This window comes from Micromys minutus, assembly GCF_963924665.1.
Source record: "Micromys minutus genome assembly, chromosome: 20".
Lineage (NCBI taxonomy): Eukaryota > Metazoa > Chordata > Mammalia > Rodentia > Muridae > Micromys > Micromys minutus.
In genome coordinates this window covers 15959105-16081955 of record NC_137955.1, presented here as the reverse complement: position 1 = coordinate 16081955, position 122851 = coordinate 15959105, and the positions used below count along the sequence as shown (strand labels likewise).

The 122851-nt window shown below is 40.8% G+C and overlaps 2 protein-coding genes across 2 annotated transcripts; one reads left to right on the top strand and one right to left on the bottom strand.

Annotated features, from left to right (window-relative positions):
• Positions 1–7384: 7384 nt before the first annotated feature.
• Positions 7385–95338, top strand: ITGA2 (integrin subunit alpha 2; the record flags this gene model as incomplete). Its single annotated transcript, XM_080933907.1, has 30 exons — positions 7385–7442; positions 36808–36925; positions 48094–48203; positions 50984–51075; positions 54484–54598; positions 54744–54871; positions 55776–55924; positions 57746–57896; positions 58130–58295; positions 60031–60107; positions 62486–62624; positions 63889–64034; positions 64835–64978; positions 66367–66570; positions 67269–67405; positions 70936–71075; positions 73549–73700; positions 76152–76262; positions 76790–76872; positions 77278–77419; positions 78967–79059; positions 79540–79616; positions 79706–79789; positions 83256–83358; positions 84581–84691; positions 86533–86637; positions 88744–88857; positions 91879–91968; positions 94304–94420; positions 95258–95338. 30 exons carry the CDS (start codon positions 7385–7387, stop codon positions 95336–95338), a joined length of 3537 nt encoding a protein of 1178 aa, XP_080790033.1.
• Positions 95339–102875: 7537 nt separating this feature from the next.
• Positions 102876–111410, bottom strand: MOCS2 (molybdenum cofactor synthesis 2). The gene is made up of 7 exons (XM_080933583.1): positions 111395–111410; positions 110596–110717; positions 109068–109212; positions 106310–106437; positions 105587–105737; positions 104724–104847; positions 102876–103338 (listed from the first exon to the last, which is right to left on the bottom strand). Exons 3-7 carry the CDS (start codon positions 109163–109165, stop codon positions 103270–103272), a joined length of 570 nt encoding a protein of 189 aa, XP_080789709.1. The 5' UTR covers positions 109166–109212; positions 110596–110717; positions 111395–111410; the 3' UTR covers positions 102876–103269.
• Positions 111411–122851: the final 11441 nt, after the last annotated feature.

The window sequence follows — 122851 nt, the reverse complement described above, 5'->3', positions numbered from 1 at the left end:
TGTCTTATTGGATTTTGGTTTTGCTCATTTGTTGAGAGAGATGGAAAGGGTGGAAGAGGGAGGGGGAGAATGAAGTTGAGTGGGTAATGAGGTAGAGAGGACCTGAGAGAAGACAGGGGAGGGCAAACATATGATTATAATAGATTGTGTGAAAAAAGTGAACTAAATTGTTATATGCAGGGGATCTCTGCAAGCACCATGGTCAGCAGAGTTTGAGCCCTGCGAGGCTCAAAGGAAATTAAGTTCAACATGACTCAGTAACCAGCAAGTGTTGATTCAAACTTTTAGAGTCTAACCCCAGGCAGTTTATTTTAGACATGTTGAAGCACAGCACAATTTTGGAAAAATAGTTTCCTGATGACAATTAACTCAATCCTGTGTATATAACAAAACATGATTTGGTTGACAGCCCTTTCAAGGTTCATGTGACCATTTCTATAAAGATGGGTTCTATTGACCAAACAAACAAACAAATCCTCAAAATAAGGGTCTAGGGAAAATGATTGGGATAAGCATTAAGTCTGGGAGGGGGAGAAAAGTATGGCCTAATCAAGCAGAGGTCACCAGGCTGCCAACACTCCTGTTCCATTTGTAAAGTACATGTGACATTTACCATAGGATGAGTTCTATCAACTGAGAAACAATGTTCAAAATAAGGGTCTAGGGAGAAAGAGTCCAGGATAATCATATGAGTTTGGGGAGTTGAGTGTGGCCTGGTCCTACAGACAGTACAGGTAACCAGTTTGCTGACCACATCCATTCCCAGCCTTCTGGGTAGAAAACAGGATATGCATCTCCTTCTTCAGAGACAACCCTGCCCGTTAAACATTCCTGGAATCCCCAGTGCATATCTGTGATCACCAGGGCCATGTAACCTCTCCAGTTATCTTTTTGCAAATTAATGACTGAAGATTCTATTTCAATAACATGACTTCCACCAGTACAGAGTAATTACCAATGTTTACAGTACCAGGTATGGTATCTCTCTTGTCGAATAGGTCTTCATTGAAGAGCTGTTGGTTAGCACCACAGCATGTCACTACTTCAGCTCTAGTGTTAATGTGCAATGCTGGTCACTGATGAAATTCATAGGTATCATAGCTGTGTAGGACAGTTGGTTTTCCCCCCTTATGAAAGCTTGCATGGCACCTTCTGGTACCATGGAGGTTAGCCCTTAGTGAGAGGGTGTTCAAATCAGTCCCAGAGAGTATAACTCACTAACAACATTCTATAAACATTTGCCATCAGACCTACAGATAACAACAGTTCTCCAATCTCAGGAAGGAAACTTCTCTTTGCCACAGATGAAGATCATGACAGAGAAGCACAGCCAACAAAAATGCACAGTTGTGGAGCCATATCCCAATGGCAACATCTATGAAACACTCCCAAACCCAAGTCTCAGAAAACAACTCAGAAGAGGGAGCAGAAAGATTGCAAGAGTCAGAGGATCAAAGGGTTTGCTCTGAGATTGTCTCCTAGTAACATCAGAAGCAAAAGCTATAAAGTCTTAGTAACATGATGGCTGAAACACCAGCTGAACACTATTAAACATCCCAAAATGTATGATAGAAACCCACAGGCCTCCACCTTACACAAAGAACTTTAGGCCACTGAGGAAAGCTGGGAACGGGAAAGGAAGAACACACCAACTGTCTATCCAGTGCCAGTCAGTCCTGAAACATTATACAGGTAGCATTATACAGACATAAAAGGTTATATTTAGAAATACACTAATACATATACATATACATATATACATAAATACATGCATACAATAACAATCACAATTATTGAGGAGGCCATGAATTTATTGAGAGCAGTGATGGGTATATAAAAGGGTTTGAAAAGAAGAAGAAATATTGTAATTATATTATAATCTAAAAAAGAAACCCAACTTATGTGTTTTGGGCCACTTTGTCAAAAATCAGCTGGATGTAAGACTTATATGTAGACCCTCAATTCTATTTTATCAACCACTGTGACTGTATTTAAACTAGTCTTGTGTTGTTTTTACTACAATAGATCTGTATTATAACTTGCAATCAGGGATAGGGAGTAGTGTTTCTATTGTTTAGGATAATTTTGGTTATTTTCAATATTGAGTTTTTTAATTTCCATGAATAAAGGGGATTGCATTGAATATATATATATATATATATATATATATATATATAGCTTTTGGTGAGATGGTCAATTTTATGATATTAATTCTACCAATCCATGAGTGTGGTGGGGCTTTCCTTCTTCTGGTATCATTATCAGTTTCTTTCTTCAGTGTCTAAAAGTTTTCATTGCTCAAACTTTCATTTTCTCTGTTAAATATATTACAACACTCTTTCCTCTGAGACAACTTGCATGGAATTGCTTCCCTGATTTATTTCTTGGTATGTGTTTGGTTAGTGTATAGGAGAGCTACTGATTTTGTATTCTGATACGTTGCTCAGTATGTTTATCAGCTGTATGTGAATGCCAATAGATTCCTTGGAGTCTTTTAATATATCAACTAGAAATAATGATACTTTGATTTCTTCCTTTCTCATTCATATTTCCTATGTCTCTTTTTATTCCCTGATTTCTTTAGGTAACAATTCAAACATTGTGTTGAACAGGAGTAGACAAAATGTTTCTGATTTTAGTGGAAATGCCTTGAGTTTTTCTTCATCCTGCATTATTTTGACTGTAGAATTATTATATATCGCCTCTTCTGTGTTGAGAGATATCTTCTGTATCCCTAGATTCTCCTGGAATATTATCATTAGGGAGTTTGGATTTTTATCTAAGGTCTTTTCTGATTCAATAAGATGATAGTATTGTTTCTGTTCTTGAGTCTATTTCTGTTCCACCTTAATTTTTGAGGAAAAATTCCTCACTGAATTTGAAGCTCATCATTTCTCCTAGTCTAGCTGGCCATCGAGCTCTTGTGGTCTGCCTCTTTACCTTCAAACACTGGAAAGATTCATGCTGCCACACTCAGTTTGTGTGTGGATGCTGGAGATCAACCTCATGTTCTTGAGTTTGCCTAGTGAGCTCATATCCAAAGTTTTATAACAATCAGTCTTACATCTCAGAAGGAATGTTGTAATGGCAAGTATAAAGTGCAGACAGAAGACAGGAAAGGAGAAGTACAGAGAGATGATGAGGAAGATGGTAGTCTTAGGTACCATCCTATAGGGGTGAAGAGACACCATGACCACAGCAACTTAGAAAGAAGACATTTAATTGGGGACTTGTTTACAGTTTAGCTGTTTGGTCCATTGTTGTCACGGGGTTCATGATGGCAGGAAGATAGGTGGAGACCGTGCTGGAGGAGCTATGTCCTGATCAGGCAGCAGACAGAGAGAGAGCGAGAAAGACACTTGACTTTAGAAACCTGAAAGCCCGCCCCAGTGACACACTTCCTGCACCACAGCAACACCTCCTAATGCTCCTAATCTCAGACAGTTTCCACTCCCTGGTGACTAAGCACTCAAATATATATGACCCTGTGAATTCCATTTTCATTCAAACTAGCAAAGCTGTCATTTGATAAGAAATATTACAAGCAACAGAAGGGCTCCTGCACAGGATGTGCAGAGTTGGTTTGGTGAGACGGTGTCCCAGTGGTAGCCCTGAGAAGGAGAGGTTTCAAGAATGGCGGCTGTAGAGAATGAAATAAGCAAGGTGCATTAGAAGAGGTCAGAGGTCAGAAGGAAGTGTGGGGAACCTCTTCTGACTCCCCTCCCTCATGCAACAATATTCTGGCCTAGCTTTGAGAGAAGAGAGAACCTAGGAAAGCCACATCTATCCACCATCAACCTCTGAGTTTCCAAAGACCCTTTCAAGTGCTCAGTGACAGCAAGTACTATCACAATCATACGGAGGCATCAGTTGGCTTAAAAATAACCACTGTGCTATTGTTTTCTCTGACTGCATAAGACCAATGTTGAGTGACAGTAATTAATGTTGCAGGAAGCAAGGAGACCAGTGAACTCTAATGCTACAGAATAGGAGGAGTCCTTGATATGTGTTCAGATTTCTTAACTCCTTTCAAAGAAACTGGTTTTCTATTTTTCCCCCAGTCCTCTTATCTGCAATAGAACCTCCCTGCCAAGATGAAGTTTTCGTAAAAATCCTTTTACTGGGAAGACCATCGCTCCTCAGGTGGAACTCTCTGACACAACAGAATATGGAAAGGGCAAGATCGAGGATGTGGAAGGGATTCCCCCTGATCAGCAAAGGATGACTTTGCTGGTAAGCAGCTGGAAGAGGGGTGTACATCAGGCTACATGCAAAAGGAACTCACCCTTCATATGCTGCTGAGATTTCTTGAGTCTTACACCAGTAAAGAAGAATAAGCAGAAGATAAAGAGTCTGACCTGAAATGCTGGTGAATAGATGAAAATACAAACGTGGTCACGTTCATCAAGAGCATCCTTTGATGGATGCAATGGTGGGATTTTTTTTTTTTTAGCGCCATCCACATTGACAGACATTACTACACATAGACAGGCAAGCGTTCTCTGTTTAACTTCTCTGACAAACCAGGAAACAAGTGATAGTGTATAAGTAATAAAAAGACAAGGACTAAGAACCAGGGCTGGAGAGATGGCTCAGTGGTTAAGAGTACTGACTGCTCTTCCAGAGGTCCTGAGTTCAATTCCCAGCAACAGCATAGTGGCTCACAGCCATCTGTAATGGGGATCCAATGCCCTCTTCTGGTGTTTCTGAAGACAGTGACAGTGTACATGAAATAAATAAATCTTTAAAAAAAGAACTAAGAATCAGCAAAAAAAAGAGAAAATATTGTTTATTGAATTTTGAAACAATTTTATAGGATTATGTAAATTTTTCACAGGCTTACAAACTACAGGTCTGTGTTACAACACATTAAACTCATGATTTAACTCAGCAATAGGGTCACATGCTGAAACAGATATGAGGATTAACATCTCTCTTTTTAGAAGCTAGATATTGGAATGATTAACAAAATGTAGAGCAATGCTAATCTTTTCATGGATTGAGTTACAATGGAAAAATTATTTTCTTAAATATATGACATTTCTGTAAATATGCAATAGTTTCTGACATTAAAAATTAATATACAAATATCTGAAAATGGTGTTTTAATATTTTATATGGTAAATGTAATTTTAAAAGTTCCTTAATAGTTTGAATGGCATAAAAGTGTCCTGAAGCTACAACAGGAAAGCCCAACTCTTGCCTTATTTCCTGATGGAGACGAACTAACCCAGGCAAGGTATGTGTTAAGTAAGACTGCCAAAACTGTTTTTCTCTCAGCCCCTTCATTCTGGTTAAATATTATCATCCAAAAATTTACTCTCTGTTTCCTAAAGATTTTGCCTGTCAGGAAAGAATGTACAACTCCTTATCTGACCTGCGTCCAGTAGCAGTGTGTGATAATTTATCCTGTTCTAAGAGCAACACGCCCCCCCCCAAAGATACACTTTCTTCTCCCCAACCCAGACAAAACACATTAGGAAGAGCCACCCTACTTCCCAAACAAGAGACTGCTCCAGACAGAACTCACATTTCAGTGAGTCAGAAGAGAACAGGCAGATAGTCATCTCCCTGAAACCTGGCAGGCTTCCCACCAGGAGTTTGCACACTGCCCGGTTGTAAGTCAGGGTTAGTGAGCAGCCACCGCGGAGCTCTGGGGTCTTACTAAGCACTCAGCACACAGAAGGTCAAACGTGTCTGGTAGGATGTTTGAGTGAAGAAGTAGTGGGTGAGAGAGACAACCTGGGGCTATGACATCTGAGGGTGCTGAAGATAGGCTAGTAATCATACGTTCTAGCGACGGGCGGGTGTCAACTTGGTACTGCCGTGAGTCTAGCTGGTCATCCAGTCTAGCCTAGTTGGCAAGATCCTGCCCAGTGAGAGACTCTATCCCAACACAAAAGGTGGGTGGCTGTGCAGGAACAACACTTAGGTTTGACCCCTGGCCTGTATACATATGCACCTACACAAGCACACACAAACCTGTACACACACACACACACACACACACACACACACACACACGTGGAGGTTCTGGTTTTACCCCTTATTTTATAAATAGATTTAAAGCATCGGGCCTTTACCAAGTGGTGAGGACTGTCCCGCCTGGAAGTTTCCCGCTTGCTCTGCGGATTTGGGGAGTCCTTTCCTGATCAGAGGCCTGCCCCCGTAAGATTTTGAATGATGCTAGTAAAAACAACAGGACAAGCAATTTTTTTATGAGATTTTTCAGTGCTTCAAACAGAAAGCAGTCACTGGAATAATTCTAGCCTCCTCAATGTGCAGGAATCTGAGGCTGAGCTTTTAGGAATATTAGATTTAGAGACGATTAAAAGTGAATTTTTCAACTTCTTAGATTCAAAAGGGGAAGACTCAGGTGAACGCTGTCATTCCAGATTCTAAAAGATTGGAACGTGGTGAGGCTCAAGCTCCGGGAAGTGGTTCTTAACTCGTGGGTCGCGAACCCCCTCCGTAGGCATGGCCTAAGACCATTGGGAAACACAGACCTTTACATAACAATTCAGTAGCAATTAAGTAGCAACGAAAATAATTTTATGGTTGGGGTCACCACATCATGAGGAACTGTATTAAAAGGTCCCAGCACTAGAAAGGTTACAAACCACTGCTCTTGAGTCCTTGTCGAATCTTCATTCTTCTCACCTGTCCTGAAATAAGTAAATTCGGTGATCCAGTCCCTCATCACCTTAGAAATGAGCAGTCCCCTCCCCTCTCTCTCACACCACTCTGTGCAGCAAAAATAGTACCTCGGAGATAATCATAGCTTGAGCGCAGCTCTTTCTGATGACTTAGTGTCGAACCTGGTCATTCTGGGCTTATTTCTGTCCCCTTTCTCCGCCCACTCAGGAAAAGCAGAGCAGGGCATGCACTTAGAGCTGCAGGGGACGTGGGGGTGCTATAGCTTGATACAACTGCACTGGAGGACTGCCTATGGGTTAGTTTCCTGTGGACAGAGAATGAAGTGATGTTGGTTGGGGGTGGATCCTGCGCTCTTGGGTCCGGTGTGCGACAACAGGGTACAGGTACAGGGTAGGAAAAGCCACCAGGCTGTCGTCGCATCCGCACTATCTGTAAGACGCAGGGGGTTGTGTGGGAGTCCAGGGATCTTGTGCAGAGCCCCGGAGGAGCCACAGCCTCTGAGGGGCTGGGCTCAGTGGGGCGTGGCAGGACAGATCCGGAGTTTGCCCAGGATGGAGGGGGCGGGCAGGGGCGGTTCCTCGCTCCGGAGCTGCAAACCAACTTTTCCTCGCTCTCATTCAGGCTGAAGAGAAGTCCTCCGTACAGTTTCTGGAAAGTGTAGCTTCTGAGAGCCCTGGGCACTGTGCACACCGCCAGAGCACCTTAGACTCCCCAGCACAGACCGAAGATGGGACCGGGACAGGCAGAGGGCGCGCTTCTGCTGCGGCTGCTAGTGCTCACTCTAGGTAAGTCTGAACTCCACCGAGAGGCTGGAGGGACCGGGTGCTGCTCTGGAGCTGGCCAAGTCTGCTCTGCATCCATGTGGACTCAGGATCCCCGCTTCCTGGAGCCACTTGAACAGACACCACACACACACACACACACACACACACACACACACACATACGTGTCCGAAATTAAGACGTGTTTCACCCGATCAAAGCATCCTTCGAAGTTATCTTTCGACGAGCATTGGGTTTCGGTGATCTCACACCCGCAGGTCTGCAGCATTTTGTGGGTGGCCCATAGATCCCGCGCGCCCAGCCTCCCAATTTCCCGCAGATCCCCAGCAGGTGCGGAGCTAGCTTTGAACCAGGAACCTGGGATCTAAGCTCCGGGCGGCAGCTTGCAGCTCCCGAGGGTAGCACTGCAGGAAACTGTGATGTGTACTTTTTACCCCGAGTGCACAATGCCCCCTATTCTTATTTCAGGAAGGAGCTCGGGGGTTTCTTTCCATAGGAGGAAGAAAAGCCAATCATCTCTTAAATACTAGGCAGAGGGGAACTCTTCCTTCCCTTCTGCCTTCCTCTTATTGTTGTAATGTCCTTCAAAGAAAGTAAACAGGCCAGTTCTCTCCACTCTCCTGATCTTAGACATGGCAAGGGGATTCCGGAGACTGTAGCCAGGCTGCCTGACCTTTGCCCTCATGAGGAAGAAGGGTGCGGAAAATGGGCTCAGGAGAACTCTCTCTCCACCTTTATCCACAGCCTGGTCATGCGTAAAATGAAGGATTTTAAGAGTTAAGGGGAGATGGAGAGGAGGCGGGGGGATTGTATCTGGACTCTAAACAGCTAACAAAACAGTAAAATCATCACAGGTTGTCCATTCGTTTTACTAAGAAAAAAAGCGTTCTTTAAACTGTGCTTCTCTGAGGGTTGTCTTTCTTTAAGGTTGAGGAAAACTAGTCCAGGTTAGCTTTGTGGTATTTTCTGCCCATCAGAGAAGAGAGAAATGTTCCACTGTCCCGATTCCCCAGTGGATACAGGGCTTGTTGATTGTTGGGATTCTAACCTGTGCCCCATGCTTTATACAAGTTCTGTTCTGGGAAACATGGTTGATCTGAGGGGTCATTGGGTCTAATCTATGGGGTTTAAGATGGTTGGATTGGATTCTGAAGTTCAGACTTTGGCAAATCTCCTACAAGGTACTAGAAACCCAAACATGGGCTTTTCATCTCCCAGATTGTTGTTATTATTAAAAGAAAGCGCTGCAGCACACACCATTTTCTGATCTTTGAAGTGTTGAGGCTTGTTCTGGGAGGAGCCGTCAAGGAGCTGGGTGGAATGTATTGCCGAAAGGCATGGAGTCGGGTACCGGTTTTCTCCTGCAGTTGGTTAATTGGGATGATTCAGTGTCATCGAGCAGACATGATTTATAGGACACCTGTAAAAATGACTCCCGGTATGTATTTCTCTCTTTCTGGTTCAGTATATCCAAGGAACACATCTTCTCTTGATTTTTTTAATCATCTAAGTAGATAAAATCATATAATCAAGTTTTGGCATTTGAGAGAGCGATGGAGATTTGTAGGTGGGCAACACAATTTCTGATGCTTTGGGTGTCAAAGGTTGACATTCTGTTGAAAGGTCCAGGTTACTGGTACTGTAAACTTTTATTTTACCCCACCTATACAAACATTCTGAACTTAGCACTGAACAGACACACGTATTATTCCTTCTAGACCACAGGCACAATTGTGATGTAAGTATACACAAGTTGAAAATGCAGAGGATGTATAAATGTGTGCCTCTACACCTACGTTCTCTACAGCATATCGGCAGACAACAGGAGACACACACTCATCTTGGATGGCATTTTAACACTTAAATTCAAATTTGTTTCTTGTAATCCTTCTCACACGTGGAGAAAAGGAACAAGAGCTCGGGTCTGTTCCACACTCACCCCTTTTCCTTGCTCATGAGCAGGCCGAGGGTGGAAACCAAAGATCACAAGACACCTAGATCTGTAAATTAAGTGCACATACAGAGAAGAAACCAATTGTAACCATAACATCAGTGAAGTCACACACTCTCCGAGTGATCTCACCGGCCAAGGAATTATCTATGCGGATTCTGAATCGAATCACTTCTTGCCTGTGCTCTGAGAGGTCAGCCCAGTCTCCTTAGTCTATAAACTATTCGGTAGGTTCCTCTCATGGTTAGAAGTCCTTCTTTTGATTTTTGCTTTCCTCTAGAAACCTCTCTCCCCTGGCCTGGATTCTCTCTCTCCTCCACCTCCCCTCTCCACCCTAGAGGCTCATCTTCCACCTATTGACAAATAGTTTGCAGAGCTCTGTCCGGGATCCCCCTCTGCATTCTAAACCTTAGACTCTAAAGGTTCTTCTGAACCCAGCTTTCCCCCAAGGCAGGACCTCTAGCCACTCCCCTCTTGATTTCAAAGCCCCAAATTTCCACACCTATGCACTTTATTAATATGCCAGAGCCAATATTTGCTAAGGTGAATTCACCACCTGTCTCCCAGGATGTATCCGTTACAGTGCACTGTGCCTTTAAGCCAGCATGCTATGCAAGAAGCAAGGCCGGCAGTGTTCTGCACCCAGGTTGATCCCTCATCCTCTCGTACCAGAACCCCTGTGACTTTGAGCCTGGCTTTCCCATTTTGTTTCTTGTCTTTCCTGCTTATTGTTTGGCTTTCTCGATCTACACCCTTACTTCAAACACTTACTGTTTCCCGCCACAACTAATATAGGGTAAAGTCCAAATTTCTTGGCATTCATAAGAGTCCTCTACCATCTGGCTGTGCTTTCCCTACTAAGCATTCCCCTCCCCCACATATAAGCACACACGGGCATGCTATACGTGTATGCCATGTATACATTTGAAACCATATAAGCATGCCTACACACACCACCCTATGTCTAAGCACAACGGACAAAGTTTATATTATACATTTCTCAGACTGTATTCCTGTGAGCATCACTAGGTTGTTGCTTTTCTTCTTTTTTCCTCTCTTTGCAACTGACAAGTTCTCCAATTCTAGAAAAGAATTATAAAGCATAATTATAAAGTAAAAGTTTTTATTCTGTAACACAAAAAGAAAGCATGGGCTAATCTCTAAATTCTGTGAACCAATCAGCCTCCAATGGCTTTGAGTCACCCTTTGATGAATAGACTTTCTTCCTCCATAGCTGAACCACCTCTGTGCTGGCTCATAAGTCTGTTTGAAATGTATGGATTTGGTCTCCAGACTCCATCCTTAAACACAAAAATCTTCATGCATTTCAGATGTTCATTCAGGTTTATAAGTGGATGCATAAACACTATCACTGTCTCTTCCCATTTTCTAAATTAAAATTTCAGTGTTGCCTGTCTTATGAAATGACCGCTAAGATACGCCGTCAATGAGCACATCAGCTTCAATAAAGTCCTTTCAGTGGATAAATGCTCTCTTCCTTCATGTGCTAACATCCTGGGCAGATTCAAAGGGAGAAGCCTGCTTATGCGCAGATGAGCTTCTAACGATGGGGCTCTAGACACTCAGCAAAAGAATAATGCATGCCAAGATACAAACACTGAAAACTTTCAAGGATAATGGGAAAATATTTGAGGCTGAAAACGTCTTAGCAGCATATAAACATAACCACCAGTGTCATAAGCTTTAGTCTTTACCGCCAAGCCTGCTGAGCTTAGCACTGAGTACTGACGGACTCAGGACAACATGAAGGAGGAGGAGCCATGGGATGTTTCCCTGTTAATTGCAAATTAAAGGTGTGAAGAGTCACTGTCTGTTTCTTCAAGTTGTCATCATGACCATACTTTGTCTTCCCATGCAAACAGAGAAAAATATCTCTGAACAACAAAGAATCCTGCCTAAGTCCAGAGATAATAGATTTTCCGATGATAACGATTTCCAGTCCCTCTTCAATGACCCACAGAAGCTCTGCCAATCTAGCAGTGTATAGTAAATTTCATCAGCTGACATGTGACCATAGATTCCTCTGCTGAAGGCATATGACAGACACAGTGTCGTCAGAGAAAGCGGGACACACGGTACAGAGAGGTCTATTTGTATATGAGTCCAAACATGAAGAAAGGACATTTCCTTGGCCCTAAAGTATATTTAACTGGTTTCAACCCATCATCCTCCTTATAGCTATCAAGTTAGTGCCCTCTTCCAGACAAGCTGAAGATTGAAGGTATGAGGAGACTATTTACATGGGGTGATCTACTATGAGGCTTGTGGGAAAAGAATCCTCATTTATCAGACAATATGATTTTGTCACATTCAGACACCAGGTTCAGAGAAGTTGCAGCCATCCTGCAAGTATGATTCCACAAGCTACTGAAAGATAGAAACAGGTATATCATAGGTAGCCCTGGAGAAAGATGGGGGGGGGGGAATTAGTGCCTGAAATTGTCTTTGGGTTTCTAGATTATCAAAAGGTAATACTATCCTTCTGCTTAATTTTGTTAAAAAATGTTATATAATTTTAAACAGAGTGATGGTTTATATAGGTGGGAATTATAAAGTCTACTGTGGCAATAATAAATATCATATTTGCATATGGTTCATGAATAATACCAAACAAAATGTTGAGTTTGGAGGAAATATTGTAGGGACAGTAAAAAAATCAAGCCTCTGAGAAGACAGGAGCCATTGGAGCTTAGATCTTCCACAGCAGACTGTGAGGGTCAGGGGGTCCAGGTGGAAACCGTCTTGTGGCAACATAAGACATGCAGCAAGATGTGCTGCTCCCAGAAGGTTGCAGCGCAGCTTCTGCCAAAGGAGGGCCTACATTTAATTTCTAGGTCACAGGGAACCCTGACAGAAAATTCAAGCTCATGATATTGACGGAGAGTGAAAGGTGAGAGATAAGGGGTCTTCTGGCCTTAAGATCTTTCAACTGTGGAAGACCCAGAGTCATACCTTGAGGGTGGGGAAGGCCCTGAAGGTACCCGAGCAAAAAAGTGATACGCTCAGAACTGCTCACTGCCATATCGCCATAGCGACAAGGAGGAGGACAGAGGGATATGCCTCGAAGAAGACACTGTGCACACCTAAGAGAGAATCACCTTTAGTGTTACCTTACCACACCAGGAGAGAGATGAAATTTCAATTTAAAAATGTAAATGCTATGAAGGAAGAAGAGGAGACAGGGTTTAGCGATAGATTTAATTTTGTCACTGGAGGAAAAAAATGAAGCAAATGTTCAGATTTCTGTTATATAAAACACAATGTACACCCATTTATTGAGACAAGATGTGCTAAAAGAGATGAGCCGTAGGAAAGAGATGGTCAGTTTGAGACTGTTGAGTTGGCAACATCCAGGGGTACCCTCTAGTTAGCCCGCTGTGTTGTGTAACATCAGTCCAGTGAGTGAGATGTGCAGAGACAGGAGGGTCACATCTGAGGACAGCTGAGCACGTGGTGTTGCTGAGTTAAGTAAGGAGCAAAGAATGGGTCTTGAGCCACAGCTTGGAGGGTTAGATGAGAAGCAAGTGGTATGGGGCAGGGGGATGATGCCTCTTGGAAACAGCAAGTAATCTGTAGGAGGTAAAGCATCACAGAAGTACTTGAAGAAGGAGAACAAGATAAGTTTGTAGAAGTCACATGAGTGTGGCTGTGTGGGTGATGTCAGCCTCCAGTCTGGGCAGTAGAAGTGAGAATTAAGTGTAGTGAGTTCCTGTAGACATTGAGGAATATTTGGCAGAAAAGGGGAGGAAGAACAGAGAGAGGGTAAGATGGAAGACGTTTCTTTCAGCATCTAAACCAGTGGTTCTCAACCTTCCTAGTCCTGCGACCCTTTAGTTCAGGCTCTCATGTTTTGGCGACCCCCAACCATTAAATTATTTCCATTGCTACTTCATAACTGTAATTTTGCTACTGTTATGAACTGTAATTTAAATATTTGGAGGGCGTAGAAGTTTACCAAAGGGGTCCTGACCCACAGGGTTGGAACTATTGATCTGAGCAAAGATAAAAACAGTTGAGTATAACTTCTGATACTTAGATCTCAAATTTTCTATTCCTAATTCTGCATGGTGCATGTATAAGTTTTCCAAAATCATGTTGTGTTATCTGTGGGTTTCAGACACCCAGAATCCAAGAGTGAATGGGAACAGCTTTAGTGTCTATGGAAAGGATCTTAGAGGGGAGAGAGGAGGAAGACAGGGGAAAGTGGTATTTCTTATTAATTTTGTTTGTGTGTGTGCATGTGCATGTGTGTGTGTTGTATATGACAAGTATGTGTGCTCTTGCCCATGGGTATATGTGTGGAAGACAGATGACTATGTTGTGTGTCTTTTGCTATTGTTTTCCACCTTAAACCTTTTGAAGAAGGTCTCTCCTGGGTCTGGAGCTTTCTGTTTCAACTAGGCTATGTAGCCAGCAACCTCCCAGCATGCACCTGTCTCTCTTTCCCATTTTGACCTAAATGATGGGCACAGAGATGCCCACTGCTGGGCCCAGTTCTCCTTACATGGATGCTGGGAACCCAGAGTAAGGTCCTCGTCCTATAAAGCAGGCACTATCTCTATAGAGGCATCTCCCACGCCCTACTGTTAATATTGCCGAGTTATAATTACTGCAGATTGCATATATTCATATCCAGTCTATGCCTACTGGTTCCTGTACAGAAAAGTTTTGTTCACTATGCGGTGCAAACTCAAACGGTAGACTTTTCCAGACTTTTTAGTTCACAGAATTCTGTGGCAGTGAATCATTTTAAGTATCTCATGGCTTTCCTTGGAGATCTGTCTGTTTTCATGGCCCAAATAGTTAAGAGACACTGGAGAACTGTAGGCAGACTCCTGCCTTATCGTTCCCTGTTCTAAACGTACAACCGCAATTTTTTTGCTTCTATTAGTTAAAAATCAACGGGGACAGTTTTTACTACAGAAGCTTTCTGTAGAAAAATGAGGTTAATGTTTAAACGGAGCGAGGCAAATAAAAGTACATTAGAGGCTGTATTGTCAACGTCTGAGATTATTTCGTTGTTTGTTTAAAAAGCATGAGGAAAGCCACTGCCCCAATGGCCACCGTGGACACTGGCAGCTGTCATTCATGGAAAGGTGGCCTTTGTCTTTGTGCAGGCCTGGACTCGTTTCCATGGATACCATGTAGCCATGCAGACTGTACTCAAGCTGGAGTCTAGCCAGAGCAGCCAGACAGCTCTATTCTGATTCTTTCCCAGTTGTTTTCAGGTCCTTTAGCCCATAGCTCTCAGATGCTTGGTGGAGTAAAAACTGTTTGGGATTTCGTAACCTTTTCTAAATCCCACTGTAGGGGCTCGGTGCATGACGCAGATATTTTACATTAATTGATTTGGTTTTCTGGGTATTTGTCAGTGTATTTCCCTGACAGGGAACAAGGCAAAAGAAAAACCTAGCCTGGAAATTATAAGAATTAATGTTTTATTTTAGAATAAAAATAGAATATATAATCCTGATGAAAATGTAATACAGGATTAAAAGGATCAATAGAAATATCATAATAATTAAAATATAGAAATTCCTTTCTTACTACAATGCTTAATGTTTGCCCCCAAATAATCAATCAGACTGTAATAGTATCATTGTGATATTATTCATCATTATTGTTTGGGAAAGGGTTGAGGACTTAAGACACTATTAGTGTTGTAAGGTGTCGTACAACCCTATGATTCCTTCCTTTCTTCCCTCCTTCCTTCCTTCCTTTCCTTCGTTCGTTCCTTCCTTCGTTCGTTCCTTCGTTCGTTCGTTCGTTCCTTCCTTCCTTCCTTCCTTCCTTCCTGTCTGTCTGTCTTTCATGGCCTGCTCTCCAGATGTTCTCAAGCTCTCAACTCCTGTTTTGCAAGTCACTGAATTCTGTTTCATGGAGGCACTTGTGTCTCAGGAGACATACCCACCCATCCTGTAATTTAGTGCCACTTCTCACGTAGACCCTTCTAGCAGCTGTCTGTCACGCGATGTGTGGGATCTCTGTTTGCTCTGATGGACTGTGAGCCTTAAGAAGACAAGCCTCCACCTTCCTCGTGTATATCAAGGTTTGATTTTTGTTAACATTTTAAAGATTACATTTCCTTTTATTTAGTGGAGGTGGAAGAGGGCATGCCAGGGCACACGTGTGGAAATCAGAGGGGGACTCCTGGGAGCTGGTTCCCTCCTTCCACCATGTGGCCTCTGAGTATGGAACCAGGCTTGGCACCAAGAGTCTTAACCTGCTGACACCGCCACTGGCCTGGTTGATTCTGTTTATGAAACACAGATGAATATAAGAATCACAGTAGAGTGGCCCATCTTTGTGTTGATTTATAGGATGTCATCGGCCAGTTACATGTGATCCAAAGACAGTTGTCTTAGTCGGGGTTTCTGTTCGTGCACAAACCAAGAAGCAAGTTGGGGAGGAAAGGGTTTATTCAGTTCACACTTCCATATTGCTGTACATCACCAGAGAAAGTCAGGACTGGAACTCAAGCAGGTCAGGAAGCAGGAGCTGATGCAGAGGCCATGGAGGGATGTTGTTTACTGGCTTGCTTCCCATGGTTTGCTCAGCCTTCTTTCTTATAAAACCCAGGTCTACCAGCCCAGGCATGGCTCCACCCACAATGGGCTGGGCCCTCCCCCCTGATCACTAGTTGAGAAAATGCCTTACAGCTGGATCTCATGGAGGCATTTCCCCAACTGAGGCTCCCTTCTCTGTGATAACTCTAGCTTGTGTCAAGTTGACACAAAACCAGCCAGTACAACAGTCTTGATAGATTTTATTCTCAGTGATGTGCACTGGTGACATTCTCTGTGTGGATGTAGTGATGTATTGTGCACTAGTTGAGGACTTAAAACACTATTAATGTTATCAGGTGTCCTCCAAACTTATGATTTATTTCTCCCTTCCTTGGTGTAGATATCATGGAACTTAGATTTTGTGTTCAGTTGCTTTCATTTTATTTCAAATACAGCTTCAAGAAAAGTCCCCCCCCCCAAAAAAAAACCTCATAAAGATATTGTCCTGCATTCAATTAGACAACATTTATTTCATATTTTCATATAGAGCTACATTTTTCCTGTAGTCGACTTTTTGTGAATGATATGAAATAGAAGTTAAAAAAACAAGCAAACGAGCAAATAGCAATAGTCTTAGCAACATCTGTTCATTCTGCACATATACACACATGCTCACACATTCTCACACACATAAAAATACATATATACAAGCACACAGACAATACACACACATAATAAAATTATTGCTTATTTACTACATTGTTCTAACATCCTTTAATCCTCAGTTTTAATAGCTTGTTATCATATCAGAAACACATTATTTCTTTACCAAATGGTTTTAGTTGGTGGGTTGGCTGATTGGTTTGGATTTTTTTGCTTGTTTGGATTTTTGCTTGGTTTTTTTATTTTTTTTACCTTTTATAAACTTTTTCTTGCGATACTGAACTAAACAGGGTCTCTAATACAGTGACAAATGCTAAGTAACAAATACTGTGTTGAATATTGAAAGGAAAAGGCAAGAGGAAACTCCTTACTATGCGTGGGTTTCAGCCTCTTAGAGTCCAGGGTGACAGTGAAGTTTACCATGGGTCATTCACACATATTCTTTCATCCTCAGATTTTCCTTCCCTGTGATAATAAAATTTGTCTTTTATAATCCACTAACATCTCAATTTATGTCAGTTGCTTTTTAGATATGGCAGAAGCTTTGCATTAGTGAATGGTCTCCGTCCTGGTCAGCATTTGTAATGGGTTGTTGGATTACAGTTTTGTACTCACGTTCATAATTGAGATCAGTTTTTTTTTATTAGATTTTAATGCAATCTTCTTTTGGATTTTGATGTCAAGACTGAGCTATTGACAAAAACTGGAATCCATTTCCTCTGTTTTGAGTCTCTCAGAAAAATTTCTGTGAGCTTACAATACAGCTCACGTGCTACACACAGATCTTGAGTTCCATCCCCAGCACCCATAGAAAACCAGATGTGGTGGCCTGCAGCTGTAATTTTAAGCACTCCTATTGGGAAATTGTAGGTAGGAAAGAGAATGTTCTGGAAGCTCTCAGGCTAGCTAGCTTGGAGTAGAAGAATAACAGAAACAAGGTAGATCCTACCTCTGCAGGGGGAGGGGGAGGGGAAAACCAACTCCTGAATTCTGTCCTCTGACTCCTGTATTCATACTATGTCCTGTGTGCATGAAGACACACATAAACAAGCACACATACACCATGATTTTATAAAAAGCTCATGTAAAATTAGCTTATTTTTTCTCATATTCTTTTTTAAATGCGTATTTGTGTATGCATGTATGTGTGTCTGTATGTGTGTGTATATCCTGAAGGCCAGAATAGCGTATTGTATCCCCTGGATCTAGGGTTGTGCTTCACTCTATTTACTGGGAACTAAATTCAGGATCTCTGGAAGAGCAGCACGTGTTCTTGACCGTGGAGCCATGCCACAAGCCCCGTTTTAATATTCTTGATAAGAAGCTCTGGAAAAAATTGTTTCTCTTTACATTTTTAGTGTGTAAATTTAAATAACAGCCTAGATATCAAAACTAGTTTTAGAATGTTTAATATTCATCTACATTTTTGTTCTATAATTTTTTGTCCTTTTATTATGGCAGACTTTAAGTAACAATAAATTCACAAAGTATATTGGTTTTGTTGGCTGTCATCTGGCAAGCAGTCTGGATAGTTAGAAAACAGAGGATGGTCTTTAATATTATTATTCCAATCTTAATTGTTGACTTCAACTCTTATATACCTTAGTTACTTTTCTTTTGCTGTGACAAAACTCCATGACCAAAGCAACTTCTAGAAGAAAGAATTTGTCAAGGGATTACAGTTTCAGATGGCGAGTCTATGACCATCATGACAGGGAACATGTAGGCAGGTGGCACTAGAGCAATAGATGAGAGCTTACATCTTCCCTCACAAGCACAAAGTAAAGAGTGAGGGAGACCACTGGGAATAACATGTGCTTTTGAAACCTCAAAACCCACCAACAGCGACACACCTCATGCAACAAGGCCACACCTCCAAATCCTTCCCAAATGATTCCACCAACAGAGGACCAAACATTCAATTATATGAACCTATAAGGTCAGTCTCATTTAAAACACTACATCTTATTCTACACAGGAAATTATATCTATATATGCATAAATGTAAGTTACAGAGTATAGCTAAAGATGCTTAATAGGAATTCAAGATGCCTTAGAGAAGCCAGAGACAAAACGCTGACAGATACGCACATAGGATCTCGGTGGGAGGTTAGGTAGTGAACACTTTTGGAGAAGTGCTGGAGAGGTTGCTAGAGAACCAAGCTCCAGGGTCACAGGGTTGAATCAAACGCTAAGGTTGAGTAGAGCAACAGAGAAAAATCCAACCAGATGAACATTTATTTCCCTGACACTTACAAGTTACTCCTATTTATAAACTTGTTCACATAAAGTTTTAAGTGGCCAGGAAATGATTTTTCACCACCCCGGCTTTTAATTACTGAAAGATCTGTCATATCTACTCATTAATGCTATTGTTCTTGATCAGTCCCACAGGAAGTTTATAAAATTTTTAATTATGTCAAAGAAGAAATGTTCTCTTTAACTTACTAGTTCTATGTTATATTTAATGCGTATTTCAGTAACAAGGTCTTATTTTTATTATTTTTCTTATTTTTCTTATGAAGTTGAAATATTTCTTCATCCCCATTTTTTCATTTTTATTTTTCTTTGACTTCACTCACACATAAAGTTGATTTTCCATTTCTTACAATATTTTTCTTTGCAAAATTGTCTGATGATTATTTAATGTATCCTCTGCCATCTATGGGGATTACATTTAAATATCTCTAAGGGATGTCTGAAACTACAGATATTACAAAACCTTTTTGTATTGTTTTCTGTATACATATGTATGATGAGTTTATTAATAAATTAAGCACCATTATGATGGTATACACCTGGAATCTCCAACACTCAGGAAGAGAGAGAATTCTGAGTCACCCTCTACATGATGTGTTGAGACAACAAAGACTTCCTGCAAGCAAAGAAGAAAATGGACACAAAATGCTAATAATTTAAGAACGGTGACTAATAATAAAAAGGAATTTTTATAACAGAGCTATAGTAAAATTGTGTGAATGGGGTCTCCCGCCAAAACATAGCATCTCTACACCTTTTCCTTTGTGATGAGTTAATGCCTATGTGGTGGGCAAGGAGAGGTGACTAACACATACACTGTGATAACTGTAACATGGCATCCAGTTCCAGGATGACCTGGACACAGTCTTGCCAAGGCTATGAATGACAGAAGGTGGTAACCGAGTAGCTAACGGGCCAGCAGCTTGGATATGCTTGAGAGAGGGATAATTTTTATTTCTGGGAACATGAAGGAGATCTCATTGGGCTACTCACACTAGCATGCACATTAAGAATTATAATTTGGAGCCATGGGACCATCCATGTGTACTCTTTGGAAAGTGGCTGACTCCCTGGGAACCCTGGTTGGTTGGTATTGTTCTCATGGATTCCATGGCTCCAGCTGCACATGTAGCAGAGGATGGCCTTGTTGGGCATCAATGGCAAGAGAAGCCCTTGGGCCTGCCAGTGTAGGGGAATGTCAGGGCGGAAAGGTAAGAGGGGGTGGGTGGGTAGGAGAGCATCCTCATTGAAGCAGGGGAAGGAGGGATGGGATATGGGGCTTAACCAGGAAAGGGGGTAACATTTGAAATGTAAATAAAATATATCCAATAAAAAAAAAGTATTACAAGTTGTTTCTAAAAATCCCCTTTTATTATTTAGATCATGGCTCATTGTGGGAATGTGAAACTGTGAAAGAGAAACTGGGGAAGAGAGTGAGCTGCTATATTTAGAACCCCAAAATCAACAGTAGAGGAGGTTCTGTGGCAGGACAGGAACATGGTAGCAAAACATTGGGTTTCCCCATGCAATCATCCCATCTGAGGTCAGCAGGGAAGCATGTTGCCTTCTGTCTCAGCTTTCCTGGCATACACAAGTGCATGTATTCTAGTCACTATTTCTTTCATATGCAACACACACACACACACACACACAGATATATATATATATATATATATATATATATATATATATATATATATATATATATATATATATCTGTGTATATATGTATGTGTGTATATTTATATATATGCATGTGTACATGTATACACACATATAAACACACACACACACACACACACACACATACACACACATCTTTGGTTGTTAGCTGACTTTGCTGATTTAGAACTGCCTCCAGATGCAGGGCTGAAGTTTTATTGAATGCTGCTCTAAGTATGAAAGAGTCAATGCTATGCCTTATGGAAAAAATCTGTATGCTAAGTGCTCTTCCTTCAGCCATGAATCAATGTATCCTGCCTTCTCCTGGTTAACTATTGTCCCATTGTTGGATTATTTAGGTTGCTTCCTGTGAAATTTCCTCTAACCCTACTGTGTATAATATGATTATAAACTTATTATACTCATTTTTTCTCCTGTTTCCTTTTGGATGATTTCCCAAAGCAGCATTACATTGTCAAAGATGTTGTGCATGTGTGTGTATGTATGTGTGTTTATGTTATAGTGTGTATATGAGTGCATGTTTGAGTGTGTATGTGTGTTTGTGTGTGTGTGTTGTGCATGTGTGTATGTGTGTCTATATGTTTCCATATGTGTGTTTATGTGTGTGTACATGGTGTGTCTATTTGTTTCTGTATATGTGGTGTTGTATGTGTGTGTACAGTGTGTATTGTATATGGTTTATGTGTAAATGATGTATCTATGTGTTTATGTTATGTGGTGTTATATCTGTGTATATGGTGTGTGTCTGTGTGTGTGTGTGTGTGTGTGTGTGTGTGTAACATGCATGTGTATAAGATGTGTGTGGGGTGTCTCTGTGACTCTGTGTAAATGTGTTAGCTCTTGTCACATTTTCAACAGCATAGGCATCTGCTATGTAGAAATTTATCAACTTCCCCAACATTATCTTTTTCATCTTCTTTTGTAATTTGTTAGATATAAAGTATCCCATTCATCTTCTTTACTCACAAGGAATCACCACCTCCAAGTTACAGTTTTGGAAGTGTATTTTGTGAAAAATATCTATAGATTCCAGTCAAGGAATTTAGACCTAGGTCCCTCTGACATCAGCCCAAGAGAAATCACAAAAGATCATCTAGTTCACACACACACACACACACACACACACACACACACACACACACACATTTTTATACATGGATTTTGAAATGACTAAAACCCAGGAGTTCAACTTGCAGTGTCCTGTATGTGTTTTCAAGATGCCTTTTGATTATGCTATGATAGTTTCCTTTGGGAAAAAAAAAATCTGTTTTTGCAAATATGGTCCCAACAGCTGTCACTCAAAGAGGATACTTGGCACTTTCATGGATTAGAAACCTTGGGCGGGGAGGGAAAACATTGTGTCCACCACAGAGGTTCTGTATGATCAACAGTCTATGGCTGCACTGGTTTGCCATTACTGTGCAGAGCCACCCAAAGCCAGGGTCTTAGCAGCTTAGCCATCTTTATTATGATGGCTCCTTGACTTGGGATTTAAGCTGTCTTGGTTGGAGATCTGGGCATTTGCTGCTGTCAGAGGACCAGCAGCTTTCTCTTCCTATGGGGCAGCCATTAGTCTCTGCAGCAAGGCAACTGCTAAGGACCTGACTTCATGTGACTTGTCTCAGAGACACACTGGGAAGGAAGTTGGGAGATGTGGCTTGCTGTTGTAGAGTACGTTCTGCTCATAGAGAGGGCCTGAGTTCAGGTCCCAGCCACCACGTAGGAAGAGTCACAGGCCTACAGACACATGTAACTCCAGATCTAAGGAGACCCAATACCTCTGACCTCCAAGGACCCCTGCACTGATGCGTATGTACCTACACAGAGATACATGCATATACATAATTTAAAATGATAGAGACTTTAAAGAGATGCTGTGAGCAATTTGTGGCCTTCTCTGTCTTTGACTTAGAAACCACATCATTGCCCGTGTCCGTCCCAGCAACGAGCAAGTGTCACTTCTCATCAGGGGGAGGAGAATGAGACTCGGCCTCCTGATGGATAAGTATCAAAACATTTCACCACAGAAACTTAAACAACTTCACATTGCTTATGAGACCTCACTCACTGTTTAGACTACAGTTCAGACACCAGCACTGCTGACATTTTGGGGCTTGATAATTCTTCTAGGCTGGGGGTGGGGGTGGACGGAGTAATACAGGATATGGTGCAGTGTGTCTGGCCTCTGCCCACGAGATAGAACAGTCCCAGTGTGACAATCAAAACTATATCAGAAATTACCAACTGTCCCCTGAGGGGAAGCCACTGAAGAAAAGAAGCTGTGATGAGAGCACTTCCGGCTCATTGGTCACACAGGACAGAGCTCTGAAGAGTAAGTTACATGCCATCACTGTAGGTAGCTTCATATAAATCACAAGCAAATTGTTTTCTACTTGGTTGGCTCACAAGGAGGATAGAGTGTAATTATTGAAAAGGAGAGAACATCTTGTATATTGTAAATCCTTAGCCGGACATTTTTTATTATTCCTGTTGTTGCTAGTTCTTGATTGGCTGATTTGCTTATTCATTCATTTTTATCATTCATTTACTTAGGAGAACATTAAAATAACTGTAGGCTTATCATATTTCATTTGAGTGTCAGACACTGGGGAACTGGAAGAGCTGAGGCAGCCTCTCCCTCTCGAGTGCTAAGATCATTGGATGTGACGCTCTCCTGTCGCATTTTTCTTTTTCGTGAAAACCAAGGACAGGTTACACTGCTACATTCATAAGAAGTTGGAGGAATCGCTTTCAGCCTCTAACGTGTATACTTTTCTGTGTGCATGGTATAAGCATCACACAGCTTAGCTGTACATGTCGTGTGATCATTTCCAATGGACTGCAACTTAACGTGGTTGCTTTCGTGAGAAGGTATCACCTACTTGCTTTGTGATCCTTCTCATCCTGAAGACAATACAACTGAAAACCAGATTTCCTGTGGTTGTGTGTGTGCAGATCTTATGTGACCTATGACCATTTCCCATAGCCATGTGTATTCTGGGTAGCTGCACTTGGAATTGAAGTCTGTTTGCTTAATTCCATAGTAGGGTCTGCAACCGCCACATCCTGTCAGTGTGGCTTCCTGAGAAGGTCTATAGGATGACACTGTTTTCTTGGGTTTTATGGTACGCTTTTTCTGTGTGTCAGCCAAATGCAGCCACACATCATCCGGCTACTCATGATGCAGCAGTTTTAGAAAACTTAGTAGAAATTTGTTCAGAGCTGCTCCCCTGTCTGTGGTGAAAGTGGGTGTGTCTAATTAAGAAGTGCGGTTTGTGAAATGCCCCGAGAAGTGTGCACTAGCCTCAGTTCCGCGCAATGATACCAAGAGTAAAGACAGAGAGAGACTGGCTTTCTTTCCTATGTGTGCATCACATGTCAGGTACTTAGATACGAGTTTCTTGTGCGTTATCGGATGTATGGGAGGCTCATGGATTGAGCTATTTAACAGTGAGAAAGCAGCAGCTGTCAGAGACTGAGAAACTTGATCACAAGGCTGCTCAAATGCCACAGGCACAGCTCTTGGATCCCACGCTGTACCAGGGTCTTTGCTCCTTTTTGGATTTTCTCACATTAAAAAAGAATTCGCCCCTATCTTGGGTATAATTCAGCCATGCCACCACCATCCAGTGTGAACAATCTTCATTTTAGGGTCTTTCTGAAACTACATTAGAAGAAAAGTTAGATATTCTATAGCAGCGGTTCTCAACCCGTGGGTCACTCCCCCTTTGGGGGTCACAAATATCAGACATTCTGCATGTCAGATATTTATGTTACAACTCATAACAGTAGCACAATTAGAGTTATGAAGTAGCAACAAAATAATTTTTATGGTTGGGAGGTGAGGTCACCACAACATGAGCAGCTGTGTTAAAGGGTCATACCATTGGGAAGGTTGAGAATCATTTTTCTATAGAATTATGAATTGAAAACACACTATGGGTATTTGCATGAACACATAAATATGCAGTTTATCCTTCTAATGCACGCATTTATAAATTTCATTTATACAGAGTAGTATGTAACACATAAGTCATTTATGTATCCACTAGTTTGTCTTTAATATCTATGAGTCAGCTGGGCATCCTGCACTCCCAGCCCTTACTTTGAACCAGCCAGAACTCTGAGTGATTTTTTTTTTAATTAAACAGGTCCTTCTTGTCTATCCACTATTATGTGATCAATTCATTGCTTAGAGGAAAAGCAAAAATAATTGGGTTTTGTTCAATCAAAAATTGCCACTGATAGAGGACTACTCTAAGTACTGGGCCATATGTCAGTTGATACATTAAGCATGGTCCCTACTTTTCTAGATGAAGAAGGTTAAATAGCAAGAATGCAGAGCTTTAGCCTTAGAGATATGTACAAACCCTGCCCACACATTCACACAGCTGGATAAGTTTTATCAAATATGAAAAAGCTAAACTACTATCTCTCTTCCAACATATTTCAGTCACAAAACATTAACGAGAAGATGATGAGTACATTTTATAATCCAGGATAATGAATTGATTATTATAAAAGAAAAGTTAAAATGCCTTTGAATGTCCTAACACTTATGCCATTGGGAAACAATTCCAGGCTTTTATGTAACCTTTTTAAAAAAATGTACAAAGGGAAGGGACATACTGAAATGGTATAATTTCACAGTGCTAAGAAATGAAATGAACCACGCTGTCACCTTTAAAGAGATGATAAGGAATGTGCAGCCACAAACTGCAGGAAAACAATTACTGTACCTGGTTAAGCAATCCTTATTTTGTTGTCAGTGTTTGAAAACATCCTTAGTGTTGCTTTCCTCATTCCAAAAAAATATTTTATCTATACATTTTTTCTTGCAAAATTATGTTGCTTCCTTGAAAATCTTCCCTTCCTCAAATTTTAGAAGTTTCTATCCCCACTAGATAGTGTGTCTTCTGTTTTACATGTCAGTGGGTTAGGCAGACAAAAAGGCACATGACACAGAATTTTCACTTGATAATGAATAAATAAAATTAACGAAGACAAATAATGGTTTCTAGAAATTGGACGACATGTTTTTATAGATTCTGTATTACTTCTTTTATGGTATGATTGTTGCCACAATATTATGCACTTTAATGAGACTCTGAGGAACCAGAGTCTGAACATGGCTTCACTGTGGCCTTTTCAGATTTTTGTAGAAGGCTGCAATCATGGTGTTGGGTAGAGATAGGTCTCATTTGATTGTCTGCCTGAAGAATGGATTTCCTGTTAGTCACATTGATGGCAGGCTATTTTTGCTATTAACCTTCATATGTATAAAGCTGAAGGTCCTATTTTCACCTAAGGGCATGTATGACAGGAGGTGGGGGTTACTACAGTTGGTGGAGGAAGGTTGATTCCTGACAATAATGGAGAGGCAGTGAGGGCAAATACAGGGCTCTGTGGAGAGAAGCTCACAGAAAACAAGGGGACACACTGAGAACAGATGTGTGAGGGAGCCAGGATATCAGCTGTGTGAGCTTTAGGTGGGTGGGAGGGGAGGGCCTAGAGCAACAGTCCTCAACCTGTGGGCTGCCATCCCTTTGACGTCAAATAACCCTTTCACAGTGCTCATCCAAGACCACCGGGAAATACAGATATTTATGACTATTCCTGGCAAGCAAAATTACCGTTATGAAGTATCAATAAAAAAATCTTAAGGTTTGGGGTCACCACAGCATGAGCAACTATTTATAGGGCGATGGCATCATTGAAGGTTGAGAAGCACTGAGAAGGCTCAGGTCATCAGGAAAGACCATGCAAAGTGCTATCTCAGGAATAATGATGCTTACAGGCAGGTGAAGGTGGACAGAGAAAAGCCCACCAGGTCTCACAACTACACAAAGAACTATGGACAACTGAAGGTTGGGAAAACAACGCTGGTTTCCCAGAGATGAGCATATCACTTGATTGTTAAGTACCAAAGAGTCAGCCCTGAAAACACACACACACACACACACACACACACACACACACTCACAAAGGTCACACATATACTCACACAGGACACACACACATACACACATACATACACATTCACACATAGTCACACATACACACTCACAAACATACACATTCATACTCACAAACATCACACACACACACTCAAATACCACACACACACCATACATACACTCACACATACACACACATTTACACAGTCACACACACACACAAACATACACACTCATACTCACAAACGTCACACACACACTCACACACCACACACACACACACACAGCATGTAACATTACACAGACTAAAGAGGATATTTTAGGAATATTTGTATGTATGCATGTATAATATGTATTTATACTTATATATACATATATGTATATATGTATACACACACACACACACACACACACACACATATGCACTTGCAATAACAATTAGTAAAACATAGAGACCATGAGCTTGAAAAAGAACATGAAGGGTATATAGGAGGGTTTGCAGGAGATGGAAGGAAGAAGTGTTATTACAGTATAATCTTAACGACATAATTAAAAAAGACTGTAGAGAAAGAAAGGGTATGGAGTTAGGTAGGATGGAAATTGAGGATGGTCTGGGAGGAAGTGTGGAAGAGAAAATTATGATCAGCATATATTGTATGAAACATTCTTTAAAGACTTTAGAGCAGTTCCCCATGGGCAGCAATGTAACAAGTAGGGCTCATTTTAACTCTGATCTGTTCACCCTGTGCTACCTGTAGATGTGTGAAACTTTGCAATGAGCAAGTTTAGGAATGAGCCCTGTTTGGCCAACAGCAGGAGGTGGAGAGAGGTAGGAGAGAGACCAGACTGGAAGAAGGTTTCTCTTCCACACACAAGGCATTCAGGGTGAAGTCAAAACAAACTTCGATGTAGGAATTTCAACCAGCAACTCTCGGGCCAATGAGACAGTTTCTGTGTCTCCAACTCATCAGGAGACAGAAAGTCTGCCAAATGCAACTTGCCCTCCTGCATCCCTTTTGAAAATGAAGAAAATCTATCAAATTGCTAGAAATCACCAAGTTACAGTAAATGGATGCACAAAACAATTACATAACTTCTTTTGAGATGGTTCTTGCCTTCAAAATCGAATTGTTGAAATGTAAAAAGGCTTTGAAAAGCCCTTAGTGCTACAGCTGTTCTTCAAAATTCTATGCAGTTTCTCCTGTTTCTCCTTCATTGCTACGCCTCTAACCCCCTAAACACACACACACACACACACACACACACACACGCATGCACACACACACATGCATGCACACACACACACAACCAACACCACTTTGTATAGTATGTTTGTATTGTGTGTGTATGGTGTGTCTGGTGTGGGTGTATTTGTGTGTATGTGTATGTATATAGTCTGTGTTTGTGTTGTATGTGTGTATGGTATGTGTGGTGTGTATTTGTGTGGGTACAGTGTGTGTGGAGTGTGTGTGCATGCATGCATATGTACACTGTGAGAGACAGCTCCAGTATCTCCTCATCTTGGGAGGACGCTGGTCATGTTGGATTATAGTTCTACTGTGTGATTGCCTCCTTTAGTTTGAGACACTTCCAGGCGGTCCCTGTCAGTCTCTTACTGTACTCGAAGTAGGAGCTAAAGCTTCCCTGCAGGACTTTCGAGTGAAGCCCACAGCATTTCCTGAGCATGGAGAATATATTTAGATGTTTATTTCTGATCATGCAATTGATGCTATTTCCCTTATGTGAACATAGGGTAATTGTCCAATACATGAAATATCCACTGCAAACAAATATTTATGAACCAGAGGAAAAAGATTTTATCACTCAGACCTTAGCTGGTAACTTGACTGCTCTGACATCAGCTCCCCTTGACCCACTACCGCTAGTCTCACAGTGGTTGTGGGAAAAGTCTAGGTGAACACCTGTGTGTATAGTATTGTCTACAGGAAAGAGGCAAGAAACTTGTGAAATTGCTTTTTTTTCTTAACTGTAAGGGTTTGCAAGCCTATTCTTTGTCCTGAGGAAATATATTTATTCACCAATAAGTTCACTATAAGGCCAACCTTGTGAAAAGAAGACCAGAGGTATTATATTCTTACTAGGCCAATTTTAAGTTAAATGGTAACTCTTCAAACATAAGTCTCCACTTAGCTTTACATATGAACTATAATATGGGGGTATATGCAAAAATGAACTCTTTCCTCCCAAGTTGCTTTTGGCTATCCCAGGAATAGAAGCACTAAGACAATTGTTCTGTCACATTGAAAACCTAAGACAACTTCAATAGTTTTCAGATCAGCTTCATATAGTTATAGATATGAAGAATATAAATTCTTGGCAGGTACATAAGACAATCTGACTATGTAACATACAGTAAATAGTTTCATTCAACTATATTGTTTTAAAGCTCTTACAATTTTATTACTTAATAAGGATTTTATTTAGGTTTGGGGTATTTAAATTCAATAGTTCAGTTCTATAGTTGACTTGCTGAATAATGTTGGGGAGTATATAAGGTTCTCTAGAATAGGATGTAAGGCAAGGATTAAATTTCTTCAGTCCTGTTCAAGGACAAGGATGGTGTATAATGACAAGAGAAGCTTTTAAATGTGCACTGGACAATTCATTTCTACCTTATCTTAATGGATCTTTATATCTTGGGAGTCTGTGGCTTTTAGACGGTTGGTTTTGACTTCTAAGTTTCCCTTAACTTTATGCTTACCTGCCTGCTGTAAGGACAATTCTCTATGTACTATTCATTCCAATGTGTATTTTGTGTACCTTTTGTTTAAATAGTGAGCTCCAGAAATATTTAAGACATTTTCTTTATTTAAAATAAACATTTTGAAGAACCGTTTGGGGGAGAAAAAAAAAAAACAAAACAAAAAGAAAACCTAAGACAACTGTCTTCATTGACAAGAGGCTCTTTATAATGTACCTTGAGGAAAATGTTGAATGCCTTTTCCTTGCTAACAATAGCGACTGTAAAAAGAGGAGGAACACTGAAGAAAAACCAAGAATCATCCTTGATGATCCAGAAAATCCTGAGCCTAAGCAAGTGGCAAAACAAAACCATCAGAGTGGTTGTGTCCCTCTGAGTTTTGTGTATTGATATAGTATGTGTATGTGATCGTGTGTGTGTGTGTGTGTGTGTGTGTGTGTGTGTGTGTGTGGTGTATGGTATATGGTGAACCTGTGGGAGGTATTTAGGTTATAATACTGGAGGCCTCATGCAAGGAACTGGTATCCTTACAGAGACAAAACATCATCTAATTCACCCTCTTTCTGCAGTGAAGCTAGAAGAGCTCTTGCTATAAGTCAGGCTAGTACCCCGATGTCAGACTTCCAGCCTTCAGAACTATGAGAAATCAGCTCCCAGGCTTGGAAAGAGCATCCAAGAAAAGCAACATTGTAGGCCTCACCATTGCAAATGCAGGCCTAGCAAGAAGGCCCATGTTTGGCTAGACACCGTTTTGCTAAAAGAGACTAGGGTATAATTCAGGAGCCCTCAGCCGTCTCTCCAGCAGAAAGAATGTCACCCAGGAAAGATGTCTTAATGTTTATCTATTGGTACAGATCCCTGTGATGAATACTCCAGGCTTTCAAGGTTTTTAAGGGTATTGTGCCAGCAGAAATGCTACCATTTTATATGGGATGAGCAAGGATCCAAAGAGCATTGCTGTCGGTATCAAAGGCCTATAATGCCAATACTTCATGTGACAGACCATGAGAAACAGATTTACTCTCAAACTTGAGATCTAATGAAAACTTCCCTTCTGAAGTCAAACTTGTTTGAGACTAGTGAATTCTTTATTTTGATTTCTGCCTTTTGGAATCGACTTTCCTGCCCCACTATTATACCTTGGAAGCAGATAACTTGTTTGATAAGGTTGGAAGCCCAGGGATGAAAAGGAAATTTCTTCTAGGATACAGTATGGAAACATCACTCATATCTGATTGGGACGATAAATTTGGGACTGTGGGTTGATAATAGTTGAGGTTTGGGGCCTATCGTTGGTGTAGAATGGGTTACACCTTTTCAAGAAATATGAGGTTTCTGCAGGAAGCATGGGTGTGACTTGTCAGGGAGGCAGGCAAGAGAGCACAATATGTTTAATGGTCATTTCTGAAAAAAACAACTGTGTCAATGTCCTAACCACTAGAAATAGTGAGTGCTACCTTATTTGGTGAAAGGCTTCTGCGTATGCAATCAAGTGATGGTTCTGAGAATAAAGCGTCCTCTTTCACTTGGAAGGGCCCAAGCCCAACACTAAGCATTAAGTGTCCATGTGAGAGTGATGCATAAAAGATGGCAGACGCAATAGAAATAAGGTGTTTAATCTATCATGACAGATTAGAGCAGTCAGGAAACACCTGAAGTATGCTGTCAGTCCCCAGAAGCTAAAAGAGGCAGGAAACATTCCACTCTTCTTTGGATCCGCAATAAGGCTCACAGGTTACTGACACCCTGGTTGTCAATTTTTTGCCAAACACAACTTCTGTGGTTTTAAGCCACTCTCTTTATATTAATCTTCTGCTGTGGCCATAGGAAATAAACATATCCATAGGCTACACACACGAGAACAAGAGATGCAGAGAGACTGTCTCCTCAAACAATAATCCTCTGCTAGTTGCTTTATTTTGATGTAAATCTTGAGTCATTTTCTCTCTCAGGCAGTCTCTCACACACATCTTTCTGCATAGACAGGTAAGGTTAAAAAGGGGGGGGGATGATGTAAACAGCAGAGACAAAGCTCCCGGGTGTGACATCTGTCTTCCTATATCATTTCCTCCATTTCTCCTCCATCGCTGCCTTCTCTTTCCCTTTTTCCACGTCCCTCTCACCAGCTCCATAGTCCTGTGGTTGTCTCCTCCTATAACTTCTGTTTCCTCAGCAGTTAATCGGGAAGTTTCCTACACAAAGATAGTTAGTTCTTCCATAAGCTATACGAGCATCCCTCCATCAAATAAAAATTACCTGTATCATTGATATGTTATAGTTTTTTGCGTGTTGATGTGTTTGTCCTTTTGAGTTTATGCACACCATGTGCATGAAGGCGTCCTCAGAGACAAGAAAGGGGCCTTAGATTTCCTGGAACTATAGATGCAGGAGTTTGTGAGTTGTTATTGTGAATGCTGGGAACTGAATGTGAATGCAGTACAATCAAAATATAGTGGAATAATTTTTTATAGTACTTGAACAATAAAGAGTTGGTTTATGATATTATTTGTATACTATATTATGTTATATTATTATAATATACTTAATATAATATATTGTAATATGTAATATATTTTATTTCATATTTATATATTTAATATATAATTATATAATAATTTTATAACAAGTAAAATTTATACATTATATATAATATAAATATATGTAAAATAATTTATATATATAATATAAATATATAAAAAATCTTTAAGAAAGAAAATATGAAACTCTATTCACAATTAACTCTATTCTTGAGGAATTAACTGCTTGTTTTCTTTCCCCACTATGCAATAACATCCCTTGACAGAAACAACTCAAGAAAGGAAGACTATTTCATGTACGAATACAGATATAATATGTACATATATATGTATATGATATGTAATAATTTATATAATATGATAATTATATTACACATAATATATTGTAATATATTATTAGAGCATGTGCTGCTCTTGCAGAGGGCAGGAATTCCATCACCAATATCTAGGTCTGATGGTTGATGACCACCTGTCACTCCAGCCCTAAGGGATCCAGTGGCCTCTTCTGATCTCCATGCACATACAAGCACACAATTAAATCCAGTCCTTAAAAAAGAAAACATGAAACTATATTTAAAATTGACTCTATTCATGAGGGAAAAATGTTTTACTTTCCCCCTTTCTCCACTAACAGACCCTGACAGAAACACCTCAGGAATGGAAGACGTTATTTCAGTTACCAGTTTGAGGGTTCAGTCATTCAGGGCAACAGGAGCTAGAAGCACATGGTCACATCAGTCTACATTCATGAAACAGAAACTGATAAAGGCTTGTGCCCAGCCCTGTGTCTCCTTGTTCTGCAGTCTGAGCCTCCTGCTCACTGAACGGCCGTAGCCCCACAGTTAAGATGAGTCTTCCCACAGTAACTAACCTGCTCCACATGTTAATCTAATCATGGTGGTCCCGCATAGTCATGTTCAGAGAATAAATAATTCTTTACCATTCTCCTAAGTGACTCCACAGCCTGTCAAGCTGACAATTAACACCAACCATAGAAATATCTGAAATCAGTGTTCTGCAAAAGTTTTCAAAAATTTGTTTCAAACAAATTCAGCTGCGAAATATATTTAATCATTTAAATAAAAAGGCAATTATCCAAGAGCCACAAAACATAAAATGAGAAATACACATATATTAAGCATCCCCAATTACTTTGTATTATGAGAAGGCGTATTAATTAGTAGCATGTCTATACATGAAAGAAGTCTTAGACTAAGTTTCTACATTCAGAAGCTAAAACTATGAGCCTTTAAAATGTTAAGAAACTCGCTGCTACACAGCACAGCAGATGTTAAGTCTCCGTCTTCCTTACTCCCAGTATTGCCTTCCTTTACATGACTCATCTGCCATTGTCTATGTTGCAGAATGTAACTCAGACATGCAAACTAGGCTGTACACCTAGTTATCAGATTCACTCTAGTCCATTCCTGTAAAGAAGAACCAACAACGTGCAGGCTGGAAGAGCTGATTTCCTGATCTAAGTGTGCAGAATACCACTGTTTTAGGAAGGTGGAGCCCAGCTCTGTACTCCCTAGAGCTCTGGTCCACAGAAGCTGCAGCTGTTTTTCAGGAGCAGAGAGAAGTCACATGTGCATAACATCACTTGGGATATTGTGTATTTTCAGGGCACAGCCCTTCTGTGAGTAACTTAGAAAAGAGATGGCCTCACCTGTGGTGATTTAAATGAGAATAGCTCTTGCATTTGATGCTTACTGCCTAGTAGGTGGCACTGTTTGAGGCAGGATTAAGAGGTATGAACTTACTGGATCAGATGTAAGTGCTTAGCTATTCCTTCAGCACCATGCCTGCCTGCCTGCTACCTTGCTCCCCTACTTGATGGCCATGAGCTCAAAGGTCATGAACCTTTGAGAGTGTGTGCAAGCTCAAAATCAAATGCTTTCTTTTATAAGCTGCCTTAGTCACAATGTCTCTTCACTAAAATAGAAGAATAACTAAGACACCATCCTCTACTCAGAGTGCTATGAACTGTGTAGTAAGCATTTGGGAAACGTTTGTTGACTGAATAGACAGCTTGTTCAAATGAGATAATGAAGTCTGCTTGTGAGCATGTGTGTGAATAAACCCATCAGTTCTGTGTTGTGGACAGCTGTGACTAGAGTAAGTCACAGGTTGAAGAGATACAACTAAGTTTTCACGGAGCAATATCACATAGATTTCCAAAGAACTGGAGAGGTGTCATATAGGGTCTTAAGATATGAAAAGCAGTTATAACTATTGTCTTTTAAGTATGAAAACAATTACTTGAAGAACTATGATTCTTAGGTCATACACAGGATGAAGAATTAATGTCATCCAGTGCGTAGAATTGTCCTTTAGATGTTATCCATGATATATACAAGGGTGGGATGACTGGATGAGACACCGAAGGTTAGGAAAACCCTTCGTGTGTGTCATTTTACTAGTATAGAGTAGGAAGGAAAATAACTCCTGTTTTAACCTTATTACTACTTATTTACAAAAACATAGACTGTACTGCGGGAGACTTAGAAGACAGGTGACTTAGTTCACAGTCCCATACCTGCTGTATTAATATTGTGAAGACTTTTAAAACATTTTTCACTGTAGTTGAACTTCTCCACTCTCTCCTATAGTCTTCATGATTACTGTTTTTAAACAGCTGTGTCAAAATCCGTTATTTAATATGCTAAAGTTTACATCCTCAAACCCTTTATTTTGGACATTTTGGACACTTCAGTTTTGATGATGATTTAAAATTTTTTAATAGTGTGTGTGCCCAAGCGTGTGTGTGGGTAGGGGTGTAGGTCGGTGGCTGTATGTCCCTGCAGAGGACAGAAAAAGATGTCAGGTACCCTGGAACTAGAGTTATAGGTGATTGGAAGCCATACTGTGTGAGTGTTGGAAACCATCAGGTCCTCTGCAGGAATTGGAAGTATTTATGTCTAAGCCATTTCTCTAGTGCATTTAATTACGTTTGTTAAAAATGAATCTTTAGATGGGTAGAAATCATTAAAGCGCTTACAATTCACAATGTTTGCCTACATTGCCTAAGAAATAACATAAAATACAAAACCACGATTGCTACCCCAAGATTTCTGTGGTTCAGTTTTACCACACAAGGGAGTGTGGGTCCCTAGGCACTGGGTTTGCAGTCTGTGAGAACAGAGTATCCTTGGGACCCTGAACATTGTTCTTCTGGAAATGTTTGCTGACCCCAGCGTGTCCCTGTGCCTTGGTCATTGCTGTACTTCCCTGGGTATGAGTACTGGTGCACAGCTGGATTCTCCAGCTGCTGATGACCCGCGAGGCAGTGGGGAATAGGACACATCTATGGGTTAAACTACTGAGGGAAAATGTTGGGACAAAATATTTTTTAAAATTCTGCATTTATATGTGAGGAATTGGACTCTAAATTGTCTTATCCCCCCCCTTTTTGTATTCAAAATTGTCACTTAGAAATACATGGTAACTTAAACATACGATTTGCCAAAGTTTAATTGAGTAATGGGAGGGAGTTGCATCATTGTATATCCACACACATTCTTCCCAGCGTTAGATATGTTGAAGTGACAGTAGTTTGACATCACCTCTTCACACTTTAACAAACATACTTAAAACACTGATAAGTATTCCAGCTGTATTTGCTAAGTTCTGTAGCACGGGCTGAAGATGAAGCGTGGGTGAGAAACATCAGCATTCTGCTTTATCTGCTATATTTTCTTTTGCATTGTGTTTCCTCAGTAAAGAGGAACCGTAATGATGATGAAGAGACAGAAGTTACAGGGCAGATTTGCAAATGCTGAGCTGTGCAGACTATGTCACAGAGTATTTCAAAATTAATGTTTGCCCTTTTCCTTCTGTCTGGCAAGCTCCTATGAGCTGGGCTTTTGTTTTGTTTTGTTGGTTTTTTTTTTTTTTTTTTTTTTTTTTTTGAGTGAGTGAGTGAGGAAACGCCCAGTAGAGTATTTTTGGCACTTTGAAAAGGCACATTGACTACTTCAAGTTCCCAAAGCCTCATGGCTGACCTCACTTTTCCTTGGGAGCAGAATCTCCTCCCCTGAGTTTGGAAGTACAGTGGTAAGAACAAGTCATTCCATCCAGGGGGTCTGTGCCCAGAACAGACTTTTGAACAGCATGCGGCCGCAGGGTGCCCGCAAAGTCAAATCCTCCTTGGTGAAAGCACAGGTACAAGTGCTATGAGGTAACTTTGAAGAGTCCAGGCTCTGAGCAGATACATGTTAAAGCTACCCCAAATCCACAAAGCCCTGCTTCTGTAGATCGAAGGATTCTGGCATTAATGCCACTGGTGCAGAGAGTTAACCCCACTCTTCTCCCTGTTGCCAACACAAACAACAAACAGAGAAGCCTACCAGTTGTTGTGTTCTTTGGTCTTTGTCCTATTTTTCATGATTGTCACTTATTGATCATTAAGGAAGAAAATTCAAGACAAAAGTGGGTTTGACAGTTTCCACTTGAATTAAAAAAAAAAAAAAGTAATGTACTATCTCCCTACCATTTTATCCTAAAGAGCATCACTTTCTGAAAGGAAAATATGATACAGATTTCCAGGACTAGAACTTTTCTTCCTCCTCCTCATGGTGCTTTGAACATGCACTTCACATGAAAACCATGTCAAGAACAGGGCACCCTTCATAGCATGTGTGTGAGTAGCTTAGAGTCCTGCTCTGTAAAGAAAGGCAAATAGAATTTAAGCTATTCCATAAGATAGTACATAGTTTACGAGCCCGGTGTCTTAATCAGATTCTGAGCCTTCCCTTACAACTCAACATGAGAGACCCACCTAGAACCTCAAAAATCTCTGTGAAGATACCATTGGCGACTGTCTCCTGGGGCTGCTTTGAGGAAGAGAGAGGCAATGAATGAACTGTGCATATGAGTATCTAGACCAGTACCAACACACACATGAGTACTTTAGATGAAGTGCCTGTTATTTCTTATCAACACTGATAAGGAGACTAGTTTTCAGGTCAAACCACGTTGTTTTTTTTTTTAAACATCATTTTTAACAAATATAATATGCACTTACATTAAAATTGTAAATATAAACTATGTTTTCAATTCTCTAACAGGTACTTTGAGTTGTTTTGCATACAATGTTGGCCTCCCTGGAGCAAAAATATTTTCTGGGCCTTCTAGTGAACAGTTTGGATATTCAGTGCAGCAGCTTACGAACCCACAAGGCCACTGGTAAGACTATTTTCTTCTTCATAGTTTCTATTAAAATAATGTATAAGTTGAATATTTTAATCCATTTGTTTATCCAAACAAATGAATGAATATACTGTTAATACTATGTTAATAATATAATGTCAAGCTAGACGTACAAAACCTAGAACTTACTGCAATTATCTGGTATACAAGAGGAAACTGAGGTCCTACCCACTATCACTTTTTCTTTGTCTATCATAGAGAAGAAAGCAAGCTATAAAGGTGATACGGACTAGTTTTTGACCTTGGGATATAGTTCATTATGTTGGTGATGGTGACGGACACCAAGATTGGGTCTGCTCCCAAAGGAATTCATATCAATTTTGGAGGAATGGAGAGATGCCTCCAAAATTAAGAGTGCATACTGCTGTTGAAGAAGAATTTTGTTTCCAGTACCCATGTAGTATGATTATCAATGGCATGTAAGTCCAATTCCAGGGGTATCTGACACCTCCATTTGCATGTGCACGCTTGCACACAGATATAAACATATAATTAAATACATCTTAAAATTAAAAAAAATTAACAGCCATTTATTGAATGACTTAATGAAAGGCCTACTTACAAGTGACTCACCAAAGATAGCCTATGAAGTTAACTATCTGAGGCAACCTTAAGATGTATAAGCTAGCAAGGAGCCCCACATGCATGCCAGTAGTCTACTGGAAAGGCACAGCCCAGCAAAGAACAGTCTGGTGTTGAGTTCGAGGTGGATGTTTTGTTTTGCTTTCAATTTCAGCTTTTCTAGGGCAGAAAAAGTCTAAGAGAAAAAGCCACCGTCTGTAATAGATGGTATCAGGGATAGTAAGTCTGTTTGACTGGAGAGGGACTCACCACTGGCTATATGGCCGTAGGAACATGAATAAGACTAAAATGACAAATTCTGACAGAACAGGCAGAATCCCTGTGGCTTCTCCCAATGTACACAAATTCAAGACACTGCTAGCAGGCATCAGTGTTAGCAGATCATGTTCATACACTGGAGCTGATCTGATGACATCAAAACCAGGGATATCAGATAATTTCAAATCCTGCCTTGGCCTTCCCATAACATTCTTTGTAAGCATGAGACAATGACTATTGGGAAACAAGGCTCTGCTCTATAATTGGCTGGGTTAGTGCCTTGAATACCAGTGTGGATTCTGGTAAGATGTAACTTTTAGGTAAGGATCGTGATTTCCTTCCCTTTAGCCAGTTTCTAAAACCATCATCAGCCTGCACACACATATTATACCATACAGAGAAAAGGGGAGAATTTGTGTCTATCTAAGGGGCTGAATTCTAGGGAGGTCAAAAGCAGAAAGGAAGAGAGAAGAGTTGGCTGGCCAGCCTGTCTGAATGCTCTGACTGTCTCAATCCTACAAAGAGAAAAAAAATTGAACAGACTAAAGCTGTGGACAAAATTATCTAATCCGCCATGGATTGGCCACTATTCCTATTTGAGGTACAAAACTTACAAAGCATGTGGCCTGCCCTCTGGAGGGTGGAACAGTCTAGGAGGAAGATTTATATGAGATTAGGGATGCATGGATAGGAGAGGGCTAATTCCGTGCCAACCTGTGTCATTGCCGGTGGTTTTGTTGCTCTCCTGCCTCTACCTCTACTAACTCAGCAGTAAGGGCATCATTTTTCTTCCCAAGGCCTGGGACCACAGTGATAGATTTCCTCATGTCCTATGTCATTAGCCTGGCCCTGCCAGTCTCCCAGGGGACAACAAGCAAATGCCAGGTAGTCCTCTGTCAGCAGCCTTCACCAAGGAGGAAAAATAAAGCAAGCCCTGGGCTCCAGAAGTGCCTGTTTGTTTTGACAATTGGCGTTACGCCCTTCTCCACTTCTAATTTATGACAATTGCCCAGCCGTTATGGAAGTAGCAGATGTGGGGAAACTGTTTAAACATTAACTTTTCTGCTGATACTAATGAAGTTAACTTTTGCTAGGAATTCCTTCAATAAATTGTGTTTGCTCTCGAGTCAGTACATCACACACACACATACACACACACACACACACACACACACACACACACAGCCTTTTAGCTCATTGCTCTTTTACTGCTTATGCTGAAGCAGGTTTTCCCACCTTCCCCCTCTGCTTAACTGACCTTTCTTTATGATCTGTTTTACACTTGACTCGTTTCTCAGTGCGTTTCTTCTAAAGCACTCAAGGCTCTAGCCTGAGTGTTCTAAGACTGTTATTCCAGAGTAGCGTTTGGTTGTCCAGTGTGTCCTGTGTTTCCAAGAATATAGGAATGTTTTACTTCAAGATCTGCTATATTTCAATGAAGCAAACTTGACTCTTTCAGTAGTCGTGCTTAATAATTTTTTTACTACACTCTGGGCTTCTGCTTCAATGATCTCATGACATCTCTTTATTACTAAAGTTTTTTCCACTGTCTTCTATGAGCTACATAGTTTCAACAGCAAGGTGACCTTCAAGTAGAGCTGCCTTGCCGCCCTCTGGGTATGAGTAAAGTTTCTTCCTTCAGCACAGCAGAGGTGGGCCAGCCTGCCTCCAGCCTTTATTTCATACACCGGATGTTCAGTGCGGATGATGCAATCTTTATCACAAACAATCTACAAGGGCCGGAGACATGTTTAAGATCATTTCCTGGAACTAGTTGTGATTTGCAGTATTTCTTTGTGTAATCTGAAGGCTTGCCCCAAGAACAATTTGAGTTCATTCTATGACTCAAAATCACTATAACTGAAATCACTTGTTAGGCTTACTAAGAATGAGGCATATTTCCAGTCATGAAAACCATATTTTCTTTTTTTGTCAAGGACTGGTATGTTTTACTTCCTTATAAAGAGAGAACTATGAATGAATATAGCATCAGAGAGAAAAATCTACTGTATCTATATATAGATACATATTATTATTGTAATTTTTTAGTTAAGAGAAATCTTTAAAAAATTCCTTATTTACTATAAGTGTGATAGTCCCCCAACAAATATTTCTGTGGGAAAAATTTAAGTACAAAGTTCTATAGAAGTTAGATTCAATTTTGTAACAGACATTAAAAGGGTGTGTGTGTTAAATTTCCTATGCTTTAATTTGCTTTTCCTATCATCCATTGTGGACATAAATTTGTGATGTACACATACACACACACACACACACACACACACACACACACACACATGCACACCACATTTTGACTCATATTTGGAAGATACCTGCTGTTTGGGAAATCTTCCATACTCCCGAGACCTATCAGACATTCCTCCATGGTAATATTGATTTTTGGCTCCAGAATGAAGTTTATTTACCAGAATAAAGAGCTTTTACACATACACCTTTGTGGTACCCAGCCTTCCCAAACGTTTTCCTCCATCTGAACACAGATGTAAAAAGTACCAAGTGGCACAGATGAGGGGTGGCTGTTTGTGTTTTCAGGTTCCCTATGAGAAGCAAGTATCGAGATCTTGTCTAAAGGAGTTCTACGTGGAGTCAACATGATAGAATTGGGGATTTAGAAAGAAAGGAACGTGTCACTGGGACTGGTTACTTTCTCTGTTGCAGTGGTAAAATACCATGACCAAGGCAACCTACAGAAAGGAGTGGTTGCTCCAGCTATAGTTCCCTGCAGGCTGAGTTCATTATAAGAAAACATGGCAGCAAGCAACAGGGGAAGAAAACTAAGAGGCCACATCACATCAGAATCAGAGAAGAGAAAGCAAATGGGAAGTGGAATGATGCTACACTCTCCAAGCCTGCCTCTAGAGACACACTTTCTCCAATTAGGCCTCACATCCTCAATTTCCCACAGAGAGCATCACCAACCGGGGACCACATGTTTAGATGCCTGAGTTGGATGTGAGGAGGGTGCATCTCCCCCAGACCAGCATAGACATTTAGAGCCAGTGTCTTTATAAAAAAGCAGAAATAGATATAATGCCTATAACAGGTAATGATAAGGACCAAATGAAATAACACATGAGTCTTTTATAAACCATGATGTAATTTTATAATGTTGTTGCTATTCCAGTGTTTATCTCTGAATTTAAGAAAAAAAAAATGTTGCCAAGCACCTGAGAGAGAGCTGGGGTGTGACATCTGAGTGTAGTAATCTTAAAAATCATATTGCTTCCATAGGATGGATAAAAGTGAGAGGGTCTGCAGCACCATATTGCTTTATGGGAAATGTCTCCACTTTTGGTTTTGACTTCAAGAAAGCCTCATGGAGGATGAGTTGAAGCAATAATTAGTGTCCGTTAGCTCTTTTACTGCCAGGAGAAAAATTAATTACCAATGTTTTAATGAAGCAGAACAGGCATAAGGTGCTTTAGCAATTGTGAGGGGGTATTTCCAGTCACGGTGGTCTATGTAGTAATATTAAAAGACCTTCCTAGCTTTTCCACCTAACCACTTCAGGAAGTGGTCTGGAAGCTGGAGAGTCTGTGGTCACATTAGGAGGCTGACCCGATAACATTGCTTCGACTCATGCCAACGCATTTGACTATTGAGTTTGGAATAGCAATACTGTGCCCTAACAGATGAAGTCTGCTTGCCTCCCGTCCCTAAGGGTCAGCATTTCATGGGTAACTTCCTTCATTCACAAACACCCTTCCCACTCACTAGCAAGAGGCAAGGATCTATTCAGAACTTGCCAGATGCCCTAGATTGTCAATAATGTAGGATGGGAATGATGTCCTTAATCATACAGTGTTGGCTTTGACATTTCCAATGTTAATACAGATATTACACAGACCTGGCTTCTGGTCACAACTAAAGCGTCCCGGTTGGTATCTAAAGGACATTTCAAACTCAAGGTGTCTCACACACAGCTACTGAGACACTTTATCACCAAATCTTCCTCTGCTGACAGCATCTTTTCTGAAGTTGTGCCTAACTTCTCAGCTCTTAGGGTTTTTCTTGATCTTGTTGTGATCCCTAGGTCCCCTCCTCCCTCCTGTCCCTCTTTTGTTTTTTCTGTTTAATTTTTCTTTGAAAGACAACCTGAAATAATCCTGCTGCTGCTGCCTGGACAAACTACTTTAAATAAGAGAAGTGCTCACCACCTGCAGTTCTCTGAGCCTTTATGAGCCCCCATTACCTTCTAACCTTTGGAAGACTACAAGGACCTTCCAAACACTTGACCCACCGTTGCTCCAATGCAACCATTTCAGTGAATTCTGTCACAGTTCCCAAAATATATCACATTATGATTACTCTCTATCCAACAACCCCTGAAGCCTTTCTTAAAGAGAAAAAAAAAACAGAACAGAACAAAACAAACTCCCAGGGATTTCTTAATTGAACACAATTCTATATGTGATCTGGTCCCCTTGCCAAACTGATTCCACACCCTGCCATTTCCCTCAGCCCCTGGGTTTGTGTGCTCCTTACATCCTCTGGCTACTCTTTCATCAAAGTTCTGTGTTGTGTGTGTGTGTGTGTGTGTGTGTGTGTGTCTTTCTCTAACCATTCAAATAAAGATTCCATCTAGCTCTCTTCCACTCATCTTCCTCATCTTCCTTCCAAACCACCAAGCACCGACACCTTTGGTTCACTTACTAGATTTTATAATCTGTCTTCTCCCTAGAATGTAAAATCCAAGGCTGCCATTTCTTTAATGACTTACTCCCTCACATATCCTTAGTACCTACAATTGAGTATGGTCCTTAGGATGTGTACTGGCTTGTTTTATGTCAAGTTAATATAAGCTAGAGTTACCAGGGATCTTCAACGAAGAAAATGCCTCCTTAAGATCAGGTTATAGACAAGCCTGTAGGGCATTCTCCTAGTGAGTTATTGATGGGGGAGAATCCCAACCCATTGTATCCCTGGGCTGGTGGTCCTGGGTTCTATAAGAAAGCAGACTGGGCAAGCAATGTGGAGCAATCCAGTAAGCAGCACCCCTCCAGGGCCTTTACATCAAGTTCCTGCCCTGTTTGAGTGTGTGTCCTGACCTTCTCCAGTGATGAACATCAAAGGGGAAATGAAAGCCAAAGAAACCTTTTCCTCCTCAATTTGCTTTTGGTCATGGTATTGTGTTACACAGCAATAGGAACCCTAACTAACAGAGGAGGTCTTGTCACCATACACAACCTCCAAGGTGGTCTAGTGTACAAGGCCTGGGCACCCACTTTACATAAGAATGGTGCCTCCTGGAGGTGTATGATATGTCCATTCCATAGGTACTCATTAAACACTTCTTGATGAGACTGTGTTGTTTTAAATGCATGCCCACCTTCAATCTCTATAAAAATCCCTACTGTTTTTGAAGGCCTGGAGGACTTAGAGACCCAGAGACCAAAAGCAGATATTTTTAGCAGCTCCTGAATTGTAGGTTTAAAATTGTCTGACCTACACCACCATAAAAATATTGTGTCCTAACTAAACAAAGCACTTTGAATTCCACTGGAGGTGGGCAAATTGGTCACATTTTGGGAGTCTGCATAATCACTATTTTCCCACAAGATAATTGAACAGTAAAGTGTTAGTTAAGATAGTCTTGGAAGAATTCCCAGTTTCACTGTAGGCTAGGATAAGTTTATATCTTTGGCTTTTGTTGAGTTTGGAGAATCAGCACTGTGGCTAGTCATACAACTCTATTTTTCTTTTCTTGTTGAGCATGAATGAAATCAATAGCTACAAAAAACTCCTATCTGTCTCAGCAGTGTTTCCCTACTTGTGGAAGGCACTTCTGCCTTTGAACATTTGCCCTGGTGTACCGCTCCCTGTTACAGCTATACGTTCATGAAAGTTTATGGTTGACAGAGATAGACTCCTTAATTTCCTGTCTGGTTAATGCAAGGTCATGATTCCCTAGGAGTGGCCTCTGGTGACTTCACAGCCTCCTCTCATGAGGCTGAGCTGTCAGGAACAGGATTCCATGAAAGCCCATGGGTATGAGGAGGTGTCTGCTGCAGAGTGGGAAAACATTACCAGTAAAGGCTGTGGCCGTGGTCTAGAAACTTCCCTGGAATTGTTGACCTGGAGGTCGAAAGCTGATGTGCTATAATATTTATAGAACAAGTCAGTGTGAACTGGGGACCAGGGCTACCTTATTTGTCACGTTCCTCTCAAATGAGCGGTTTCTCATTGTTCCTCCTGTCTTCTGTTGAGAATTTAAAACAGCAGATGAAGAAAATAAGTTTATGGATTTTTTTTCTGACATTTTAGTGCTTTTACATACTTTCTATTGCATGGGATGCATAGAACACAAGTGTACCTCTCCTTTGTGTCCACTTGCCTTAGGAGAGCCACCTTTCCAGTAGGAATGGTGACAATGACATCTTAAGTCCTCTCTAATTTCAAGGGTAATTATAAATTCTTAGAAGAGAGGAGATGAGGTGAGAGAATGGACCATCAAGGTGCCCAGTGGGACAGGGAGCAGCAATTACCTCTTGTCTCTTCTCACGGATTGGCAGAGACCTGATGCTGTGTCCCTGCTGCTGGAGTCTCTGGGAAACAGAACACATTTGGACAGGAATGCTTAACTTTAATTTCTCAATCTATCTCCGAAGACTTTGGTGATAGGAAAGTAAATTAATAGAAGTCACCTGTATGATTAAATCTGGTATTTACTGATCATACTCTGTCCTTGACAGTCACTGAGAACAGCAGCATGGCATTCCCCCTGCTGTGTGCATTTTCTCCATAAGGATGACCACGTCAGGTGTCTGAATCCTGGCTCCCTCTAATACAACACAGTCACACCCCTATACCTAGTAAGTGTGAACTGGCCCTCTGCCCCCCCATTTCTACTCCATTCAATTTGTAGAACTTATATCATCTTTTAATATGGTTTTCCCGGCCTTAGCCTAGGCACGGGTTCTCACGTGCCCTTTCTCCATCCATGATGGACTGTTGACTGCTGTGACCTTATGCAGATCGTGTGGTGATAGAACACAGCTACTGAGAGTCGATGCGCTCAATAACTATTCAACACAGAAGGCATCATTTCCTAGCTGAACTCCTCACCCACAGACTGTTAACATTCCTTTGCCTCCTACACTGAAGAAGAAGGAGAACTGCCTGGAGGTTTTAAAAGACCACAGTTGATCCTGACCAGCCACTTGAGAAGGAGCGAGTTGCTCATCTCTTTGTTTTGGTGCTTCCATTCATGAGATGACAATAGCATAATCTCAGATGTGTTTTGCAGATTAAGTAAGATAACTTTTGGGGAACCTGACACCCACTCCAAAAATATAATATTTACTAGAATTAACAAGAGTTCCCAGAACGCTAAGGTCCAAAGCCACACATGACCTTTATCTTAAGGTATTTCTAGAAGTTACTGTTCTCAACATTGTGATCCTGGCAAGAGTATCTTAAGGAATAATGGTTCACTTTGGCTCACAGTTGGAGGGGACATCCCATGGTGTTGAGGAAGGCATGGGACAGGAACATGAGGCAGCTGGTCATATTTCATCTATGGTCAAGAAGCAGGGGGTAATAAACAGCTAGAACGCATCTACATTTCTCCTTTCTGTGGGGTCAAAGCCTCTAGCTATGGTTTATGCTGCCCACATTTAGGGTGAATCTTCCTTCCTCAAGCCAACCTTTTGGGAAATAACTCTGTAGAAACAAAGCCAGAGTGTGATTCCATGCTGATTCTAAATCCAATCAAGATTGACCAGCGTGATGCTTTCTTCCTAGACTCCACGGCACGCTTTCTTTAGTGCCTTAAACCTTGAGCAGGGAAGCTTCATTCTGGACAGTGATGCATAACCAGTCAGTGCCCAGTGTAAGTCACACTGAGTGCTGAGTTTTGCATGGCTCATCGATACCAGCTTCTCACTATCTAAGGCTCTAGAAACCATGGAGAATGGGGAGGAGGCAAAGGAATGTAACGGTCAGTGCACTGATGGGGAGTTCGGCTGGGAAGTTATGGCTTCCGGGTTGCGTGGTTATTGAACACAGAGACTCTCAGCAGCTGTGTCCTATTGTCACGTGATCTGCACAAGATTATGGCAGTCAACAGTCCACCATGGACAGAGGCAGGAAACATAAATTCCCTATGCCTAACCCAAGAGCTATTGGTAACTAATGGTTGCTGGGGAATAAAAAGTATTTTCCTCAGGAGTGTGGATTGTGTAGGTTTGTGAAGGGCTGGCACCCCCATGTGCTTATGGGTAGCTCTAATTGGAGTGAGTTGGTTATCTGAAAAACCCCAAAATCCCACAAACACAACTCTACAGCCCAACAGCTTTTCATACAGGTTTATATATTCAACTTTCAATCCACAAACCCTCTACACAACAAGATTGCATCAAATAGACAAAGATACAAACTTCCATTCTATATGAGGTATTAGGCCTATAAAATCCTTACTGTTCAAAGCTATTTAACAACAGTCAATACCACCTGGGTCTAGCTGGTCCTTGGGTAGCTCCATGTCACCATGACCTTCCCCGAAATGTTGAGTACAAGTAACATTTTAATACGTGTTGCTAAATTATGTTTATAAGTGGACAACAGTCTTTTATTTGTGACCTTAATAAGACTTAATTGAATTAAAATATTCAGAATTTTCTCTAAAAATAATTTTACACAACCAATAAGATAATTTTGCTGTTGAACTACCAGTGCTAGGGAGGAGGAGACAGGTGTGTTGCATGGAAGGCACCATCACACACTATGCCGGCAGGACACTGGCAGGCCTGGCCTGTTCTCGTATCCACAGAGTCTCTGACTCGGAGCTCTGAAATCTTTCCTCCTGACTTGCTAAGTTCCCATGATGGGTCGCTGCCACGCCAGCCCCAGGCATCCAAACTCACAGGGCTAGCTGGAGCGCACTTCTCACAAACCTAAGCTTTGCCAGGAGACCTTTCTCTCTGTAACCCAGCAAAGGGTAACACAATCACCGGGCTCAGCAACTATCACCCTAATTTGTAAGCCATTCTAAATTAAATCCCCCCAACCCGGGAGCAAATCCCAACGGATCTGCCACCTCCCTTACCTACATCTTTGGCTTCTACCTCCTCTTTTTCTGCCTCCCTTTTTCCTCTCTCCAATCCGGAAGTCCCGCCTACTCCTTGCCCAGTGATTGGTCCCCTGAAATCTTTATTAGTTAGGGAAAGGTTCTGCCACTCAGGTGGATCATAGAGCCTCCCTGACCGGCCAGCGTAGCCTTACTGAGGAGCTCCTCACCAATGAGAGACCAGTTTCTCAAAACAGGTCAGTAGTGTTTCCAGTTGTCCTCTGGTCTCCACATGCACACATATGCACACTCACTTACCCACCACATGCATGCATCTGCACACATATAAACACACATGAAGAGGAAAAAAAATGGTTGAACAGTACGTGCTCTCTTTCTGTTCACTATCCTATGAGCATTAACATCTAATGAGTCTTTCTGTTGGGAGAGGAAACAAAGTCTCTAGAAGGAAACGAAGCTAACCAGAGGGAGGATGTGAGCACCAAAACTCATCCTGTATTTGAGATATGCACCCACTATTGATCATAGTAAGGAGACCTGCAAGGTGCGTGTGTTCAGTATTTCTGCTGATATATTTCAGTGTATCGAGTCACCCAGATAACTCCCCTGCTACCTAAATGACATAGCACTTTGACAGCACTAAAGGCATAAAAAGAATTCTAAAAATGTCAGTTGTCACCCTCGACTGTCAGTGATATGCTGTCACCCCCCGGCACTATGCCAGCAAATACAGTAGCCTCCTGCCACATGAGCCCTTGGGGTTCTTAAATGTCGCTTGCACATTGATATGGGTTCTCAATGTAAAATATACACCGAGTTTTAAAGACTTTGGAGGGGGGAAATTAAAGAGAATTTATTGAAAAAATTTTATGCTGACTACATGTGAGTTTGTATCATGTAAGGTTAAAAATATGTAATTAAAAACAATTTTCCCTGTCACTTTTATTGTGTGAATGTGACTGACTAGCAGACAACCTGAAATTCCTTCTGTGGCTCACACTGTGGCATGCATTATGTTTCTCTGAGTGCTGTGGTGAGACATCTAGGGGTGTTTTGTAAAGTAGCCATACCCCAGACATTTATTAAGTGTCCTGCTCAGCTATGAGGGCAGGAAGCAGATCAAATTATAAATGAAAGTATAAGAACTGTGAATTGATATAAGATTAAAATTCAGTGTGATTTTTGCCGACCTTTGTCAGTTTTTTCTTTAATAAGTTGCCCATACCATGCTGTAACTAATAAGCCCTGTTTCTAGGCTACTGGTTGGTTCGCCATGGAGTGGCTTCCCTGAAAACCGAATGGGAGACGTGTACAAATGCCCTGTGGACCTACCCACTGCCACCTGTGAAAAGCTGAATCTGCAACGTGAGTTGTACTTAGCCCTGCCATTCTTTACAAATAGCAAAATCTCATTTGTCACAAACTTAAACGGTAACAACCAAAACAGATCCTGATTTTTGTCTTAAAAAATGCAGATTTTTTTTGCATTTTATTGGGTATTTTATGTATTTACATTTCAAATGCTATCCACTTTCCCGGTTGGTCCCTCTCCCATTCCTGCTTCCCCTGCTACTATGAGGATGCTCCCCGTCCCACCCACCCACTCCCACCTCACCACCCTGGAATTCCCTTACACTGGGGAAATGAGCCTTCATAGGACCAAAGGCTTCTCCTCCTATTGATGCCAGACAATTCCACCCTCTGCTACATATGTAACTGGAGCCACGGTTCCCTCTATGTGTACTCTTTGGTTGATGGTTTAATCCCTAGGAATTTGGGGGGATCTGGTTGGTTGATATTGTTGTTATTCTATGGGGTTGCAAACTCCTCCAGCTCCTTCAGTCCATTGAGGTCCCCCTTCTCAGTCTGAATGTTGGCTGAAACCATCCTCGTCTGTATCAGTAAGGCTCTGGCAGAGCCTCTCAGGAGACAGCTATATCAGGCTCCTGTCAGCCTGCACTTCTTGGCATCAGCAATAGTGACTGGGTTTGGTGGCTGCATATGGGATGGGTCCCCAGGTGGGGCAGTCTCTGGATGGCCCTTCCTTTAGTCTCTGCTCTACTCTTTGTTCCTGTATTTTCTCCTGTGAGTATTTTGTTTCTCCTTCTAAATTTTTAAATGAGTCTGAACAAACACAAATACACATACCTGTGCACATACACGTGCACACTCATGTTAGAAAAGCAAGAGCAGAAGTGTCCTTGTATATCTCTGCACGAGGATTTGTAACACCATTTCTGGCTCACAGCAGGTGCTTAGTAAGCATATATTCAGTGAGTCATTCGGTCAGTGATAGCAAATGCTACAGAGATTGAAGTGTGAAGTGAAATTTTCAGTTTATATAAAAGGGATGTGGGAGATCCGAGTTCTAAACACTCACCATATATGGGATTGATATTCAATTTTTTTATTATAACAACTTGGGAAATAGCTGAATGGTAGATCCAAGAATATGTGAGGACCTGGGTTTAATCTTCAATCCTACAGGGAAAAAAAAAAAAACACAATGTCTCTTGTATTTCCTCAATTCATTGTAGGAAGTCGCTTTCTAGTGTTTCTTCTCGGAACCTCATTTCTCTGGAGAGAAATTAGGGTTGGTCCCTTTCCACCACTCCTCTCATCAAAGGAAACCTGAAGATTTAAACGTTGTGGTTTGCTTTGGGATCAGTTCTACTGTTTAGATTGCAGAGGAAAAATAACAGTGTTGATGTGTAGCTGGATATTCAGCAAAACAATCATAGAATATTTTGAATAAAACGTGGGAGTTAAGAAGACACATGCACAACATATGGTTTGGCACACTGCCTTAGTAACAAGGTGTTTAAATAAAAATAAAAGCATAAACATAGGCATTGCATTAAATAATAAATAGAAGAAAAGAACACAATGCAACATGAGGGCCACATGACTCTGGGCCCAGCACTCTTGTTCTCTGCATGGCTAGTCCCATACGGAGACTGCCTGTCTCTCGGTTAGCTGTCACAATTCTCTGTAACCAGTAAAATCAAAACTCTAGAGGCTTATCATTTATCAATCAGATTTATATCAGTAAATTCTCGCCCCACAAAATGTCCACACAATAAACTCAGAGACAATTGTTTTCTTTCTGTACTCTTCCAAACCACGTGTAACTAACACAGTTCTAAGACCAGTGGGGCTGTGAAGAAGAAAAATGGGAAAGAATTGAGAAGGAAACAAGTAGAGGGTTGAGATCCGGCCTCCATTTCTAGAAGTTAGGTAGGTCATACAGAAAGTGGGAACCCAGCTCTGTTGGGCTGCAAGATTAAAAACTCTTCCCAGGAAAAGACAGATAGTGTCCAGAGGTGGCAAGAAGGAAGTGAGGATTGTCCAGGAGTGGGTATTGACCAGTGACAATGTGGCATTAAGCAAGCCAGAGATGCTTCACTGGCACCTGGGAGAGCAAATCTTCAGAGAATGTCTCCCTCTCAAAGACAGACAGGAAGAAGGGAGGGATGATCCCAGTAGTGACCATCATCAGCGCTGGGGAGCCAAGGTCATGGGGAGTGTGTACCAGAGTGGGAGCTCAAGGAGACTGGCAGGATTGAGGGTTCAATGGCTGAAGTCTCATAGCATCTGTCCTGGGAGGTGAGGGGTTAATGAAGAGGTGGTGGTGGCTTGCCTGAGACTAGAGAACAAGAGTGGATTGCATTACCAAGGAGAAAGAAACGGTCATAGTCAGGTGGCAGTTGGTGCCTTAGTTTAGAGGGGCAGATTCATTTATTATTTTACCTGAATGGTCCTATTTTTAAAAAAAAAATTCTCCTATAGCTTTGAGCCAGAGTCTATCAAATGGTGATTATTATGAGTGTTATTTAAAAATCTCGGTTAAAAAAAAAAAAGCAACCATGAGAAAATGTGACGAACAGAAACACCGGTGTCCTCATGTGGATTTTACTGGATCAGAACATTGCTCTTTTAAAAAATGCATATTTGCCCTGAGGGCCTCACACACCAATGTGAGCTGTGAGTAGCTCCACATGCCCATTCTTCATTATATAATGCTTGTTCCGGCATAAGTTATTCTGTACTCTACGTAAAACCCTACGTGTGCCTGGATGCTTTGTCAGAGCCTTCAGTAAATGGTAAATATGTGACACTTTCAAACATCTCTTTCTCTCCAAAAGATTCAGCCAGCATCTCAAATGTTACCGAGATAAAGACCAACATGAGCCTGGGTTTGACGCTCACCAGGAATCCGGGGACCGGCGGCTTTCTAGTGAGTGTTGTCCTCTCAGATCCTCACTCTGGAGAGACTTTGTGGTCAGTGTCTTCCTGCCATCCCTCTTATCAAATACAATCTGGAAATTTAATCACTGAAGTTTGCCTTTGGACCAACCATGCTATTTGAACACCATAGAAAAACAACAGTGTTTGCATAGAGCCTTCTTGAGTGTTCGCCAACACATTATAATGTTCTGAATGAAATGGGAGGACTAAGGATTCCTTCGCCCTTGAAAAGTGTGCCGAGTTGGTCTGGAAACCATCGAAATCTCACGACTTGTTTCTGCTTCTTCACGGAGCATGCGCAAGGACCTTTCTTTCTGCAGACAGCGCTCAAAGCCAAGCTCTGGCTAATCTGAACCTATGTAAAGTGAGAAACTGTCTCTCTAGATTTAATATAGAAAATTGTTGAGGATATTTGGCTATAGAACACACACACACACATCAAAGTTAAAAATACAAGTAAAAAAACAAATCACATTTGAACTTTCCTCTGGCGCACATAAGAATAGTCTACTTCAGACTTTCTCAAACTTCGGGCAGCAACCCCTTTAAAGGTTGACCCACCCTTTCCTTTCACAGGGGTCACATATTAGATATCCTACATCTCATATGCTTATATTATAATTTATAACATTAGCAAAACTACAGTTATGAAGTCACAACAAAAATAGTTTTATGGTTGAGGGGAACTTTATTAAAGGGTCATATAGCATTAGGAAGGTTTGACAGCTCTGAAAAAAACAGTGTCTTTAAAAGCCTATTTTTCTGTGCTAGTGACATGTTTGTTAACCAAAAGTCTTGCTTTTTTTTTAAACTGGATTTTTAAAAATGTAGACACTATCATTTCCATTTAGAATAACAGATATTTAGACTCAGACAACCTTATCACCACTAAGTAAATTAAATACTGGTTTTCCTGTCTGTTATATCGGGTCGTGAGTGACTAGTGAAAGGTGTCTCTGGGCTTAGTTATATTCTAAGATCTTCATAATAAGGTTGATTTCAAGGTTCTTGTTTATTTTTACAGTTTCCAAGTTCCGAAAAATATCTTGAGAATAATGGATTATAGTTGTATTTTAAATTTTTTTAAACTTTAATTCTCGATGTATTTTTTAAAAATCTACAAGAGAATTAGCAGTCCCTGTAAGGGAGCAGGGAACAGGGAGAGACCAAGCTTTCTTTAAACATCCAAAAGGTCAGAGTCTCGAGCTCCGCGTAAGAATTATGTGGAAAAGACTGGCGATCATCACATATTTCTGAACTTTCTTAAGTTCTGGGCTTAAAGCAAGAATGTTTTGGCATTAGTAATTGGCGTATTGTAACTTCAGTTTCTTGGTGCTCTTTTCCATTGCTTATGAAAAAGAAACTTGATTCTCACACACTTGATGAGTTATTTTCCATGGTGATAAAACAACTGATGGTGTAGACATGGGCATCAATGGTTGTTATCGTGTGTGTGTGTGTGTGTGTGTGTGTGTGTGTGTGTGTGTGTTTGTGCACTCGTACACACTTGTGCACACGCAAGCCACTAGCCAGAAGCAACAATGACTTTTTCCTGATTGGCAAAATGTCCCCGTTTTGTGGAAGGAAAACCATGCTTGCTCACTGAGCAGGAAATTTGAGCACAGTAGCTAAGATTAAACCCCTAACAGTTAAAATGAATCAACAAATCCCTTTTGTTTCTCCAGTCACTCCCTATAAGTTTGAACTTCTCTATTCAGATTTAATAACTGATTTTCTCATAAGTTCAATGCTGTATGGCTGGATCACTGCTTTCCGTAATATGAAATTCTTCAGGTAACTAGTAGCATCCTTGGCTTGGACTTGAGCCCCACCCCCATGCTCCCTCTTTTCATGTAGAAAATTAAATATTAGAGAGTTGAATGTCTCCTATGTGTTTGAATTGTGGTTGAAGCAACAGAGATCTCAGCATCCAAAGGGCTGCTGAGGAGAGAATTGGTGTCGTCTTCATGAAGATGTTGAGAGTTAGAATAGGTACACTTTGAACAAGGGAAGAAATACCAGCCTCCTTTGCTAGCTTAATAAATAGAATGTGGAAATAAGAACCCTTGAAACTTGAAGTAAAGAAATAGCCAATAGCAAGGCCAAAAGGCAGCAGTTCACGACCTCAGCTGTGTTGTTCAGTATGCTAATATGCTTTACAACTATAGGGTTCTACTCAAAATTTGCCTTTATAACCTTAGGGTAAAATGGTTTTTAAGCATTGGGTGAATAGGGATACAGTGGCCTGCAAGTAAATGCAAGAAGCATGTTCTTCATTTGCCATACTGTTTCTACAAGGCTCAGGCATGTTTTGAGGATGCCCGAATGTCCTTGGAGGGTGATTTGAGGATGCCCGAATGTCCTTGGAGGGTGATGGGTTTTTGGTTCCCATTATAAAGTCCTGGAAGGAAGGGACAAGGGAAGACTCGATGCTCAGTCAACCATGATGATGTACGAACTCAGAGCTACTCTTCTCCAGACTTCATTCTGAGTATTGTATGACTATGGGTCTTTGAATATTCAATAATCACAACGAGCTAACAAGAAAAAGGGCATGGTTGCCTTGTTTTGTTTTTTTTTTTTTTTTTTTTTTTTTTTTTTTTTTTTTGTTTTTTAAATGAGCTGCTTAAGACCCACATATCTAAGAGACAAAAAGCTAACTCTGCATTCACTTTTCCTTGGGAGGCCTGTGTAGAAGTAGTTTGGTGAGGGACCCCCATGGTCTCTCTGTCCGTTGGCAGTTGCTCTTCATGGTTCCAGATCCCCTCCTGAAGGACTATCGTGTGGGGAGCACATTTGCTGCCCTCTCCTGCCTGCCTTCCAAGAGGATGGTTATTCAAAAGCAATTTAAAGATGATTTTTGAGGGTTTGTTTTTATTTCAATCCCATGAATAAATATGTCTGTGCATCGGGTGCATACCAGTGCTGGTGGAATCCAACAAAGGTGTCAGATGTCCTAGGATTGGGATTATAAAAGTTATAAAACTGTGAGCTACAATGAGGAGAATGGGAATTGAACCTGGGCCCTCTGGAAAAGCAGCCAGCCCTCTTAACCATTGAGCTACCTCTTCAGTCTTTCAAATGCATTTTGATTTGCTATTTTTGATAGCTGGTGAAGTGAGTGCTAGAGAGATGTCTCATCAGTGAAGATCACTAGCTGCCCTTCCAGAGGATCTGGGTCCAATTGCCAGCACCCAAAATCCTCTTCTGGCCTCCAAGGGCACCAGGCACAAAAGTAGAACACAAAAAATGTATACAGGTAAACACACACACACATACCTGAGCACACTCATATATTAAGTGAATCTTGGGCAAGAATTGTGTCTAAATTCCATAAAAGAAGAGGTAGAAAGTTGCATTTCCTGTGTGTGTATATTATTTTCTTCTTTCTTTGAAGACCTGTGGTCCTCTGTGGGCACATCAGTGTGGAAATCAGTATTATGCAACTGGAATATGTTCTGATGTTAGTCCAGACTTTCAGTCCTCCACCAGCTTCTCACCTGCAGTTCAGGGTAAGTCTTGACGGTGAACAAGGTCTGAGCAGTACCTTACAGTCAAAGTGGGAGGGGCTACATAAGTCCCACCCAACCTCTCTGTGAGTCTGATAAATTTGACTTATCTTTGGAAAAATGTGTTTTTTCATCTCTCCCTGTGCAGCTTGTCCTTCCCTTGTAGATGTTGTAGTTGTGTGTGATGAATCCAACAGTATTTATCCCTGGGAAGCAGTAAAGAATTTTTTGGAAAAATTTGTGCAAGGCCTGGATATAGGACCTAAAAAAACACAGGTAAGGACATCAAAAGTAAATAAATAAGTAAACAAATGAGCTCACAGCTTGCTTTTGGAGAAAATAATGTTAGACATGAAGTTTAAAATTTTTATTTATCAAACTATTCATTTTAAATGAATTTAATCATAACCTGGAAAATTAATTGGAGTATATACTTCTAAGATCAGTATTCTATCAATATGACTTTGTTCAATGTTGTTAATTTTATAGTTTTATTTTTGACACAGGCATCAAAAATAGTGCATAGCAATTAAGTCTCTTTCAAAAGCTGCATATTTTAATTTTTTAACCCATGAGTTTATTAACAATACATTTTAAGAGAATAGAATGATGGCTCCATAGTGAGCTATCGTTCTGTTAGCTCACTCAAGTAGGTTTCTTTTTGATGGTGTGTCCTCTGACGGTCAGGAGTTCCTTACCCCATACATACATACAACAACACCCTTGCTCCAACAATGCTCAAACCCACAAAGGGGAACCCCAGGAGCCAATCAAACAGAGTATATTGCTTAGGAGTGCATGTGGTTCTCTTCAATTCAACTCTGACTCTATTACATTAATCCCAACTAATGAGATGTCACCCTCTATCTACAATTACATATAGCTGTTTTCAAGGTACTACCCACTATAATTAGAAAGTTTATTCATTTGTATCCATTTTACTATTTGTGTTAGAAAGCTGAGCCTAATATTCATTTGCATTAAATACACTAAATAGGTGCTTTAAGAATCTATAGTTGCTTTTCAACCAGATCATTCCATAGAAAGAAGAATACTCCTCAAGCACACAACTGAAATTAGCTATTGGCCCACATTGAACCTTACCTTGAATTCTTATTATATTGGTTAAATGTAAAGGTTTATAAGCTAATAATAGTAATAAGCTTCTGCTCTTTTCAAGGTGGCATTAATTCAATATGCCAATAGCCCAAGAGTTATATTTAACTTGAATACTCACGAAAACAAAGAGGACATGGTTCAGGCCACATCTAAGACGTTCCAACATGGTGGGGACCTCACAAACACCTTCAAAGCTATCCGGTTTGCAAGGTATGTTTTGCTGCTATCTGGTAGAAATTTTGACAATGTGGAATGACAAAAAGCAAGAAAAAAAATGGAAAGGGTAAAACAAGAGTAAAAAGGGTAGAGACAAGCCCAGGCTTTCTGACATGCTTACCTTTGACTGGACCTGGAGGACACTACAGTCATGGGACTGCCAGACATATGAAATGTTTTCTATTATTTTTTTCATGAGGTGCACAATTTTGCAAAGATCCTAGATTAAAATACTATAAATAAAACAGTCGACCACTGTTTATATTAACTTCAAGCAAATTAAGCTAATATAGTATTTTATGCACATTAATGAGGCTCATGGGGTAATATGCATAAGAATCTCGATGTTGAGATTATCACGTCTGCTGCAACCCACAGGGAGTGTGACTTTTACAGCTGCATGCCTTCCACCCCCCCTTACCTCAATTTCTATTTTTCAATTCTGTAAGCTTTACCAGGAACTTAGCTAAATGTTTGCCTGTCGTTTAAAAAAATAATGAAAACAAATGTGCCTGCCCTTACACCTGCTCCCAGGCCCTCCCATCTCCTGGTTTCTCCATTTCAAATACCATAAAACAGGTCGTCTACAAATCTTCTTGCCTCTTCTTCCTTGAACATGTAGCTGGTGAACATCTGTCTCCACATCAACAATTGCAGCATGCCTCCCTCAAGCCCCACTGCCCTTAGCTCCTCTGAACAATTAGTAGGGACAGAAATATGTATTGCTATGAACTTGGTCTTCATTGAGCACCATAAATGTCTGGGGTCCCCCACCAATGTTTTGTCACCAGCTCTGGCCTCTTCACTGGCTCCATTTCCTGGTTTTTCTGCATTGATCAAAGCCCTCTCTCCTTTCCTCCACTGTCCTCTCTGTTAGGAATAATGTCCCTACCCTTGCTGTGAGTGCCAGCCCTGTGCGGGCTGCCCATTGTTTTCTATCATCTCTTAACTCTCTCCACAAAGTCATCAGTCAGTGCTCACTGAAGTTGAGCATCTTTACTGGGAGAGGACCATCTCACTTAGCACATTCAGTACGTCATAGCCAGTCCTTTCTTCCCTCTTCCCACTCCCACTTATGTACATATCTGGTTATCATCTCATTTGCTATGTCTGTCTCACCATTGCCTGTTTCATCTGTCCCTTCACTTTCTCTGTCTGTGTCCTGAAGTGGGAGCTTTCACCAACTGCTAAGATTTTCTTCACATGTCTTTTAAAAAAAGGACTGTCCATAAGAGAAGATATGACTGGCTTTATCCTTCCTGTCTTTATCTCTTTGCGGGCTGGACCATGTCATATAAACTGAAGGTCATAAACATGAGTCACCTGCCATTAAGTGGAGAGCCATTTCCAGTTCAGTAACCCAGACTGAGGAAAAGAATGTTGTCTATATAACCTTGGAGGACTCCTGTCTTCAGTAGAGAATGTAGCTGGGGCTTATCCCCAAGGGAAAAAACTTGGGGGTCCTGGCAGACATTCCAAAATAGGGCATGGCCACTATTTTCTTAGGTGTGACTGGCTTTTATTATCTTTTAAAAGCCCAGGATTTTTCCTCAATAATTTTTGAGGGGAGGGCATGAAATTACTGAAATTACTGTTAAACATGAAATCTATTTTATATTACTCTGAGGAAGCCACAAGTAGAGAAATGCTTTTAAATGGGCCACTGGCATTGACACAAAAGGATGCTGGGATAAAAAATACAGCATAGTTCATGTTTGATGTGCTTAGAGATGATAATTTCTCATTGTTAATTCAAAGCTTGGGTCTGTCTACACGTTAGCTTCTGTTTACGATGAATAATTATATCTATTGCAGAGACAAAGCTTATTTACCAGAGTCCGGTGGGCGCCCAGGGGCTACAAAAGTTATGGTAGTTGTGACTGATGGCGAATCTCATGATGGGTCAGACCTGAAAACTGTGATCCAGCAATGCAATGCTGACGGGATATTGAGGTTTGGCATAGCAGTAAGTGGCTTCTGCTTGGATTTGCCTAGTAGTTGATAGGTCCACATCCCTACCTGCTGACACGTTCCAAGTCTTTAGTTTGCACTCTCTCTGTTTCCTGCTGATTTTCAGTCATGCCAACAAAAGAAATGGCTGCGGAAATGTTCTCAGGAATGTTTATGATGAAATGAACAGATAGTGAAATTTACACCGAACAAAAATGACTTTTGCCCCTTGCTTTCTCTTTTTACAAGGTTCTTGGGTATTTAAACAGAAATGCTCTTGATACTAAAAATTTGATAAAAGAAATTAAAGCAATTGCGAGTACTCCAACAGAGAGATACTTTTTCAATGTGGCTGATGAAGCAGCTCTTCTGGAGAAAGCTGGGACTCTTGGGGAACACATATTTAGCATTGAAGGTAAGGAGGTGGAATTTTTGTTCAAATGTGATTTTTTTGGAGTATTTGTAATTTTAATATAACATATTTGCCATATGGACATGAATTCATAGACTACGGAGCAAAGCCAGATCAGGAATGTCACCCAGAGAGATGGAAAAGGCACATGACTAATACATAGCATATGAGAGAAAACGTAAGGGATTAGCAAGCAGGAGAAAAATATGAATCCAACCACTTTTGTGTTTTGCCCAAAAGATGATGCATCAATATTCTTTAATTTTCCAGAAATCTCTGAGGTTCAGAGAAGCTTGTACATGGTTAATAAGATTTTTTTTTTCAGTTTTTGAGAGAACAATTTAGAACCCTATAACATAATCACTGTTTTTTTCTTTATCAATTACATAAGAACAGAAATTCTCGAATTTGTTTATAATAACTGTATATACCTTTAAAATGGCAAAAATACACTGAAAATATCCAGCATCTCAACTGGAGGAAGGGTTTTCTTTACTGCAGCTCTCAGGATGCACTTCCACAGCCTTGGAACATCCTTAGGGTAGAACATTCATCAAAGCAGACACTAAGTACTGGAGAACTGGAACACTCTTCACAGCTGGTTAAAAAATAAAAGAAAATAACACAAGACCAAATCCTGGTTCCAGGTACTAAACTCAAGTCACTCTCAGCAATGAAGCTGGTGTTTAATTCACCTACGTATCAGGCACTGTTTTAGAAGCTGGATTCAACGGTCTTGCATGGGTATCTGCTGCTGTAGCCAGACCTCGACCTTCTGACGATGCAGTAGAATTTTCTATCCTGCTGCCAATGTAATTGCTCAAGTGCAGTACTTCTGAGTTATTCAAATGGTCACCACAGAGTAAAGCCCCCTGCAATAGCTGGAAGCTACTAGGGTGTCTGAAGTAGGAAATTTGCTTGAAGTCCATGAGTAAGAATGGTTGCAGTGCAATTTAAGAATTCCTTGAAATGATTTTGGATGGTTCTGTTTGTTGAAGACTTTGAAGGGGCATAACACTCTTTCTCTCCCAAATTGTCTGTGCACAGCCTGTGTGGAGTCTGTCCCCTAAGGAAGAGGATGTCACAGTAGCACCATTTGTTACTTTATTACAGTGTCTATGCAGGAATTTGGCTTGCTTCTTATGAACATTATTGAAACCATTCTGACCATGCTGAAAATAATATCCCACCTAAGAGAGTTCTGTGGTATGAGACACTGACAGATACATAGGTACAGCTAATGCAACTCTCCAGCCTCTTTAGCCTTGGCTTCCGATGGCTAACACAGGTTCCCCTTCATCCAGTCTATGATGCAAAGTAATTGCCTGCTCCTCTGACACATCTGAAGTAATTTTGCATTAGAAGTGCCAAAATTTAATGGCAACATCCAAATTGTCTCTTCACTAGTAATAATAAATTCAAAACAATGTTCTAATCTCAATTTCCCCCTTAACTAACCCTCTACTTTTGCTGAGGCTAATTTGATATCAGGGACAGTTTAAATATTTCATTAAATTAATTAATGTTTAGTGGGGATCAAAGCCAACTTTAAACACTACTTTGGTGACTTGATTTGTAGTTTCTTCTTTTTAAAATCCTCCAAGCTACAGTTTGACATTGATATAAGAACATTTGTGTGTTCACGACATGTGTGTGTAAATACCTGTGTGTGTGTGTCCATATTTGACATTTTGATTGCTGATGATAATATCATTTTTGAAAATGGTATTTTTTCCAGGCACTGTTCAAGGAGGAGACAACTTCCAAATGGAAATGGCACAAGTTGGATTCAGTGCAGATTACTCTCCGCAAAATGTGTGTGCATCAGATAAGTTGAAACCAATCCTGTCACTTGCCAGGTCACACAGAGACTCAAGAATTTAGACATAAAGAAGGAAAAGCAACCATCCCATGAGCAATAATTCAGATTCCTGGGCCCAGCCACTGTGTTAAAAATAATGAAAACTTTTTTTCCTATGTAACAGAAAAGTATCATTTACAAAAGAAATGCTTTGGGTTCCCTATGGCAAAACACTATAATAATTCCAGGCATCATCTGTATAAAATTTTCATGGCAATTAATTAACTACCTAAATCATCTGGCAGAGAAACAAGACCACCATTTTATCCCCGACAGAGTCACAGACTACAGTATCATAGCATCCTGTTATCTGCAGAAACAAAACATTGTTGAAAATGGGGGGGGGGTGTGAAGTGGGGTTCCGTGTTTCCCCAGTGCTCATAGCTTAGGAGATCAGTCCATCCTGAGTTCTCAGGAACAACCTCTAGGTCTGTACTCTAACTCTCCTTCAGGACATGGGAGAATGAGAGGCAAACAGGACCAGATTCTGGGAAGTATTTAGGGATTAATTTGAAATAAGAAGGGCTGATAAGCAGAGCTAAGGATCAAGAAATGTTTGGCCTCTGTGTACAGCAATGACCTTCCTAGTGCTGTGACTCTCTAATAGTTCCTCCTATTCTGGTGACCTCTTAGTCATCAATGAATTTTGTTGCGACTTCATAACTATAATTTTGCTGCTGTTATGAATTGTAATGTAAAATACTTTATCTACAGGCTATCTGATATGGGACCCCTGTGAAAGAGTCATTAAACCCCCAAAGGGGTCTCAACTTACAGGCTGAGAACCACTGGTCTAGACTAAAATGCTAACTTTGTCAATTCAACAACCCTTAGAGATGTTGACAAAAGTTAGACATCTTTCCTGTAGAAAAAGGTGAAATATTACAGAAATACTGTCTCACAGCTCCATGAGGTTACTGTTTTCCCTTGGTGGCCACTCCTGTGTCCTCAGCTTAAAGTCTAGGTTTACATTAATGACACTATTCTCAAATTTTTATATTTTTTTTCCTCAGAATGAGATTTTTTTTCTATTTTTTATCTTAACCCTACATTATATCCTTGTTTCCTTATATGTAAGGAAAAAAGAAACCTTAACAATGCTATCTTTCATTCTGACCAAGCCTATGTGCCTAAGGACTTGCAGCTTTTGGTATTTTCCCCATCCCTGAATTAGGCTGACTTTCTATCCCGTGTTGACTGTCATGGCTACAGGTAAGTTTTGTGGCTGGGCTATGATTTAACACATGGGATAATGGGATGTAGATGCCAGAATGTTTAAAAGGGCTAGAAAAAAAAAATGAACAAAGATCTGTAAGGAATAAAACAATGCCTCGGAGGCTAAGAGCACTTGTTACAAGAGAACTTGAGTTCAGATCCCAGCAACCACAGTGTGGAAAGGGATTCATGGTTGGCCTAGTACCCTGTAACCCTACCACTCTGGGGAGTATAGCCACAGGAAGAACACACAGGAAGATCATTGGAGTTTTCTGGCTGCCATCTTTGCTTCAGCTTCGGTGAAAGACTCAAGGAGATGAGGCAAAGCATGACAGAACAGAGTATCTGATATCCTCTGGCCTCTAAGTGTGCAAGCCTGCACATCCAAGCATACCACATACACTACAAATATATGAGGAAGAGAGTTGAAAATACAAGCAGTCAGAAGAAGGTCTCCCAAGATGTGCTAGGGAACAGCAGCATTCCCTCCCTCCTCTGGGCTCAGCACTTTCTGCTGCTTTAGTACATCTCATATTAATCATTAGCTTTTTCCTAAAAATACTTGGGAAGAGAATCTCTCAGCTGATTGGTCTGTATGCTCTGAACGGTTCAGCACTTGCGAATGCTTGCCTTTGAATTGAAGGATGTCTACACAACCATCCTGTACCATGGCCCATTGCAAAGATTTATACATAATGAATTATAATAAGTTCTTTCAAGAGAGCATAGCTCAAGTATTACTCAACCTTCCTAATGCTGAGAGCCTTTAATATTGTTCCTTATGTTGTGGTGAGAGCCCCATCATAAAATTATTTCCATTGCTACTTCATAACGGTAACTTTGCTACTGTTGCAAATTGTAATGTAAATATCAGATATGCAGAATGATCTTAGGTGACCTCTGTGAAAAAGTCACTCAACCCTGAAAGGGGCCATGACCCATAGGTTGAAAATTAGTGCAGCTCTAGATAAGCTTGAAAATCAAAACAGTTCCAAGATATATAATTAGATTCTTTTACCATGCAGATTTTCTTTAGTTTGTTTCAATGTTTGATTCACCTGAATTCTTTTGCATTAAAAGTGTTTTGCTTTAACCTTCATTTCTTCAATCATTTCAGGATATTCTGATGCTAGGTGCAGTGGGTGCTTTTGACTGGAGTGGAACTCTCGTCCAAGAGACATCTCATGAGCACATGATCTTCCCTAAACAAGCCTTTGACCAGGTTCTGCAGGATCGAAATCACAGTTCGTTTTTAGGTGAGGCACAGCAATAGTTGGCTCAGAAAACTCAGGGTTTGTTTGTCTGGTTTTCTATTTTGCTTTTGTGTTTGTTTTCTCTCTTTGGACTCTCTGGTCATCTCAGACTGTGCACTGTCCGCTCGTTAATGTGTTTTGTGATCCAGTTGTTACCTCTTGGCCAGTTGGGCCCCAGACCATAAGTAAGGAAAGCTGAGCCTTCCACACAAGTCTCTTGTTGAGCTGTTGAGCTCATGTGATCTATGAGGTTATTTAATGTTAATGTTTCTAAAGCACACAAGTCTGTTCAGGCAGATAACCCAGGAACATGGTCATTTCTCTAAAGCAGAAGCTGTTCCTAAGATTTAATACACTGAGCAGTAGCCATCTATTGTTTCAGAGTTCTCCAGGGTATTTTTTAATGTAGGTGTTCATATGATGAGCATCCAGTGATGTTCAGTACCTACTGTGGACTACTTGTATGCTATCTACGCAAATCCTTCCAAACTCACTTCAGAGCCACTGACCTTAATAATGTTGATCAGCTTCAACAACCTAGCAAATGACAAGTCCAGAATTCAAACCCAGAACTCTGTAACTCCAGGGTCTGCACTTTTTCCATTAAATAGCAACACCATTTAATTTCATTTGTTCATTCATTAAATTGTTTTGTTTCCCTGTTGCTACAATAAGATACAGAGACAAAGGCCACTTAAAGAGGAAGGGTTTATTTGGCTCACAATTCCAGGTCACAGTCAATCACTGTGGGAAAATCAAGGCAACAGAAACTTGAAGTAGCTATTAACATTGTATACACTGTAGTCAAGAGCTGAGAGAAATAATTTAATGTATGTGTGCTTGCTCTTAGCTCGCTTCCTCTACGTTTATTCAGTTCAGTATCCCCTGCCTAAGGAATGATGCATTGGGAAGGGTTTCCCACCCCAATTACTCAACCAATGTAATCAACCTAATGCTTCACAGATACACCGAATCTAGGCAACCCCTCACTGAGACTCTCTTCCCTGGTAATAATAGATTATGTCAATTTGATAATTAAAATGAACAATTAGCGAGGTTTGTGAGTAAGTAGCTGAAGAGGATAATCCAGGACCAAGGGATAGCTTGATAAGTTGAGGTCCTGTCTGTGGTATCCAGAACTATAAATGAAAAGGCAGAACATTTCATTTCAAGAGCACAAGTAATCACTTCTAATCATCTCTGCTACCTTTGAAAGCCCTCTCTGGCTGAGACAGTGATGTTTATTGTAGAACTGCTTCTCTCCTAGGTTACTCTGTGGCTGCAATTTCTACTGAAAATGGCGTCCACTTTGTTGCTGGTGCTCCTCGAGCAAATTATACTGGCCAGATAGTGCTGTACAGTGTTAACATGCATGGCAATGTGACGGTGATTCAGTCTCACAGAGGGGACCAGGTTAGTATCATTACTAAGCATGCAAAATTAATTTTACAGGTAACTGGGTTAGGAGAAGTAGAAACTGGTGTTTACCGAGTGGCTCCTTGTGTTTGAGTAAGTCATCTCAATTTATTCATGCCTGTGTTAGACCCTAAGAGCATAAGGGTTCACTGGAATTAAGTCTGATCCAGCTATTGCCATTGAGACCACAAACTAACATTCATATCATTCTTTTGCCTTCTTTTTAGTAGTATAAAGAACGGGGTAACTAGTTTGAGAGGAAAAACAATGCCCCTGTTAAAAGAGAAAAATCACTCGCTAATTTTTAAATCCTTAACAGATGTTATGCCAACACTCACCGAGCATTGCTGGATGGCATGGCATTCAGATCCTCACGCCTTCTAACTGACTTCATCCGTCCCTGGTTCTCTTATCCTTTCTATGAAGCAATGTCACCTGTGCTGGACCACAACATTGGCTTTAGTTATCCACATTTCTCTCCACTTAGAAAATTCATTTTGTCTTTAAGATGCTATTGAAATACTTCTCTCCCTGAACCCTCCACCTGCTGCCTACACTGATAAAGCATCTTTGTTGCAACATTTTGTTTTGTTTTGGTTTCCATAGTAACATGGCTATTTTTCTGTCCTTAGCTGGCCCCATCCCTCTTGTCTTTCTCTAAACTACAGCTCACATAGCTATTAAGGGTTCCTCTAGTGAGCTCTGGCTCACTGACATGAGAAATACCTAGAGTTGTGTGGGCTAGAGTATATATGTAACTGTATAACTCCTAAGAATAATTTGCTTTGCTACTCTAGATTGGCTCCTATTTTGGCAGTGTGCTGTGTTCAGTCGATGTGGATAAAGACACCGTTACAGACGTGCTCTTGGTCGGTGCTCCCATGTACATGAACGACCTCAAGAAAGAAGAGGGAAAAGTCTACCTGTTCACAATCACAAAGGTAAAAATAAACATTGAGAAAATAGCTTAAGTGACTCTAGTACAGATAAATAAGTTAATCTGAAATTTGAAAGACACTATTCTGGAACAATAGCTAATTTCCATGCATAGTATGGCATATGTTTAATCAAATCCGAGGAGTCACCATCATTATAATTTCTTTAAAATGTACTAAAAGGCATGGAGTTTAATATATAGTTAGGGTTAGGGTTCTATGAGAGGTCTTTGAATATATGTTTCTATGCAAAGAAAGACATCATTAGCATAAATAATGTGTAGCATACATGTACACACAAATATTAGGTATTTCCTAAGCATATCATTTAAACTCTGTGAAATAATAGGCACTGGGCATTCTGACCTCCTTATTTCACAGTGAAAATGATCATCCTAGCAACTCCCGCAACCCCCAGATGACCCAGAGTGCTTTCTACATTAGGTTGTCAGAAAATTCCAGTTGTTAGTGTCACATTTAGGTGCACGTCCAACTCATGGAATTTCAGATCCTTGCCACAAAACTGAGCTCACTCAGAAAGAGAAGGCACGGGTTTTGCACTGTGTAGACAAAACTCTACATTCGGTTTTTTAGAAATCTGAAGCTCAATGAGGACAAGAAGGAAAGCAAATGAAAGTCAGTGATCCACTGCAAGAGCAAAAAGTGCTGTTGACCATAGAGCTAACTCTCCAGCCCCAGTAGCATTCTCTCCTAATGCTCTATCTAATTCAGTAAAATAATTAATCTTCATAAAACAACTATAAACTAGAAAGAATCAACAATGACCTAGTTTCCTGGTTGAGTCACTTGCTTTCTTGCAAAGCCATTAAATATTTTCTTACTTGAGCACAGACTTAGAAGGAAAAGCTGTGTTTTATAAGGAAATGTCTTTTCCTTTGCAGAGAATCAGTCAGTGTGTCCCTGCTATGGAATGTTGGTGATTTCTTTTCACCTCTTTCCCCAGTGCAATTATCATGTCACTCGGCAGCAAGTTTTAAGATCTAGATTGTCAAGTTTCGTTGAGTTTTGTATCTTCCCTAATTCATCCACGTTATTAGACCTTTACCAGGAAGCTTTTAAGTCAAAGATTTGGAAAGAGACAAGGATCCTCATGCTGAGAGAAAATAGAAATAGTGTTGGAATTTTTATGTAGGTTTTCTGGTACAATTAAAAAGAATTATAACCTCCGTTAACCTTGGCCTAGGAACCTTAATTAATCTTATGACCTTAGTTAATAATTTTTTTATTTATAGCACTCATTACACATAGAGAATCATCAGTACTGAGATTAAAACCCTATTCACATTTTGAAGTCTTATCTGGATATAGTTGCTTTGAATTATAATGATGCACATTGAGAGTTCTGCTGTACCGGTTCCTCTCCTCTTTGCCAGGGCATCTTGAATCAGCACCAGTTTCTTGAAGGACCTGAAGGCACTGGAAATGCTCGGTTTGGTTCAGCAATCACAGCCCTTTCAGACATCAACATGGATGGCTTTAATGATGTGATTGTGGGTTCACCTGTAGAGAATGACAACTCTGGAGCTGTGTACATTTACAATGGTCACCAGGGTACCATCCGCACCAAGTATTCTCAGGTAACCCCTGCACAACGTGATGATGTATTGTGTACATAAATTCTAGAGCTAGAAAACATCATCCAATCCATGCTTCTTGTATTAGATTCACATTCTTTCCATCAAAAACTATTCAGTGATGCTTTACTATATGTCAAACACTACTCTGGTTCTGAGAATGCTGTATAGAACAAGACAAATTTCTTGCTTTTTTGTTGACCTTGTATTTCAATAGAGGATATATGAAAAAGATAAATTTCCGTGTTATAGATAATAACACATGTCAAGAATCACACTAAGGACATAAAACTCCACTAAGGTTAAATGTCAAAGATGAAGGGTATCAGATGGCTGAAGAATAACGGGGGATGTTTTATGAATAGGCAATTTTGTGTTTGTCTTGAGGAAAGCTAGTTAGGGTAGAAATCAAAACGAAAGTTGCCTCAGCTCATTCCCTGCCCATGGACATCTCACCATTTCGTGCTGCTTTTTGATTATGAACTAAAGATTCATGCCATTTCTTTGATGAAAGAGTCACTGTAAAAAATTTTAATAATAATACAGAGATCAGATAAAATGTGATGGAAGATTACAATGAAATTTTCTGGACCAGACAACCTGAGAAAATGACCAGAGAGAATGTAAGGGGAAAGATAAAGGCTGTATTTTCGTGATTCAACTATGTGCACTACAACTCCATGCTAATTCTGCTCTTTCAGAAAATCCTGGGGTCCAGTGGAGCCTTTAGGAGTCATCTCCAATTTTTTGGAAGGTCCTTGGATGGCTATGAAGATTTAAATGGGGACTCCATCACTGATGTGTCTATTGGTGCGTTAGGGCAAGTGGTTCAACTCTGGTGAGTCAGTAAGTGCAAGACTGGATTAGTTAATTAAAATGACTTGCTTTTTTGTGTAATATGTATCACGCCCAATGTACTGTATAAGGCTGTAGGAAATGTATTTATTATGGTTTGCATAAAGGAAGGACTACCCATGGTTTTCCAGAGAGTTGGGGAATGTGTGTGTGTGTGTGTGTGTGTGTGTGTGTATGTGTGTGTGTGTGTGTGTGTGTGTGTTCTTCTCCTTATGTGAAAAGATTCAGTGTGCAGAAAAAGCCTCCTTAATGATACCTTGCATATTTCTAAATGTTATCTTCTTTTGCGCAGCCTCATTTCAGCTTCCAGTCAGGAAACTTCATAAGAACACACACATAAAACACAAGGTGAAACTTCCTATGTGCTTAAAAGGCATACATTAAAATCCTAGGTCATGAACAAGAACCATTATATGAAGGTCTTGAAAAGATAACTTAGATCTTTAGAGAGCCTGCTGTGTCAGCCTGGGGACTTGAGTTCAGTCCCCAGAGCCCATGTTAAAAAGCCAGACATAGCCAGGTGAGGTAGCTCATGCCTTTAGTCCAAGAAATTGGGAGGCTGACAGAGGTGAGTGTCTGTGAGTTTGAGGCCAGCCTGGTTTACATAGACTGCACAGTTTACAGCTGTATAATGAGGTCATTTAAATAAACAAACAAAAAGGCATAGTGGCACATGCATATAGTCCCAATTATGGTAAGGCAAACAAAAATATCTGTAGCTCACTAGCTAGCTAGCCTTGACTACATATCAAGTTTCAGGGCAGTAGAGACTATGCCTCAAGCAACAGGGTGCCTGAAGAAGAACACTCAAAGTTGATCACTGACACCCAGATTCACATACATACATATATATTCACCTACACACACACACACACACACACACACACACAGAGAGAGAGAGAGAGAGAGAGAGAGAGAGAGAGAGAGATACATTTATACAAATAACAAACAGATATATAATCTAGTGAGATACTGAAATTAAAAAGAAATTGATTATTCAGTCAAGAATACTCATGTATTCATCTTTCTCTGTTGAAAATATATGCTTTAACTGTCCAGACATACTGGAAACAGAAACACAGTCCACTCACATTTTATGATTTCTGAGTTTGATGCTACTCTATACATTTCTGAACTGTGCCTTTCAGGAGTAAAATGAGTTTTTTGACAAGTGATACTGTTATGTGGAAAACCAAGGACAGATTTAAGACTAAGAAACTAGAAATAATTTTACTGGCTACAGTTAGTTAAAATAATTTAAGAATGGTGTACTTGGAGTGTTACCTAATTACATGGCTTTCTTTCTTTCTTTCTTTCTTTCTTTCTTTATTTATTTAATATTTTCTTTATTTACATTTCAAATGTTATTCCCCTTCCCAGTTTTCCCTACAAAGTCCCCCATCTCACCCGCCCTCCCTTGCCTCTATGATGGTATTCCCCACCGACCCACCCATTCCCTCCTGCCTCCCTACCATGGCATTTTCCTATAATGGGGCATTGAGCCATGGGTCCCTCCATGTGTACTCTTTGGATAGTGGTTTAGTACCTGGGAGCTCTTGGGGGGGGGGTCTTGTTGGTTGATATTGTTCTTCCAATGGGATTGCAAACATCCTCAGCTTCTTCAGTCCTTTCTCTAACTCCTCTATTGGGGACCACGTTTTCAGTCCAAAGGAAGGTTAGCTGCAAGCATCCTCATCTGTATCAGTAAGGCTCTGCCAGAACCTCTCAGGAGACATCCATATCAGGCTCCTGTCAGTAAACACTTCATGTCATCCACAATAGTGTCTGGGTTTGGTGGCTCTATATGGCATGGAGCCCCAGGCAGAGCAGTCTCTGGATGACCTTTTCTTCAGTGTCTGCTCCATACATTTTCTCCATATTTCCTTCTGTGAGTATTCTGTTCCCCATTCTAAGAAGGACTGAAGCACCCATACTTTGGTTTTTCTTCTTCTTGATCTTCATGTGGTCTGTGAATTATATCTTGGGTATTCTGAACATTTGGGCTAATATCCACTTATCAGTGAGTACATACCATGTGTGTTCTTTTGTGACTGGGTTTCCTCACTCAGGAGGATAGTTTCTAGTTCCATCCATTTGCCGGGTAAAGAGAGCTGTGTAAGTCTCTTAGTAGGCTCCCCACATGGTGCCCCTACATTTACCCTACTATGATATAAGTTAGTCAGTGACTTGACTAAGCTTCTGTTTTTAGAGGTGAATTTTATTCTTCAGAAAAGTAAACACACAGTAGACCGAATGAATGTGCTGAGATGATTACTCCTGCTAAGCTAATATTCTGTGGTCACATTCCTACAAAGTGCTGAACTGCTTTTTCTGGAATAACTCTGAGAATAATGTGTAACACACTAATAAAACATGAAAATCAATGTCATTTGTATCAGAATGAAAACTCAGTCTCTCAAACAGTTGCCCTAAAATTTACTTAAGTATATTAGGTTGTAAGCCTGAAGCTGTGTTACATTTCTTATTAGATATGTCATGGCTGACTATTAACAGAAATCACAGATACATAACAACTTTTAAAAATGTTGAAAAATGCAAGAAAATAAAAAGACCTATTTGCCGTACTTTTCAAAATGGTGAAATCAGTAATCACTGCTTGCTGCCTTATAAGTAGTAGAAGGTTACACAGGGGACACTGTAGTGGAATTCAAATTCTAATAATGGAGGAATTCAGACTGTGGGTTCTGTTTCTTCACCGACAAGTACCCAGTGAAATGGTTGGCCTCCAAGTACCCGTGTCTCAGATAGTTTCATTAATATGTATTTTTATACCAGTGTTGAAGAAGCAAATAAGACTATGGTTTGGGTATACAAAGGGCCACACTGGGATAGAAAACTCGGGTACCCTGTGATGGACTTCTCAGCCAGTGTGAACTGTCATGGTAGTTGCTACCATTATGGACCAGTCATGCCAACTATGGAGATATCAAGGTACAAGTCACGGCAGTACGCATCAGCTCTGCCACCTCCAACTTTCTCCCATCTCTCTCCTGCCATTTCAAGGACTGGGCCTAACACTGACTCCAGTTGAGAAGACAGAGAAGGGTCATGATTTAACATATGATCCATAAAGAGGTTTCAGGCATCCATGTTGTGTAGGTTCAAGTGTTATTAAGCTAGGTAGATGGGTAGATGGATAGATAAATGATATATAGATAGATAGATAGATAGATAGATAGATAGATAGATAGGTAGGTAGATAGGTAGATAAACAGACAGACAGACAGACAGACAGACAGACAGACAGACAGATAGATAGACAGACAGACAGACAGACAGACAGATAGACAGACAGCTACCAACCAAAAATTCATTCACCCTGCTGCCATCTTTTGCTTTCAAATAGGAAATACTGCTCTCAAATTCTAAGACAATGGAGAGAAAAATTCATTAGTTCTGACTCCAGGTCCTCTGGAGTATATATGTATATGGAATAATGTGTATATGTATACTGAGCAATAATGTGCATCTGTTTCCATTTATGCCTTTCAGGTCACAAAGCATTGCTGACGTGGCTGTAGAAGCTTCGTTCACTCCGGACAAAATCATTTTGCTCAACAAGGAAGCTAAGATAATCCTAAAACTCTGCTTCAGAGCAAAGTTTAGACCTACTGGGCAAAACAATCAAGTGGGTAGGTGGACCTGAAATAACCTGTACAGTGATTAGTTTTCCTCAATAGCTTAAGCTAGACAATTTGGTTTGCAGATGAGAAGAAACAAGGATCTTTCCTGGCCATGCTTAAATTGCAAGACATTCAGCACCTAAGAGTCGTTCATTAGGCATGGGAGGTTTTTAGCATTGTCCTTACTCAGGTGTAGATCCTGGCATTCTGCTGTAGAACATTTTCTCTAGGCACCATGGTGTAATTATGAGCTCAGTCATTGAGTCTCTCATACCCACAGATGTCTACCGTAGTTCCTCAGCACACACAGATTTCATTGCACTGCAACAAGTTCTCAGTGAGTGTGTTGCCTCCTGTCTAAGCTGTTCCCTATATAGGTGTCCTGAGTAAAGCACTCAGTGTTCCTGTTCTCAAAGAAGTGAGAAAAATAGAAAAGAATACACAATCTGTACCACTGTTTTGACATTTCTATGCTATGAGTCTGAGTGTGCTCCATCAGATGAGAGAAAACACAGGTAGAACTGTTGGCAGATGTCAGCAGAAACTGTCATCCTCTGTCCCCTGAGAGGCCAGATCATCTTGTGAAACCTGGCTGAGATGCTGCATCCTCTCTGAAGCCTTTTCTAACCAACCAACTACTTCTGTTATCGCAGCATCTAAAACCTGCATATTTTCCCTTGTTCCTGGTCAATGGGTTCTAATTTCTCCTCCCTAAGATACTGGCTCTATATTTCAGAACTCTCAGTTCCTAGTGGTATTTCCTTTAATTGCAAGAAATTTAGCTTGAAGCCTGAAAACATTTAGGTCAGTTGTTTGTATGATACCCGTGTGTCTTGTCTTGGAGTCCACACCCACCTTAGTAGCCATCACAAATAAGGTGAAAACTATCACCACATAAACATATTTAGTGTGCATAAAAGATTAAGATGGAAAATATAATTCTCAGGCAGACATGGCTGGCTGCCCCGCTATCTTGGCCCTAAAGCCTGACTATGTCTTGTTGGTCTTTCACATTTTGGATGTTCATCTATTCTGTTGGCAAACGCTGACAAACCTGTACTTTCAGAGCATTCCATTCCTGCTGATTGGCTGCTGAGGATGGGGAACCTTCCCCTTTGACTCTCTCCTGCTGTGTCTCACTCACATCCACACTGCTGAGTTGGCCATAACTTTTCACTTCATTGCTTGGCAATAACAGCACAGAAGAAATAAATTCCACCTTTAAAACTGGATGATGCATGAAACTATACATCTATCTCATCAAGCTATTTAAAAAGAATTATGTGTTTACTGACTTCCTCCTTTTTACAGCCACCTAGTCCCCACTATTAGTTTTCTCTTATGTGCTTTTTATCACTTACCCTTAGTCTGTCCATTCAATTTTTTCATACTTTTGACATATTTATTTGTCTCATTTTGTCACTGAAGCACAGAAATTCCAGTTTCTTTAATAGATACATTAAAAGTAACAGACATATTGTCTTAGGAAGTATTCAACTTTAAAATTCTGAATAAATCGGATAAAGTAATTTCCCATAAGGCAGCTTCCCTAAGCAGTAGAGAATGCTCAGAATTTCTGAGTGTCCAATGGATCCTTTTATAGGCAGCTGGTCTGATTATTTGGATTTTAGTTACTGTCATCATTTTTTATCACATAATAGTTTTCTGTTTCTACTTCCCTGAGTTGTTATTAATAATTTCTAACCACCAAAGAAACAGAGATCCGAAAACGGTAGGGAGAATGCTCAAGTGAAAGAGGTCATAAACTGTGAAATTACTGCCCAGTCTAAGAATGTCTGACTCAAGCCTTTGCGCTACAATGTTGCATGTCTTTCTTCACGTAAGCAGCTTGACTGTGTCAGGCAGAGGACATGGTCTTTGCGATGATCACACTTAATTCTTATAGCAACACTTAGTCCTCATAACAGCATGGAAATAGAAAACACATGAACTTTCATTTCAAATTTACTAAGGTCTATTGCTGACCTTGTTCAAGCTAGGTGAACTCATGACAATTATTCTGTCTCGTTTAATCTACTTTGTTATCTCAAACATTGCATCGGAGTAATCCAGTGTCCAGGATTATTGTAGAGATATAGCATATGAGGGTATAATTACTCCATATCACTACACATCCTTGTGTGTGCTCCTGTGTGTGTGTCCTACATTATAGAAAATGAAACTAATACACAGGAAAAGGATCAATTTGCCCAAGTTTATCTAATAAATTTTCCAGGGCAAGCTCAATAGCCCAATAGTTGTTGGGCTACAAGACACATTTCTCTGACTAGCTTTTCTTTTCTGGATTCACAGACACTTAGATCAAATCCCATATGGTCTTCCTCTGTACATAAACCACCAATGTAAAGATAGTCTTTGCATCTTCTTGATATCAGGAACTTCCTCCAATCAGATACAATGAAACAAGGCTGTTTGCTTCTTCAGAGCGGACCTGACATATTTGTCTGTGATTTCATCACAGCCATCCTGTTTAACATGACACTTGATGCTGACGGATATTCATCCAGAGTGACCTCCAGGGGGATGTTTAGAGAAAATAGTGAGCGATTCTTGCAGAAGAATATGGTTGTAAATGAGGCGCAGAAGTGTTCTGAGTACCACATTAGTATACAGGTGAGGTCTTGGGGTCTTCATTGCTTTTCTTCTAAAAGACTAATGAATCCAGGGAGTCTAAAATGGGAGTTATATGTCAGAAGGTTCTTGTCTTTCTAATAACTTTATGTCTTGTCTAACTCTGTGAACAAAAAGCACATTTCTTCTATGCTAATACTTAAGGTCACATTCTGGTTTTACCTGTGTTGGTGACATGACGTTTTATTAAGAATTGCAACTGAAGGGGCTGAAAGATTATTAGAGGAATGAGAGGCTCGAAGATAGGGGGATGGCTGACCAGGTAAGGGCACCTGCAGCATAAGCAGTAGGACCTGAGTTCAAATTTCCAACACCTATGTAAAGGAGCCACGTGTGGCTCTGTGTGTGCCCATAACCGCAGCACTCTGAACAGCAAGGCAAGATGGTTTCGAGGGCTGGCCTGGCAGGTGCCAGCCTTATTCCAGAATCATCTATATACTTTGTCTCAAGGGGAATAATGTCAAATGTGATGAAGTGGAAGACCTGATTTTTCTATTCTGGCCTTCACACATATGTGCACATGCGGCACATACATGCACCTGTGCAAGTGAAAACACACACACACACACACACACTAAATAAAGAAGAGAAGTAGATTAAATTTTTTAAGTGAAAGATATTGTTTCTTAAATGACTACCAAGGTGAACTTACCATTATCAATTTTATTTTGACATTTTTTTCCATCAGGTAAACGTTGTATTCATTTTAAGCTCCTGAGAATGAAAATCTCAAATGTGGTTTTTAGTGTTGCTTTACAGTAGGTCAGCAGTTCTAAATCTTCCTAATATGGTTACTCATGTTGTGATGAACCTCCAACTATGAAATTATTTCATAGCTACTTCGTAACTATAATCTTGCTGACTATGAATCGTAATGTAAATGTCTGAAATGTGACCCTCAGGGGTGGTGACCCACAGGTTGAGAACTGCTGTACTGACTGACCATAGACTGTGTAGTAAAGATTGCTTGTTCTATTATTAGGCCATAATTGCTAGAATTCACATAGCCTTTGGAAATCTTTAATGTAGGAAAAATCCTGGAAGAAACTTTCCAACCAGAAAGTTATTTTAAGTTATTAGAAATATTCCCCCCCCCCCAGAAACTGTGAATAAAACCTGATATAAGAAGATGCCTAGAGTAGAACTCCAGTCTCCACATAGGTACATGTACACATGCACATGTGCAAACAGACACATGCACACACACATACATACACATACACACACACATAAACACTATATAAACACATATACACACACACCACACACACACTTGTGTGCAAACACAGACACCATACACATAATATACACACATACCATACACACAAAAGTACACACACATGTGCACACAAGCATATAATAACACACACACAAAATGAATACAACACACACAAAACTCACAACATACACACGTGTACAAAATATAACACACACAATATATACACACAGCATACACAAATGTGCACTCGTGTACACACACAACACACACACACTTGTGTGCAAACACAGACACCATACACATAATATACACACATACCATACACACAAAAGTACACACACATGTGCACTCAAGCATATAATAACACACACACAAAATGAATACAACACACACAAAACTCACAACATACACACGTGTACAAAATATAACACACACAATATATACACACAGCATACACAAATGTGCACTCGTGTACACACACAATACACACACACACACAAAAGAAATACAATGCACACAATACTCACATACAACATACACACACAACACACACAATATACACACACAGCATACACACCAGTGCACACATGCACACACATACAAAACACACCACATACAACAGTCACACACAACATATACACATGTGCATCACATGCAGAATACACACAACATACATAAACATATACACACCACATGCAAGGAAGGAAAGAGAAGGGGAAAGGGGTTGAAGTCTACAAGAAGAATGGAGGGAGGGAGGAGAAGAGGAGGCAGTGAGGAAACTTGGTTCCATTATTTGCTGACCTTGTCTAGGAGGGGAGCAAATTACACATGGAATTACAGATTTCCTCAGAATCCTGACTAGAATACTAGGGATGAGAAGCAAGGCCACCCAAGAGCTGGGCACAGATATAGGCATCTGTTGACAATAAAAATTGAACATACCACCTATATATTTATTATTGCTTGTGTGTAAACAAAGAGATTATTTACCATCCCAGTAGGAATCGCTGCTTCAGATTTTTACTGTAATTGAGTCGCTTTAGGTTTCTGAATTTTGATGCTAACAGCAGAATTGGGACCAAAGAGGAAGTCTTCATCATTCAGATAGAAATGGCTCTTGGTAACTGATGGTCCTCTTAATTATAAGTACATTGTGGACTTTATTTACAAGTCACTGTGACTAAGTAATCAATCAATCTCTCTCCTGTAATTAGAAGCCCTCTGATGTTGTCAACCCTTTGGATCTGCGTGTGGACATCAGTTTGGAAAACCCAGGCACTAGCCCTGCCCTCGAAGCCTATTCAGACACTGTCAAAGTCTTCAGTGTGAGTGTGGCTTGCCCTTCCCAAATGGAGGTTGGCTAACAGCATCCACAGTCAGTGTGGTGTCAAAGATGTTAGGGAAGCAGCCTAAATGTAAGGATGTGCATAGTTCATGGGCATATCGATTCCACAAAGCAGAGGTCACTTCTTTTCTGCTTTGCTTCTGGCCCCAAGAGTGGTGCCAAGTTACCAGGGTGTTCAACAAATGCTTCTTGAAGAAATAAATAACAAAACAGGCCAAATTGCTCATCCTCACCATCCCTATTAAAAAAGAATCAGATGCCTGTGAAGTTCTTCTTTTCTATCTATTATTACTATTTTAATGTAGCACCACATGAACAATTACCTTGAATTTTGTTATTTTTCAGTATTCTTTTCTTTATGATTATATAACCGTGTACAAGCTCCTAAAACTTTGTCCAGCTTCCCACAGTTTTGGCCTTTATGTAAACGGAACAATAGTTCATATAATCTCTCTGTTTTTAACCTAAGCACACCCACGAGGATGATGCATTTTCCCTTTGTTGTAGATCCCTTTCTATAAGGAGTGTGGCAGCGATGGAATTTGCATCTCTGACCTGATCCTGGATGTCCAACAGCTGCCAGCCTTACAGTATGTTCGACTTCACATTTCCATGGAAAATACAGAAATAAAAGGCACATTACAGCTGTCCACGAGGAATGATTTTGATTTTTTTTTCTAAAGAAGAAATACCCTCAGTGTAGTTAAGACAGTGCAATGCTGAATTTCAGCTTCTGTCACTCCCTAAGAGTGACAATGAGAAATGCTAACCTCCCAGATTTGTGGCAATGTAATCAGAAGCTACAAAGAATGTGGTTCAGCAGGCATTTGCTTAATTGTCTCCTCGGTTTAAAAGGGTTACTATGAAGAAAGTCTTTCCTTGTTAAGTAATCTTCAAGCAAATGCAAAAAAGTTTGTCAATGAATGAAGTTTTTGAATAGTGAGGCAGTTTTAACCTCAGTGGCTTCATCTTTCTCCCCATTTTTGGTTTCACAGAAATCAACCCTTTATTGTCAGTAACCAAAACAAGAGGCTAACATTTTCAGTCACACTGAAAAACAGAGGGGAAAGTGCATACAACACTGCGTTCCTGGCTGAGTTTTCTGAGAACTTGTTTTTTGCTTCTTTCTCAGTGCCGGTATGTGATGATGTGATGACAACCCCACCCTAACACACACACACACACACACACACACACACACACACACCCTCACACACAGACACACACACACACCCTCACACACACACACACACACACACACACACACTCACACCCCACCCCGAAAAGCCAGCACAGCATTTCTTCCCTCCTTCCTCTCACTTCTGTCTCTGACACTTACTCATCCTATGTCCTCAAAGTTGTCTAGGAAAAAAAAAAGCTTTGATCCTGGGCATGCTCAGTGCTACCACGTGGCTTCCAGTTAGTTAAGCCTCCAGAGAACACAGCCTGGCTCTGAATCTAGAATCTAGGGCGGCTCTGATTCCAGTGAAGGTCACTTTTTCCTTTACACCAGGCCTTGGCGGCAGCAGCAGCTCATAGCTTTTCCAGCGTCTCTGTGAGGAGGCCGCCTGTCCTGGTGCTTGGCAGATGTGGTGCACTTGCTCAGTGGCATTGTGAGTCCTGCATCTTAGTCCTAGATTTGCAGATGCTGTTGCGGATGCTGCTGTCAGGATGACATGTTCCTGCAGAGTCATTCTATCACGGTGACCAAGAGAGACCCCGTTCTTCTGCTTTTAGGGCATAAGGAGAGAAAGGGAAAAAAGAAAACCAGAAAAGGCTATTTTCCAAGTAGACTGCTTGATTAAGTGTTATTTAAAAAAAGTTTCTTCCTATCTCTCGTTAATGTGAACTTTTATAGATTTAGAATTCTAAACTTATACTGACCTTATATTTAAATGGCCTGGTCACATAACATGTCTTACATTAAAGACAAAATTTAGTAAGGAAAACTGGCAAAATCTGTGAGATATTTATAATTCAAACACCGCTGGGCAGTGGAGGGGCACACTTCAGTCCCTGCACTCAGGAAGGAGAGCCAGCCTGCTCTACAGTGTGAGATTCGAGGCAGCCAGGGATACATAGAGAAACCCTGTCTCAAAAAAAAACAAAAAACAAAAAACAAAACAAACAAAAAACCAAAACCAAAATATAAATAAATAAAATACCAACACCAAATTGTACTTTTCTTCTTTTAAAAATATGCACTTAAAAATATTAAGGAGAAGGTATTACTAAAGGCAAGACTTCTGAATAATATATTAAAGAAACTTGTGCTCCTGAGCTATAAAAGGCAATCTCCTTTTTAGTGTACATTTCACCAATCCTTTGGCTTCTCCGGTATATCTGACAACACAAATGCATACTAACCACTTTGATACTACAAGATATTCAAGTCTTTGAGAACAATAAAATATTTACATAAAATATTACTGCTAAGATGTTCTTGTACACATTTAAGTGTGGATATGCACACACATATATACACACACATACATACACATATACACATACACACACATGTACATACATATATATACACACATACATATATACAGGCACACATATGCACACACACATACACATGCCACACATATACACACCACACATATACACACACCACACATATACATGCACAAATACACATAGCACACACACTTAATTGTTATTTCGTTGGTCCTGTTCAGGTCGATGGAACAGAAGTAACATGCCAGGTTGGCTCATCGCAGAAATCTGTTACCTGTGATGTGGGATACCCTGCCTTAAAGAGTGAACAGCAGGTACAGTTTGCATCCTCTGGTCTGAGCCCTCCACGGCTGAAAGCACCGTCTTCCCCATCATCATTTACTAGATATCATAAAGCAGATCCATACCCAGACAGGGTTCCCTCACTGAGGCTACTTTGTTTAAATGGTTAGCAAAGGGAGAATTTCCTCTGAGTACCTTTTTCCAAGCGCACATACAACATAGAATGTTATTTTGTGTGTCTATGGCGATCAACACTGGTCAAAGCGCTATAAGTAAATTTCAGGTCAGCCCAAAGCTTGACAGTTCTGACGAATGTAGCACCACAGTTTGTGTATCTGAGAGAAGTTAAGCTCTGTTCTCAGATCAGCAAGCTAAAGCAAGGCAGAGAGATATGGCCTACATGCTTAACATTTAAGACAAAATTTAGAGTTCCACAAGAATGGGTTCATCTTGGTGGAGAACACTTTCCTGGCCCAGAGCACTGTAGACTGATGGATTTTAATGTTGTGTAGGTGACTTTCACCATTAACTTCGACTTCAATCTTCAAAACCTCCAGAATCGGGCGGCCATCAATTTCCAAGCCTTCAGGTAAGATGCCTACAATAAAATCATGAACTCAAGGTTGGTAGCTTTTATGAGATTTCTCCTTGAGCAATGTCTAATACTTGTTTTAATAGTGAGAGTCAAGAAGCAAACAAAGCGGACAATTCAGTCGGTCTCATGATTCCTCTCCTGTACGATGCTGACCTTCACTTAACCAGGTAGGTGACAGCTGCTACTTGGGTGGGTAGCTTTTTATCCCCAGCAGTTCCTCGGCAGGTAAATCATTGAGCTCATGACTACAGCCCTCTATTTATTCAGTCTTAGCTCATGAATTTATTTCTCAACCGTCAACTAGATTAGAAATATGCAGAGAAATTGCTGCCTAGGAACACTCTGACTTCTGAGGTAATTGACTCAGAACAGTACCAGAATTGATTGCAGTGGAAAAAAAAAAATGCTTTTGTCACATGTCATATGTCAATACACTCTAAAGATGGTGAGATGTCTGAGCTCTATCAACAAACAAAGAAACAAAAACCAACCAAACAAACAAACAAACAAACAACAACAACAACACACTCTCTATCCTTAGACACTGAATCATACTCTTGGGAGTCTTGACAATTGCCACCATTTCTCACTGTCCTGGATGTCAAGCAATATACCTGTTCTTGGGTATGGAAGTCCCCAGCACCATATCTTAGACACTGAAGGGGCATAACAAATAGAAAATGGAGTCACTGGCCAAGAAAGCTGATATGGAAACTGGACTAAGTCTAGCTCCTTAATGGAAAACTCCAGACATGACTGATGATGGTTTTTTTCCAACCAGGAAGAAATGAGGGATTTTCCAAAGGAAGCCATCCATGAGGAAAGGCTTTCTTCCTTTTTCTTGTCTTCCAAACACAGGTCAACCAGAGGACAGTGGTTAAAATGTAACTAGTAGACACCAATTAGCTTCACCTGACCCAAGGAGCAGGTGTCTTGGGACATGGGTAACATATCAATCCTACTGCTGCTATAGGCAAATCTCATCAACATTAACTCTGGGAACTAAGTCCACTTCCTCTTGTGTACCAAAGACCCCTGGAAAAGCACAGTACTGGTTTCCCAATAAACCTATGGGCAACTACATTCTCTGACTCGGGCCTTGCCAGTCCAGCCCAGGGAAGCATGGAGCATATACAGCTCAGGCAATCAATCAATAAACAAAATTGAAAAGGAGTGTGTGCTTTCTTTGAAGCTTGAGACACCTAAGCAAAGGTAAAAACAACACATTTGTATCAAGTGTGTCACAAAGGCACAAGTCAAAAGAAAATATGGCCCATATTGTCTTCCCCTGAAAAGTGTATCAGTAGCTACAGTTTCCCAAATAACTCTGTGCTAAAAAAAAAAAAAAAAAAAAAAGCAATTGATGACAAAGCTAACATGAAATGAATTATCATTTCACTTGACCCTTTTCCTTCCAGTGTGTACAGCTCTGTATTCTCGTAAACACATTTGCAGAAATGTGTTTTCCTTACATCAACATGGAATGAATGAGGATTAAAATAAGGCTTTACTTTTATTGGCATCTTAGCTACATATGTTTGTGAACACAGTTTTATTCTAATCTATTCTAGTCCTAGAGGCTATAATATGTACTAAGTATAGTCCTAGAGGCTATAATATGTACTAAGTATAGTCAAATTTTTCATGATGGAGAATTTTAAAATAATAACTTCCAACCCTATACCCAACCGTTTCCCACAAGCTTCAAAGCAGTACATGTATATATTTGGAAAATACAAACATTACAGTAAGACTCACAATGAAAAATGAGGTTAGAATTCTCTCTCTATCTCTCTATACACACACACACACACACACACACACACACACACACACACACACACACAAACACATACATTCTCATTTGACTTACTCAAAGGGAATGAGAAACTACTCTTTCCTAGCTTTATGTGGTTTTCATATCAGTATATACATATCTAATTTATTCTGTTTTTGGTTGAGTCATAATTCATGTACCCACTCCAGTATTAATTAGATGTTTGGTTGGTTTGCATTTCTGTTTGTATAACCATCAAAATCAATACTGCAAAAAAGTGCTTCAATATTTTGTAAACTTCTGAGGAAAGTACTACTCTTAGCAGCTACTGTAATACTGTATAAATTCATTTATGGTCTATGCATATAATAAATGCAAATAGAACTATTTTGAACAGGACCCTCTTCAATTTAGATCACTACTACTGTAACCCGTAAGTAATGAAGGGAAAACCTATGTAAAGCACAAAAGTGTCAGATCGCCTTAAAATACAAGAAAGCAGACCATATCCATCAATTTAGGAGCTGGCTTTGTTTAGGGGCTTACATAAACATCTGGAAATTGAAAAAAATATCATAGCTGGGTTTTCTGTTTTTAATCCTAGACAGTTTTCCCATTTTCCATACAAGGCTGACACATCACTATTTCCTCTCATAGGCACAAAACCTTGACAAATCCCCATATATGTTCAACTCTTATGTGACAAGTTTTCCTTCTGAAAATCTGGGAGAACATGCTTAAAAGAGGGAGAGAGATGGGGGCAGTTGGGGGGGGGGAGAAAGGGAGAGAAGGAGGTGCCCAGAAGATAAAATACATTCTGTCTCAGAAAATGTCTAGTTCATTCTTTTAGAAAATGAATTGGACATCCTATGATTTAGATAAATTATAGATATCCCCTGGGAATATATGAAAGAAAGTGCATAGTACTTTTCAGAACCCTAACTGGCTCTCAGCTCCTTCATGCTCCACACACTGCAAGTTTCCTGAAGACTCCTCTGGCCTGGGTATTTCTATGCTTGCGGGCGTTAGTCAGAACCCATAAATTGTGTGGTCAATCATAATAAAAAGGTTTGGGTTTTAAGAGTGGCCCTGAAATGATGGCAACAATTTCGATCAACCCTCAAGTTACTGCCAACTATTAGAGTTGGTCTAAAATGAGAGAAAGATTAATAGAATAAACCCATGCCCGGTTTGAGAGGTATTTAGTGATGCGTGCTGCAGGAGCTAGTAGCTGGTTTCCCCTCATTGTACTATAGCCACAAGTGAAAATCTGGCCTCACAAATCCAATCCAACCACCAAAGATGAAGTGTCTACCCATTGAACACACTTACCGCTGTAACAGCAGTCTGGAGACTAATGCAGCTGTCAGTTCTAAGATTATACTTTTATACCTATGGTAGAAACTTGGCAATGGATAAACACATAGACTTTCCTCAGAATGACAGTGAACAGGTATGATTTGAAAGGAAGTAGTTTTAAGTAATTTAGTATTTTTCAAAACTTTTGTATTGATGGTTTATTTAGTAACTATTGTATTATAAGAATACTAATGAACAATTCTATATATTTATGGGGCTAGAGGCATATATGATGCATACCACTAATATTGGGAATAGGTGGCACTGTGATTTCTAGCCCCCTACACACCAGTTAGGCAGAAAGACAGAGTCTCATAGTCTTTCATGTGTAATCTCAAAATGCTGATGTGAAGGTAGAATACTCATTTTGTGTTTTTATCATAAAAGTGAGCTGTTTTGATAATCTAAGCTGGAAGACACTTAAGTAAAATAAATAGGATGGTTCAAGACTAACAGAAAAACCAAAATAATCAGCTTCAACCATTGTCGCCCAACAGATCCACCAACATAAACTTTTACGAAATCTCTTCGGATGAGAGTGTGCCTTCCGTCATAAACAGTGTTGAAGATATTGGTCCTAAATTCATCTTCTCCCTCAAGGTTGGTAAGCTTGTCATAAGGATGACAAACCAGGAAGAGGGAGAAAGAAATAAAGGAGTCTAGGCTAAAGAAGAAGTGAAACAAGGTTGTCAGTCTTGAGTGGTGTACAGTCACACTGGGGAGCTTGTTAACACGCACAGCTGAGCCTCAGCCCTCAGTGAGTGTCTGACTCAGAAGGTCTGTGGTGAACCTGGAAGTGAGCTTCTAAGGAGCCCACACAATGCTGCAGAGGCTGCTGGCTTGGGGGTCACACTTTGAGAACCCTGAGGTAGATGACAGATAAGTTGAGAGATTTGTGTTCAGCTGTCTGTCCTGGGTAAGGGAGAAATGATATGTATCTCAAAGCAAATGCTCACGATTACTCAACAAGACATCACTGCAGCAGTGTTTCCATGGGGGAGATGTCTGTGACACTGCTTTGTGCTTGGAGACTAGTCCTGTTTGTAACCTTCATCAATATGGTCCAAACATAGCTTTTGTATGGCGTAGTAGGTAGCATGTAAAGTGCTTTGAGTGGATTCAATATACCATAACTGCAAGTACAAATAAATAACTATTAATCTAAAGATTGGGACCAGTTACTTAGAGAAATTCACAGAAACACATTGAAATCCCAGAACATGGGGAGCTGAGATGAGATTGCATATGTTTAAAGCCTGTCTGGGCCACAGAATATGATTAAGAAAGAGAGGAAAAAAAGTTATGAGAAAACAGCTAGAAAAAATGCTATAGAACCTTTAGAATGTAAATAGGAACCCACCCGCCTCCGAGTCAATAAGCATTCTGTGTCTGCATTTTCACTAGTCCATGACACATCTTCACCTCTGAAGTTTAGTTTCACGTCTCTAGTGGGAAAAGAATCTTGATTTGTTATCCAGAGTTTGTGTTTCAGAAAGTGAGGAAGGCAACCACATGCTTTATGAGATTTTCCATCGATTCATAGGAAAAGAAAACCAGCATTTTTAAGTGTGAAAGTGTGAGCCATTAGATCAAGTGCCTTCCACACTACCAACTTAATTCCCTCCACAGACAACATGGGAGGACATGGCCACTGAATTTTTGATGGACTTTAATCTTCAGGTGAAAACATGATCTTTAGTGATGTTTGGTTCCTGGCCCAAGCCACGTGGCTATTCCCCATTCCCCTCATCACAGACAGCAACCATGGCATCCTGGATGGTTTTCCTGATCGCATTTGTCCCTCGCGTTATTTTCTGCGTAGGTAACAGCGGGAAGTGCTCCAGTGAGCATGGCGTCAGTAACCATCCACATCCCTCAGTACACCAAGGAAAAGAACCCACTCCTGTATCTGACTGGGATACAAACAGACCAGGTAAGGACAGTACCAACTTAGCCACACAGACAGAAATGACCCAAGACTTAAGGGTGAATGTCTGCACCTGAAAGTTGAAAAACGAGAGAGACCACATATGCATCCCAGATACCAACAAACTAGCATCAAACCTCATATGTACTAAGCAGATTATACTAACTATAATCTGTTTTGGGTAGGAGATGATTTGACTTGCTCAGAGCCTGTGAGGAGAGAAAACTGAGAAGTGAGAGATTCCAGCTACTATGGGCACATAGTAGGTCTAGAGAGCTGTGATTAATAGAGAGCTGGTCTTAAAGCCGCGGACTCAGACTTTCAGCCAGCAGTGCTCAGCCCTAGTTCTTCATTTAAATTACTCCAATTAGTTTTTAAAGAGAAACATCAAGTCAATGGAATCGGAATCTGAATATAAGGTACTAGTGTTTTCCTTTGGAATCCATAGGGTTTCTTCCATGCAACATAGACCTAGGGACAGTGCCTGTCAGAGCCGAACTGCCTAACACTGGCTCACCTTTAGTTAGCCACCTAGCTGGTCTTATAGTAGTGTTTCTGTAATGTGCATAGTAGACATAAAGGAATTAAAGTCCTAAGTAGTTATCTCTGTCTGTCTGTCTGTCTAGCTATCTGTCTACCTATTTTTACTACAAATTGATCTAGTGCCATACTAGCAAAGTATTAGTTCATTTTGCTTTGCTACAATAAAATGCCTGAGGTTAGGTAAACTTTACAGATAAAGAGGTTTATTTAACCCCTAGTTCCTGAGATTCAGAGGTGCAATGCCAGCATCATTTCAGCTCTGGTGAGTGTCTCATGGTAGTTGATGTAAACGAGAAAGGGGAAGATGGGAGTACACTGCCAAGTAAGAAAGTAAAGTGAATTCTTCACTCCCCTTTTAGGTCATCCTTCCAATTAATTAGCCTGTAGATTTTCTACTGGGACCCAACTCTTAAAGGTCTCATGGTCTTTCTACACTGCCACCTTGGGGACCACGGTTTTTCTTTTTATTCCTTTCTTATATATTACATGCCAACTGCAGTTCCCCTTCCTTGCTACTTCCCATTTCCCCCAACCCCCCAGATCCATGCCCCCTATCTGCCTCCCCTCAGAAAAGAGAAGACCTCCCAATGACACGAACCAAACATGGTATAACAAGCTACAGAAAGACCAGACATATACAATCACATCAAGGATGGACGGGGCAACCCAGTAGGAAGAGAAGGCTCGCAGAAATAGACAAAGGAGTCAGAGACAGCCTCTGTTTCCACTATTAGAATTCCCACTTCTGCTCAGCTATAACATGTACAGAGCACCTGGATCAGACCGCTGTAGGCTCCCCGACCTCTACATTCCCCATGAGTCCCTCACCGTTGATTCTGTGGACCACATTCTTATGATGTCCCTGACCCCTCTAATTCCTCCAATCCTTTCTCCCACTCCTGAGCAGGACTCCCCGAGCTCGTTAACATTTGTCCATGGTTCTCTGCATCTGTTCCCATCAGCTGATGGATGAAGACTGTCTGGTATCTTTGGTGATGATCTTGCTAGGTTCGGGGAAGGAGGTCAAGGGGGGGACTACTCTTTTACTGAGTGAACTATGAGGTACAAACCACACTGAAATCATGAGAGGCCGTGAGAAGCTGGCCTGCCCTATCTGCTCACATCATCTCACTGCAATAGTTGAGCCCTTACAGAAGAACAAAAGATTTGGCCACTAGGCCCCTGAGAAAGGAGCCTAAGGGCCCCTCCTGCACCCCGCGTGTCAGCAGGATTTCCTGGCAGGCTGAAAGACTAACCAACAACCTCTTTGCTTTCCAAGTCTCATGTGGTGTTCTTCTTTGTAGGCTGGTGACATCAGCTGCGCAGCAGAAATAAATCCACTAAAGCTACCCCACATGGCCTCTCCTGTATCTTTCAAAAGTGAAAACTTCCGGCATATGAAAGAATTGGTGAGGAGAGATCAATGTGATACCAAGATTCATTGATCTGGTGTTTGTTGGAACTGTAGCTTTTGCTCCAGCAGCCAACACCCTAGATCAGGGGTTCTCAACCTGTGGGTTGCAACCCATTTGGGGGTCAAATTACCCTTTCATGGGGGTCACCTAAGACCATCAGAAATTAGCATTATGAGTCAAAACAGTAAGAAAATTACAGTTATGAAGTAACAACAAAAACTATCACTTTAGAACTGGGGTCACCACAGCATGAAGAACTGTATTAAAGGGCCACAGCATTAGGAAGGGTAAGAACCACTGCTCTAGAGTGTTAATGGCAAGTGTGAATTAGCAGACAGCAAATATGTCTTCAGGCTTAGGTCGACAGTTTGCAGCATCAACAGGACATGTGTAGTGTACCGTGGAAGTGAAATGGGGCCTAGGGAAAGTGGAAGGTACAGAAGGGCCAGGGCCAGTGAGCAGAGCAGAGTTAACAGAGCCAATGCTAAACTTTAAAACAGAGCTCCGTGCTCTGTTCCCCATCTCTGCATGCTCTCTGGGGAAGAGTTAGTGTAGCACTTAGCATGGTTCCTGGCACAGACTCTGTCACTGGGCAAGTAAACAATAAACTCTAAGCAGACTCTCCCCCACCCCTATATGTGGTATGAAGTGTGTGTGTGTGTGTGTGTGTGTGTGTGTGTGTGTGTGTGTGTGTGTGCGTGTGCATGGTGTGTGACTATGTGTGGCTGTATGGCACACCAACAGAGCATGAGGACATGTCCTCATGTGACTGACATACGCCACGGCTCTATTGCTCTCCTTCATGTTACCCTGAGACAAAGTCTCTCACTGCACTGGATCCTCATCATTTTGCCCAGGCTAGATTGCCGGAGAACTCTCAGGATCTGCTTGTCCCTGTACTGTCTCCCCTGTACTGGGGTTACAGGCACAAGATAAAAATGAAGTTTTTTATCTGGGTGCTGAGGATTTGAACTCTGGTCCTAGTGCCTGCAAGTAGTCTTTCCCACTGTGGTACCTTTCTGGCTCCCACAAACTCTTTTCAAAGAAGCTTTATTTTTAAATCAACTCATAACAAAATCATGTGGGATGTAGAAGACTTTCCCATGAACCTCCTGTTGACACATATTCATGGCTTCATCTACCATTGAAACCCATGATAGAGTGGTACATCTACCACAAGTGTGACAAGTGACAGAGTTATACTAATATGTCCTTGCCTGAAACCATAGTTTATACTGGGGCTCATGACTGGAATTTCCAATATTCACACTATGGGGTTTGAAAATGTATGATGAGCCATGTCCGTCAATTATGGCGGCACATAGAGGGGCTTAATGACCCTAGATATCTGCCATATTCTGTGTAGTCACATCTCCCTCCCTCCCCTGTCCCCTAGTAACTACTGATTCTTTTACTGACATATTTTAATCTAAATGCATTATTATCATTGTTTAATGATTAAACTATACTACCTGTTCTTTCTGTTCAATAATTTACTTGCCTTTACCTGTTATCAACAAACAGCTGATAGCATGAGTTAGTCACTCCCTTTTGCCTTTATGGTCATAAATAGTAGGATGAACAGGTGAGCCCATCTTTTCACATTTATCTGTTATCCCCAAGGGTATCCATATGAACAGGAACTAGCTGGGAGGGAGGTCTGTCAATTCTCTTTACATCCTCAAACATGATACCAAAACCTCTTTAAAAAGAGTTGTAAGTACTAATACTCAGTGGTTCCCAACCTATGGGGTCATGACCCCTTTGGGGTCCAATGATCCTTTTATGGGGGTCACCTAAGACCATTGGAGAACTCAGACGTTTTCATTATGATTTCAAAATAAAAGCAAATTAGTTAAAAAGTAGTTATAAAATAATTTTATAGTTTGGGGTCAGCACAGCATGAGGAACTGTATTAAAGGGTCAAAGGATTAGGAAGCTTGCAAACCACTGTAATAGAACCTGATAGTCCCTGTTTCCAGGGGTCCTTCCTAGCTCTGAGATTTAGCATAGCTTTTTCTAAAGTTTTAGCATAAGTAACTCCTGTCCTCCCCCCCCTCCTTCCCCCTCCCCTCTCTCCTGTTGACTCTAATCTGAAAGGACTGCAGAACCACTTCCTGCAGTAACATCACCTGCTGGCTGAAAGACCTTCACATGAAAGCCGAGTACTTTATCAATGTGACTACCAGAGTTTGGAACAGGACCTTTGCTGCTGTAAGTACAAGCCAGATACCTTTCTAATGCGCACCCTTCCTAGCTTTGTCTCAGAATCATCTGGAGAGCTCATCCAGAGGTCTCTTAGATGGCATTCCAGCCATGGCGTCTCCATGAATAGTGCCAAAGGTGCCTTTGCTGTCCTTGCCTTAAACATCATCTTCTTGGTCGCCCTTCCAATATCCCCACAGTTATCTATTTGCAGTCACAGCTGGATCAAGATGGTCATGCCCCTGTCTCTATCCTTGGGTTCTCGGCTAAGTGTGTTATTGATCTTAAGTCATGCAGAAGATAAATCCAGGAGGAGGGTCCATCTCCCCCTATGAAAACAGGAAGGCACTCTACTTTCCTGGTTTAGCCTTATCGAGTAAGCCCCAAAAGTGTACAGCTCTTAGGCTACTTCAATCTCATTGAAAAAAGGAAGTACCAAAACAATTAGCTTTATTTCTCTGGACAGCAAGTGTGAGTGTACCATAGCTCTGTTGAGTGGGAACTGGGATTGGGAGTTTTAGTCTGGCAGGAGTAGTGAGAAGAGGCAGGCCTCAGCCTCGGGAACCCTGGCTGCCTGAATGGCTGGCTACTCCTTCCTTCCTTCTATGCTGGCTTTGATGGTTGACAAAATATCTTAGTCTGGATCGCCCCAGCTCTGTGTGACTCTTAGTGGATATTTTTTGTCTTTTTTTTTTTTTTTTAAATACTCAGTCCCTTTGATTTTCACTATTTTAAAATTGGCAATGATCCCCATTCAATCATTGTGTGCCCTCCTAACTGCCCTAGAGTCGAACCACAGTCAGATTCAGGGAAGATACGGTATGAAAAGAAAAAGTTTAGAGAAACATTACAGAACAGGGGCATTGGGGAGACCGAGGCATTGGGGTTCCTGTTAGAAATCCTCTCTTCTTTTGTTTGCTTGTCAATTGCATGGGCTCTGAAGCCTCAGGGACAGCTGTGTCCTAAGATGTGACGCAGGGTGCTGGACCCATCCTCCCCGGCTGCTGTTACCTAGTGTTCCATCTTACCAGTTGGCTCCTGGCTCCTTAGATCTGAAGAGCAAATATTTTTATTACAAACTTTGCCAAGAGGGAAAGAAAACTGACTTTTGCACATCAAAATATCTTCACTCCAGCGCTGCGAAAAGTATTTGGGTTTTCTGGAGTTTCCTTGAAGCCCCACCAGTTTAACGGTTGGGCGTTGAGGCAGCCTTTGTCTGCCAGAAGCCAGGTCCTCAAGCAGTACAGAATTTGTCCATTTTCACAATAGTCACAGTTGTTATCAATGAAAGCCCTGCTCAGAGTTACTGGGTGTCAAGCCCAGCACATCTCCCCACTCAGTGAGAAGCATTACTTACATTGATTTTAACAGCCAAGTAGATAATCCAGTCTGGGGTGTGGGTCTCATTTCCAGTACGGGGCTCGCTGTGCGGTACTTCTGCTATTTCTTTTTGTGATGCAGTGCGTGTCAGCCTAATACGGATCACACACACACACTGATTACTCAGACTTCCCAATAGCATTGGCTGCCTTTTGTATGGAAAACCTTGGTGAATTCTCACAAGTGTGCTCCTTTGCTCCCCTGGCTCTGGGAAGCACACCCCCTTCAACTAGTTAACACTGTAGGACATCGGGTATGTGGAAGACCAGCCAGCTCTGTGTGAGCTGCCATATTAGCTTTGTAAGAACAATTACTTCATCCGACCACAGGGGGTACAACCTAGCACCGGAACGTGGCTGTCACTTTCCACTTACATTTCTACCATGATCAAAACTTAAAAGAATGTGTATTCATTTATATGTGGTGCTTGCATGAATTGATATGTGTGCAATACATACATGTAGGTGCCCTTGGAGGTCAGGAAAGGAAACTGGATCTTCTGTAATTGGAGGTGCAGGTGGGAATAGAGCTGAAGTCCTCTGAAAGAACAGTTAGGACTCTAACCGGCTGCGCCATCTCTCCAAGCACACAGCCTATATAAATACTCTTAATGCCTCACCTCTAATAATGTTTAAGAGATCAGCATTTTGGGTAACGGATGACCCAATCTTCCTTCTTGGGAAAATTAAGAACCAGAGACTGGACCAGCAAAAAGCAAACAAACATTCACATTTTGGAAATGTACTCTCTCTAGCTGGCTCTTGTGTAGTCTGCAAATAACTTCATGAAGATGCTGTACCCTAGTAACCAGAACAATGAACTCCTAATAGCCAGAGCATATGAATGGCTATAAAACCTGAGCACTGGGCTCTGTCTTACATAATTATGATGATACATTTGTGTCACTTGTGTTCCCATTGAGCAGACTCATTGTCTGTAAAGACATCCATGGTGACATGTAAACTTACTTTATATTCTTCCTCATAGTACCAGCAAACATGTATGTCCTTTTTATACATCTTTCACAGAGACTGTACCTTCTGATAAGGACACTTAGATTAGGACATGTGAAGTCATTCCTAATGTGATATAACATTTCAACAGGCTCAAGGTTTCTGCCATCAGCTTGTATTGTCAAGTTCAGGGATGCTCTGAGATAGTGATACTTGATGCATGTGCACCCAAGAGGAAACCCAAATGCTGCTTCTCTATTTGATTGTGTATCTTGATCAGATCCAGGCAAAAGATCATTATGTGCAATTTCCTTTTATGTAGCAAGCTTCATTTAAATTAAGAAAAAAAAAGTCTTGGTGACCAGCTTTTCCACTTTAAAAACAGGTCTGGTAAGCCTTTAGTTTGAATCATTTTCAAATTTAAAAAGTGTAAGGAAGTATTTTCGAGGCTCCCGCCTGGGTGTCACCCTAGATTTGGTTTGATGTGCAGGGACAGGCTCCAATCACTGCATATTTCAAAGGCTGCTCCGCAACTTCTGATGGGTCCCGGCTGCAAGTTCAAGCATGCAAAGGCTTAATCTTCCGGCCTAGATTTTCTTCTTGAGACTTTGCATCAGGAACTAGATAGTCTTAACCAATCCCCCGGTTTTCTGTGCTTACTGCTGCGAGGTCACAGTGTTTTAATTCTGTATTCCAGTCGACTTTCCAGACAGTGCAGCTGACAGCAACAGCAGAGATTGAAACACATAACCCTCAGCTCTTCGTGATTGAGGAAAGTGCTGTCACGGTGAGTATGTGAGTATGCGGTGTCCCTCCCTGTGACAGGCATTCTATTGTGTGAAACACGGACAGTCACTGCCCTCATCTGTGTGCATGTAGAAAGCTCTTACCAAAATGCTCAGGGCCTGGGCTTTCTTAGCTTGAGATCTGGCAATGGTGTCTCCAGACACACTTGCCTTCCTCCCAGCTTCTCATGTTGCAAATCTGGCTTTTTATAAGTGAGGATCCCCTCAGAAAGGAACAAACAGAGGAGCTCTCTTGTGTTTGGATACCATGGTGACATTTTATGCCTAAAACAGAATTGGCACCTCATCCTGTACTGTGAGAACCCTCAGGACCTAAGACGTAAATCCTACATTATCTTGACTAAATTCCTGAGTGGGATCTAGAACACTGTAAGTGTATATGTAAATAAGACATTTTAAATACTTTTAAAAACTTATTTTTTATAACCAGACAGGGGCATGTCCATTCACTGCCTTGCATTCTAGAGAACTACAAATATCCCCTTCATTTAAAGGGGGAGCAGCATGGAGAAGCATCCCTTTACAGAAGACAGAGGCTCTCTGTTCCACAAGCTGGCACGGGCAACCCTCCTTAGCAGTGGGCCTCCGGTTAGCATGTGCCATTTTTAGATACAACAGGATTTCCATGCCCAGCTAATCTGCTGGCAGAGCCCTGAGCATTTTCCTCCCAAGGCTTTTGTTTAAGAACTGGAAACCAGTTCACGACTCTGCCCCCAAGGCCAGCTGGAGAGTTGGCCTCTGTCCAGTGCTTCATCCTACATAACGGTCAGAAAGCCAAGGGCCCCATGAACTCTGGGCCTCCCTCAATGCCTGTGTGGAGTTCACAGCACTGCTGTCCCACTCTTGCCCCAGGAAAAATGATCCACACAATAAAGGCTGCTTTTCTGCCTCTGGTTTGGGAACCTTGGCAAAGTCTACACCCTCTCTGCAGAGGCTGGGCATGGAAAGGCAGAAGTGGAGCCAAAGAAAGAGCAGACTCTAAACTGAAACTCCTGTGAACCCAGTGATGGGAGAGAGCAATATACCTTTTTGTCAAAGCTCTGCTTAGGAAAATGCAGCATTCGAGTGATAATGTCCACTCTGCTGAAGTCTTTCCTTCGTGAAAGCATCCTTTGCACATGCTCCCTGAAAATCCAAAGTTTTATCTTTATGAATCGATCAGATTTTTCTTTTCTTGGTTTTTCTATGGGCAATACTTTCTTAGTACCAGAGGCTGACTTCTACATGTGTCTGTGAAATTATTCTGTAATCCAAACAAAAATCTGGATAACCTTCTGAGGAATACTTGGAATCCAAATCATATATTGGCACACACTTAAATGAAGATATCCAGGTCTCCTTTGAAGTCTGATACATGAAGTATTGTGCTCAAAGGTGCAGGGAGAACCAAGAGTTGGATTCGAGAGCTCTGAAATATGGCCTTGGGACCGTGCTACTAAGAGCAGTGAACTAGATGAGTTTATAGTAATTTCATTCAGAATGTTGTAGCTTTTCAGTAAAGCAAAGGGAAACACAATCGCCGAGAGTGGCTTTTTAATCTGCTCCATACCTCATTAATTGATTAGTTGATTAATTAATTAATTAAATCTGCTCGATACCTCATTAAAAAGCAGCTCTCTCGGCACTGAAGCTTAACATACTATCAAGTAAATAAAATAACTAACTAATGTCCCCTTTTGCTCTGTAACCCCTCAAGACTGCGAAGATCCTTTTCTCAACTAAGAAAAGGAATGTAAAGTGTTACTGTTCAAGTCCCTGGGGCTGCCATTGCATGCCACTGCCACAAAGATCACCAGGGGACATGGGCAGAGAGCCATAAATGTGCTCAAGGACAATGTGACCACTGAAAATGCCAACCTCACCCCTAAGATGGCCATTCTACTTTTCCTGGGTCTTATAGCAAACTTGAATGAGACTGAAATCAGTATTTTAAAAGCCAATGCAGGGTTATTGAATGAGGGGAGGAAGGGTTGGAGGAGGCTAGGCTTTGCCCAATTCTAGGGTGCTTTGGTCACAGAAATACACACCAGAAACTGAGGTGCCTACTTTAAACAAAGCATCTGACAGCTTCCACTAAGCTTAGTCCTAAGACACTAATGTGGCGGGAGAAGAGAGTGAGAAAGGCTGTGTTTACCTGAGTTCTCAGGTTTTCTCTCAATGTGCTTTGTGTGGTGCTTGAGGAAGGAATGGCACCAGGACAAGTTACAACTCGTCTCTACAACTGTGGAGTGCATTTATAAATTCCTGAGTTGCACTGGGCCATTTCGCTTTTCTGATAAATAGAGAACTCAGTTTGGAGCATGTATTCATTTGCAGATTCCCCTCACGATAATGAAACCCACAGAGAAAGCAGAAGTCCCAACAGGGGTTATCATAGGAAGCATAATTGCTGGAATCCTTTTGCTGTTGGCTATGGTTGCAGGTTTGTGGAAGGTAAGAAAACTTAATGTCTAATATGCAACATTCCTGAAGGTTCCTGTTTTGAATTCCTTACAAAATACCAACGCAAATATGGCATAGTACCTGTCTTAGTTATGGTTTTACTGCTGTGAGCAGAAACCATGACTGAGTTGCCTCTTATAAATGGCAGCATATATTTGGGGCTGGCTTACAGGTTCAGAGGTCCAGTCTGTTATCATCAAAGTGGGAACATGGCAGCATCTAGGCAGACATGGTGCAGGAGGAGCTGAGAGCTCTACATCTTCACCTGAAGGCTGCTAGTGAGTGCAAGACTGACTTCCAGGAAGCTGGGATGAGGGCCTTAAAGCTCACTCCCACAGTGACACACTTACTCTAACAGGGCCATTCCCTTGGCCGGGCATATACAAAGAAAGCATCACGGTACCTCTTACCATTGAGAAAAGAAATACAAGACTGACTGTGCTTTCTGACTCAAGTCTTTTTGAAAACCAATAAGGACATTGTTTTTCAGCACCCTGAACATTTTGTTCAGCTGCAAATAAAAAGCATGACAGGAATTCAATTTCACACAAAATGAAACCTAACTCTCTGGACATAAAGTTCACCAACACATGGGTGTAAAGACATTAGTCAGTACCTGTGCACATCTCCCAAAACCTCCAGGCCCTCTGGATGGGCTGCAGGGAAGTGGGGGCAAAGCAGCTCAAGGGCACCTGCTGAATGGCCCCACATGGGAATGTTATTCCTTTGTTTTCTGGGCACAGTGTGGTACGAGTGCATGTTAGGTAACAATCAAACCAGGATAACTGTAGTTACAAGCTGGTAACAGGTTATGTTATCATCTTACAGCTTGGCTTCTTCAAAAGACAATATAAAAAAATGGGCCAAAATCCAGACGAGGTGGATGAGACCACAGAACTCAACAGCTAAACCATCGATGGACACCACTGTGTGGGGGCTAGCGGAATCCCCGCTAGGGTGCGAGGGGGTGGTGACTGGATTTCTTTAAAAGTCCACTTTTAAATAACCGAATAGGTAAACTAGCCTGATCATTTTAGAATTTCTGCTGGTCAGTTGGGGATGACAAAAACTGTGGGTGATGGTTAGGGGTAGAAAGACCAAAGACACCACAGAAAGGACAAAAGTCATCTTTAGACCTACTAGTCCAGTGTTTACCTTTTATCAGGAAGATGGGAGGCTCTAGGCATGACAAACCTTCAAGAAAATGGAAACGTTTTTCAAACTTAGTTTGGGAAAGTGAATGGGGAATGCTCTTTTTGATGAACAGTAACAACAAAAGTGGAAAGTACCTGGTGTGTGTATTATACATAATATATATGTTATATATTATCAATATAGCATATATATTAAACACATATAATTGACATAGTGACATAATAGATTAAATATTTATATGTATGTATATATGTATATGTATAAATATACGAGTACTTTCTGCAGACGTATAACTGTATTAATAGTATAATGAATATGAATGTTTGTTGACAAGACAGAAAACCAGCATAGATTGTTTTTCAGTTTATGCTGCTCATGAAAGGTTGTCACACACAATATTTTTAAGTGGTAATTTTATTTATTAAGTTTTTTTTTTTTTTTTAAAGTCCTGCTATTACAGGACAGTAATCTCAGTTGCAACTCAGGAAGCCGAGACAGGACTTGAAGTCTGAGGTCTCCCTGAGCTGTAGAGTGAGATCAAGGATATCCTAGACAATTTAGGGACACCCTGTGTAAAGCAGAAGAAGGCCTGACAGCTGCGGCTTGGCTAATGGTAGAGGGCCTGCTCAGCAGCGTCTTTCAAGAAATGAAGTCGATAAAATATGTGCTTTCCTTCAGCCATTTCTGCCTCATCCGAGTCCTATCTTACGATGAACATGCTTGAAATGCTTGAATAACCAAGAGAAGCATGTGGTGTGTGTGTATGTGTGTGTGTGTGTGTGTGTGTGTGTGTGTGTGTGTGTGTGCGCATGTGTATGTGTGTGTGTGCGTGTGCATGTGTATGTGTGTGTGTGTGTACGCACGCGCGCGCACGCGCAGATAAATATACCACCTACTTACAAAACTTCCAAACGTTAAGATGGGGTAGATTTAAGAACTAAGGCACCAAAATTGTAACCTATATCACTTGTAACCTATAACAAATCTATAGTCTGTCTGCTGGTGGCCATTCTTGCCAAAGGAAGGGGTGGGGCTCTCTTCCCTTTTAGGAACCACAAGAGTTCTCTTTTGATAAACTGTCTAGGAGAGATATTTGCCAGAGATAAGCAATTTCTTTTGCAAGCTGCCTCCCTAACCACTCCCCTTTCCTGCTGCCTTTATGACAGGAGCCCCCTGTGGCCTGCCTTTCTCTTTAGCAGGTACCCACACTCCTTTACCTACCACTCACATCTTAGACAGCATGGATACCAACCCATCCACGCACACACTCTCTACCCCAAGTGTTGGGCTGAGAATGTCCTGTTCACACACCTGTGTGATTTTACACTCCTTAGCCTTAGTGAGCGATTTTCATTTGCTGCTAAACAAGTAACTAAAGGACACCTGAATTTGTAGCTGTTGCTGTTATTTAAAAAATAAGTAAGTAAGTCAATGGAAAGGCTCAGGATTTGTAAGCCAGAGCAGCAGCAGGAATCACTAATTTAGCAGGAGCATCCTCTGTGCTTGATTCAGGGGGCCACAACTGCTCATCCCAACTCGTGAAACTGGGCTGACAGAAGGCCTAACAGCCTGCATTTTGACAAGCTCTCGGTCCTTGTGATATAAACAGACTGCATTCCAGGGAGGAGTGGTCCTTTGCGACCACTTGCTCATTCCTGAGACTATAGTCTCTAGCAGAGAGTGGGAAGAAGAGTTTCAGTGTGTTCACTGTCACACACTCTATGTGAAAAGCTTTGGCATGGTCCCTAACCTCTAGGAACTTCATTGTCCTCTTATGAGAGAGGAAGTCAGGCTTAGGGGTGGGCAGTGACTCAATCTTAAAAGACACCCGTTAGGATTTCCTGTTCTATGGCCTCCAAGAATAAGACCTAGAGATGTCAGAGGAAACACAACTTGTCCATCTGTGGATGGATGGCCCTGACCACCCTCGTGCCAGGCCCCTGGATGGCAGTTCAGAGCTACTGGAACCATTTAATGGCTCACTTCAGCCTTGGTAAAGCCAAATAAACAAGGAAAAAATATTGGCTGTAAGTGTCAGGGAGGTACAGCAAAACCAGCTTGGTACTCTTAGTTACCTGGTGATCTGGATTCTTTTAACAGCCCTGCCATTCTAACGGACAATTTAAAGGGTGAAGAAACCAGTCATTAGGTTTCTAGAGAATATTTCACACAGCATGGTAATTTATTGCATACTTGTGTATGTGTGCTGGGTTACAACTAAGATTTAGACACAATCCTGTAACCCATTTCTTGCCCCACCCACTGGGTTTCTGAGCAGTATTGTCCTTTTGAAGCAGTTTTAGGAGGAAAGGGGCTGCCGCACGCTTTCTAAGGTTCTAAGCAGCCATGTCTCTCCGGGTCCTTCCGTGATCTTCACACTATCAACCATCCCCAGGTTTTACCAAATGGCTCCTGTATTTTTCAAGGAATTTTAAGCAAAGATGAATGTTTAGAAATTATTGGGGGGTGGGGTAGGTGGTGTCTGAGAGGAAATTATGCGGTCCATTCAAATATGCCTTTAAGTCAACTACGGGATTCAAAGATGTAGGGGTAAAATAGACATTTCATAAATGGCATATCACAAAACCCTGAATTGCTTCTTGCATGGCTACCACACAGCCTTATACATAGCCACACGGTGAGAGAGTAATAAAGAAACTGGACTAGTTACACACCACTCATTTTAGCAGCACATCTGAATGTCTAACTGGACAGATAGATGCCTTTCCGGTTAGCAGTGCTATTTTTATACGGCAGTGAAACTTGCCTTTTTAACTGAGAAGAGTGAAGACATCTAAGGCCAATTTATGATAGTCACCTAACTGATTATTCTAAACTTAAAAGTGTGATGTTATACCGTACCTATCCTGATACATGGCTTAACCTGGCATGTGAAAATCTCATTAAGATTTCATTAAACAGAAGGCAGGATTCTCAGCTGAGCTCCCTCTTCTATCTCCCTGTACACAAAGAACACTTCTACACACACACAGTCTCCTAGGACACACCCTTCACAAACATTCAGGAAGCTCAAGGTCAGCAGAAGGAAAGAGTAAACACCCAGAGGCAAGAGATAAACTTGGGGGAAAGTTGGAAGAACAATATTTACTACTTTGAACTTTAAAGTATAAAGACAAAGTCATTGTGTAAATTATATAGATTGTATTGTTTGTACTTGATTTTGGCAAATGAAGCCAAAATGTAAATGTATATATCGCACAACTGTATTAGAACTGTTTTTTAAAGAGGAAACTGTCCTATTTCCCTCTCATGTGATGAGTAATCTTGGTAAGATGTAACCTTTGCTGGGTTTAATTAAATGTGTTTTGTCATTTTTCTCTCCACCAAAAGATATAAGATGGGTGTATTTGCTAGTACACCAACTTGAAGTGTTTTGACTTAAAAACAATCAAATGATAGTAATTGACATAAATAAAAGCCAAGAACCAGACAGAAACGTCTTATTTAACTGTAAACCATCCTCTCATACCCTGTTGTTAAATATTAAAATTGTTTGACAGTAAGCTGCTCTCTCCTTGGGTTTTTACTGCAACGTTACACGTTTCAGAATGCCGGAGGGACTCCTTTTGCTTTGGCACGCATTCAGAATCGATTCTAGACAACTCAGGCTAGCAGTGGCGAAGGTTTCTGTTCTCACAGGAAATGAAAGCATCTGCTGTGCTGCAGCCTGCGAAGCCATTAAACCATTTGAATGTTAAGTGGGTGGACTAAATGTTTAAGAAAACTGAAGACACTTAGATGCATACATTGAAGACCTACAGCTCGACATACTGACTGCCATCACTGCGTGCAGGGCAGACTGCGTAGTCAGAGCAGGGATGCAGCTAAGACATCTCCCCAGGACTCCCACCCAAACCAAACAAAACAAAAGGAAAAACTGGAACTGTCTTTAAGATACAATGCTGGAGAAAAAAAAAAAAGGTTTTGTTTTTAAGTTTTCTGGTTTGGGGGGTGTGTTTTTATTTTTTCCTCTACAGAAATACATTTTTTTTTATATTTAAAAAAGTTGCGTACAAAGTATTTTCAAGGTATTCTTTCCCCTCACCTAATTCTTCCCAGATCCTCCCTGCCTCCTAATTAACCAACTCAAAATAAAAATAAAAAGCAGAAAAGAGAGAGGACTCTATGCATGGGTTCCCACCATGGGGTTTGCCCTACAGTTTGGTTGATACACTGAAGGACACGCTGTTAATGTCCCATTTCCCAACAGGTGTTAAGTGCAAATGGCTAATTGATCAGGGTGGAGCTTCATGTCTGTTTCTCCATACTGGCCTTGAAATCTTTTATCAAAGTCATCATCTTGTCCCAGAAAGGTCACTGTGTAATTTTATATTTACTCACATGTAAAAGGTAATTCCTTTTATTTATTCTGTATTAGAATAAAAAACCATAAACACTTCTCAGTCTGTCCCTAACCCTATTGTAACCTTTAAGTTTTAAATAAGATAGCAATTAAAGATTAATTAATTGATTAATCATTAATCAATTAAACATTAGCTCACACTTAAAGTCCACTCTAGCCTCACAGAATGCCCACACTAAACAGAACTCTTTGATTAAAGTCAATGTAGGATTTAAGTCAGTCCTAATTATAGCCCTGAATCTACTGCCCTCTGTTGGATGGTTCAACTAATTACAACACACGGTCGTCTCCAATAGCTAAGCTTGTCCACTTACATTTAACCAGATGCTTTTTCACATCTGTATGTGGTACAACTTATATTTCAGCTGTGTTTCATTTGAGACAAAGTATGTGAAACCAACAGCACAGTATTCATTCAATAAATATTTGAGTACACACTATACAGTCATGAACTGGTTAGGCACTTTGGTAGAATAGCCCTTGATCTCATGTAGTTGAGGCTAACGGTGGTGATAAACCACTGATGTAGTACTTCAGGTAGTATCAGGTAACAAAATATGAGACAGAGTAAATGGGTGGGATTCTACTTTTATGCAGGGCAGTCTGTGAAGGCTCTCCATAGAAATAACATTCAGAGACTGAAACAAAGAGAAGAAGCAGGGTACATACATCTCAGGAGGACCAATCTAGAAAAGGCAGGTGTAGCCTGCCCACACCAGGAGGTGTGGGAGGTGTGCTGGAAGTGTACTATGCTGGATCGCAGAGGTAACTATGGGTCCTGGGGCCCCAGCATCTTTGAGAAGGTTCCTCCTGGAGAGATGCCTTAGGCTGGAAGTGGTCGAGGCAGCATGGTCATTAGGTGATGTCTGTAGTCCACAAGGCCTGGACCACAGAGGGAGTAAACAAACTAGATTTCAGACTCATCCAGAAATCCTATTAGCCATGACATTTATACTCAAAGAGTCAAAACCAGGACCCAAAGGATATTCTGAAGACATACTGTGACCCTAAGATCATACTCAAAAGATAGAAATCTAGAGGCTACACCAATGACTGGACATCTGTTTTCACGTAAAGGCAAGAGCCTGTCCAGTGTCTGCCCACTCAAAAGCATATGAAGCATAAACGATCTCACGAGGAAGTCACCTCATAACTACAGCCAAAGCAAGCCGTCTGGTAGAGGCTGCTCACTGTTCCTCTACCTGCTCTAATAGCCAACTGGTAATGGTTACGTGTCAGCATGACGTCAGCCCCTTAATCTCTCAGCAACCAGCTCACTCTGCCACTCCTGGTATGGTAAGGATTAACAGATCAACTGATGCATTCCAGTGCTGTGCGCTGCAAACTTTCAGGGATGCTGCATTCTGGTTCTTTCGGCATGTCCCAGATCAAAGCCTACATCTTCATGCCTACCGACTTAAGTGTTCTCAGGTGAAGAGCAAGGGTCTCCAAAGTCCTGCGCTCCTTCCCCCACATGGACAGTTCTAGAGTGAGAGAAGGCTGACAGATGACCCCGATCACCAAAAAGGTGGATGGAGCTTTGTCCCTCTTCCCAGTGTCCTTCTTACCCAATCCCTAGGAATGAAGCAAGAACAGAGACCAAGTAACCAAGAGATTCCTGAAGATGCACAACTGTCCTGTCACTCACAGTCACTCAGGACAGACAGTCTTCCCATGATTATACCATAATGATAGTAAAGGTGGAAGAGAGGGTTCGGTCTCTGTCGCAGGAGAGGCATTCTGAAAACACCCCTGGACTATGTGAGCTAATTAGATAAAATGTGGCTTTCCTAGATATAACAGGAAAAAACTTTCAAAACGAGGGGAAAATCCTTTCAATCTAAGTGCCTAAAGGCAGTTTTTCCTCTCGTTGTGAGCAACGCTAATTCTATGATGATAATTACCCAACTGTGCTGATACATATCTGTATGTATGTATATGTGTATATACATAAATATATACATTTTTTTTTCCTGAGACAAGATTTCTCTTGTCTAGGTAGTTCTGGCTGGCCTAGAACTCACTTTGTAGACTAGAGTTTCCTTGAACTCACAAAGATCCTCCTGCCTCTGTCTTCCAAGTGCTGAGATTAAAGGTATGTATTACCACTGCCCAGATACGTATATGTAACTATAATATATATAATTTTTCTTTTATGTTCATTGGTGTTTTGACAGTGACACCAGTGTGAGGGTGTGAGAAGCCCTGGAACTGGAGTTACAGACAAGTCTCAGCTGACAAGTGGGTGCTGGGAATTGAACCTGCGTCCTCTAGAAGGACAGCCAGTGCTCTTAACTGCTAAGCCATCTCCCCAGCCCTGCTAGTACTTTAATTCTTTCTGAGCTTAGAATGCATCTTAAGTCTCCCCACTAAACTGTATGAGGTGATGGATATGTTAATCAATGGGTTGTGAGGGTCACACAATACAAGCATCACAGCACCACGTCATAGGACCTAAACATATTACACTTGTCGAATGTATGTCAATAAAGCTAAAACAACAAAGTGTATGGGACATGTATATTCAAACCTGCCATGACAGATTCACCATCAAAAACTAGATGTTTGGTATAAAAATCTTGCAGAAAATTTAATTTGTTTAGTAATAACTTCACATAGGCTAGTGATACATAAACATTATGAAAACTATCCAAACTACTTTAATAAATAATTACACAAACTCCTCAAATAGTTGTGGGCCAACTTTTAAACATTGCGCATCATTTTAACATAAACCACCTTGCTGCTAATCAGCTTTATAACAATTTTATGCTAATTTGTACAGTGATTGAGAATATTGACAACTAATGAAATATAAAAAAGCTTTACTGTATAATTATAGATTCTGAAGTCACAGTGGTCTCTGTGATGTAAAATCCTTCAGGTCTTTTATCATTGACTAAAAAAAGAAACAGGATCCATTTTTAGACTGTTTAAATCATGATTTATTTAGGTTCACTTCTAAGTTATATAAAATATATAATATCAAAATTAAGAATGACTTTCTGATTCTGCCATTTTTTTTGCAGTACATGCCTGATAGCAATGCTGTCACCACACTGAGGGACAGTGAGGTCTTCCTGAGGCAGCTGATGTAAAAGGAAGGCTGCTGCTCATTGTGAGCTGGCCACAGTGAGGAGTTAGTCACAGACACCTTACCGCAGGTTTCAGTTAAGCCATTTCTTCCCATCTTTAATTCCTGGGCAGCCCCTCATCGCGCACATTCATGCTCTTTCCATTTCTCCATTTCAGAACCTAAGAGGCTTTTGCCAAGTGTAAGACTTGGGGCACCAAAAACTGACTAGTCACCAGCTGCCCAGAAGCATTCCTTGTTTCTTTTCCAAGACGAGGTTGACTCTTCATATATTTCCTAAAACACAGAACCAGAGCAGGTATTCAAAATGCATGCTAACGAGAATAAACCACTTTAAATCAATCAGACAGGTAAACAGCAGGTCTATTCACACCACCTAGTTCTTTTAGCCATGTAAGGCACACTTCATGAGGCACCAAGAAAGGAAATGACAGGCCAGAAGCTGTCATAAGACATGATGCAACTACAGAAAACAGGCAATCCCACGTGGGCTACCCCCTTTCATCTCTTTTGATAAAACTTACATTTATCAAGGGTTAAATCATGTATGAGAAAATGGAATGCCTTTAGCCTTAACCTGTTCTTTGCAAACCTACTTGAACCTCAGTAAAAGGAAAGGACTGTCCCCCAGGGAAGTATTTGAAGAGGCCTGCGGTTCAGTCTGGTTCACTCTGTGCACTGCCCTAACCTGCCTACAGCCCCTTTTCCTGTGGCTCAGACGATCTTCAAGTGTGAGCGAGGCAGAGTCTGACTGGAATTCAGACAACTATGAACAGGGACAACAAAAGCTTCACCTCTTCACACTGGCCAGGTCGCACTCTCAGTGAGAGAAACCCAAGTTCAATTGCTCCTAAATGCATTCATGTGGTTTCCACCTCTAAGACTCATCTCCTCTCCTTTCCCTCCCCTCCTGTGCCATCCTTCTCTTCTCTGTTAAATTGCTGATTCTGTTTCCTCACAGCAGCCAGTTAAATCCTTGCTGTGTGAGGCTGCACCTCATGGGTAGGTCACCAGTGTCTAGTTTGTCCCCAGACAAGTTCCGGTTCCCCGCTGTCTGACTGCCTCTGAGCGCCTGCACTCCCCACCCTCTGAAAAGAACAGCCACACTCTCACAGTGTGCCTTGAGGAACAGTCAGATGGCGTCTTGTCCCATGGTGCCAGGAACGTGGATGTGGGACACGTGTCTGGTACCTATTTGTTTTCTAATCCATTCATTAAGCATTTTCTCAGATAGCCTCCACCCTGAAAAGAAAACCACTAGGCAAATGCTCTTTTGCCTTGAGGGATTGCTATTTTAGCCAGAGACTACCCAACATTATTCCTCCCAAAGAAAGACCTCTAGTTGAATAGAATCCTAACTGAAGGGATATTTACCTTATGAATCACACAAACAGTGTGGATTATAAATTCTACCTGCCAGTCCTGTGGAGGCCTACTCTATACCACGCCTTCTGTAGGGTACACAAATGTATGTGTATATATATGTGGTTAAACTTGGAAAACAGCCACTACATAAATGTGCTATTGCACAGATGAGGAGAACAAGATTCTGTAGGTAAGCAAGGCATATGAAGCCAAATTAGGAACAGGCTCTTAATTCCCATCTTTTATCTAAGAATAAAATCATCTCCATTGGCACAATGAGGTATTCGCTCACTCACCTTTTTCCATATGGGCACCTTGGCTTTTAAGGAATCAATGGCGTAGCTCACGGCTTCGAGGGACGCGGCTCTGTGAGCTGAGGACACAGCAATAACTGTGCTTGCTTCTGACACTGGAACCAAACTTTAATAAGACGATAAAAAAATTACCATTATCTCCTAACTCACATGTTAAAGAAACCACTGAAGTGTTTTTAAAAAAACCCATATAATTACTACATATACAGTAATTCCAGTGCATTCAAATATCTAGTTTAACGAGAAAGTGATATTTTTCTCAGTTATACTCAGTGGAATTAGCATCTGTCCAAAAAAGCTTGTCCATTGGACCAAGAAGAAAAGTCTTCTAACTCAATAAGCCTCGGATTCAAACAAGGCACAGTACGTGATGGTGTCTAAAGGCTACTGTGTGACCACATACACTTAACGTAGCATTAAAGATAATAAATACCAATGAGTCTTAAGCAATAAGATTGGCAACACCCAGTAGCATTAGCGGTTAGTAATAAAATTATAGCTAATAACAATGACAGATGTCTTAATTGATGGCTCCTTTTAAAATCCCGGAACCCCACTCTTTGGTGGTATGAGAAACCATCTGTTTTTAATTGCTTCAGATCTGTAGCCAACTTTCAACACACTCTGAGCTAAGAGCCTATAACTGTCTATGGGCAAGGATTTGGGCAGACACAGGCACTGCAGGCCAGGACCTGAAGATCTTGGCACAGTTACATTTCATTATAGCAGAAGAGGTGGCGAGGGCATCCAAAGCTGCAACTGTAATCAAGGTAAATGCTGGACGCCCTCTCCTCCGTCCTCCAGAGAAGACCAGATTCACCATTTGAACGGTAAAACGGTCCTACCCAAGCCGATGGAACACCGCTATGTGTCTCACGGGCCATTTCTGTCTAATGTCATGACAAATCTTTCTGATTTCATTTTCTGCCATTGGTAGATATGCTTCATATTCTAAACTAATGACCTTCTTGCCTTCAAAGTTATTTCTTGTAGTCCCTAGAAAAAAAAAAAAACAAAACAAAAATCACACAAAATAATATTTTCCCTATAACAGAAATACTTAATTTACATAATTCTTTAAAAAAGAGTTATTTCTAATTTAACAAAGAAGTAGAAATAATTGTCTAAAACATACTTTAAATTTAAACTTGATTAAAAGAACAAACAAGAATTATCTCCAAGATGATCCGAAAAAATAATAATTTAGCAACCTCCCTAAAAGCATGAGGACAGACAAGCCATATTCCTCTTCTTACCAGCAGCATTTCATACTTAAAAGGAAAGCATTTGTGTTCCCAGTTCTATCTATAAATATACATTATATCTCAATATCTGGAAGATACGAAATTTCTCTCTTACCACTGACTTTTATAATGCTTTATTATCCTTGTAATTTAATATGCCTTGTTAATCAAAAAAATAACTAAGGTAAAACTAAACCCGGGAAGTCTCCATCCACCCCACGGTTTGGCTTGTCACTCAGTATTGTACATCCGTTGACTGTTGTCATCAGCACAGAGAACTCACTGATTTCTACTCTGTGGAAGCAGAGAAAATCATCAACTCACCTACAAAGAGAGACACTGCACCACACACAGGGGACACCACCAGCTGTGACACTTCACCCACTGAGAGCTTCTTGTCAGTGAACTGTATTATGTCTTTAGGTTTCTCCTGAACATCATCCACATCTTTCCTAGAAATACGACATCAACTACCCTTAGCAAGAGCGGCAGAAGTGAGACACTTGACTCCTGCACTGTCTCCGTGTCCACTGTTTCTATATTAGGTAGGAAGAGGACGATTTGATTTTAGTGATAAAAATAAGTTCAAGAGTTTTTTTGGTTTTGTTCTGTTTTGTTTTAAGATTTATTTATTATATATAAGGACACTGTCACTGTCTTCAGACACACTAGAAGAGGGTATCAGATCCCATTACAGATGGTTGTGAGCCAACATGTGGTTACTGGGATTTGAACTCAGGACCTCTGGAAGAGCAGTCAGTGAACTTAACTGCTGAAGTACCCTAGGCACTGGTCTGCACGGAATCAAAGCACAGGCTCCTGACCTCACAGCATCCTGTATCTGAACAGGAAAAGTAAACCAATGAAGAAGCACAGGCCCAGGAAGATGGCTCAGCAGGTAAGACTTTCAAATGCACCTGTAATGTACATTTATACACTTACACACACACACACACACATACACAAACACATGCAAAAAGAAATGTAAGAGCAATCATAAACTTGGAAATAAATGAATTTCTGGGACAGGTCTCAGGGACTGCTGCAGATACAGAGACTCAAAGGTCTTTCTAGAGAGGCAAGGCTCAACACTGAGACCTGAGCAATAAGAAGTGACATGGGAAATGAGGACGGGGATAGGCCATGAAAGAGTGGCAAATTTCAACATTATGGGCCGATAAGGAACTTGATGCACTTAGAAGCACGGGAGTAAAGGGGAGAGGCTAGCCTGCGGCTGACCAGGCAAGAGGACCTTATCCTATATGCTATGAGAAGTAGAATTAGAAAGCCTGTGACATTCATCTGGACAGAAAACCATGAAAGAAGCCTCAGAGACACTATCAGAGACCTGTGCAAAGTGCTGAGAATTCAATAAGTCTTAATCCGAGTTTTGTTTCCCTATCTCCAACTTAAAAAAAAAACAATCAGACAAACAACACCAGCAGTTGGCTCCCAGGATTTCCCACCTTCTCTATGGGCCACCTGAGGTGCTTACCCTCTTCACACCAGTGCTTTTCAACCTCCCTAACTCTTCCGTACAGCTCCTCATGCTATGGTGACCTCCCCAATCATAAAATCATTTTGTTGCTACTTCATAACTGTAACTTTACTGCTGTTATGAATTGTAAATATCTGATATGCAGGATATCTGATATTCAACCCTCCCAAAGGGGTAACAACCCACAGGTTAAGAACCACTGCTTGACACATGTTGTTTCTTCTGTTAACACCAACCATACTGAGTTCCTGCACTTCTGACTGTAAGACGACTCCAGCATGCTTGTGGGTTCTGACCCCACTAAGACAACTCAGACAGAGCTCAAACACTGTCCACTCCTGTCAGCGACTGTTCTCACTGCTCTGAATGGGCTTTTAAAAGCAGCATGTTACTCTCTGAATTAACTCCGAAAACCAGCATCTGAGAACTCCCTGAGATTATCATGATGATGTGCTGATCAGAACATCCACATAAAACTAAGATACAGCTTCCACGGGGAATCCTAGTGTGTTCAGACAGCAGGCCTGAGAAAGTCCCCTACGTGTGAACATGCTGGCATCTGCCACATAGCTTTCCAGGAAAGGGAAGCAGAGAACAGACTCCTCTGACTTGTCTTTAATGAGGCCAAACTGGGTTTTTTGCATCTCTGTTTTTATCTACAGCTTAAAGAGTTTTTAATCGAAAATAGTGTACTTGGCAGTTTATTATAGTTGACAATAAAATAAGCTGTTTTGACTCCTAAAACTGTGCATTCCCAAACTACCCTGAGAAATGTTTAATGCACCCCACTCCACCATGGACCAAGGTGCCCATGGAGCCCGCTGCAACACAGCTCCTTTGTACTGGACAATAGTTGACTGTCTTCTTGGGATGCTGACCTTTTAACTTCCTGCTTGTGTGATTTGTCCAAGGAAGCTATTATTACGTGTAAGTAACCATATTTGTTAAAAAGTAAACAAGATCATATAACAAAGATCAATTCATATTTTGGTCCTGCCACTGTGATGAAAGGCCAGGTGTGGCCACATGTGTCCAAAGCAAGATTTTGTTTGCACGTGCTTGTATGTGTATGTATTCATGATCCTGAACACTGCACATTTGGGTAGGGGCCAAATTGCAACACTAGTGTCTTCCTCAATTGCTGTCCACCTCATGTTTTGAAACAGTCTCTCAGCTGATCTGGAGTTCACTGGCCTGCATATCCTAAGGATCCATCTGTCTCTGCCCTCCAGGGCGGAGGCTGAAAGAATGTGTTGCCACGCCTGGCCTGGCTTCTGCAGAGGTTCTAGGTCTAACATAAGTCCTTAGACTCACGCATGCGCTTCCCAGACCGAGCCACCTCCCCAAAGACAAGGTTGTTCAAAATTTCTCTGATTTGGTTTTCCCACCATCAGAAATGCGTGCATGATAAGATCTCAATGAGCAATGAACACGTCAAACTGCTTCCGCTGGGAGTCACGGTAGACGGTATTCATCACCTGTCACCAGTACAGGTGCCACAATGGCTGCTGCCTCAGTAAAGGACGGGTGCAGACAGACTCACAAATCATACACAAGCTGCCCTGTGGATGGTCCACCACATACCCAGATGGCTCAGATGCACTATCCTCCACTGATTGGTGGGATGATGGCAACCTCGTCTCCGGGCTGAAGCAGGAGTTGCTGATCTCCAAGCTCGACATACTCCTGACGAACAGCAAATATCACCTGGTTTCTAACATCAGCCAACCTGAAGGAGAAACCGCCTGATCAGACACTGTGAACTGTCCCTCACAGCTTCTCAGCTGCTTTGAGGAACACCTCCTTCACAAAGGCACTGACCTAACTCTCACTTTGTAGAGGTCAGATCCCCCAAAGAACATACTTGATCACAAAAATACGTTAGGTTACTCTTTGCTGAAAAGTCATGAGTTTGGGGAGAAAAAAAAATGCCCCAAAAGTAGGGCCAGTGGGAAATTTTCAAATACCATAAAACCCAAGCTCAACAGTGGGTGGGGTTCATTACTTCGCTTTTCTTTTAATCTCAGAGACCTTTGAGTATTCTAAAGAAAAGAACAGAAAAGTTTACAGGCCTAGATCCAAAACTTTAGAAAAAAAAAAAAAATCAAAGCAAAAGCTCTCTAATCAGAACATGGCCTTTTCCCAGAGGCCAGCTGTGGGCCTAGAGGTAGGTAAAATGGTACAAAAGTCTTGCCAGCTTTTCACTGAAAGAAAACGTGGTTGGAGTGATTGCTAGACAGGGAGCAGTATTTCCTTCTGAGCATAAGGTGAAGCACAACCTTCCTAATGCTGCAACCCTTTAATACAGTTCCTCAAGTCAGGGTGACCCCCAGCCATAAAATTATTTCATTGCTACGTCATAACTGTCATTTTGCTGCTGTTATGAATCGTAAGCAATCATCTGATATGTGACCCTTGTGTAAAGGTCACTCAACCCCACAAAGGGTCACAACCCGCAGGAAGGTGCTGGAGTAGCACCTTCCACATGGAGCAGAGCTCTGGATGAAACCTCTCTATGCAGGCTGAAGCAGCACTACTGGAATTCCTGGGACATTTTCTATATTTCTGCATTTTCTATAGCTATTCTATATCTAATCCCATAAGGGTTTACAGCAAAAATAAGTTTAATTTCATATTTTCAAAGGCCAGTAAAGAATCTTCAGATATCATAAAACCCATGCTCAGAAGCATATAGGATGTGTTCTACTTCATTTTTCTTTTAATCTCAGAAACTTTTGAGTATTCTAAAGAAAAGGACAGAAAAGTTTTCAGAGCACATTTTAACAGCATCTTTGAATGTTTCCCCTTAGACTATAAAAGATGGAACTTACATTTTTCTGTCTTAGAAATGATCAAAATGATTGTAAATTACATAACCATATCTAGGGGTGTCCACTTGACTGTGTCCTTTTAGTAAACTACCTGTAATGTTCCTTGTTTAAATTTTAGATTTTCAAGAAAAACAGAAGTAGTCCTCTTGTGTTAAAACATTCTCTCTCTCTCTCTCTCTCTCTCTCTCTCTCTCTCTCTCTCTCTCTCTCTCTCTCTCTCTCTCTCTCTCTCTCTCATAACCTTTACAAGATCATCATGTGCATCCTACAACTTTACCTACCCAGGATGGAGAGTCTCCAGCTCTTTCCAGAGCTGCGATGCTTTGATTTCCTGGGGCACTGAAATGGTCTCCGAGCGAACTCCTGCTATCTCAGCACTTTTTGCAAAATACAACACTTGAATCTGAAAGGAGAGAGGGTACTCTACATAACTCGCACAGAGAAGTCTCCCCCTTTCCCAAATGCAACGGCTCATAAAACTTCAGTGTGGCCCGGTGGTGGTGACATGTGCCTTTTAATCCCAGCACTCGGGAGGCAGAAGCAGGCAGATCTCTGTGACTTCAAGACCAGCCTGGTCTACAGAGTGTGGTCCAGGATAGCCAGGACCACACAGAGAAACCTCGACTCGATAACAAAGACAAACAAACAAAACACTTCAGTATATCCACATTTTCATATTTGAGTCAAAAGCTTTAAACTCAGTTCTGATTTCTGCACCTTTCAGACCTCTCACAAATCTCAGCAGCAGCATTAAAATCCTAGTACATTGCCTTAAAAACACGGTAAGCTGGATTCAAGTTGACACAAAATCGATTCTTCTGTAAGCTGCGAAGCAGAGACCTGAGTCAAGAGGTGAATTATGCAAGTAAATTAAATGACCCAGTCAGCAAAAGCTTAGCTTTCATTTCACAGTGGTCAGACGACCTTTGATTCCGTCCTACATTAAGTTACACAACACAGAACATTTGACAATGCAGCAAAGCAACTGGGCTTGAATTACAGGATAGACTGGTAGTTTCTAGGCCAACCCTGTGTAATCAGCCTGGGAACTAAGGGACCGGACCGTGCAGAAGGGCTCACCTGTCACTCAGTACAACTTATTCGCTCCACAATAACCACAGCTGCTGTGGAGATAATCCAGGGCCTGTCAGTCCATGGGTGATGCACATTTTCTCACAATAATTCCTAATTAGGAGCGTTTTAATTTTAAAAGGTGTCTGTCAAACTGAATCATCCGGAAAGGCAGGGGAAAAAAATCTAGACGCCTCCAGAAGAAAATCAGTCGTGCAGGCCATGACCTAACACCAGAATTCAGGGACATAACATGACATTCGGCCAGCAGCAGGCGCAAGGCTCGGGAGGAACTGGAGAGGGAGGGGCGCCCCGGCAGGGCCGGGCTGTGGTGGATCCCCGCACCCAGGCTAGCTCGTCCGCGTACCAAATCTTACCTGGCACCTAGGAACCATCCCGCTACACACTGCGGAACCAGTATACCAACCCCAGTGGCACCGGTAACTCAGGACGCATGCGCAGCCGGATGCTCCACCTTGTGGGCGGTGCTCAACCCCGGCGTGTTGACACTGCGCATGTGTACACTTTGCTCCGCCCCGTTCCGCTTCCTGTATCCACAAAGGTTCGCTCTGGGTTTGGGTAGCCGAACCCGTGTACCCTGCCCATGTGTCACCCGGCTGGGTGGCCCTGTTTTTCCAGGGCTAACCTATGCGGCCCCGCCATTCAGTGTGGGATTGGAGTTTTTATCCCAGCGTGGTGACCGTATCTGTCACTCCAGAGCTCTGGGCGCTCAGCAGTTTCTGAGCCATCGACCCCACCCAGACTTCCTTGGCACCAGTCTTTGCCTTAGCTGTCACGGATACTTGGATTTAAGTGCCCCCCGCTGGGCGCTCAGTGCTGAGCAGAAGGCTTATAAAGGTTAACCATAACTGTGTTCCAAGTGCGATCTTAGTAAAAATCATACCCTTTGAGAGTGGCGGGGGAATGCCTGTGTCACCTGCTCTTTACATTTGCCAAAGTAATAACAAATGTCAAGCTATGGGAACGTAGAATTGCGTAATAAATTCCCAGAAGGAAAATAGTTGCCCAGTTCAAGGAAAAAATAGAAATATAGGGGAGGGTGGGATGAGAAGCCTCATCATGATTTGCATCAATGTATATTTTGATAAGGTTGCTAAACATTAACGTTGAATGTTTATGTCCGCATCCAGTTGGATAAACAAGGACACTGACAGTCACTCTAAGCTTCTTGGTCACATCCAATGACAGCAATGAGCAGCACCTTCAAGAGGCTAAGAAATGATGCATACATAGTTCACTGTGGTTTTGCGCCCAAACTGGTGCACATAAAGGCTAGAGTCTATTGCTTCTGATGGGGGGGTGCTCAAAAATTACCCATGAACTCATCCTAAAAACTTCCTTTGGTAGACTTAGTGATGAGGCAGGGTTCAGAGCTCTGGCTGCTCTTTCAGAGGACCCAGGTTCAATTCCCAGCTCAAACATACATACAGGCAAAACACCCACACACATAAAAAATAAAATCTTCACAAAGACAAAGCTCAATAAAGTTTTATTCCACTCACATATTAAAAGGCCAGTTATGAGACCATGACATCAAGGTAATGCCATTCCTTTTGACATTATTAATGATAATTGCCCAGAATTGAAGGATGTAATTACAAAACATCAAGTTTCTTCATAGTTTTTATAATGATGCCTCCTTATGTTACAAGGTTCTTAGGGTTGGGGATGTCACTTAGTGTAAAGTCATAAGCAAACAGTAAAATATTAAAAATTTCTTTTAGGAGTTAAAATAAACAGCTTTTTTATTATCAACATAATACCTAGAGTTATTTTTTATATTTCAAGATATATTTTCTTCATTGCCTTGAATGAACAAAAGTATAACATAAAAGATCAAACAAACAACATACTTTATCTGCTAATTACTTTATGAGTTCATATTCCATTGGACTACTTGATTATATGTTCCCCTTGTTTATAGACCAATTATCCTTTTCTTTGACCTCAGAGTGATGCCAGGCCTTTATAAAGTTTGGTAAAGGAGAAATGTCACCAAGGAGATGTCCATGGGACAGCCCTGCTGCAAAGAAGCTGTAGGAATTCCCTGAGGCAGATTCTGGTAACCATCCCCTTCCTAGGCTACTTCTGCCTCCTTCAGATTAAACAATGTTTTCAAATTTTCCATCTGTTTTTCTGTTGATGGATTTAACTTAATGACTTAGTTATAAAAAATCTTTGTCAGTTTATTCCCAAATCTTGTTGGGAATAACACTGTTTTTTTCTGAGTTATTAGTGGGGTGAGTCTTTTTGAGATTTTTGGCCTTGAATACTTGGAATTTCTATTCATTTTTCTTTGTTACTCAAATGAATAAAAGCATACAGCTCTATAAATTCTGATTACAAACCAGATTAATAACAGGTTATTTTCATATTATGCTGAAGACTTTAATGTTATTTTAGTTACAAACTCACTAATTACATAAGTGGGTAATTAGAACAGAACATAATAAATTACATTAAGAACAGCCTAAACTCTTTAATGGTAAGATTGTTATTTTGCTTAAGTTACAACTTATTATAAAAAATCTAGTCACTATTTTCTCTGTCTGTAATATATAAAATGACATTTAGTTAAAAATAAGAACATTCAGATAAAGATATTTTGGTCTTATTTCTAGATTTTAAAAAAGTAACTAATATTACTCTGATATTAGAAATGATATTTTACAAAAGGACCCATTAATTTCAGAAAGATATCTTTATCTTAGGAATGGATTTCCAAAAATGTTTCATTTCCTTTTCAAATATATTTCCAAGAAATGTCTGTCAGCACCAGTGTTCATGAGATTTTCTAACAAATTTTGAATACACAGATAACATCATTTCCTGTCCAATTAATATTGTGTGAATACCTTCCATCGTTACTACTGCACATCACTGCTGTGCTGATCAATCTAAATGTCCACCTGCCACAGCCTTGCATTTCCTGAAAGTGGAGCTACAACCTAGAAATAATGTAGCTGGCTGTGAGTATGTCCGTGGGAACTCCTTCATTGGTAATAGGCCCATCCCCCTGATCTGGGCCTTGGATTTTTTAAGTATGGGGAAAGCCATAAGTAAGCAAGCAGGCAATATGGTGCACTGATTTCTTTCTGCTCTTGACTATGGATGTCAACTGGCTCTGTAACACCGGAGCCACAAGCCAAATAAAACCTTTCTCCTCTAAGAAGCTTTTGGTCAGGGTGTTTTATCACAACAACAGAAAGGAAACAAGAATAACCGCTTAGTCTACCTGAACTGAACCTCAAGTGGAAAAACATTATTTTTTTGTTTCAAAAAGAAATGCAACTCATATACCTACTTCAGGGATTCTTAAAAAAAAAAAAAAAAAAAAAAAAAAAACTGAGCTTCTTGCATACTCACCAAACATCTTAACCACAGCCTATTTCTATTTCTGTCCAAACATTTCCTGTGAGCTGTTTTTAGTCATTAATTCAAATCTAAGAGTCCTTAGGTACCCACTGCTTATTGTCAAGGACCCCTCCAGAGTTGAAAATATGGAGGCCGATGATCATATGCCATGTTAAAAAATATGAAAAATAGATCTTGAAATTTCAGTCTCTACGCAGTTCTTGGAGTATAACAGAATTATGCTCAGCAGAAATATTTCTGAAGATGTTTAGGAGCTGGTGTAAGATGAAGAGACTAATGTCTTTAAAGCATTTCAAATACTACTAGAAAAGATGATAACATGGTAATTATATTTCAAAATGCTAGTTTTACGTAAACCTATCTAAATTATGTATTTTAACAGGTGAGCCAAAGTCTCAAACACCAATCCACACAAATGACTTGTGAAGACAGACTTTTCATTAGGGCATGTTATAATAGCATGCTATTATGGAACATACTCCACAGTGTCTTACACATCACACCTTGTAAGTGTACAAATATGACTGAGTTGGCTTTTTGATCAAGCGAGAGTGTTTGAAATTATGCTGTACTTCTTGTCTTATTCATCAGCCATTTGTAAAGAATAAACCCCACACAAACAAATGAAGCACAAACACACCCTTTGTAGTTCGTTATTTCTATTAAAATCTTTTACCTCAAAAAGTAGGGTGCTCGCTCTTAAAGATACTGTGGTCATTTTCAGAGCCAGTTTTGAAAACCAATAAGAAATTTTCCAGTTGGAGGTGGGAACAGAAAGCCAGATTTCAAAGTTTTGTTATTTGAAAATTCTAAGATGTGTACATAGAGATATGCAAGAGGCACAAACAAGGAAAGGGAGGGAGGAGAGAGGGAAGGATGGGAGGGAGAGAAGGAAGAGAAGAAGTTGGCTAGAGAGTTGTTAGCCAATGAAAACCAAATCTCCTTTAAGGGCCATTGTATAGATTCTAGAAAGTTCCTAACACTGACGTTGAGGAGGGAGATTGGAGGAAAACACTAAAAGCAAATGAGGCAAAAATAGAAGACCAACTCTTTTAGAAGAGGAGGAGTAGAAGATTGGGCGCCATTTCTGGGGAGGGTACAGGCTGTGTCTGAGCTTGGTGAATAGCTTATGTAAAGTCCTAATCTTAAAACAGATCCATAAGGAAGTCAAACTCACCTGGTGTACACCTCTCAGCCTTTGTCAGTAGCAGTGGCTGGTTCTGGAATATAGGACAACAACAAAGCTAGATGTCTCTCTTTAAATATGGTAGAAACCTCCAAAGATTGAAATAGTGCTAGCGTTTGGATATCATCTGATGCCCAGGTATCTCTCAGGCCTCAAAGAGCATTAGCCCAGCACAGTGCACTGCATGCTTGCATCCTCCCAAGATGCACTACCCCGAAACCCCACCCCTGGCCCCCATCAAGATGGTGGCATTTGGAGGTAGGTGTATGGAAGATAAATAGATCATACAAGAGTGGAACCAGTTAAAGGGGTCAGTGCCTTTGTAAGCAGGAGCCTGACAGAACCAGATCTCTCCTTCTATAATGTTAAGATACAGTAAGAAGATGTCAGTCTACAGCAAGAAGACCCTTGATAGAACCTATGCCTCAGACCTCTGGCCTCCAGAACCATGAACAGTAAGTTTCCTTTATTTGTAATCCAATCATGCTATAACACAGTTAGCCTTGTTCATGGCCTGCTATAAAGCATATGCAAATACCATGCTACTTTATATAAGGGAATGAGCTTGTACAGCTTGGGGCAGCTTTGGGGGATTTTAGGACCAGCTCCTCACCCCATGGATATGAAGGGCAACTACACTTAGTATAGCAGTTGAACTAAAAGCAGTGACAGAGTGAGGCCAATATACCTGAGGCAGGTTCTCCAATCCTACCCTCAACCTGCCTTGTGCTCTCAAACTACGGTTGGTTGTGTCTCTTCCCTGTACTTTAGGGGTCAGCAGATCTTTCTGTAAAGCATAATACCATATGGATTTAACCTTCCAAAGCCACATGATCTGTCTCCTCAGCCCCTGTTCTGCTATTACAGTCTGAGGACAGCCAGTGCTGATAAGGGTGGTGGACAAGCAGAACGTTATCAGTACAGTGACAAACTGAAGATGAGTTCATAACCTTTTCAGCAGAGCTCAGAAAATGAGAGTAAAAAGACAAGGAGCTACTTGGGAAGAACAAAGACACGTTGAAATTATAAGAGGGTAAAATTTTCAACCAGTTCACATAACATAAGAAACATAAAATATGAACTAGCCGAACAGGGGAGAAATGTATTACAACCAAAAATAAATAGTAATCATTTGCAAGTTTTCAGCATGCAAATAGTAGATGGAGAGAATGATAGCAAGTGTCTCCCCAAGGGGAAAGTCCTCAGTGTGTTTACAGTGAGAGGTTACCGTGATTACCTATACTTCATGATCTCAGTTTTTAATCTCAAAATGTGGTATAGGGGGAGGTTCCAGGGGGTGGGAACCACACATTTTGGTTTGTACATAATTTTGAATAGTTTGATGAAATCCTTGTCATCTTTTCACTTTTCTGGAGCTATGACTCATTAACTGTCCCTCAGCCAGCATATCCGCTTGCCTATGAGTGATAGTAACCTTCCTGGTTATCAGAGTGACTGTCAGGATATCAGTGCTGAGTTCACATAACCTACATCACAGTGCTGTGTTGTCACTTGCAGGTCCCTATAGTACAGTTGTGACAGAGAGAGACTATATTCATGAAACTTTTATTGCAACTTGTGGTTAAAACTGCTTTGTTTTATTGTTAGTTGATGTTATATATGCAAATAAAACTATCAAGTTATATATATTATATTATATATATGATAGTACACATTTTGGAGATTTACTTTTTATGTGGATTTATTTATCTGACCTTTTTTCCTCTAAAGTTAACATTTTTTCCCGTATCCAACTTTATTTCCATTCCTTTGCACCTTAGCTCCCAAGCATACGGTGAGAAGATATCACATTGTCTCTATGACTTGTGTGTTTATTTGATTTATTTATTTCCTCTGACTAAAGGCATTTGCATTCGGAATTGTCAATCTGATAACTAACGTGCAACACAATTAATAAACTTACCAGTATTATTCTTTAGGTTTCTCTCGTCCAGTGGCCACTGAATTCCTTAATTGGATGCTTTTCTTCTGCTGGAAAGATAAAAACAAACAGCCCTGCCTGAGCTCTGAGTCCTTAAATTGCTAGCAGAACAAATCTTCTCTAGGGAAAAATGTGTTTTGGCAACAGAAAAAGCATTAGCTTTCAAATTGAATTATAAACATGCTGTATATGGATAAAGTATTTAGATAAATATACCCATATCTCCTTTCTTTTTATAAAAATTTGAGGGTGGTGTATATTTGCTTTTTTTAATTAGTAAGGATATTCCTATTTATTTTTATTATTAATCAAAAACCTACATAGTATCTTTAAGGGAAAAAAGTGTCATTTTTAATTTTAGACTGTTGTTTGTAAGTGATTTATCAACAGAGGGTTTCTTTCGCTCTAACTTTATTTTGTAGAGAGATCTGACTGTCTCTGTCTCTTGCATCTGCTGTCATTTAGCTCAGAGCCTAGCCATGCCATCTCCTTGTTAGCAGGGAGAGGTTTGTAGGGACAGGCCTTCCCACTTACTTTGGCCACAGCAGCCAACCTAGAGCTGCATTTCTGCTCACCCCGAGTACTGAGCATTAATTTTCATAGGACTGGATTGGGTGACCGGCTGGGCAAACCTGAAGTGGCCTCACCTGTGGTCTCCAGAAAGTCTCCACGAGTTCTGCCATCTGCCCCTGCATCAGCTGCATTTGTAACCCAGAGCCTGGTTCAGGCCCTCAGCCCCTCAGCCATCATTATGTTCTGCCCTTGGGAGAAGCCCCAATTTCTGTACTCTGTTTTTAAATTCAGTAGTGGCTTCTTTAAAAAGCCACCTTCCATACTACCTCTCAGTAGGTTCCTGCTTCTTGTCTAAGGAAACTCCTTCAGAGCTGCCGTGCTAGTCTTGTGTTATTCTGGGAAGCTTTGGCTTTGGTCTGATTTCATTCTTTTTAAAATAGACCAGGCCTCTTGACTGGCCGGTCTGACAATATACCACTACCACCACCACCACCCTCTTCCTCTTCCTCCTCCTCCTCTACCACCATCACCACCACCACCATCTTTCACCTGGACAATTTTAGGCTGTAAGCTTGGGTTCTAATTGCCATAAGCTGCGCACCATTTGTAGAAGTTAGGTATTGTTCTTCCTCTCAGCCCCATGACCCCAGAAATAAGACTCAGACTCAAAATATAGGTACAAATACCTTGGTCATATAGCTAGACTCTTTTTTTGATGAGGTATAACTTAAAATACCCCATTTACTCTAAACGACATTCTGCCACATGGCTGGTTGCCCGTGCTCAGGTGCCATGGGTCCAGCTGCTCACATCTTACCACATGGATCTCTGGCGCCTGGCTGTATCCCAGAATTCTTTCAGCCTCCTGGATGTCCAGCCTTCGATTCTACCCTTTTTTATAGGCCATAGGTTTTTGTTTTTGTTTAATCGAAATGACATGCATCTGTACAATTCACAAGGCACACTCTCTACACTTTTGTTTTTGTTCCTGGGCTTCACTGAAACTGGATTTGAAGATTTGGTCATATTTAGGAGAATTTAGACATTCTAGTATTTTTTTTTAAAACAACAATTTTTCTCTCTCTTTTCCCTGTTCCCTTCTCCTTTGTGGACTATAATTAGATAAAAATATGTATTTATACTTAAAGCTTCTCCTGGTCTCAGTGTTACTCTGTTCACTGACTAGTTTCCTTCCTTCCCTTTTTTTTCACCTTTAATTTATCCCCTTTGAACATCATCCATTACTAATTATTCAAGTTCACTAACATTTTCTAATTTAAATATCTAATTTATGATTAATATAATCCAGTTTATTTTTTATTTTAAATATTTAAGTTTTCATCTTTAAGATTTTCCTTTGTTGAATTTGTCACCTCAGTCATTTCTGCTAATTATATTTCCCCCAACATATATTTCTTTTTGGAAGCCTGCTGTCATGGTTTAAATCTGGAATGTCTTCCATAGGCTAGTGTTTGGGGTGATGGAGCTGTTATGAGAGGCTGTGGAACCTTGAGAAGGTGGAGCCTAGTTGGCTTATGGGTCAGTCGAGGCAGCTCTGGAGGTGGTGGCTCAGATCCAGGTTCCATCTACCTTCTGTTTCCGGCTCCCCCCCCACCCCCTGTCAATCCTCCTTCTGCTTCCGGCTCCCCTGTCAATAGTCACGGTTACATGTTCCCTCCTCCTTCTGCTTCCGGTTCCCCCTGTCAATAGTCACGGTTACATGCTCCCTCCTCTATAGGCAGCATTCCTCACATCTCTCCTGCAACAGTGACTAGCATCCGCTGACTCACAAGCAAAAGTGAATATTTCCTTTCCCATTCAACCCTTCCTACTCCATTATTCACCTTGAACTCTTTGTACCACTGTATTGTTATCTACCCTTCACGGAAGCTCACTTCCATAAACCCTTCATTTCTTGGCCTCCGTGAGTATTTCAAATGATGATGCATACATATATGAAGATTCAAAGCTCACATCCACACGTGAGAGAAAACATGTGATATCTTTTTTACTTCACTTAGAATAATTACTTTCTGGACCATCCATTTACCTGAAACATTATAACTTTATTTTACTTAACAGCTGAATAATATCCCAACATAATTTCTGTGAAGCATTTTAGTCACTCCAATGTAAAAGTCACTAGTATATCCAAAAACTATTATTAGATCCCAGACAGTGAATATTACTTTTTTGGAAAAAGTTGTTTTTTATATTTCTACAAATAGTCCTTAACTTTTTCCTGGAACAGGGTAAGATTATTGGAAAGATGTTAACTTTGAGCATGTTAAAGCATTGTTAGGAGGAAATATGCTCATATTTTGTTTGGGTTTCTCTGTCTAATCAATTTTAAGTTTCCCCATTGCCAAGGTATAATAGACACTCACCCTGGCTCTGTGAGCCCTGAGTGTCTTTTTTTTTTTAATCTTCTATAGTGATTCTTTATATAATTAGAGGAATCACACAAATTACACACACACACACACACACACACACACACTAATTAATATCCAACTGAATGTCTAACAGCATCAGTGGGTCTTTAGGACTCTTGGTTTTTCTAGGTTTCAAAGTTATAGGATCCCAGTGTCTAGCTTACTTGGTTTCTCTAACCCAAGAAGACCATTGATTTCTGCCTAGATTTCTCCCTCTTTGCTTTGATATAAAAATTCTACCAAGGGTCTAAGTGGCTCTGTTCCAGTATCTTCCTACAGCTTCAAGATAGACTAGTCCTGATTGCCTGATGCTTAATATCCTAAGAAACAATGGTTCATAGGCTTTGACTAGCTTTCTAGCTGTTTCATTGGAAGGCTAGAGCTAGACCATGGTACTCTACAATGGGCAGAGATACATTCTGCCCTGTTTCTTAAGGCATGAAGCTGTGCGGGACTCTGTATAAAAAAGGATGTGAGTGGCTGAGACATGTGTCTTACTTATTCATCGCTGATGAGAATGAAACTAGTGAAGCTGCTTTGGAAATCAGTAGTGAGATGCTCCTAGAAGACAGAAATAGATCAACCACGTGACTCAGTTATACCACTCACAGGTAAATACCCAAGGGACTCTATCCTACTACAAAGATGCCTATTCATCTATGTTCATTGCAGCCCTGTTCTGTCAGGAAATGGCAAAGTTCTAGATTCATCAACAAATGAGTTGATGGTGAAAATGCACTATATTTTTTGGTGAGATATTATTCAGCTGTTGAGTAAAATAAAATTATGAAATCTCAGGTAAATTTATGGTCCTAGAAATAATTACTCTAAGTGAAGTATAAAAGATATCACATATTTTCTCTCACGTGTGGATGTCAGCTTTGAATCTTCATATATGCATCATCATTTGAAATACTCTTAGAGGCCAAGAAATGAAGGGATTATGGAAGAGAGTTTCTGTGGAGGGTAGATAACAATACAGTGGTACAAAGAGTTCAAGGTGAATAATGGACAAGGAAGGGTTAAATGGGGCAAGAGCCGAAAAAAAATATGGGAGAAGAAATATATAAAGAAATATTTAATAATAAAGACCTTTTGAAAAAACTCATAAGCAAACCTACTACTTTAGATGCTTCCATATATATGTATGTACATGTACATGAGAAGAATTTAAGTTACCCTAGAGAGGAACAACAAGTCCCTAATAGATAACACACACTAACAAAATGCCCAGTGCAAGGAACATGCTACCTCTTTTAGAGTTGCTGGTCAATGAGGTCCTATATCTCCCCAAACATTTCAGGTTATTGGCATTACTCTTGTTTACCCTCCAAAACTCAACAGTAAGACCCTATTGCTGAAGACACCACATACTTGTGTCATAAAACTTAGAGAAATCATGCTGACTTGAAATCTTAAATCATACTGGCTAGCTTTCATAGTACTTTAGATGCTAAATATGCTTGCAGAGGAGGAAGGCAGTTCATCTGTCTTACCAGCTTTGAGCCCTGTGAGCTACAATAAGGACCAACCTGCCAAGATATGAACACTTATACAATAGTGGCAGAGTGTGGTAGGAACCAACCACTTTCAGATTCAATTTGAATCCTACTGTTTAAGTTGAGACCCATAGGTGGTGTCTTAGTCAATGTTATATTGCTTGAAGAGATGGGATGACCACAGCAACTCTTACGAAGGAATGGCCTTCATTGGGGATTACCTACTGATGGCTCACAGGAAGACATGATCCTGAAAATGTAGCCAAAGTTCTGCATCTGGACCTGGCTTAGGCCTTTGACATGTCAAAGCCCACCCCTAGTGACACATTTTCTCAACAAGGCCACACCTCTGAATAGTGTCACACTCTGCCAACTAAGCATTCAGATCTATGAGCTGGCGGGGGGGGGGCATTCTTATTCAAACTTACACATTCAACTCTCCATAGTCTTATAGTAATGTCATAATGCAAAGGTGTGTTCAGTCCAACCCTATAA

Bases quoted from the DNA above. Each gene is read 5' to 3' on its own strand.
- MOCS2 (XM_080933583.1), bottom strand. From the start codon at position 109,165: ATGTCGAGCTTGGAGATCAGCAACTCCTGCTTCAGCCCGGAGACGAGG. The intron at 106,438-109,067 runs GTATGTGGTGGA...TCGTATTTCTAG, and splicing joins AGTGCATCTGAGCCATCTGG to GAAAGATGTGGATGATGTTC. The intron at 105,738-106,309 runs GTGAGTTGATGA...TTTTTTTTCTAG, and splicing joins TGCAGTGTCTCTCTTTGTAG to GGACTACAAGAAATAACTTT.